This window comes from Barbatula barbatula, assembly GCF_947034865.1.
Source record: "Barbatula barbatula genome assembly, chromosome: 7".
Taxonomy (NCBI): domain Eukaryota; kingdom Metazoa; phylum Chordata; class Actinopteri; order Cypriniformes; family Nemacheilidae; genus Barbatula; species Barbatula barbatula.
The window spans coordinates 15,650,524-15,766,075 of NC_136770.1; the positions used below are offsets into that span (position 1 = coordinate 15,650,524).

General features: G+C 38.1%; 6 protein-coding genes across 13 annotated transcripts; 1 reads left to right on the top strand and 5 right to left on the bottom strand.

Moving 5' to 3' along the window:
• Positions 1 to 7,437: 7,437 nt before the first annotated feature.
• On the bottom strand, positions 7,438 to 15,073 carry traf3ip2l (TRAF3 interacting protein 2-like). 3 transcript variants are annotated; one of them, XM_079459763.1, is made up of 10 exons: positions 14,896 to 15,073; positions 14,096 to 14,175; positions 11,841 to 12,514; positions 10,851 to 10,893; positions 10,677 to 10,744; positions 10,414 to 10,511; positions 10,258 to 10,326; positions 8,473 to 8,586; positions 8,310 to 8,384; positions 7,438 to 7,768 (listed from the first exon to the last, which is right to left on the bottom strand). In XM_079459763.1, the coding sequence occupies exons 2-10, from the start codon at positions 14,131 to 14,133 to the stop codon at positions 7,619 to 7,621; spliced, it is 1,329 nt and encodes a 442-aa protein (XP_079315889.1). In that variant the 5' UTR covers positions 14,134 to 14,175; positions 14,896 to 15,073; the 3' UTR covers positions 7,438 to 7,618. The 3 variants fall into 3 exon arrangements, with proteins under 3 accessions (XP_079315889.1, XP_079315888.1, XP_079315887.1); XM_079459762.1 differs by having other exon boundaries at positions 10,414 to 10,556; positions 14,896 to 15,029; XM_079459761.1 differs by having other exon boundaries at positions 10,414 to 10,571; positions 14,896 to 15,029.
• A 361-nt stretch (positions 15,074 to 15,434) lies between these two features.
• chd1l (chromodomain helicase DNA binding protein 1-like) lies at positions 15,435 to 25,467 on the bottom strand. 2 transcript variants are annotated; one of them, XM_079459661.1, is made up of 25 exons: positions 25,195 to 25,467; positions 24,975 to 25,087; positions 24,697 to 24,803; positions 23,915 to 24,029; positions 23,784 to 23,815; positions 23,559 to 23,640; positions 23,281 to 23,443; positions 22,673 to 22,828; positions 22,499 to 22,591; positions 22,311 to 22,407; positions 21,958 to 22,031; positions 21,472 to 21,582; positions 20,711 to 20,825; positions 20,445 to 20,598; positions 20,087 to 20,267; positions 19,863 to 20,008; positions 18,937 to 19,100; positions 18,622 to 18,818; positions 18,246 to 18,344; positions 17,391 to 17,461; positions 17,186 to 17,300; positions 16,958 to 17,066; positions 16,463 to 16,750; positions 16,141 to 16,222; positions 15,435 to 15,859 (listed from the first exon to the last, which is right to left on the bottom strand). In XM_079459661.1, exons 1-25 carry the CDS (start codon positions 25,289 to 25,291, stop codon positions 15,737 to 15,739), a joined length of 3,084 nt encoding a protein of 1,027 aa, XP_079315787.1. In that variant the 5' UTR covers positions 25,292 to 25,467; the 3' UTR covers positions 15,435 to 15,736. The 2 variants fall into 2 exon arrangements, with proteins under 2 accessions (XP_079315787.1, XP_079315786.1); XM_079459660.1 differs by having other exon boundaries at positions 15,603 to 15,859; positions 16,141 to 16,218; positions 16,459 to 16,750; positions 22,499 to 22,828; positions 25,195 to 25,430.
• A 54-nt stretch (positions 25,468 to 25,521) lies between these two features.
• sft2d2a (SFT2 domain containing 2a) lies at positions 25,522 to 27,615 on the bottom strand. 2 transcript variants are annotated; one of them, XM_079461356.1, is made up of 8 exons: positions 27,447 to 27,615; positions 27,184 to 27,273; positions 26,873 to 26,958; positions 26,700 to 26,781; positions 26,467 to 26,502; positions 26,332 to 26,390; positions 26,204 to 26,233; positions 25,522 to 25,969 (listed from the first exon to the last, which is right to left on the bottom strand). In XM_079461356.1, the coding sequence occupies exons 1-8, from the start codon at positions 27,510 to 27,512 to the stop codon at positions 25,918 to 25,920; spliced, it is 501 nt and encodes a 166-aa protein (XP_079317482.1). In that variant the 5' UTR covers positions 27,513 to 27,615; the 3' UTR covers positions 25,522 to 25,917. The 2 variants fall into 2 exon arrangements, with proteins under 2 accessions (XP_079317482.1, XP_079317483.1); XM_079461357.1 differs by having other exon boundaries at positions 25,578 to 25,969; positions 27,184 to 27,339; positions 27,447 to 27,555.
• A 142-nt stretch (positions 27,616 to 27,757) lies between these two features.
• On the bottom strand, positions 27,758 to 34,456 carry tmem45a (transmembrane protein 45a). The gene is made up of 6 exons (XM_079461013.1): positions 34,162 to 34,456; positions 31,874 to 32,084; positions 29,474 to 29,686; positions 29,042 to 29,226; positions 28,805 to 28,947; positions 27,758 to 28,722 (listed from the first exon to the last, which is right to left on the bottom strand). Exons 2-6 carry the CDS (start codon positions 32,067 to 32,069, stop codon positions 28,626 to 28,628), a joined length of 834 nt encoding a protein of 277 aa, XP_079317139.1. The 5' UTR covers positions 32,070 to 32,084; positions 34,162 to 34,456; the 3' UTR covers positions 27,758 to 28,625.
• Positions 34,457 to 37,041: 2,585 nt separating this feature from the next.
• Positions 37,042 to 41,456, bottom strand: lnp1 (leukemia NUP98 fusion partner 1). The gene is made up of 4 exons (XM_079459834.1): positions 40,866 to 41,456; positions 38,525 to 38,755; positions 38,243 to 38,341; positions 37,042 to 38,085 (listed from the first exon to the last, which is right to left on the bottom strand). The coding sequence occupies exons 1-4, from the start codon at positions 41,019 to 41,021 to the stop codon at positions 37,942 to 37,944; spliced, it is 630 nt and encodes a 209-aa protein (XP_079315960.1). The 5' UTR covers positions 41,022 to 41,456; the 3' UTR covers positions 37,042 to 37,941.
• A 4,911-nt stretch (positions 41,457 to 46,367) lies between these two features.
• opa1 (OPA1 mitochondrial dynamin like GTPase) lies at positions 46,368 to 82,705 on the top strand. Of its 4 annotated transcripts, XM_079460933.1 has the most exons (31): positions 46,383 to 46,582; positions 47,143 to 47,461; positions 47,831 to 47,927; positions 49,072 to 49,179; positions 49,875 to 49,922; positions 51,637 to 51,725; positions 54,223 to 54,381; positions 57,135 to 57,188; positions 57,278 to 57,382; positions 57,526 to 57,612; positions 57,725 to 57,838; positions 58,263 to 58,343; positions 58,429 to 58,503; positions 58,614 to 58,685; positions 58,854 to 58,953; positions 59,407 to 59,537; positions 59,645 to 59,717; positions 59,791 to 59,863; positions 59,952 to 60,067; positions 61,802 to 61,866; positions 62,017 to 62,093; positions 63,030 to 63,195; positions 63,708 to 63,860; positions 63,964 to 64,072; positions 64,173 to 64,252; positions 64,375 to 64,515; positions 64,608 to 64,724; positions 65,061 to 65,154; positions 65,259 to 65,369; positions 80,299 to 80,367; positions 80,762 to 82,705. In XM_079460933.1, the coding sequence occupies exons 1-30, from the start codon at positions 46,554 to 46,556 to the stop codon at positions 80,361 to 80,363; spliced, it is 3,108 nt and encodes a 1,035-aa protein (XP_079317059.1). In that variant the 5' UTR covers positions 46,383 to 46,553; the 3' UTR covers positions 80,364 to 80,367; positions 80,762 to 82,705. The 4 variants fall into 4 exon arrangements, with proteins under 4 accessions (XP_079317061.1, XP_079317059.1, XP_079317060.1 ...); XM_079460935.1 differs by lacking the exon at positions 54,223 to 54,381 and having other exon boundaries at positions 46,368 to 46,582; XM_079460934.1 differs by lacking the exon at positions 49,875 to 49,922.
• The last annotated feature ends 32,847 nt before the right edge of the window (positions 82,706 to 115,552 follow it).

Below are 115,552 nucleotides of genomic sequence, written 5' to 3' on the forward strand. Positions count from 1 at the left end.
TCCATCGTCTCCATCGTCTCCATCGTCTCCATCGTCTCCATCGTCTCCATCGTCTCCATCGTCTCCATCGTCTCCATCGTCTCCATCGTCTTCAGTATTTCCCAGAAGCAAGCGTCCTATCTTCCTGCATACCAGTTTTCAAGTATCTGTTAATAAACCATCCGTATTTTGTATCCATTGATCTCTGTGTCTTGTGTCCGTAACAGGTGGTGCCTAACCAACACCAACACCTCACCCCAAACCCTAAAATCTTCATGGCAAATTTAAGCAAGTTTCACAAGGTGGCAAACAATCATAAATGGCTACCCTAACCCCGCCCCTAAACCTAACATCACTGAGGCAAAGTCAAATCTTAACAAAACATACGAATGAGAATGTAGGAGTTCACATGAATGAGTCACCTTGTAAAATAGATATGAATTACCTTCAGATTGCATTGATAAACCGTATATTTATACACATGAAAGATACCATATATTAAAATGCAATAGATCACAAATGTCATGCTGACTGACACGAAAAAAGGGGGAAATTCGTGTCCAAGAACACAAATTCGATTACAGTTTGTGACAATATCACAAATTCCTGTGAGATTATGTTGTTAGTGTTAAACACGTTTTTGACATTTCTAAAATATTTGAGTTTTCTGTTTTATTATGACAGGTGGTCTTATAAATGTGTAAGCACTGTACACTTCGACAGCTCTTTCTATGATTCCATTACTGTATGTATGTGTAATCATTCATCTTCCATTCACTGACCCAGTTTTCTTTACTGTGCTCATTTATAACGGACAGACATTCATGTCAATCGCTGGCCTTGGGGCACAAAAAGACAAGAATAGGAAATTTGAGAAAAGCTTTGTGATGTGTTTTATGAGTATGTATATTTAGACACGTGCCAAGATGTGCAAAAGTTTATAAGCTCAACCAAATACCATTCACAAGTTTGCATCAAAGGTCCAGCGTGTCATTTATGGAGAATCTATTGACAGTAATGTGAATATACGTACATAATGTATGTCTTCAGGTGTTTATAAAGACCCAACATAATGAAGAGTTATGTTTTAAATAAACTTAGAAAGAGCTATTTCTACCTACAAACACTGTGGGTCCCCTTGCATGGAATTTGCCATGTTGTTTCTACAGTAGCCCTAAATGGACAAACTGCACAACAGAGTGTGCTTGATAAATATGTGATCTCCTTCGGCAAAGAAGTGAAAACACGACCACATCTTAGTCCTGTGTCGGCCACCGTAGTGGGGAGGGGATTGAACCTCACCACTAGATGCTGCCAAATTTCACACACTGGACCTTTGACATGTTATCAGATGAGGTAACAAAAGCGTATTTGACATGCGGTCTGAGGTGAGGGCTCTGAGCTCGAAATGTTATTCGAACCCACAGTCTCCCCCCTTTTTAGCCGGGATAGATACAAACTGATAGTGGGGCGATGGGATGAACGAGTTTATAGATAGGCCTATTTACTGAACATATTCAGTATTAAAACGTCCTTGACTGACAGTTATTCTCATTTCCAAAAAAAGACCTGTCTTTTCTTTCCCCTTTGCCGCTCTTAAAGCAGAAAGTATAAAATGGACTGTGAAACCCTGCTTCAGAGGGAGACAAAGTGACTCCGAGGTTTTTTCTCTGGGGAACTCAGAAGTGATTCATAATTTGGAATCAAATTTTTTTAAACTGGAATTTCATTTATTTCTTCCATTTCGTTTCCTTCGTTCAAAGTTTAATTATTGGCGGCACACGGTATCCATTACAAAAAGAATATTAGAAATGTATTCATAACAGGTCAGACATTTCTGTCTGTCACAAGTAATGCAGAAAGGCACGTTATACCCAGTTCAATCATTTTTGTCAAGACTCATTCTGCTCTCGAGCGAGTGGAGAGCAGGTCTGGGAAGATGACTACTTTGACTTTTGTCTCATTTTGGATTTCATTGTTTCCCACCGGGTAAAAGATGAAGGCTGTTCCCGCAAGACTGCCGCTGTAGACTCTGTTATTTTTCTGGAGGAGACCCTTGAACACAGGATCGACCTAAGCGCAGAGTTTTGAGCATGACTGCTTTGATGTAATGGGATAAACCTTTTTTTGTCACTTGTTATAGAGGGTTGTAATACCTTCTCTTTTATGTGTCACAGAAAATACAGCCAAGTAAATGACCCTGGGGCCTGTTTTCTTGGACGTGCACGCAGACGGTTTTCGTGGATGTATCTGGCTTGCCGTGAGCGTCACACGTTCCAGTTTTGCTGGAGAAAATGAGGTCTGCATAGTGACAGTGAAAACAAGGGACAGGTTTCTCTCTTTTCTTTGAACATTCGGCTCCTGAACTGGACATTGTTTACAGCACTAACAATGTTTACTTGAATTTATGAAAGATTCAGCACAGGAAAAAAATCCTTCTGATGTGAAACTGTTCATGAACAGCAATGATACAGGAGTTACTGTATATCATTGGACCCGTTCGTTGAATTCCTGCGTATTATTGTGATATTAGTTTGTAGTTTGTGTGTTATTATTGTGACGGGCGATAATTGTAATTTAAACTTTGACTCCTTTTATTGCACTGAACCTTGATGAACTGTGATGTTGCCATGGCAACAACGCTTCACAAGTTTAAGGATCACACGGCTTCCCCTTGCAGGAACAAAACAGCAGCAGTGATTTCATGCACAGAATTACTCCCCTGATACTTACTGAAGTGACGCCTATAAAACGCTCCCACCAACTGCAATCGAAATAAAAGAAACGCAGTGGCCGTTGGAAGCATCCAAAATGCGATTTAAACACCCCTTTTTCATCTTCCTATGAGAGTTAGCTTTCTCCTTTGATGCTCATGTCCTCATTTGTCATAACGAAGATATTACATTTGAATTTAATGATGAAATACTGTGTCACTGATCTAGAGGGCGTTCATCACCCAAGTGATGGACCGTTACAGAGCACGGTCAGAGAATGTATTTTGACAGCATGGTATCGCATCATTATGTTATCTCTGTTTTCTTGAAGTAAACAGAAGTTCAACAGCAAGGGCTGTTTATAGGTGTATGTGATGGTCAACGGTTAATATCGTTTTCTGACCCAGCACAAAGCTATAACTGTAGCCTATATCACTTTCCGGACTCCACATTGAAGATCAAGTGATGCAACCCCATTGTCAGAGTGTTGGATGGGAGGAAATGTCACTGATCATATATTGCTCTGTATTGAATTATTCAGCAGTGCAAAAATAGAATGTGTGAAACCTTCAATTCTGTGTGGAACTGAAACCCTACAGGAAAAAAGACAGGTGCTTTACTGCCCCCTAACGGACTTTGTGCAGTAGTACATCATTGGAGTTAAACTTTTCTGTTCCTAAAAATAAAGGTTCTTCACAATGATGCTAAAGAAGTACTATTTGTGATCTCATAGTCAAAATACCATTATAGCACTTTTACTTTGAAGAATGTAACCATCTTTTGTTGCTTACAGCTAGAACTTTGGAACTTTGTTAAGATTGATAATTATCAAGCACTTCCTAAAAAAAGTTAAAACTTGCATTAATAATAAACATATAAATATATGTACAGGTGAAAACAACATGTCAATGTAAATTCTTTAAACAATTACATTCAGGGTAAATAACTGTTGGGTTATTCAATAAAAATGCATGAAGAAAATGACTGGTTAGGTACCAATTCCATGCAAATGTTAAAAGTTTTTACCAAAGGCTTTCACCACTTATAGGTCAGATGTAAATATTTGGTGACCTCTTTAAATAAGTTTTTTAAGTACATTTTTTTTTTAAAGGATAGATTCCCAAACCATAATGTTGCAAATTCCTCATACTGTAAGGTACATGAAAATTATTATAAAATAAAAACATTTGGTCCATGAAGAGCCATCCTAGTACATCCATAAGCCATGTATTTCTATTTATATATATATATATATATAGTGCAAAAAAGTATTTAGTCAGCCACCAATTGTGCAAGTTCTGCCACTTAAAAAGATGAGAGAGTCCTGGATTTTCATCATAGGTACACTTCAACTATGAAAATAAACATGAAAATCACATTGTCTGATTTTTAAAGAATTTATTTGTAAATTATGGTGGAAAATAAGTATTTGGTCACCTACAAAAAGCAAGATTTCTGGCTCTCACAGACCTGTAACCTCTTCTTTAAGAGGCTCCTCTGTCCTCCACTCGTTTCCTGTATTAATGTCACCTGTTTGAACTCATTATCAGTATAAAAGACACCTGTCCAGAATCTCAAACAGTCAGACCCCAAATCGACTATGGCCAAGACCAAAGAGCTGTCAAAGGACAACAGAAACAAAATTGTATACCTGCACCAGGCTGGGAAGACTGAATCTGCAATAGGTGAGCAGCTTGGTGTGATGAAATCAACTGTGGGAGCAATTATGAGAAAATGAAAGACACACAAGACCACTGATAATCTCCCTCGATCTGGGGCTCCACGCAAGATCTCACCCCATGGGGTCAAAATGATCACAAGAACGGTGAGCAAAAATCCCAGAACCACACGGGGGGACCTATAGTGAATGACCTTGCTGGGACCAAAGTGACAAAGGCTACTATCAGTAACACACTACGCCGCCAGGGACTCAAATCCTGCAGTGCCAGACGTGTCCCCCTGCTTAAGCCAGTACATGTCTGGGCCCGTCTGAAGATTGCTAGCAAACATTTGGATGATCCAGAAGAGGATTGGGAGAATGTCATATGGTCAGATGAAACCAAAATAGAACTTTTTGGTGAAAACTCAACTTGTCGTGTTTGGAGGAGAACGAATGCTGAGTTGCATGCAAAGAACACCATACCCACTGTGAAGCATGAGGGTGGAAACATCATGCTTTGGGGCTGTTTTTCTGCAAAGGGACCAGGACGACTGATCTGTGTAAAGCAGGGGTCTCAAACTCAGTTCCTGGAGGGCCACAGCTCTGCACAGTTTAGCTCCAAACCTAATCAAACACATCTGATTCAGCTAATCAACATCTTCACGATTACAAGAAACTTCCAAGCAGGTGTGGTTTAGAGCTAAACTGTGCAGAGCTGTGGCCCTCAAGGAACTGAGTTTGAGACCCATGCTGTAAAGGAAAGAATGAATGGGGCCATCTATCGTGAGCTTTTGAGTAAAAACCTCCTTCCAACATCAAGACAATTATCCAAAACACACCGCCCGGACGAAGGAGTGGCTTTGTAAGAAGCATTCCAAGGTCCTGGAGTGGCCTAGCCAGTCTTCAGATCTCAACCCCATAGAAATCTTTGGAGGGAGTTGAAAATCTGTGTTGCCCAGTGACAGCCCCAAAACATCACTGCTAGAGGAGATCTGCATGGAAGAATGGGCCAAACTACCATCAAAAGTGTGTAAAAACCTTGTGGAGAATTACAGAAAACATTTGACCTCTGTCATTGCCAACAAAGGGTATATAGAAAAGTATTGGCAACTTTTTTTATTGACCAAATACTTATTTGTTCACCATAATTTTGAAATAAATTCTTTAAAAATTAGACAGTGTGATTTTCTGGATTTTTTTCTCATTCTGTCTCTCATAGTTGAAGTGTACCTATGATGAAATTACAGGCCTCTCTCATCTCTTTAAGTGGGAGAACTTGCACAAAGTATATACAGTATATTAAAAACTTGTGCTTAGACTGATATTTGTCCTGTTTTGATATCTATCATCAGGAGTTTAGTAAAATATAAACAGATGATCAAATATATTGGTAATAAATACATTCTCTGAGAATAAATTTTTCAAGTTTTGACAAAAAAATATCACATCATAACGCCAACATACAGATTATTTTATTTCAATGAATTATTCCTAGATTTTTTTTATTTATGAACTGGAAATACTCTTCTGTACGGCATTATTGGGGACACCACATGGCTTGTTGTCGTACAGGGAAGATGTCACAGGTCACATGTCCCTTTTTAAAAAAAAATCTAACATTAGCAACAGTTATTATGTTTTAATGAGCGTCTATAAAAGAATGACAGAAATATTGTATACAAATCGTCCACTTTCCTTAATTTGAATACATTCTGTATGTGAAGTGTGGTTGTTTGGTAATGGGAACACATCAAATGTAGCCTAGCTTGAATGCACTGTGTCACTTCGGACAAACTCCATAAATGTGCCATCTTAAGGCAAAACAAGAACAAGATCAGCTTACAGACAAGTAAAACTCCTGCTCAATGAAATCGCTACTGTAATGTAATTCTGCGAAAACAACTTCGATAGTCACGAGTCTGAAAATATTTCACAGAGCTGTGGTGCAACTGATGAATTTCTGGAATGAACTTGCTTCATCTGGTAATTAACTAGCTATAAAAAGACTATGTTGGAGATCCTGTTCCCACAACCTTTTCTGTCACTACACCCCACAATAAATCATTCTGTTTCTCATTTCATTTTAATTGCAAACTGATAACTGATTCCTCAGCAGATCACACTGCTAATATTGTTCATGTAGGGATTATGACTCTATATCATTTTTAATAATATCGGTGGGGTTGATTTATAATAATTCATTCATGATAACACTGTATACCTTGTTTGATGGTGTTTAATTAACCTTCAGTAACTCCTTAAAGACTGTAACTGATACATTGTCTTGATTGTTCAATGATGTTCAGTATGGTACAAGTTCCTTACCAAACCGTTTATACTGTTTCATTGTCTGGTGTATCAGTCTCATTTTCATTTTAAGTTCCTTGGCTCTCTTGCGAGTGCAACTACAACCACAAATGCGTTTATATGAGTGCTTTTGGAACCACAGCAATGTGCTAAAACAGTAGTGTGTCTAAACAATCCCATGCTTGTTTTTATCTTTACATAAACGTGTATGGTTTACAAGGGAGCAATTTGGGAAGAATAGGACTTGTTTCTCAGAAATGGAAAATTGGATGGCAGTTATCAAATCTAGGTCTCCTGAGCAGGTGGCAATAGCCTCTGGCAGGATCTGCATGTCATATTTTCCGACAAAGCACACAATGTAAACTGAGCAGTCTTCTATTTTCCAGTTAACTCTCATAACATAAATAAGCAGTCTTACTGCACACACTTATTGTTGATCTGTAGTTTGCTGGCATCAACAACAAAGCCAAGCTACAATATGAAATACGAAAGGGGCTGTCTTGACCGTGCAGTGCCTCAGTTGGTTCTTGTCAGATTTGATGTCCAACACACGCTCAAATCAATCATTTTAATATAACAAGAACATAAATGACCGATAAAGTTAAAACACAAGTTAATATGGACTTAAAATTATACTTTGGGTACAGCTACAGTTATATCTGGCATGTTTTACTTTTATAGCAACTAGGTATGTTAAAGAACATTATATTAAGTCAGATGCAAAGCAAAGAATAAAATAAAACATAGAAACACATACACAAAGAAAACAACTCCAATAATCATTCAACCAATGTTTAATTGATCAATTTGCAATCGCTACAGACAGTTAGCTTTGATTCTTCTATACAATGGGATTCATAAAGATCAAGAACAGGCCATTAAAGGGTTTTCAATTCAGATGGGTAAATAATCTTTGAACACTATTAAAACACAACAGGCCTTTTTAAGTATTGGGATCTCAACTAATAGGGATAGAGACAATGGTGGGTAGTTCTCCAATGGGCGGAGGCTTATATTTCTCAACACGCATCAGCCTGCGAAGGATGTCATCTCGGTCCCTGGGCCAGGTGAAGATTTGTGTACTTAGAAGCCATGAAGGGACGTGGCACTGATGGAGAGATTTAAGTCGGATATATTAAATTTTATTCAGTACTCGGTGCATTGTTACTCTATTATAGTGCAAACAACCAAAATGTCAATCATCATTACACTTTCCATTCAGACTTTTCAATTCAAACATCAAGGAAACAGGTGATCACCCTAAAACCTTCCACTACTCACATATATTATGACTTCCGTGGAAGACAAAATAGCTTCTTTTAAGAATATCTCTGTTTTTCATATAGTGAAAGTAAATGAGGACTTTGGGTTTAAGAAAAAATAAAAAAGCACAATTATGGGTTCGTAAAAGTGCTGCAAAATAAATTTTTGTTATCTTCAGTGGCCTTCTGAAGTCTTACGACTTCAACCTGTCGGCCCTGATCTCATTCACTTTCATTAGAAAAAAATGTGTTGTTTCCCACAGAAGAAGGAAAAAGGAATTTGGAAGGACATGAGGGTGGGTAAATAATTAATGAAATTACTTTTATTTACGGGCAAACCATTAATATCAGTAAGCGGGTTTAATAATAAAAAAGAAATAGTTTTACCTTCTTGGCACCAGGAAACACGATAGGGATAAATCTATAATTCCTGGCCCCGTTCTGAATGAATTCGTTTTGTAACTGAAAGACAAATCACGAATAGCAAAATCTGAAAATACACCATTTACCCGTCTAATCAACAGACATTTTTTCCCCACAAAAAGTGTACCTGTTTGTGGATGTAGACGGTGTTGAGTGTCTCGTCATTTTCCATGTAAAATGTTGCACTGGTGACAATCTCATGGTACTTCGGACTAATGACTATGATGATCAGATAGTCTTTCTAGTGCATCAAAAAAAACATTAGAGCTTGCATTAATAATCACATTGATAGCTTTTATTACACATGAAAAGCATAGAAGAAAGGATAAAAATACTTGCAAATACTGTTTAATGCAGACAGAAAGCACATTTTGGGAAAGTCACATGGTGCCAGTAACATTTATTCACAAATAAATCGACCATTAACAACCATATTGGGGTCAAAAGGCATTTTTGAATTGTATTTGAAAGTGAATACCTAACAGGATTGGCAACTGTATGTCAGGGACCAATCCTTGGCATTTTTAAAACTTTAATGGTGACATTTCCAAAAGATAAATGTCGTCACACAGCTGAAAATGTCCTGAGCTTTGAAAGGAAACTCGATAGTCCCTTCATTTGTCAACAGAAGTGGCAGTATTACTCCATCCACTCTTTGTATTTCAATAGTAGGAGTACATGTAATAGACGGTTTCATTTTGACAATATAAACATTACTGCGAATGCGCACTTTTGTGACCCCAACTTGACTTCTCGTACACATTCACAAACAGCTGTAGAAGACACCTGTAGATTATTGCTGATAACATCAAAAGAAACCCTGAAGAACTGTAACTTGGCTAAACTTGTCTCTCAATATTTTGCATATAGACTCTGATACCAAGCTCAACCGCTAGCATGAATGGAACACCAATCAAAAAGCCGTTCCAGATAAAGAGACATTGTTCTTCATTTGTGTATTTTAAACGGCCACAATATGACATACAATCGTGTTGCCCTCTCCAGAGTTCACATATCAAGGGCTGTTTCCCCTTAACTTCATCATAACGGCTTGTAACGTAAAATCAACCAATTATAAGTGAGGACTGGAAGTGTCGTTTTTATTTATTTAAAATATTTGCACTCCAGTTATTATTTACATTCCAATTTCAATGTCCAAATACAATATTAAAAGGTCTTTGTTCTGTAAAATGGTGTACTTGCAATATTATATCATTATTTAATCAGTGGCATAAAAAACTTAAAATGGCAATAATATCAAGTATCGCAATTATTTCTGATGCAATTAAACGCCAAACAAAAAGTTGCTATCGCGACATGTTTACTATCAGGTGAAAGGCACGATTGTGCAAGCACAGAATTCAAGGTTCTGTACTGTATATTTGCTTGTTAAATCCGAAACGTATATTCATATAACGTTAACATGTTGTAAAATGAAATCTCCATTATCTCAACCACGAAACATCCGATTTCAGATATCAGAAAGTGATTTATTATTCTCTTTTTTTAAATATTGATGTCCGAGAGCCTGGAGACCGTAGTGTACAATGCGAGTTTATAAAAGTTTATAAATGTGTGATAGGAATAAACAGTTCTGAATAATTGCCAAACTTGAAACGAGTGGAGGCTTGTATCTGGAAATCCTTACATCACGACACGAACCAGATATGCACACTTTTTACGATTAAAATATTTGCTCAAATAATTAAACAAATACATTTCTTTTACTGAAATACACACAAATTGATGAATGACACAAAACCCCTATCATCGTTTTTTTCCTCAAAAAAATATGATTAATTTTTTCCTTGAACAGATACTTAAATCCGTACGGTTTCAAATAAAGTTGCACTCTTGATATAAACAGAAGCACCTGACCACCCATAGCATAACATCTACGATATCTACTCACCTCATTTATGTATCGCTCCATGAAGTCAATCTTGCTTATGCTTTTAAACTGCTGCTCAAACATGTCAATCTAAAACAAATGGCCAAACACAGAAAATCAGAGAGAATACTTTTTTGACAAACTCAGGTAACGTTTGAAATGGACTGCTTGTCTCACGTGAGTATAGAAGCCATTGTGCCTTAGTAGCGCCACAAAGTTGATGATCTCTTTGACGTGCTTTTCACTGTCTGCTTCATAAGTAACAAACACCTTCCCTGCGACAAACGAGCCGGAAAAAAACATTGGAACATCATCCCAACCTAAACATGAAACTTCTGTGAAATATAAATATCATTTATAAAACACATCAACAAACATACTATTAGGATAAGACCTAATAGTATACAACATAAAAAACTGAGCATTGGCTCTAGACTCACTTTGCTCCAGGGACAGAGGGGCTGTGCTTGGGGTTTGTTTAGTTCGAGGATGCGACGAGGTGTGGCCACTGTGAAATTAAGACACATAAAAACTCAAAATAAAAATTAAAACCGGTTAAATATGATCTTCGGAGACTACACGTTCCCAGTAAACTCACCACTACTGCACATTACCTCTGAGTGAACTCTGTGCAGAACTGCCTGCTGTTTTCAGGGCCTGTTAAACATGGACGAATTAATTGAGAAGTTTAGAAAATGTGCAAACAAGGGCTGTTATTGATTCGTCATTTTAAAGCAAATAAATGATGCTGATTAATCCTATTTATCCATTAAACTGTACTGGCAGGTCGGTGTGCATGATTAAACATGAATTGTGCAAACATTAACTGTCGATAAATAAATCAAAGTTTCTCATTCAAATATTATCTTCTGCCAGAAAGTTGGGCGGTTCTCTTAGGAAAGCCGGAAGCCAAAACTGCCAACTCACCATTCAGTTCTGCCATTTAGTCTGGTTTGTACAGGTTGGATTGGTTTGCTGTGGGCATAACAGCAACTCCCACAATAAAGATCTAATCCTTTGTGACTTCTTAAAGTGAAAGTTTATCCCAAAATTAAGTCATCATTTATTCACGCTTATGTCATTTTATACCTGTATGAGTTTCTTTCGCAGAACACAAAAGAAGATATTTTAAAGAATGTTGTTAACTGGTACACATTCACTTGGTTTTGTGTCCATACAATAGAAGTGAATGGGTGACATTGCTGTTCGGTTAACAACTTTCTACAAACAACTTTCTACAAAATATCTTATGTAGCTTTGTATACTGTGCTAGGCTTTAATGGACTAGTTTTGATGCACTTATGTATTTAGTTGCCTATGTTGTTATAATTGCTTCCAATGTTTCCTCATCTGTCTGCTAAATGACTAAATGTAAAATGTGACGTAAATCTTGTGTTCTGCGGAAGAAAGAAAGTCATACAGGTTTGAAATGACAAGAGGGTGAGAAAATTATGACAGAATTGACATTTTTCTGTGAACTATCCCTTTGAGAACAAGGAGTTATGTTGATATTATGCATACATCTTTTCACAATATTGATTAACCTCCACAATTTCTACAAGTTCCAAATGAGAAACCCACGTGGAATCCAAGACTAGACTTACATGAAGGCCGACAGGGTGTGTGATAATGCTGTCTGTGTTGAGAACCCTGATGCATATGACTCGGATCCGGAGGATACCGGCTGCAGCAGGGTGGCCCTTGGGCATGCGGGGAAATGTAGTAGCCATGAGGTGCGAAAGCATGTGGGATAGAGCGCAGTGAGCGAGGCTGTTCCAGACTCAAATCTCCCTGACTGTGCCAGTCTGGAGGGCAGGAGTAACACGAATCACCAGGGTAGCTACTGTAATTTCCAGATACCAAGCAGGAAGGAGGGTTGCCACTCGGGCATTCCATCGAACTGCTGCCCAGTGAACTTAAGCAGGGCTGATCCCTGTCGTGCGGCTCCAGGGTGCTCATACACATCTCGGTCTGACTGGGAAAGGGCGTCTGTGGACTGTAGCCAGAGGGGAGACCCAGAGGGGGCTGGTATGTGCTGTAGCTACACCTGTTGGATCTGTAGTTTGTGTTTTTGCCTCTGCAGGTATTTGGGAGGTCAGCCTGGGAACTGAGGGAGGATTCGCAGTCAGACCCGCAGGAGTCAGCGTGAAAGAGTTGGGAATCGGTGGCGACCGAGTCGCAGACAGTGTCGTCAATGTTGGTTTTATTCATAGTCTCGTCGTTCTCTTCTGGAATGTTAAAGGATTGTAAACTGTAGTGGTCAATGGGGGAAATGCACCTGGATATTGAAAAAGAACACAAGTTTACAAATTCAGATTTAACCTATTTGAATAAAATACTAGTATGAAATTAAACAAAACGTGGAAGTGTGAAGAGTTTATCGTACAACAATAGATAGTGACACAGGCTGTGGCCGGAATATGAGAATCGCAAGACAAGTTCTTGCAACCTTGAAAAGATTTTCAAGGTATCGCGATACCAGACGATGAATAAGGGTCTTATCTAGCCAAACGATCGGTCATTTTCTCGCCCTGCCCTACCAACATCGAGCATGACCTTTTCAACATAATTACGTAAAGTCATGAATGCGCTTTGCAGAACAGAGCAAGGCGAGCATTTGTGTTTATAAAGCATATAATTTTTTTTAGATCATTTTGCTAGATAAGACCCTTATTCATCGTCTGAATCTTTTAAAGCCCTTTGAAGCTGCACTGAAACTGTAATTTTGACCTTCAACCATTTGGAGTCCATTGAAGTCCACTATATGGAGAATAATCCTGGAATGTTTTCATCAAAAACCTTAATTTCTTTTCGTCTAATGAAATAAAATACATGAACATCTTGGATGACAACAGGGGTGCGTACATTATCATGAAAATGTATGTTGAAAGTGAAAAATTCCTTTAATCCCAAAAAGTATCTGTACACTTTAACCACACATTTATTTGTTTAGACACTATTGCATTATATAACAAAAAGCACACCAAGAGGCACAAGAATACTTTTAAAGGTCCAGTGTATGAAATTTAGTGGCATCTAGTGGTGAGGTTGCAAATTGCAACCAACGGCTCACTCCATCGCTCACCCCTCCATTTCGAAGGACTACGGTGGCTGACACGGGACTAAGACGTCATGTTTTCGCTTCTTTGCAGACAACGAACCAGCTCAGGACAATAGACATGATACAACTATGGCATTAAATAGGGAGACTAACAAAGGAGATAACAATGGGCAGGTGTGGGTAATGAGACACAGGAAACGAAAGGGACGGGACCAGAGACGAGACCGGAGAGAATGCATATCATATCCTGATCGACAATAATAGGTTTCTATTCCACACAAAACACGTGGTACTGTCATGATCCTGCCACTAGGCTAGGAAATCAGGGCCTGAGGAGACAGACAGAACCATGACATAGTTGTATATTATATTACATTTCTTTCAATTGATCCTCAAACACCACACACTACCTTCTAAATCACTGGGACCAGTTGGGTCATTGCACAATTGTTAAGAGAAATGAAAAGCCAAAAAAAAAGAAAAGGTCTAGCATCACCAGCAATTGATTTTATATTTTGTTCTTTAATGCAATGACATGCATTTTCTGAGACTTCATGTAATGATTTACTGTAAGTTGGACAGCCTGACTGATGGAAGTCAAATCAATTAGATGCGGAAAGTCAACTTTTATTCACGTGTTGAAAACAACGAAAATAAATAATATTTGAAGTAAAATAAATACAGTTTCATGGTTGGTATGAAACATGTAAGAAAGATATCTGTAGGTGAGCCGAATAGTTCATCTTGGACCCTAAACATAATTTTGATACAATTGTGTCATTTTGACGTTTTATTTACCTATACTCAGACGATGAACAGTGCAGAGAAGACATCATCCTTATGAATACAAATGATCTGCGTCCATTTCGCACACAAATCTGAAATAAATGATGAATAAGTTAAGAAACACTGGTATTACAACTGTATGTGTTGTTCCTTCAAGAGCAATTCAATATTTAAGGGAGTCTTGACTTATGATTCAACGTTGACATTTAGAAAAGAAAAACAAGCACCTTTGGCTACTGAAACCACAACTGTGTTAAGGGGATTTTCTGTTATTCTTGAAATGTAGTTACAGTATGAAATACACATCAACGGAAAATACTTCAATGCTGCGGTGTAACCCTAAATAAATGAGACATTGTGGGAAATCACGTGTAGACATTGAATCTATTAAAAGCAGAGTTTGCAAAACATATGTTTGAGTACCAAATTATGAATTACTGTCTTAAAATACACTTAACAAACTGTATATTTGTGTACTTTTACAAAATCATGATATCGTTTCTGTCAAAAGAAGTTGATCAAAAAGCTTCTGTAACTCCTCGTGACATCTAAATAAGTGAAAGTAGGCTACGTCCTTCAACAATAGTGTTTTGTGTAGGGTAAAGTTTCTCAGGGTTATCGCTTCGAAGTTCTTCTAAATAATAAATATAAAATCGCGTGTCATTGAACATTTACTAACTAACCTAATAAAGTAAAAAGGCAAAATGTTTGAAACGTTTAATGTTCAAAGTTATTGTTCCAGCCTGTCGAGCACGATAAGAATCTCTTCGCTGACGTATAACACACAAAAGTATTTTAAAACACGTACATACCCATCGGCTAATAAGAAGATTTACATGAGTAACGTTAAATGATTTAATTCCGACAAATCTAAAGCCACCGTACAGAAGAGATGGGCGCTGATGAAGCAGCGTCGTGTCTCACGCAAGAACTATAATGTGTGTGTGTCTGAACACCTGAGTACTCAACGCACACGCCCCGCCTACTTCCAGGAAACACATCGGTTAGTGAACTTGCTTATCAGCTTTCAACAACATACTAATTATAATCGCCCTTTTAAACAATTGTACTAGTTTGGTCAAATCCCCAAATGCTGAATGAAAGGGATTAAAACTTTAAATTTTTATTAATAAAACAAGATTTCTCCATTCTGCGGTTTTATATTTATATTTCACTACTTTCACTAAATGTTCTATTTATAGGGAAAAGCAAATAAGAACTACTGATAACAACAGCAGGTATTATAAATAGTAAGATGGAAAAGTATCATTAAAACAATACTTGTTACTTAAGTATGTGCTGTTATTTGGTCAAAAACCCATGGGGCATTTGATTAATTCCAGGCATATTTACAATCATATTAAACTTTTTTTATTTCCAATAGCAGTAAACAAAACATAGAGACAAACATTATCATTGCATATAAAGTCAAGCTACAAAGATACAATTTGTTTATTGCGAGAGTAAATGCTTTAGTTATTACTTCAAGGTCACTAAAGAGTGCAAAGAAACCCCAGTATTGTATAATATACAGTGCCTTGAGAACCTGAATAAAGAACTTGTACATTTCTTCATCCTACAGATTCTAAAAGTAAATTCACCAGCGGCAAATTGATGTGTGCAGTCACGCGCAGAAACGCAGGAAGAGTTCTGTCAAGTTAATGAAATGACATATTTAGAGGCATTGACTTTCCTTTGGTTAGCAAAGCAAGACTCCAACCACTTTTTCTTTACAAGAATAGCCTGAGGGTACTGACACAATACATATTGCAGTTCCTGAAACGACAAAAACAAGAATAATGATCCTAATTCTGTTCAAAGGAGTTATAAATGTATTTACACAACAGTTAAAATTGCATAAATAATGTTATAAGGATTAAATAAGAAATGATGAATATAGAAATATGAAATTATATTATTCTTATTTTTTACTAAATTATGAAATGTCTGCTCTATTTAGAAACAAAGTTAAAGGCTGGTCGGATGTTTTATTTCATTCACACAGAATCAAAACCTAAACCGGGTGGGGACAACAAAAAATCGTTTTGATTGTATACCAGAACATGAACAGGGCTGTCCACCTCTCCTACAATGTGAGTAACGTGCGAGCTCATAAGATCCTCTTCATCACCGTCATATGTGCAGCCGTGTTAAGGTATAAACAATTATTAAGTCTTTTTCAGCAGACGCTTTAATCCAAATCAATAGAGATATGATGGTATAGTCGAGTAGGGTGGTTAAACATCCAGACTGGCAGCATGTCAGGTTGTAGGTTCAAATTTATAACATTTATAATGTACAGTACACTAGCATGCAGGTCAAAGAACAGGATGTAACATCAAACAACACTGTTCTTTCGCAACAAACATGAAAGGATATGTGATCAAGTACCGGGCGAACTTCTTCTTTTCTGTAGCGGCCATGTTGTAGAAGTAGACATGAACACCTCTCATGAAGTCTGCCAACCCTGGTGAACTTTGACCTCTTTGTGAGCCAACCGAGAGTTCTGGTGACTTTGTTGGGCCTTTACTGTTATCAGAAGAACTGTGGGAGTTTGGGGACCCGGCAGGTGATGATGCTAGCGGGGCGCAGGCTGAATGTGAGGTAGATGGAGAAACTGTAAATGTAGTGGAAGCTTTTGTGGAGGAGGCTCGGCTGTAATAGTAGCTGAAAATCAAGTCAAGGATTCTATACTGCAATTTGTCAAATGTATTAATAGTGCAATAAAGTATTTTAACTGGAATATAAATAAAAGTAAACTATATATCTAGCCAATTAAAAATATATAATCTTAATTTTTCATATTGTAAATAGCAAGTTGGTTCACTGAGATTATATAACTTTACATAGAAATACTCTTCCAAGGTTGGATACATTGACGTAAGGATGCCTTTGGAGGCCAGATGCTTTCGTATGAGTCTCTCTGTACCGTACCAGTTGAAGCCTTTCGTGGAGTGGCCAATCCGAGGCAGATGGACACTTGCTATTAAATAAGCAAATGACCACACAAATGCACTAATAAGCCATTGTTACAGTATATTACATACATTCCTAGCAGATTCTTAAAACGCCATGTGAAGTAAATTATATCAAATAAAATACCCTTTTTTTCTTTGGCAAATCTATAGATCTTCTTGAGGGCCTCCTCAAAAGCGGTGAGTCGAATGCCTGATAGGTTGTTGGCTTTATCTCTCTGCTGGGCCACTACTAATGCCAGCTACAGAAAAAAGCAGACGGATCATAAACAAATGTACTGTTAAAATATTTAACAGCAACAAATTAAGTAACAGATAGTGTGCTGACTTACATAGTCTCTTCCGCTGAATCTGGACTGCTTATCATCAATAGGAAAAAGCAGAACATTGCCCAGCTCTAAATCTAAATAAAAAAAGATCAACACATCGTTCATTTGCAATTTGTTACCATAAAATATTATACCAATAAATCAGTGTTAAAGAGTGCATTTTGCATATGCTGTAATTACTTTATATGTTATGTTATAGATTAATCATAATATATTAATGATATAATAATTTTCAACTATAAAACAAACAGCCATGGAAATGTATTGACATTGCACCCCTAACCCCCCCCCCGAAATGTCACATTATAAAATGGAGAGTTCTGATTGGAGGAACATAAGATGATTTTAATTCACACCTGGCTTAGCATGTACTGCATTAGTGACCAATGCTACCTTGCAAATTGCAAACAGCCCACAGAAAATGAACTGTTTATTCAGTTTATATGTAATTTGGTAACACTGTGTACTTAATATTATTGTCATTTATCATCCCTGCTGTCATTTTATAAAAGCCCTGCTTCTAACAACTTTCTTCTAGGCACTTAAATTTGTGTAATTTGTTCATGTGATACAATTTACTGTCTGCAAGCCGCTCTCATACGTAAATAACAGCTTTAAAGCAATGACATCACAAAAATGTTGATACTCATAATTAAGCTTTCAAACTCTTCATATTATGACTCGTGTTACTAAACCAATGCTGACAGCTTTTCAGCTTGTCAACTGGAGAGCAGCATTACAAAAATAATTGTGCTGAACAGATCGTGTGTCCAAACAGATACTGACGTCAGTTTGGAATGTTTGGAATGGCAGTGCATCAGTTGGGCCTGTCAGAGCAAAGTGAAGAAGGTTTTTCACCTTTCATGTCACCAGCCAACTCGTACTGCTTGCTCGGCTCATCTGATCTGAGCTCCAGAGCGGTAAACAATCCTCCTCTTCCCCAATGTCCAGAGTCATCTACACAAAATACACGCATACACAGGTAAGGTGTGTGATATCAAGCAAATAACTAATGACTTATTTACTAGAGACTTTTGTCTTTGCATGTAAAGCTGGGATATGAGAAAGTATTACAAAACCTTCAGCTTTAACTACACTGGGATAATTTTTAACAGGGAGTAACATTTAATGCGGAACAATCGATATGTTGACAGTGGTCTTCTGTCAGCGTTATATACCTGCTACTGGCTATCTTGAACAAAGCATTGATAAGAACTTTTTATTAGAGCCATACCAACACAGTGCACAATGATAGCATCCTCTCGATCAGCCTGAGGGTGGGTCACATCTCCCAGCACATAGCGAATGGTTGAATGATCGGAATCGGTTGAGCTCAAGCTGACATCTTCATCAGGCTCCATATCTTCACCCTCACTGTCAACGCAGGGCAAGCACAGTGATCTGTAGCCACTTGAGTTCCACAAAGCCATTCTTTTATCGAGAAACAAACACAAAGATACATGATCACACATAGCCCTTAGACTGGACCTCCAAAGTAACAAACCGATCAGATATAAGCAATGAATGACTACCAAATTCATAGTCTTACTTTTTTTTATGATTAAGTTCTTCCTGTTGTCTCTTCCTATCCTCCTGTAGCTTCGCTCTCTTTGCAGCAGCTTCTTGTCCCTTCTGACGTCTCCGTTCTAACTCTTCATCGGTAAGAGGCCTCCTCTTCCTCCCTGGCTCGATTAGAGGCCCAGAAAGGGACACCTGAGGGGCAGTGCCACATTTTAGACGGACAGATTCATGGATGGATTGATAATAATTTACTAGTTGCACAAGATGGTGCCTGTGAGCTTTTAAAACCCCAGGGTCGGCAGACTAATTTCCGGTCGTATAAAAAGGAAGATTTTTGGCCGGCAAATATGGGTGTTTTTGGATAAAAAATTAAGCCAAAACAACTTGATAGTGTTATAAGACCGTAAATTAGTGTGCCGACCCTGGTGTCCTAAAAGCTGCCCGGCGGCATCTTGTGCAACTAGTGAATTATTATTAATCCATCCGTTAGCCCATTGTGGGTTGATGGATAGATAGATGGCTGATGGATGGATTCATGTAATAATTGTGGATGGATGGATTCATGTAATTATTGTGGATAAATGGGCGGATAGATTCATGTTATAATTGTGGATGGATGGATTCATGTAATACTTGTGGATGGAGAACTCTAATAATTGTGGATGGATGGAGTCATCTAATAATTGTGGATGGATGGAGTCATCTAATAATTGTGGATGGATGGAGTCATCTAATAATTGTGGATGGATGGAGACCTCTAATAATTGTGGATGGATGGAGTCATCTAATAATTTGCAAGTTGCACAAGATGGCACTGGTAACTTCTCTATACATACGCGAGCTACGCAGTTTAAAAAGTAATAGGTTGGAATCAAAATGGCGGCTCCAAATCTTTCAGCCATCGGCGATGGAAAAAGCCATCGTTTATCGGCCCAACCCTAGTGTTTACTCTACCCCAGCTTTATTTCGTAGAGAGCGGCCTTCTTTCCCAGCATCATCCAGTTCAGTAAGCTGCTTCTCAAGTATCAGTTCAAAGGTCTTCTCATCCTCTTCACTGGGGTCTTTAGAGTAGTCTCTCCCCTCAAAGAAATACATGTGGTCTAGAAGTCAGGAAAGATCAACTTTAAAAATGGAAATTAAAGTATGATCATTGCAGACAAGCGAGGAAAGGGTCTTACTTTGCCCCTCCATATCCTCATCTTCCTCTTCATCACTATCATTAGGTATGTCATGCTCTTTGTCCATAACCCATTGTCCGTTGCGGGACAATCCTAGGATCTGCCTGAGATCCACATCCTGAATAGAGCTCTCCTCTGATGACAGTAGCTTATCCACACCAAACTTCAGGATCTCACTCAACTAGAGTGGTGTGAAGATAAAACAATACTGAGAAACTGTTTTCACATGAAGTAAGGAAACCACAATTAGACACAGATATTAACCAGGAAGCAGGATGTTACAGCACTGAATGTCAGATATAATAGAGATAAGCTACCGAGGTAAACTGAAAAGCCAGATATGTGGACCTCTATTCACCTGAAGGCCAGACGCTGCAGACTGAGCCTGGTCCAGCAGAGAAAAACGTCCCTCCTCAATCACTGTGTTTGTAAGACGTAGTTTAGAAACAGCACGAGAATAAATTATCTCCTCAACCGTATCTCTTCCGAGGAGGCGGATGACTTTAACAGCCCTGCGTGCAAAACAAAGATGAGAATTTAACAGTCAACACAGTCAGGTCGAGGAAAAGAATATTTAACATTAACATTGAAATTTCTACTTTGGTCGTGCATGCTGCGCAGTACCTTGTTTGTCCAATCCTGTGGGCCCGCGCTGCTGCCTGCAGGTCATTCTGTGGGTTAAAGTCACTGTCCACAAAGATCACAGTGTCTGCTGCTGTAAGGTTCATTCCAACCCCTCCTAAAAACAGGATAAAAACCCATTGTTGTGTCACATGGTCTTTAAAGGGACAGTTCACTCAAAACGAAACATTCTGTCATCATTTACTCACCTTCGAGTTGTTCCAAATCTAGATAAATGTCTTTGTTCTGATGAACAGAGAGAAAGATATTTGGAAGAACGCTTCTAACTAAACAGTTCTCTGCCACCATTGACGACCTTAGTTGGAAAAAAATACAAATGGTAGTCAAAACTTCCACAGAACGGTTTGCCTTCCTACATTCTCCAAAATATCTTCTTTTGTGTTCAACAGAACCAAGAAATGTATAAAGCAATTGTTCCTACTATGGTGGCTGAGAACTGTTTGGTTACAAGCATTCTTCCACATATATTTCGTTGTTCATCAGAACAGATTTGGAAAAACTTGAGGGTGAGTAAATGAAATATTTATTAAATATTTAATATAGTGAACAATGTAACAGTAAGTAAACATTAAGCATAATTATATTATCAATGAACAAAAATGTCTACAATCTCTCTCTACACACCGAAGATGATGTAATATATTTCTATATATGTTATAGAGTTGTACTGCTGTACAATTTGTTTGCTGTGTGGCGTCTAAATATCGGACTATCAAGCGCTTAGACTGGCACTGTAAACTCACCAGCTTTGGTACTGAGGAGGAATATAAACACATCTTTAGAGCTGAAGTTTTTAATAGCTAGGTTACGTTCCTCTCCACGGACGGAGCCATCCAGACGCTCATAACTGTAACCTACAAAAGTGAGAGACACCAATCAGAGCTGTCAGTTTCAGGGCCGGTAGCAAGTTAAAGCGCACGCAGCAGTAAACACAGGATGTGATACTGAACCCACATCAACTGCTCCAGATCAGAGGACTAGATTGCTAGAACACGTAGGGTATGGTTACATGAACGTTCCATATTGAAAATACAATTTCCTCTCACAAAACAAGCATAATATCTCATAAGTGTCATTGTTAATTGACTCCTAACCGTTCTTCATTTAACTTTGTTATTTTTGTTTAGGCTTTTGGAAGCAATTTACTTAGATGTAAATCCAAGCACTTTAGTGGTCTGCGTAGTATGTTATTAAACAACAGAAATAAGTGTCCAAGTATGCCTTTGTACCTCTGTACTCTAAGTAATCTTGCAGAATATCCAGCATCCTGGTCATCTGAGAGAACAGAAGAACTCGGTGGCCCCTAAATACAACAATCACACAGATAATGACCTATTCAGCATCTCCAAGTCAAGTTAATGCATTTATTATTATAGTCATTGATGTCGAAAGATTCCTAAAGACTTTGCGAAACTGCTGTGGTATTTAACAATGCTGCAGTGCAAATGACTATACTGTAATGAATGCAGAATGTCAAAATGTATCACTGTTTGACCTACAAATAACTGGCCCAAAATCTCAAGACGTAAATGTTTGCGAAATGTTGCAAGTTACAGGAAGGAAGCTAGACTTTATGACACACCCCTCCTGAAGGTACGCCAACATAGAGTCCAGCAAAGAAAGCTTCCCACTGGCCTCCACTAAATGCTTTCCCATCTCAAACGGTTCAGGTTCCACACCTTATATTAAAAGGGAGAAAAAAAGTGATTTCAAATTACAATAATGGAAATGAATGGTGTGTTTTAGTTTTGAAAAAGATGGAGTCATTACCATCAAACAAGTAGGGATGATCCACACATTTCCTAAGCTGCATCAAAATGTTCAACAATCGGGTCTTACTGCTTTGATCGGCCCCAAAGGCATCTGAAAAAATAAACCTGCAGTAAACTCTGTTTGCACAAAAATTTATTTTGTCTGTTATCATCTTACGTAGAGGAGCATTACCAATGTCTTTTGTCAGAATAGCTTTATAGTATCTCTTCTGAAGGGCAGACAGCCCGTGAAAAACCACAAGTTCTGTCTTCTTGGGCAGCTCGGCCGCCACCTCTGCCTTAACCCTGCGTAGCAGAAAGGGCTGGAGGACTTCATGAAGCTCATTGGCTGCAAGCAAAATAGTAAGATTACAAACTAAAAATTATATACAAAGCGCAAAAATGCTCATATTTGAGCGTCATCATCATGATCTCTGGAATATCTGACATGTTAGTCAAGGAGAGAGGATCTGTGCCATTCTTGAAGGTTATCTTATGTAAAGATATTATCTTCGGCACCAGATCTTTTCAATGTCTCCTTGTTACTTGTAACCTCCTTGAAATCTTCGAACTGACAGTGCACTTAGCACAATGCTTTTTAAAATTGATAACCTAGTGTACACTGGCATGCATTTTGCTCATGCACAGACCACAAAGCTGATCTGAAAAGGTTTGATCAAACACAGCGACTGGTGCAGTTTGAAAGAGCCAGTTTGGTTACAGAATACAATTGTTACTTTTGATAATGCCAAACTCTGCAAAGATTTTCATGGACATACCTAAAGATTTTAATGGACATACCTAAAGAAGAGTCAGTCTGTATGTCTTCATAGGCAGTGACAAAGTCTTCAACATCGTCAGGAGAAAACACACTAGGCTGAATGAAAGTGAGGAGAGAATAGACTTCTTGAAGGTTGTTCTGAATGGGAGTTCCTGTCAGAAGCACTCGAAATCCAACTGTAAACTGAGACATAGAAGTGTGCAGACAGCAGTTAATATCAGTGGTAAGTCATAAAGCTGAAATTAAGGGGTTAAAAACACCAAATATATGTGAGACTAGCCTATTCCATTTGTTTAACCTTTTTGAGGGTTTCGTGTAACAATGACTGCTGGTTCTTCAGCCTGTGAGCCTCATCTACAACTAAAATCTTCCATTTCCAACTGTGAAAAGAAAATGGTACAGTTAGCTAAATCATGCAGTAGTAAATTGTTTTGTAATGTGTCATACAGGTTCAGATAATATATGCAATTTAGCATTTATGTGCAAAATGCTGCGCGCCGCAGCAAAACAATGAGATGATCACCTGTTTAAGTAGCTGGCATCTTTCAGGCACATCTATTTTATGATAAGGACGATAAAGTGTTTTATTCAAGCAATAACATTCATGTTTTTTATTGTAACTATTGTGCATTACATCCAAAACAGTGCACAGACCTCATAGGTGGTGAGAAGAACATGGAAGTGTCTGTCATTCCGGAGTTCCTTCTGGAGCTCCGCCCTTCTCTCTTTATCTCCAGTGTAACAGATCACGGAGAGACTGGGACAGAATCTGGGTGCAAAGAGAGAGAGACCCAAACTAAGCTATCATGTTATCAGAATGTTACATGGTTTGTTGTCAAATGGCTCTTGACTTTTTTCGGACATGATAGAGAATTTAACTATTTATGTAGATGACCTCAGCAGACATTAGCCAATTGCAGTACGTTTCTTCTCATTTGCCTTTTTTATTTTGATTATTTCATTAGTGATTTTTATTATTTAGCATTTTGTATAACCTATAATTTTAGATAATACCAAGACACTACTCCATGTTTAAGCACTGGTAGGTAAAAAAAACAAGCAAATAATAATAATAAAAGAATATTAAAATACATTTTAACATTTTTAACTGCAAATTTCCCATTTAAACTATTTTTATAGAATGGCCCATATAGATGCAGCACTCATATGCTGCTGTCTCCATCTAGTGACAATGGCAGTACATAGTCTTTCAGGCTCTTTGTGAATGCTGCTATCTGATTGGTCCCCATCTCTAAAGCCCTCCACCGTGCCTATCCTAACTACAGTGAAGAACAGTGAAGTCATAAAGGGGAGAACACATATTAACAGTTTCCTTAAGTTATTCCTTAAGTATTTGCAGTCCAATATGTGCTACCACACAATACTGAGCTATTTACAGTATACAGTATGAATTATCCAAAACTTGATCTCCTTACCGTTCCAATTCTTGTCTCCAGTTCTCCAAAACAGACAAAGGGCACAGCACAAGGAACGGTCTGTGCATTTGAAGGCATCCTCTGGCGTATGCCAGCAGAGAGATGGTCTACAGTAGAAGATAACTTCTCTTTTATCTGATAACTGACAGTGGGGCATTTTGGACGGCAACATACTAATATCTAACATCCAAATAACTTAAGAAAAAATATAAATAACTCATATCATATTGGATTGAATCTCTAGCTAATCCAGGTCACAAATTGATTCTATTACCAACCTGGCACGTCTTTCCCAAACCCATTTCATCACCAAGAATACATCCTTGCTGATTCTTCATGCACTGTGAGAGCCATCTCACTCCATCTAGCTGATAGGACCTCAAATGAATAGCTGTTAGATGATCAAGGTGTGGTTAATAACAGAAGTCTTTCAAAGTAACCCATGTCAAAGGTCAATACTTTTCTGGTTTACATTAGAGAAATCTCTCATTCACTTACACACGCCTAGCCCCCATTTTTTCAAGTCATTCTCCGTAATTTCCGATTTGTCTTTTTCTGGTATGCCGTTTTTAACTGCTCGAAGGAATTTAGACATTATTGTGATGTAAATACGTATAATTTTAACGCTATTATTTTAGTAAATGCATCGATTTGACAATTAAAGAAAATTATGTGTTCCGCGCGCCGGCAGACTTTGAAGTGAACTTCAGCACTTCCTGCAATAGTAGGTAGGCGGGGACAAAGACAAATGTTGTCCAATAACTAGGCAGCGACGAGAACACGTGGCACCCAATTTAAAGGCGCCATTCCTATATTACTACATTTCAAGATCTAAAATTTCGTAAATCTCAATTTCACATACAAATTAACAGGTCATCTATGATGTCAATTTAGATTATAAAAAAACTTTATTTGACACATGTTTAAGAGGAACAAAAATTATCTGTCTTTATTTACAAGATCTGTTCACTTTATACAACAAGAATTACAAGAGAAGGTCATTAAAGTAATGCAATTGCAATATAAATATCTAGTTTCTTTTTTTGTTTTTCAACATTTATAAAAATTTAAAAACACTTTCAGTAAATAGCAGTCTTATAACTTTGTTAGAACTTTTCTTTGACCAGCAAAATGTAGAAATAGACATTACTACTAGGAAACTCTTTGTTGATCATTTGTAGGATCGCTGAGAGACAGTAACAGTTCAAAAACCTTGAGTCTTCATTTCAAACACATTGAGCACAGCGTGGAGAAAAACTTCAGGATGGCATCTCTGATTGAACAAAGTTAAAATAATTTAAAACAGGATTAAAAGCAGACTCGATTATCTAAAAAGACCAGGTTGTAACAATATGTTTGTTTACGGATGTCAAGGTTTATACATGCAGTCATCAATCTGTTAATATCTCATTACTAATAACACATCCAAACAAGAATTTAAATGAATGTAGCCTACAGAGACTTAAGTACAATTCAACAATGTTTGTCAAAACAAAGTATTACGAACCTTGCAAATGGAATATATGATAGCCCATACCTATAGAAAAAAAATTGGCATCGAGTATTTGGTTATACAATACATTAATAAACGACATGCTTGAGTATATTAACGGCCAAACATAAGTGAAAACTTACCAAGCAAATGCAATGACTTGCAGAATGACAAACAGCAAAGTAAGTGCAAAGATTTTCCACTGTGGTTCAGACAATGGGGTTAATAAACATAAAAAATCTGTATCAAATAAGGTTCAAGTATAGATCACAACTCACCCAAAATGCTGCACAAAGTGTGAGAACTAGACATGTCTACAGACCAAAAAAAAAAGTTAAACTTAGTATAATGGAATAGACTTCAGACAAGTGGTGTTTCCAAGGTTGCTTGTCTACAATAACAAAATGTTTTCAATCCACTGTAAGACCCACCTAAAATGTTTAAATGGACAATTGGATTCTTATTGTAAGAGTGTTAGTGTGGTGTGAGTGACTGTCAATTAATAACTCACTATCATAACAGTTGTAGCCAAGGCTCTGGTCTTGTCACACATACGTTTCAGCTGTTTGACAGGTCCCATCAAAAACATAGTACTGCCAGTGAGTTCAAATGAAAGTCATTAAATCAAAATGATAAACAGTTATCACATTTAAGTTGCTACAGTATGGACTTGACTTGACTCACCTTGCTAAGGAACATAGATTGCCGAATGTATAAAAAACAATGAAGAAAATGATACCCGTTTTGGGAATAAACAGGCAACACACTCCCTGAGACATAAAAACAAATATGCAAACATGATTAAGACAGTAAATAGTTCCTCTTGTAGGCTACTCTTGCGAAAGATAGGCTACTTTAAAATGTGCATATTTTCTTTTTGCATTCATGTAGCTGGTCAAACCGGTGGTACCGCTTTTCGCCTATCCCTTTTCAATTCGCTTCAGTATGTTATAATACAGTTTAAATGTATTATATTTAAAGTACAAGTCACTGACCAAGACGGAACAAACTATTCCGATGACCATACAGGCGGTGAATCCTTTCACCCGAGTTCCCCATCCCAGCGTGGACGCTTCATTCGCCGCCTTCAATAAGTGAAGCGACAACAGTGATTTACAGTCCATTCATTGAGAAGCATTTAACGTAGCAAACTATAGATACAAATTGGGGAAATATTAGTTTACTAAGTATACAAAATAAATAAAACTCAGGAAAATCGTAAACTAGTTTAAAAGTTATTGTACTCGAAGCAGCTTACCTGCAGTACACTACGGTTTTCCCTGTTTTCATCACGACCACCTAGAAACGCCCTGAGTTTGTCCATGGTTATCTAATATCTGTTAAACTATTGCGCCGTCTCATCGTCCAGCTGGCAGTCGTTTGACATCACTCAAAATACCTTCACCTTCTACAACAACCTGTTGTTTAAGCGCGCCACCTATTGGTAATTCACATGTGTATCCAAAGTTTTTGTACAGATTTGACCCATCTAATTCTGCCAAAAGATCAAGGGATACCAACTAAATGAACAACAGCAATTCATAATAGCACAGTAATTGCACACATATGTAAACGAATAGAATATTTTATTGAAATAATTTTCATTTAGAATATCATTTTATTTATGTTTTAGAAGCCGTTTAAAATTTATTTATCATCAAATAAAAATAAATGAAATCAACAAATACAAGTCCTGAGACATTGTAAATGTCAGATTTCATACAATTTGCCATCCCAAACTTCAGTGGAAATCAAAATAATTTTGTGGCACGAATCAAAACCGAATATCTAAGCTATTGTCATGGCTGCCAAGTACGTTTTTCATTTCATGACTGCGGAGTCTTAGGTTCATTAAACTACAGTGATCTGGATATGCATTTCGTAATACCATGAAAGACTTAAATAACAATATAACATCACATCCTTGTGTGAAAACAAATACATAAGGCACAAATAATTTTCAAACTTACACACTATTAAGCCAATGAGAAACAATACAAAGATGTATTCATAAAATAATAATATAAAGACCTTAAAACAAGAAAAATTCAAGGAAAACAAAAAAATCAAGTTTTTTTTAGGAAGGGGTAGGTTGATCCTGAGATGACACACAGAAACTGGGGATGTAAATGTAAAAAAAAAGTGACCACACAAGATATATTTCATATATACAGTATGTACTGTACATACAGCTGTCTGGAGTGGAGTAGTGGTCACTTGTTTGAAGAAACTAATCTAATTAGTCTGTCAATGTTTGCTCCCTTAAGCAAACACGCTGTGTCTTCTGCCAATAGCTCTTGAGGAAATTAAGATCGGCCTAAATTTAGAGACAATACCCCTGTGTCTGTATCTCTTAGACTTTATATCATGGTTTTTCTTTGAGACATTGTTAAAATGCTCATGGATGCAGAGCAGGATGTGTAAGTGTAATAAACTCTCATAAAATTTCATCTTCAGACTCAACTTCTTTGTCCCTCGGTTTCAAGAGCCCCATTTCCATGAGTGGCATTCTCCTCACTTTGGAACGAACACAACTAGAGAGAGAGCATTGAAAATTACATTTAATCTACTGCATGTCACATCATTTTACAAAAGGGACAATTTGTATACACTCACCCGAGAACAGAGCAGTACACTACAGAAACAATGAGCAGTGCAAATGCTAGATGCCAGCAATAGCATAGTGTTACGAACATAGCATTGTCATGGTCTTTCAGATCCCATTTCAGTTCACTGGGGGGGTATAACACAAAGCCAATCTAAAAAAAGGATGTCAGAAATTGCATATAAACAAAAGAAAACATATTTACTTGATTTGTATATTCACATACACAGGCACACACACATACTGACCTGCCAGAACCAGCTGCCCTGCAGTATGGTAAGAGTGGCTCTTAGCAATTCTAGTAGTATATTTCCCCTGTGGAAAACCTCCAGAAAGCAAATAAGAGCTTGTCCAAAGATGGCATAGAGTAGAAGGGTATGAACGAGACTGTCAAGCATGTCTCTTCCATGCAAATGATAAAGAAAGAGGAATCCTGAAAAAAGAAAACATTCACATTGCATTTTATGACATAAACTGTATACTTTATTATCAGTGTAAACAATGTTCTCTGACACTCTGTGTTATATGTGAATATATACATTTGTCAAAAATTATATTACACAATCTCGCACAGTCAAACTTTTCTTTTTTTAAATGTTTAAAATATCCTCCACATATTACTTTTCTGAATTGCTCTGGAATTTCCATCTTTAGAGGGAACAGACAGAGCGAGATCTTACCCTCATTAAAGAAAGCAAGACCCAGAAGCATACGGTCTAATGCCAGCGGGGCAATATCTGTGCTGTGGACGGTGAGCGATATGGCCCCTGAGATAGCAAAGAACAGGTACATGGTGGTGTGCTGCCAGTTCATGAGCTGCTCCCAGCGCTGAGTAGAAGAATCATACAGTTGAAACTTAGGCCCACCTGCCAAAAACTGTTCTGCAAGCATGCCTGTGTAAATATCAGAAAAATATCTGTAAATGATCATTATCAGTAGCATTTAAAGTGGACATTGGACTTTTATATTTAGGTTTCATGCGAATCTTCCAACTTAGAAAAGCTGAAAAAACACAGTTTGTTACGGGGTGTCTGAGTCTGGAACTGTAATATAAAGGATAAAATAATAATTTACAGCCTAAAACGGTAATTAGAAATAGACTTTAGATATAATCTACAAATCTTTTTTATATCTTGTATTTAGTTATATAGTACAGCACTGTACATACAGTAAAGTCTTAGTCACATCGGATGCTTCACCAAAACAAATGTTTTTAACATGTTTATTTAAATATTCAGCTTTTAAGTATCAGCAGGAAATATTCTTGGAGATGTTGTCACAGTTCCTGTACTGTTTTTGATATTTACACTGGCAAACTAAAGCAAAACGCTTAGGCCTGTGACACACTGGATGCGTGGCGTAAGCGTCTCAAAAACCATGGCGTGTCAGTTTTTAAATCGGCTCCCATGTTAACAGGTTAGAGCTTGCACACTGCCTGCGTGAGACGCGCGTCTCAGGCGCGGCACTAGCCGCGCGGAAAACGTGTGCACGCTAGGAATAGAACCGACGCATATTTTTCACGCGACACGCAAGCGTGTTGGAAGCGTTTCCAGGCAAAATAGAATAGGAAAAGATGTTTATATGTCATTTTGTACATGAATACATATTAATAAATGCCATTTTGATGTTTGGAAGCTAATCATCTTTTATTTGAACTTCTTTTCAAATTGAATTTCATTAAACCAACATCTACACGTTATGGGGTTTTCTCCACAGGACAGGGCATTGATTTCATACATGTCCACTGTAGAAAACATCAGGCTTAAATCATGTTTATAATGCATTTTTGGAGAAACAACAAGTGAATATTGAAATAAATTATACATTAATATTCCTATTAAGTATGAGATATTATTACTAAAATGTTGCAAATTAATACTCCAATTACACTACTTTTTTCCCATAAAATCTTCCTCCAAGAAAATGCTTATTATATCCAATGAAAAGATACATTGCATTGAATGGGAATATACATTTATGTCCATCTTAAACACATATTGCATAAAGTAAAATCGTGCATCAATTAATTACGTTACATCTTTAATAACATATCTGAGAATCATCTTAATACGAATTGTGGTTCGTATTAAACCCCAAAATATATTGGTGACTGAATTATTTTTGTTTTTTATGCTCTTAACAATGTGATTTAAAATGGAAAGGAATGACACACTACAATAACAACGTAGTCTAGTGTGTCATCTGAGTGACGGTCCAACATCAGGTAATAAAGCTACAAAACATTTGGAAATGTTATTTAAATAAACAGACAGCCCACTTAGCCATTTTTCGGATTTTGGAAGGTGTAGGTTATGTGAAAAAAGTTTAAACTTGTCGTGAATACAAGACCCTTGTCTGTCGCTGGCCTCCCTCTAAGTCACCTATAGCAGCAGCAGCGCCTCAGGCACGGTGCTGGTGTGCAAAGATACAGAAAACGCGACGCAGACGCCACGCAGCTAACACGCAACAGAAACGCCACGCTCAAGCCACGCATCCAGTGTGTCACAGGCCTTACTTTGCACAGTACTCACTGCACAGTTAAGCATTAGAATGTAGAAAAACAAACAAATTTAATTTTGTAACATCTATTTTTTTAAACTACTACTATACATCTTACTCAAGAACTGTATGTACAATGAAAAATCAGGGTTTCCTTTCTGAAGCTAAGCTAGCGAAGCTAATGGATAGTTCATCAAAAAAAAATTCTGTCATCATTTACGCATCTTGTCATTTCCAACCTGTATGGCTTTCTTTCTTTTGCAGAACACAAAAGAAGATATTTTGAAGAATGTTGCTAACTGGCACCCATTCACTTGCATTGGTTTTGTAGCCATACAATTGAATTGAACGCGGGCCAGTGCTGTTTGCTTACCAACTTTCTTCAAAATAGCTTCTTTTGTGTTCTGTGGAAGAACGAAAGCCATACAGGTTTGAAATGTCAAGGGGTCATACAGTCTTTATTTATTATGTAAATAACTGAGTAAATTATGTAAATTAATGAGTAAATTAATTAAACCTGTATTTATCCAACTGTAAAAGCACTTTGATTTCGTAACAATAAAGGCATGGCAACAACTTACCAATAATAGAAAATGACAATATCGCTGCTCCTTCTAAGATTTCTATGCGCCGTTGGGTAGCTCGGGTTGCAAGCCTTCCTGCACCAGCACTTTTGTTCTTGCGGGCAATATACAGAAACGACTGCTTTCCGGCCCACCACAAACCAGTTATTAGGAAGAAACTTCCAGGTAATGCATGGCCTTTAAAACTTCCCATGATTTCTGAAATGCCCTAAAAATGTAAAGAGCAATTTAGTTTTAAAAAGTCACAATAACATTGCTTTCAAATGTTAAGTAATTTATATGTTTAGTGGAATATGGTTCACAAGTCGCTTAAAAAACTTGTGTGGCAGACACTGAGGAAACTGGCAACAGGGTGGAGGCTTAAAAAGCCAAATACAGCAAGCCAAAAACAGTACTTTTCAATCATTTCATTGCCCGCCAAAATAAGCAAGCAATTTTAGACATGCATATCCACGGAGAGAGGGGAATAGAAAATGTCCCCTAAGCAAATCAAGTTCTAAGAGCCCTTAGCTGCTATAATTTGGGTCCAGATGAGCAACTAAACAGCGCTATTTAAAACAGCAGACATAAAAACAGTAAACAGCTGAAAAACAGCTCAGAACTGAGATGAATCAGAAAAGCAGACAGAACTTTAAAGATGCTATGTCATGTATTCTGACTTCATTACAATGTTAAACGTGCTGGCAACGATTTGGGCATATGACGTAGTATTTCTGTGCTCGATACTCCCCCTAAGCACTCCAACTTGTTTCTGTAGAAAAATGTATAAGTCCGGATCCCTGTTTCGTAACAGGGATCCTATTCCTGGCCACTCTCCTGGAAAAGCACGCCCACCCGTCATCCACACAGAAAAAGAGCACGCCCACGCACTAGTGTGAGAGAAAGAGCACGCCCACACTTCACGCCCATCAATGCCGCTTCACTAGGCTGACAGACGTTTAGCTGTGTTTGTTTTCGCTCACTGCGTTTTGGTGATGAATGTTACATAAACGCTGGATTTTGAGATCGTTTCAAACTGTTAGATGGCCCGATCCCAGAGCTAAAAGATGCCGCATATGAACCGCACGCGGTAAGTCAAACTAAGTCATATGTCTGCGTTTTGTTGGCATTCGGCGCGTACGTGCATAATGTAAACAACACAAGGGGATAATGCGATGATGTATCGTGTGCTCGTGCTGTCGTTCTGTCCCCAAAGGTGGATAATATTCCACACCAATGATATTCAGATATTGTGACAAAATTATGTGTTCAAAAGAAAGGCAGTCATTACTGCCATAATCAGATGTGTAAGTATTTAATCAGTGCAAGTGTGTCCTTGAGACCTTTTATCAGATAACCGCTTCTGTTTACAACTTAGCTAAAATTCAAACACGCCAAAAAGATTGCAGTACAAGTGGAATTGGCAGAAGGTGTTCTAATAAGAAAATAAACCGAAGAATGTTCTTTTTTTGCTTCTTATTAATCTTTACTGGCCAGTGATTTTATTATAGCACTTGTGGCACTGAAAATGATTAGCATCTGGGATGCAGCTTTGATCTACGCAGCCTTTCGGGGGTCTAAACACCCCTCAGGATGCTCTTCTGTCACCATGGAGACAAAGCTCTGTACCGCTCTTATAAAGACAGACGATCTTTATTGACCAAAACATGGCTAAACATGGACAACATCAACAAACAAATAAATTCTTAGTCCTTATTATAATTAAAACCCTAAAAACAAACCTTTTCTTTATTGGTTTTCAGTAAAGAAAAAAGACTGATAATTACCATGTTAATTTGGCAGATTGATTTGCATTTGTTTACCTTTGGACTATAAATAAATACCACAGTTGAACAATACAACACAATTTGTGGTTCCCGTGTTTTAACTATAGTATAATAACAAAAACTAATATGTGGCACAACAAGCTGACTCATGTTATATATATATATATATATATATATACAAGCGCTATAATAACTGTAATAGACAATTTAAACATCTGAAATTTTTACTTTTTACCTCACATAGACGTTTCACAGGGTATCAAGGTGATTTACGTTTTATTGAAATTTTATCAAAACGTAATGACGCGAAGACGAAATAGAGCATTCCGGATTGTAACACAGCCTGAAAATATCAGTGAAATGGGAATGCTGCGACTGTCTTTATTCGCCAAAGATTGGTGTCGTACATAAAATGTAAGGACCAGAAATACATCATCATGCCAGAGGTCCGTTACTTCACGTATGAATAAATAAAAGCATAGACAGTAACTAGATAAGTGGTCAACAAAGTGGTCCTACCTTTGAGACTGACAAAATATTTGAGATTTTCTGGGGAAAAAAGATTGAATCTCAGAGTCGATGTTTTCTATCGAGTGGGCAGATATATCTGCATCTGGTGCTATAAAAGTTAACGTTACAGATAATCAAATTCGGTCAAACATCGTCACACGACCCCGAATGCGAAACAACTAGTGTCTTTTGACCATTTTGATCCGGAATTCCCATTAACTTCTTCCACTTTCCCAGCTGTTTCACCGCCAGATTTGGAAGGTTTATCTTTCCAGAGCGTCTTTTAACTAGAGCCTCCCACCCTAATAAACGATTGGCTCGTGCGAGTACGTGGACGTCATTGGAGATACATTTGATTGGTTAGCTTGCATGTCCCTCAAACGTTGGCGTCTTTTCCACGTGTGCACTTTTCCGTGTGGAACGGAGTAGACGAACTTGCTAGACAGTTGATAACTTATTTAAGTGGGCGAGAAACGTAAAACATCGTTTCTTTGGTCTACACACAGCTATTAAGTTTAATCATCTTGACACACACTTTATAAAGTACAGTACTAACTTGCAAAAGTTGTTCTATTTGATTGGCCCACTTTTAGATAAAGGCATAGTGTGCGATTTTTTTTGTATTATAAGAGCACATTATTTCGATAGGTTTTTGTCTGTTTATGATTGTAGGGCGGGACATAAGGGCAGAGTTTGGTTAGGCTACGTGCACAAAGGCACGGTCAGAGGAAGATGTTAACATCATCTCCCGGCATTATGATCCCCGTCGAGTTTATTTCACGTTTTAGAATATGCGGCATTCAAACTAGACATTATCATGGCTGTAATAGTTAATCATTTAAACTATTCCTTAAAGCAATGATAAAATATTTAGGCTATACAAATATAAAAAGCACATTGTAGATACATCTGAATATTGATTCAAAGTATGAACACTGTACAAATACATTCTACATTATGTTCTACAACTGAAACTTAATATTTATATTTCTGAAACATCAGAAAGATGCTGTTTTTTTGGTTGTGACTGAAATCCACTTTAATGGAAGGATAAGAAAATGAGAAAACAAGAAGGCTTTGTGGTCAGACACTTAAGCGATGGTTTTCAGCCCAGCCAAACATCCTGTTCTGTTGTCAGCACAGAGGGAAATGGGCAAGAGAAAAGGAGGATGAATGGGAAAAGAACAAATGAAGCTAGATTAAGAGGCTTTAGAGATTCAAACATATAGACAGATGCAGATTTAAAATTGTCTTGCTCGGTGGCAGATCTAAGATTCTTTAAAAGCAGGGGCTGCTTGCAGATTTCTGAACAAAAAGCCTGAGATGAGTTGGAGAATGATGCAGGTTTATTAATGATAAACAGAGATGTCAGTAAGTAAGACAACACAACAAGTTTTTATATTATAAACATATATGACCAAATACTATAGGGTTTAAGTGTCAGACACTATTACCCGGCCCTGAACTATTTTACTTCTCACTGTTAATTTATATATGAATCCTATTTAATCTAGCTGCTGAACAAATAAGGCAATAAACTGGTGCATGTTGTCAGCGCAAGTGGATGGAAAACCATACAAGTGGTTGGAAAAAGGTGACTGAGTAGGGCACACAGCACGCATGCAGCGGCGAACTGCACAAAAGGCTGTACGAGTGAAGTGGAATGGACTCACAACCCTGCTGAGGGCATTCTGTTATCACTCCGCTAGAGATCGGTCGATTACACTCCGGGTTTTCCTTTTCCCGCTCACATTCTGTGTTCACTGACTCCGCTCACAGTAGATGATGAACAGTCTCATCGACAGGTAGATGAAGTACATTAACTTTATAGTGCTTGATCCGATAAAGTAGTATTTGGGTACTATGTCTTTAGTATTTGGTCGGAAATCTATAGAGAAATCGATCTCGCTGTGTTCTTAATTTACATACGCTGTTCTTAGCATTCACAAAAATTAGGCAGACAACCCAAAGAAGTGGTTGGAATTGAATATACAGGGCAGGCTGCTAACTTAAAAACAATCGCCTTTTTACAGGGCCCGAGATTCTGTGCTATGCCCCTGATTGTTTGATTGTTTTTCGACTGGCCCAGGCAAGGGGAAGTTCACCCAAAAATCTACTTTGTGTGATTTTTTACTCACCCCGAGAGATTTCCAGGCCTCCTCATAGACATCATGATATCAGTTTTTGCAAAGGCTCAGAAAAATACTAAAGACATCCTTAAATTGGTCTATATGCACATAGTGGCTCAGTTGATTATTTTTTTGAAGTGACGAGAATGCTTTATGTGCGAAAAATAAACCAAAATATTGACTTTAATCGATATATTCTCTTCTGTCTCGTCAATGTATTGCGTGCTTTCAAGAGAGCACTTCTTCTTCATCTTCTTCTTGGACGAGAGCACTGCATGCGTTGTCAGTCAGTGCGCCGGCGTCCAATAGGGGCAAGCCCCATGCTGCGTTCGGCGCACAAACCTAATACGCATCCGTCAAAGCGCTCTCATCCAAGAAGAAGACACAAGTTGACATTATGTTTTTTCAAGTCAATATGGCATATTAGACCAAACATTTGTTCAAGATGTTGAACAAAGAATAATAGATCTCAGCGATAATTTAGTTGTCAGAATTTACAATTTAGCTTGTTGATGCAAACATCCCAAAAATGGTCTTGCTGTGGAGGGAAACTGAGCAGAGGACCACTAGAGGGGCTTGAGCGTAGTAACATAAAGTTGGCTGTTGGGGCATGACTGTTTCAGCCAGAGCAACTTCTCAATGCACTGAAAGAGAGGACTGTTAAATTCTAGAGGGTCATTCAAAGCCAGGGTATGGCTGTATAAACATGCCACATTCAGCTAAACAGGCTACCTGTGCAGAATTAAAACAGGTGAGTGGCACAACATATACAACCAGTTTATTATCATTTATTAGTCATAAAAAACATGATGATCTTAATGCATATACTCAAACAAATACATTGTACGTTATTAACTTGGTTGGAAGAAGCAAAAAAATATAAGATGGCCAGCGAAGTATATTTATACTTCAGTTTATGTATATAGTTTTTACTAGTAAATGATGATAATGAATGAAAAGGTGTGTCCAAATTTGTGTCTTATAGTACTTTATGCAGACATAAATGGCATGCTGTCATGTGTTCTTGTTACTTATGTGGGAAAAGACTGTACGTTTATAGATTGTGCACACATTGAGCTCATTACATTTTATGGAAGTAGTCATTGTAATGTCGTGATGACACTTGCATGACAACTGCAGGTTTGATGATCTGTCGTCCTTTGTTTCTCTATGAGACAGAATTTTGGACCACTATTGATTTCCATTACAGTGGCCTGATGAGCCACCAGCTAAATTCCAGCATGTGCATTTAACAAGCTATTCAATATCCACAACAGTGACTCTGGACATATGATCTGTAAATAAATACAAGTTGCATTTACGGTTATCCAGTCTAACAACAATAAGCAAACATGCATCTTTGAGAAAGTCACAGTTTCAAGGTATGATCCAAAGTACAGCAGGAAATAAAAACAATCATAATGTGCAATAACATCTGAAGAGTTTTTCTGATCAATCCGAGTTAACTCAAAAAAAGAAACAGTTAACTAGTACAACATATTTAACTAAAGACCTCACTGTGTTTAATCTTTTGTAGTAGTGTGGAGCTAAAAACAAATCATATTGTTTTTGACTTTCAATAATACACTGAATGATCACTTTTTGGTTAATGTAGCCTACTGTTGTGGTATTTATTCAGACAGTCGTTACACTTGATGCATTAACGTTGTCTCCGTAAAGAGAGCTGGCGATGGGGTAAGTGATATTCTTCATGGCCGTGGCAGAATGGCACCTCTTTTCCTCGCTCGCATGCAGCAGCAGAACTCCTGCTACGTGGTCGTGCACCATGCTCCGGCCATTTTCTCTACCCAATCCATAATCAGAGACAACAGTTTCAGTGTCATAGCTGGCTCAAGAGCAGCAAGTTACCACTACTTTAACATATATTTTACAGCAATACTTAGAACATATAAAGTAATTGTATGCAACATGAAAGAATTGTGATTGAGCAAAATGTTTACCTCTTTTTGGAAATGATGGGCGCAGTGAAGTTCTTGGATGCCACCTCTGCCATTCCTCAATTCGTCATGGCAAATAAGACATATACTGTCCGTATCACTCTACAAAGACAATAATCTGAATTATTATTTCGTTGTTTATGAACACATTGCCAAACTATATATGGAATTAGGGTCATAGCTAGGGGGGTTGTGAATGAGCTATAAGTCTAGGGCTCCTGCAAACAGTCAAAGGGATTTAACTGTGATATACAATAGTATGATGTTATCTGGTTCTTAACTCACTGTTGATATCAATTTCTGATTGTGGAAACGTAGCCGCTTCTCCAAGGTCTCGGAGAGCTCTGGAATGGTGGGGATGTGACTCTCAGGTCCCACAACTTTGGTGCGGCCTTCGTCTGAAGACATACGGCGTGCCCGAGGGTGGGAGTGCATATCCTTTTCCTCACGGGTCATTGGGTGGACAGAGGTCCCAACATTTGAATGGATCTGATTCTGCATGGCTTCTAGCTGAGACTATTTTGTTAAATGAGAAAAAGATAGCAATGAAAAACTACCTTTTACTTATTGATAATATTCCCCAAATTTGAACTAGAATCATGTTATACTCATTTTTATGATCCATTGAAATATGCAGGCTATTTAATGAACATTTTTACACATTTTCCCAGTGCTTCATAATCTACTGTTTGAGCTAAAGGAACAGCCCAAAATTTAACTCTGTAGTTTTACCTTTACAAATATGTTCAATAAAGCGAATATACAGTTGTGTCCCATATGGCAAGCCGAATTAGCTTTTAATCATTCTCAGGATATGAGTTTTTGATATCAACAATCACATTTTTACAAGTAGAAATGTGAATTATTAATATCAACATTCACGTCATCACTCGCAGAAATGTGTATTCTTGATATTTAAAATTGTATTTCAACTAGTAAAAGACATAATTATTGATATCTACTTACTAGTGAGAATTGCATTTCTGATTAAAAGGAAATTAATTATTGATATCTGAAATTTAATTTGAATGGCAGTCTATTGTTGATTTTTACTAGTGAAAATGTAATTACTGATTTCAAAAATAGCAATTGTTACTAGTAGAAATATATTCTTGTCATCAAGAATTATAATGTTTACTAGTAAAAAATTGAATTGTTGATATCACAAATTCATATAATGAGAATGATTAAAAGCTAATTCGGCTTGCCAAATGTCCCAACATAATCAGCTAACTACCTCAAACCTAAATAATGAAGGTTAATCATTCTTGAGTGACTTGAATCAAGGTAATTACAAGATCCTTCCCCAGAACCTTGGGGTGATGCCATTCACTACTGTTTATGTGCTGATTGCAGTATATATTGAGATCATTTCAAGCAAAAGCTGATAATGTAAGAACCAAAACACATTTGTATAAAGATTTGAAGGATTTGTTTGAAGATCTTTTGTTACAAAAGTAAAATTTGGATTTTTAGACCCTCTATGCATGGTGAGCAGAATACCCAATATTTACATCAGTAAAATCATGAATAGCAATCTCTGCTGGTGAGTTTTGAAACAGCACTTTTGAACAATGTTAACATGCATAGAATTAGCAAGTATGTGAAATGAACCCATTACATGTTGATGTTTAATACCACACCAATTTACCAAAGTCTGAACAAATCCCAATGTCTTTCATGATTCATTACAACTATCATATCTTATAGCGTGCAGTGAAATCAATAAAAAAATGACAGACCATGCAAGTTATGTTACATTAGTGGCACATTTCTTTGTTCAATATTTGTTTTTAAAGCATCCTCTGGTTTGATTAAAATACTAGTATGATGTGTATGAAACAAAATGGACAAAAAACGTAACTTTTATAGTACCGAATAAAATTATATCACAAAAAGGCAAATAACATCATATCAGGGTATAAAGATTTTATGCTACAAAATGCATAATTTTTTTAAAAGCTCACAGGAAATAAAGCAAACATTGACCACAACTTTATCTGGTATTTAAAACACCTGTATCATAAAATGTATCATTAAGTCATTTCCTTTGTAATATTAAGCCATTTAAAATGCCTTTATCATGCATTTGTTCGACTACTTAACATGTGATTCATATTTAAGGCAAAATATAGATAAAAGATATGCAACAATCATTCACTTTTACAAATAGATTCCATGCATTGCGGTCACAGCCAGATTATTTGTTTTGATCTGTTTAAGTACTCATGCATTTATAACAGTAAAAAGTACAGAGTAGCCATCACACTTTTTCTTGACTTTCTTCTTGATCTTTTAAATTTGTAAATCTGTGGACTGATAGATTTGCCGATGGGTCACCTCCTCAGTGCATATTTCCCTGTTTACAAAGTGCCTTCAAAGCAATTATGCAATGTGTTGCCCAGCTGTGTTTACAGGATCAGCTGAGGCCAGATGCACAACACAAAATGTGCCCCAAACACACAATCATAGCCCTCTATAAGACTTCTAGACTTTTTCAATAGGTTTGATTTCTTCCCAATGCATCAGGAATCTCTTGTGTAATCAAATGCTAAGTATTGCACATTTATAATTTACATCTAAACATTCCCTTCCCCCCATGCAACATCACTGATGACAACCTTACCATGCAGGGCAAAGAGGCACGCCGGTCATCTCTGATGCGCGAGTGCCTCATAAAGCTCCTCTTCCTTGCTTTGGCGTGGTCCTCTCCTACTCCATGCCCCCAGTAACTGCTCATCCACTTGGTAAAGTTCCCATCATCGTCCTCATCATTGTCCATAATAATCGCGGGAAGCAGCCGAAGAGACAGCTTGGGGGTTTGCGTGTGGAGCTCTCTGTGAGGCTCCCGTCTCCTGGAAAGAAAGATGGATCAGGGTGTAGCTGATGCGAGGTGATCCTGGCACAGCTGTTGAAACCCTCTCTCAGAACTGTATTGGTGGTGTTAGACTCGGGATGACAGGCTGGGCTCTGAGCAGTGTGGTAGGTTGCAATTGGATTCTTCCAGTTAGGTGCTCACAACGTATGGGTTTGTTGCTGTAAGCTGACCCCAAAGTATGAACAGATTTCTTCTGGGTTTTTGAACATGTGGATCCGCTGTTATCTATTTAACATCAAAGTGGGAGGGGGAAGGCAGAGGAATGTAGGGTGGGAGAGAGTATAGAAGAGACTGGGAAAGGGAGAGAGAGATGATGGTGCTGCTTTTAATCTTTCCATTACAGAGCGCTGGGCCGGGGGGGAGTGAGAATGGTGCAGTCACACACTGTGCAACTCCAATTCTCTCATTCTTTCCACTCAGTGAGCACATCAAACCTGTCAATAATTATGGACCACGGCAACAAGAGCCAGCATGTGCATGAAAATGTGTGTACTTATGCTGTTGTAGCCTACCATCTAACAATAAGTGAAGTAAGATATCAATGGAAATGCATCTATCAAGTGTGCTTTCTCCCTTTTTTAATAAATGATGCTTACAGTGAAGATCACACAATGTTCCAAATGTACTTTTATTAGGGCATGCTGAGTGAGTAGCCTCTTTTCCTTTGTAGCCAATGTATTTCGAGTTGACCCCATTTTATTGAATATGATAACCCCCCCCCCCCCCCCTTTAGAAAAAAGCAATCTGGGGCACACTACCGCCACCCCAAAGCCTTGTCTACTGTCCTGCTCCAGTTGTTCCTAAAGTTGGCCTCTGGAGCAGCATAGAGTATAAATTGCCATTGACAGTGTTAGTACAGAGACCTGTGGCCATGTCTCTTTGATACTTGTCTTCAATTATAAGGGCTGTATGGTTATATGAAATGTGGGAAGTCGGGGTACTATTGTTATTTATTTGATTGATTTCTTGTGTTCTGAAAATAAGTATTTTTGTATTCGTCATGACCAAAACAGATTATCAGCATTATATATCCTCTGCAGTTTATATCACATATTAGTAATATAAGAATGAATTAAAAGAACAGTTCACCCAAAAATGAAAATTAAATTAGTTGGTTCATCATCATAATCCTTTCGTCATTTAAAGCCCTTAAAGAACCCAACAGAAGATATTTTGAAGAATGTTTGTTTTGAGAACAATTGTCTTGCATTGGTTTTATGTCTACAATACAAAAATGGTGCTTCAAAAGGTTCTTTGATGCCATAGAAGAACCCTTTGGTTCCAAACAGTACCTTTAACATCTGAAGACACCTTTCTGTGAAAAAAAGAGTCCTTTTGGCGAAAAGAAGTTCTTCAGATTATACAAAATTAAGAAAGAGATGGTTCTTTAAAGAACCTTTGAGAGAATGGTTATTTGTGGAACCGAGAATTGTTCTTTTGTGGCATTGCTGTAAAGAACCTTTTAAAGCAGGGGTATCATGCTATGTCATGCATTCTGACTTATTAACACTGTTGAACATGCTGGCTTCTCATGCTTAACATGGTCAACTTGTTAAAAAAACTATTTGCACGTATGTGTAATGTTGAGACTCGTAATCAAAAGAAATAAAACAGACCAGATCAATAGATGTTTTCAACTTCTTTCTCTTTACTTCACACACTTCTTCTCCTCTTTTCCAACACATACAATTCTGTCTAACAGCCCCTAACGGACTGGTTCAGTATTGCAGTCCATGAACATAAATCATAGAACATAACAGTATGACGTAGTATTTCTTTGCACTCCAGAAAACGGATAGATTGTGGGGTCTCAGTGCTAAAAGATGCCGGACATGAATGTATTGTGTGCTCGTGCTGTAGTTACGACCCACTGCCTGCCTCCAGCAGCTCATGTTTTTCCCGGAAATAAACGTACAGATGTATCTCCCTTTTATTCATTTTATCAAACTAAATCCTCTTCGAAGATACTACGTATGCACTACTACTGTATAGGTTCTGTGGCAGAAACTGTGTGTGTTACCTGATCTTTAAGCACCCTTTTCTGAAAACAACATTTCTGAACACAGAACGCTTAACAACATAATTCTTATCATGCTAATCCAAAATAAATGATTTACATAACTTAGATTATATAACACTGACTGATAATGAATCACATTTTCATTATATTGGAAAACATAGTTCAAAGCTGAGTCTCACCAAGAATGGATGTGTGGATAAACTCTAGTACATTTTGTTCTTTTGCTCCTTCTCATTGTAAATTTCTGTGCATGGAATTTATTTTACCTGCCTCTGTTCTGTTCTTGTTCTATTTCAGGTGATTTCCTAACACCACAAATAGTATCCAACCTATAAAAAACAGGGGGACAACAGTTGATCTTGTTTTCTAAACAGAGATTTGTAATGAATAGTCAGAAAAAGACAAAGTGCTTCTAAAATTAGACCCAGTCCCAGTTGTGGCCTCTAACACATGCAGACGTGGAATGTGTTGCAGTATAATTGAGATCCAGGTCTCTGAGAATGTTTACACCGTCCTTAGAAGAATGTGAGCGTGTCTTGAGGATTAACACCCAGGCTTGTAAAATGAAAAGTATGTCCAAAAATAGTATGTGCAAAGGATAATTCACAATAAGCCAGTCTACATCAGATATAATTTAAATGTAGTTAAAAATGTTTAACTATAAAAATATTTTTAGTTATTTCAGAGTTTTTGGTGTGAGCAAGGCTTTATGAATGAAGTATCAAATTTATAAACACTTTTATTCTACACTAGATTCATTGTAAGTCAAAGTAAGATTTTTTTCTAGGCTAGTGTGCACTCTTATAAGATAGCAGCCTTGGCCCTGTCTCATAACTAGTTACTAGCACAAACACAGATTGATCATGTCTCGTGTTCTAGCTTAGAGCTATGATTGATCTCATCTAGCACTTTCAATTGACATTTTACATCATGTGTCAGTGACAGAGAGCCTAGATACAGTATTGAGGCTGCGTTAACCCCTGAGCATGACACTGGTTTTGAATCGACTATTACATTTTATTGTATAACCTCAACTCATCACGGAGGAGCTCGAACCAAACAATAAACATGGTTCCAACAATTTGGGTTATGGGTTGAGTGCTTTAACCTTTACCACATTTAATAGGAACGATTTTAATTGCACACAAATGTCTCTTCTGGCATGAAACCTGACTAGATTCTATTTGAAATTCTTCTAAATGACCTAATAAAAGAAAACAATATAAACTCCTCTGTTTATGTTTTATTTTTTAACTTGATCATAATAATAATAATGTGTCTTGCTTGTGCATTTCAATACGTGTACAGGAACCTTCAATTGCCAATAAAACATCCTTGTGAGGAGACAAGATTTCTCAATTTCTCACAATTACTTTTGTGTTCCCTCACATCAGGAACTGGACGTTATATCACAATAAGATTTGCGGTACTTACAATTTACAATACTTTTTTATCATATTGTTAAGCTGATAACATGCAACTTATATTAATGCAACTAAGTCACTTTGAAGACACTTTGAAATAAGAATCTGCCAAATGTTTAAATGTAAAATACCGTCGATAAAATTTGACAAAATCTCCAAAATACCAATATTGCAGCATTATCCAATTAGTATCCTCATCACACAAAGTCATCCTAAGCAACTTCTAGTGTCTAAGTGTCTAAGCAACTTCTATTGTTCACAGGATATAGTAAAGATTTTAGACACATGAACTCAAAGAAAATGAATAGGCCACATTCTTCCTTAAAGCTATAGTAATTCTTCAAAACTATTTTTTGTTCTGCAGTCTAAAGTCATTCAGGTTTGGAAGGGGTGAGTACATTTTGAGTTAAACTGCCCTTTAACATCTACAATTAGGATGACTGAAGATATAGATCTTCATAATTTGCATAAACTTTGTGTTATAAATGTATAGGTTAAAACCAAGTGTTTTAAAGAATCTACTGTAGTGTTGTCCCATTATGCCCTCTAGTGGAATTTATTTGCATACAATTTTGAGTCGGCTGACAAACAAAAAACAGAGAAATTATCTTTATGTTTTTCTCATGAATTATCAATAAGTAACTTCTATAGTAGTTTCTATTATCCACATGACAGTATTGTCGTTCATGCCCACTACACCGACAAGTGTTTTGCTATACCTGGAAGCACAGCTCCGTGAGGGTATGCATTTGACATCACCGCACACAAAAGCCAAACAAGTCACGCCCACTGAGTGGCAGCAACATGGCCGTTTCTCAATGTACGTTCTTCAGCGGTCTTGTGTCCTTGTGTTCTCACTCTATGTAATAAATAACCGTTATGATTCAATACTCAAGAACAGAGAAAACATGAAAGTTCCCTGGATGTGTTCTCGATATCTAGGATGGATGGAATGCAGCCTGGCACGCATGGGAATCCGCTTGAAATCACAGAAGAAGAATATAACAGGAAAAAGGTGTGCGGATTGATTGTACATTGTTTGTAATCATCTGCTCTTCCCTTTTTATTCACAAATTGTGCAAAATGTGTCTATCATGGGCAACGAAAAGAAGATTTTTACATACGTAGACATTAAGCTGTGTATAAAACTGTTTATAAAATGTTTTACTTTGCTTTTTATTTGTGGAATTGAGAATGTGCAAGCAGTTGCAGATGTTATGTATAATGAAAAATGCATAATGCATTATATGTAACAAAGTTACTTTGAATGTTTCATTTAACAACAACAACAATAAACCATTTCAATGTCGCACACAAATTGTAAACCATATTTGCCTTACAAATACAATTATGACATGGAAATCATGCTTAATGTACAGATGACAGTTGGTCCTTCTGGCCAATAACAATTGTTCCAGTTCACTTTGTGTAAATGAAACAGCCATTAAACTGAAATTATGTTTTCTGAGGTCCATTTATTTATTTTGATTTATCATGTTTGTTTGAATTTTGTGGTACAAAACGTTTTCCAATGTCTCTCTTGATATCTAAACGAATCACATTTAGTGCTATTTTTGATTAAGACGTGCAGTAAACGTGAGCACACTGTTTAAAATTACTTTTAAAGTTTGACTGTACATGTCTGCATTGCTTGCATACAGTAAGACATAATCAGCGGTTATAAACATTGACAAAAATAAATATAAAGGTAAAACATAATTATCATGGTAGATTAAAATAGCCCAATTGTGTAAACACTGCAGCTAAACAAGAAACATTTATTTTGCGGGCCTTTATTTTGGCAGCGTGACGTCATGCTCTAGACCAGGAACTACTTTCCTCCAGCGCTTGACACTGGTGATCGCCTGCTTGCGATGCCCTTGTTAGCCATGAAGCTAACCTAAGTGTCCCATTTGGAAAGATGAATAGAATTTTATATTGAAAATAAATCATATAGACACTTATATTTGCTGTTAAGTTGCTCATAGCAGTATGTTACGAGCCGGAAGTGCAGTGCCCTGGTAAGTAGAACAGCTGAATTGTCAGCTGCATCTCAATACTAATTTTAACGGACATACAGAAGACTGGTGACTATGGATATGTAGATATCAAATGACGTCTCTACATACAGTACACTGTATTTGTAAACTATATTTCTATTACATGGAAGCGTTGAGTCAGCGTGTCGGTTAACTTGATTTGAACTGACACGCTGACAGTGACAGGTTACACATGCTGCTGCTGCACCGAATAGACAGACACCACCCAGTCTTTTAAAACTAAAATCACTTTTGGATAAATATATGTTGCTTGAGAAATATCAATTCTTCTTAGATGAATTTTCAGGCCACTAGCAGTCTATTAAAATGGTTGTCAAGATTGGATCTTAGTAGCATGTGATCTGTATATGAAATATGCCTGGCCTTTAGTTTTGTCTATAAACATATCTTACTTTATTACTTATTATTACATTTGACTATTGCAAATGATATTTTCAAGATATTTAATGTAACATCTTATAGAACCAGGAGTGTATAAATGTTGCAGGATGATCACGATACTCCATGTCTTTTCTCCGCAGCATGGCCTGCAGGAATCTGCTTCCTTCCAGAATGGGGGTAAAGTTTCGAATACCGCTGCAGAAACTACACCCATTGTCCCGTGCCATCCACCACCGCTACACTGCTAACAACAATCCACAGAGACCCCCTCACTGCTTAGCAGCTCGACATTACACATCTCTCTCTAGGCTCCCCATGCGCCCTCCCAAGTCCCGTTCAGGAGGCCACGGCTATCAACAGCATCGGACCTTCTGGGTGGTCCGTCTTGCTTCCAAACTGCTGAAATTGAGGTACATCTTGCTGGGTTCAGCAGTTGGAGGAGGATATACAGCAAAAAAGGTATGTTAAACTATCAGGTTGTGTTGCATTAATAACTTCTCATGCACATTCTGAGTTAACAATGCGTAGTCCTTGTCTTAAATAAACTTGGTTGTTAACGGTATGCTACCTGGTTGTAAACACTTGCAAATTCGCAAAGCAGAATGCAGTTTTGGTTGTTATTGTCATCTTTGACTTTGTCTTGTCTTACACCATAAAAAGCATATGGTAAATTTGCCGGGCTTTTTTTGTTGATATTTTTTGTATTTAATTGTATGATTACCTCTCAAAGTGACGAATACCTAAAATCAAAAATACGCTTAAGACTGATACAATGGACATAATTTGTATTATTGGCAAATAAAAGTGTTTCTGTTTTATTCCTTGTAGACATACGACGAATGGAAGGATATGTTTCCCGATATGAGCGAATACACATGGATTGTGCCAGACTTTGTTTGGGAGTTGAGTGAAAATTTTGACTTAGGTAGGTGACCTGGGAAATCCACATTTTGATTTAACTCATTCAACAATATTACCAACGTCATCACTGTGCACATATGCAAAAGTCACATTGTAGAATTTGCAACATAGTACGAAACACATACAGTATCAGTCTATATGTGACCCAATACCACAAAATCACAATGTATACATCATCTGAAAGCTGAATAAATAAGCTTACTATTAATGTATGTTAGGATAGGACAATATTTGGCCGAGATGCAACTATTTGAAAATCTGGAATCTGAGGCTGCAATATTATTGCCTTTAAAGTTTGTCTATTAGAGGCGCTGTAGCAGGCCGTTGTTAAGAAGAAACTGGTTTGTTTTAACACTCTCTATAGGCTCATGACATTTTGGAGAGTAGATGACTCTGAAAGTTGACATTCTAAGCTTTACATAGATACCAAACTTGAGTGGTTACTTCCCAAAGAGCAGGCATCAGCGGCGAAGGTTGTAGGCATGTTTCCGGCCATTTTGATTCATGATTTTGCTGCATCCACTCACAAAAATTAAGTTTTATATATTTATACAAAAGATCTTCCAGGAACATAAACTTTACTTAATTTCTAAAGAATTTTTGTCATTAAAGAAATGGCATACAATGTATTTTTGGCTATTGCTACAGATATACCTGTGCTACTTATGACTGGTTTTGTGGTCCAGGGTCACATATAGTATATTGTTTTGGAAAAGGAAAACTAGCATTATATTTAAATTGCCTGAATTAACTGAGATTGGTTATTTGATACACTGAGGTTATTAATATTTATGTATTGAGTAAAAGTTTGCTGCTGTCATCCTATAGCTGTATGAGAAATGCAAGGCCCAAGTTATAACTTTAAAAACAGGGCCTTTTCCCACTAAGATGAATCTCTCTACAAAATCGCCAGATGGATGTAGAATTTATTCTCAAATATACAGCTCATCTGTATTTTTCCATATCACAATAAATATAGCAGAAAAAAAACACTTTTTCCAATATTGTGCTTGTGTAGCCGTGAACAGCATCTATATATTGTATAGAAATTGTTTGGTGTTGTTGGTGTTTTGTGTAAAAGCCAATTTATTTTGGATTTCAGGTTGCACCATTTTTATGTCAATGTTATTTTCTGTTCCTGAATATAGACAAGCTTGCCAGTGCTTTGCCTGAAATGGAAGAGATTGCCAAACTTCTGCCTGACATGGAAAAGATTGGCGAAAACTTCACCTTCTTGAAAAGCCTTCTCTCCAGTGGTGAGCAAAGATATTAATGACACCCGAAAATCATAATTCAATCATACCATCTGAAAAATCAAGGAGCAAGAAAGTTTCTTCAGATTGTATTGTACATAGGGGATTAATGTAAACATTATGTAAATCTAAATTGCCATTAAACCAGTTTATATTTAAATAATGTATTAAGTTTAAATGCTTCTGAATATTTTTTTCCAATTCTACATTAACTTTTGAGAATTGTTTACAATTTTGATCGTTTCATGTTTCAAATGTCGACATTTGATTATTATCTGCCTGATCATATTATCCTACTGCAGTGTTAAATTTCTTTAAAAAAACATACATTTAAGTATTTAGTTACATTTAAACTCAATTATTTAGAATTCCAAATTAATATTCAGCATATCCATGGGATCCATGGGAATTCTGTTTTAAAATGTATGTTAAAATTGCTTGATAATCATATCAAACTCACAGGTGTCTGCATAATCACCATCTACCTCATGCATCTGATGCCTGTAGTAATAATTTTAAAAACTGCTTATTTCCATTCATATATTTTCCAGTATTCAGCACTGACTCATCTGTTAGGGCCCAATCTAACGTAAAACAAAATTACCTCTCCACTTTTTTCTACTGTTTTGATTTATTTTATTTTCATATCATATGTTCCTCTTGTTTCCCCTCCTCCCCTACCTCCACGTTCTTCACAGGTTTGGGTAGTGAAGTCAATGGAGCTTCTGGTCTGCGTCTGTTATTAGGTGTGTAAATATCTACCCCTTGCGCTGCTGTACTGATGCCACCCTCGGCCCTAAATGGGTGTGCGACTGTGAGGATGGACAGATCAAAACCTGTCTGTCCAGCAACCTGACAGATTTGCAAGCCATTGTTGGCTTATTATTTCATATTTCTTCTAAAAAAATTTGAGGAAAACAAGCTGATAACCGATTAATTGCACGGATAAAAGCAACTGCATCTATTAATGTTGATTTTTACTGAAACAATTACTAATATTCTACATAAATATGCAAATTAATTGGCAAAACCGATGCTCTGGTTGATCTCTATAAGAAACTGTTGAACATATATTTGCGTAAGAATTAAACATTAATTTGTGATAATTTTTATTTTTCATATTCTCACTAGACACAAAAAACAACAGAAATTTCGACCTTATTCTAGACACAAATATATTAAGTGGAATTCAGATGCAAATAAGCATCAGAACAGTCTGTCAATCTTAGATGCATTTGCAGTTACAGATGCAGTTATTAACACTAACAATATCTGTGTTATTGCTCAGATTGTATTTGTATTGCCACTTGGTCCCTTGACTTCACCTTTCTTGTCTCCAAGGGTTTTGTGGGCCATATTCACTATGTGTATCTCTCAACTTACCATCAGATTTTCTTATTTCTTCTGTGTGAATGAACTTCTTATAACTCAATAGCTTTGAAAAGTATTAAACAGCTGATCTTTAAATGTGTATATTTCCTAGTCATCTTAAACTATCATGAATGATCGCGTAGAACAGTATATAGAGCTTTTAACTGTATGTACACTTCCAGTTCAAAATTTTAGGGGCACCTATTCACTTGCGGTGTAACAGTAGCTCATAATTCAACACAATACAAGATACTGGGTTTATGATACAATATTACAACAACAATATTTTGAACGAAATATACAAAAAGTATTTATTGTTATTTATTTCCAAAACATTGACAATTCTCAATTTGATTTTTGTTGTACATACAACTTTTTATAGAATTGACAACATTAAAAGTTGAACCTTGAATTTAAGGTTAAAACTAACCTTGAACCTAATAAAAATGTTATATGTCTATCACTGAATGATACAATTGTATTAAAAGTAATAATACAAATTAGAATTTTCAATGCAGAAGTTGCAAAAATGTACTCTTTAATCAACCCACTTTTTAAGGTATCACAGTAAGATCTATGCTTATTTTGTTTCTTTATTATTCAATCCAGCATTTTTGGACAATAATCTTTTTGTTTTTTAATAAAATAAACTAATTTGTTGACACAAGTGATGTGTTTGGATACAAGGCAAGTGACCCTAAACGTTTGACTGGTAGTGTAATATACAGAATTTGTGTTCATGTTTGTAATTGCACACATAATAAATGCACACATTTTTATGTAATATATACAAACATACTGCACACTCCATGCCAAAACATGTGACGTTTACAAGTACCGTGTCTGTGTACATGCGTGCCATTATGCTCTATAAAGTGAGTGCGTTTTATTGTTAAGCAACTTTTATTTTCCAAACCTTTGGCCTTCTTTGGGATATGGTGACTGTTTTTGCTTTACAATACTTTCAAAACTGTATACAGCATTGGCATTGTAGTTTTGGATCATCTCCTTCATGTGTTCTACTTTCATGCCAATTGTGTATGTTTAAAGGGTGCCTCATTTTCTTTAAACTGATGTGTTTTTCCACAGAAACCACAGGTGATTCAGCCCTGAGAGCACCAGATATTCCACCAGCATCTGCAACTATGTCTGACAGTAGCGATAAACAGTTCAAAAAGGTAAATAATATGATTTCAGTGTCAAAACTCAAGGTTTAAGCATGACTTTAGTATGACATTCTAATCATTTTGAGTTTGCTCATTTATGTTATAACATGTTATAATAGAAAAAAGGATTTCATTATTTTACTTTGTCAGCGTTTTTCGCCTAGCTATTTTGCTTGGGCTTTTTCAACATGAGCTGTTTTTTTAGTACAGCACACCATCTTGCGCTTACTGTCACGCTTTCGGTAGTGCTGCTAAATACTGATTCTTGTGAAGTAGCTGATAGGGCTGTGATGGTGGCCGTGACAACCACACCACCGCAATGGTAAAGTGCAATGGCGGTGGTGACAAATATTTGTTATTTGTAGCCTTTCAGTTGTGGATGGGTTGTATTTAAAAGATTTTACATTAACACAGAAATTATCTGCATGTCAAAACCCAGGTTATTCTGCGGGTTCTGCAATGGATCTTGAATAGTTACATAAATTCAAGATCGGCTATGATCCGCTTGCTTGGTGTCGGAGCGCATGCAGTTTGCCGCGGTTGCGGAGAGACATCTATTAATTTGTGCTCTGAGCATATCTTCTGAACGCACATTTAGTGCAGCTGTACACACCTTAATCTGGACAATGTTAACATGTAAGTTTCCCATCAACGAGTAGGAAAAAGTCACTTTTTTTATGGCAATCTGAACAGGAAAGCCAAGGTTTATTCAGTTTGTTTCAAATGGAATTGTTACGGACTGTAAGGGTTAATACGGGACTGACTGAAATTGTCACTGCAACTAGAGCTTTTTTATTTAATATTTAACATTCTTCTTTTAATTTTTAAGTTTTCATTATTTACTGATGTGTATTTAATTGTTACTGCTGTGTGCAGTTTCACTGACGGATTTGCGCATTAAACATGGAAAGATGTTTCATCCTCATTTATTTCATATATCATATTTCCAAAAGTATTTAAATAGGGTCTATATTTCTCTTCCACCCGTCATGTGGTTGCTACACGCAAATATAATAATATAAAAATGATTTGCATAAATAATGTATACTTCCCATCCACTGCATAACTACCACCGCTGTGGAAAAAAAACTGCCACCGTCAAAGCCCTAGGTCCCAACTAACTGATGTTAAAGTAACTGTATGCTTTATAAAGCTGTTCCCACCCAAACTTATCAAAACATATTACATTGCCAAAAGTATGTGGACACCCAAAACCATACTTGTATGTTCTTATTAAACATTTAAATCCTAACAATAAGGTTTAATTTGTACTTTGTCTCACTTACTGAATAGGCTTTGTAGTACATTTTGTAACATGTTGGATTTTGGTCTTATTTACACAAAATAGGGGGTAAGGGAGACCATCCTTTTTCACACTGGTTAGTTTCAGTGTCCATTTGGTGTGTAAAGTTACTTCAGCTGTCACAGAACAGCCTAAAACAAATATTGTCTACATACTTATGGTCATATTGTATACTTGTGATAGAAAAATGTACACAATAGAATCATTAGTTTGTTTGTGAGTGATGCTGTAGTTTGCAAATTTATTGTACCTCGTATTTTGTACATTTTTAAGATTTTTTATTAAAAACTCAATGAAATTCTCTCTCAATGCTAAGTAAAGCATTTGGCTGGTTTTGATATATGTGGATATATTTAACCTCTTGTTACAGAATTTTAGTTTTTGAATTGTTCATTTCTGTTGTTTTTCAGCGTATCGTCTGTGTAAAAGCTTTTCCCCTCCATAACCCCTCCATGCTGTATGTCTTCATGATCATTTCATGCTCTCAGAAACTGTTGCTTCTCTGAGAGCAAAAATGCAGTCTTTTATGTTTAATGTCAGTGTTTTATTTTACTTGATTCATCACTCGGGCAGTCCATGTCTGGTATATAAACTATTTATCTGCATCTGAAAATTTTCATATAAGCTTATAAACAGAGATGTAGTCCTGAACTGTTTTAAGCAGACGGGTTGTAGCAGCTATATTGGCAGTCTGAGCATATGAATTTCTTTCATATAAATGTGAAGTCGAATGATAAAATATGTGTACAGAATAGATGCGATAAATACAGGATGCAGGAGTTTAAAAGAAAGTAATCTTTTCTCTGTCTAGCTTTAGCAAGCTTTGCACTGCTATGCAGCTAAACTACTTTTTGTATATCAAATGCTTGCTTTCCCCATAGCTGTAGTTTTATATGATCCAATATATAAAAAATATCTCAAACATTGCCCTATTGCAAGTATAGCAACACTGACAATATTGACAATGTTTTCAATGAGCTTTACCAATATAAACATAAAAGACAACAATATAAGTGTAAATATGTACTGTTATTTGTAATTTCCTCTGATGTTTCCATTAAAATGGCCCTCGCCTTCTATTGGCCATGTCAAGAGAAATTACTTAAAACGAGGTGGACCGCTATCCAGTAGCTCCGCCTACATCCTCCTGTTGGTTGGCAAGCAGGTTGATTGACTGCCCCTCTTTGTCACTGTACCGTCCCTCAGCAGGGGCTGCTCAGCGAGCTCATTCTCATTCAGCAGCAGATCCAGCACCATGAGGAGGAGATGCGGCGGGCGGCGGCAGCAAATAACGCTCCGCCTCCGCCGCGTGAACCCCATCCCGGCCCGGCCCCGAACCCCAGCCCCTCGCAACCCAAACACAAGGTGAAGGTCCACGCCCCCACCACTCCACGTATGCCGTGACTCTCATGCCAGTCATCCACTGCCTCACATCTATTTTTTTACTTACAATTAAACATTTTCAACATAGTTTATCAAGATCTAGGTGAAATAACTTTATGGTGATGTATCTATGACTGGTTTTGAGAGTACTACAGCTGTGAAATACTGTAGTAACACATCGAATAAGTAGCCCCGCCCATCCAAGATCCTCGTAATTTCAATGATCATTCCAGACACCTTTAGGAATGAATTTGTAGAGAATGTACTGATAATAATTCAGTCTTTGAATTTGTACAGCTATACAATTTTCTTACAAAAATCCCAATTGCACGGTATATTCACGTATATATACTATAGACAATATCTATAAGATTATGAAACTATAATTTGAATGACAATGAAAACATGAATGATCTCTAATTCACACAGTGCAAATTTAATTTGAGCTAAATTACTAGTTTAAATGTTAGTGATATTCCTGCTCCCATTGTGAATCTGGGGAATACCCCTATACCTTTTTTTTATAAACTAAAACTCCACCTTATGTTTCTCTTCTGCAAACCCCATATACAGTCAGGTCCATAAATATTGGGACATCGACACAATTCTAATCTTTTTGGCTCTATACACCACCACAATGGATTTGAAATTAAACGAACAAGATGTGCTTTATCTGCAGACCTTTAGCTTTAATATGAGGGTATTTACATCCAAATCAGGTGAACGGTGTAGGAATTACAACAGTTTGTATATGTGCCTCCCACTTTTAAAGGGACCAAAAGTAATGGGACAATTGGCTGCTTAGCTGTTCCATGGGCAGGTGTGTGTTATTCCCTCACTCTCCCATTTACAAGGAGCAGATAAAAGATTCAGAGTTCATTTCAAGTGTGCTATTTGCATTTGGAAACTGTTGCTGTCAACTCTCAATATGACATCTAAAGAGCTGTCACTATCAGTGAAGCAAGCCATCATTAGGCTGAAAAAACATAACAAACCATCAGAGAGATAGCAAAAGCTTTAGGTGTGACCAAATCAACTGTTTGGAGAAAGAACGCACCGGTGAGCTCAGCAACACCAAAAGACCCGGAAGACCACGGAAAACAACTGTGGTGGATGACCGAATAATTATTTCCCTGGTGAAGAAAACACCCTTCTTAACAGTTGGCCAGATCAAGAACACTCTCCAGGAGGTTGGTGTATGTGTGTCAAAGTCAACAATCAAGAGAAGACTTCACCAGAGTAAATACAGAGGGTTTACCACAAGATGTAAACCATTGGTGAGCCTCAAAAACAGGAAGGCCAGATTAGAGTTTGCCAAACAACATCTAAAAAAGTCTTCACAGTTCTGGAACAACATCCTATGGACCGATGAGACCAAGATCAGCTTGTACCAGAGTGATGGGAAGAGAAGAGTATGGAGAAGGAAAGGAACTGCTAATGATCCAAAGCATACCACCTCATCAATGAAGCATTGTGGTGGTAGTGTCATGGCGTGGGCATGTATGGCTGCCAATGGAACTGGTTCTCTTGTATTTATTGATGATGTGACTGTTGACAAAAGCAGCAGGATGAATTCTGAAGTTTTTCTGCAATATTATCTGCTCATATTCAGCCAAATGCTTCAGAACTCATTGGATGGCACTTCACAGTGCAGATGGACAATGCAGCATACTGCGAAAGCAACCAAAGAGTTTTTTAAGAGAAATAAGTGGAATGTTATGCAATGGCTAAGTCAATCACCTGACCTGAATCCAATTGAGCATGCATTTCACTTGCTGAAGACAAAACTGAAGGGAAAATGCTCCAAGAACAAGCAGGAACTGAAGACAGTTGCAGTAGAGGCCTGGCAGAGCATCACCAGGGATGAAACCCAGTGTCTGGTGATGTCTATGCGTTCCAGACTTCAGGCTGTAATTGACTGCAAAGGATTTGCAACCAAGTATTCAAAAGTGAAAGTTTGATTTATGATTGTTAATCTGTCCCATTACTTTTGGTCCCTTAAAAAGTGGGAGGCACTTATACAAACTGTTGTAATTCCTACACCGTTCACCTGATTTGGATGTAAATACCCTCAAATTAAAGCTAAAAGTCTGCAGATAAAGCACATCTTGTTCGTTTAATTTCAAATCCATTGTGGTGGTGTATAGAGACAAAAAGATTAGAATTGTGTCGATGTCCCAATATTTATGGACCTGACTGTATGTACACAATCCCAGGAGTAAAAAAACAACTCATTGCATGGAGTGATGTACCATTTTGCTCTGGCTGTCGACCTGCAGAACTAACATGCCTAATACCAAAACCAATCACGTCTGTAAATTGACAGGATTACATCATTCATCAATAATTTACCTTGTTATCCATATGTATGTTTGTTTGTTTATGGGTTTGTCTCCTCTCCTGTAATAATTGTCATGTCATTTGTCTGGTAGTCTTCAGTGTGTAAGTGTGAACAAACAAATGATTCCGTCTTGCTGCATTTATTTGTAATCTATGGATTCTTCGCCAATCATCTTTTAAAGTGTGTTTGCAGTTTGATGATTTATATTAAGAATAAATGGTTGATTAAAAGGTTTGCAAATCCAGGATTTGAAGTTTTCTTGCTCTGACTTGCCTTTCCTCTTCTGGGATTTAAATGCATGAGATTTTGGTTTGTTTGTGAAATGGCTCTAACAGGGGGATGCTGGGAAGGTGATCACGGTCTTAGTCTGCTACATTTTTTCTTGTTTTCACAGACATCTGATAAAGAAAAAGTTGATCAGCTTCAAGAAGAGCTTGTTCGAACTCAGGTATTAACCCTCATGTGGTAATCTATTTCAGTTTTTATTGCAGTTTCTGTTAAATCTGTTCACTATTATTGTTAATTATTATATTACAGTTGAAGTATCAGCGGATGCTGGAACGTTTGGAGAAGGAGAATAAAGAACTGAGAAAAGTCGTATTGCAAAAAGATGACAAGGGTATTCACCAACGGAAAGTCAAGGTTTGATTTCAACATTGTTCATTTTGGATAGACATTCAAGAACCAAACTTACTACACTGTTTTTACGTTTTTTATCTGTTGTAATAAGGTTACAGAATGAACAGATCGATGAATCTGTGTTTCTTGCTCATTCTCCTATTTAGAAGTCTTTGATTGATATGTACTCCGAGGTCCTGGACATCCTTTCAGATTATGACTCCAACTACAACACCCAAGATCACCTGCCACGGGTCAGTCATCTTTTACTCCATGCCAGCTACTTGTGATTTCAGACACGCTATCTACATGAAAAACATATCAGTCCTACCTTCGTAATAGTTCGTTGTATCTTTGTTTGAATAGGTGGTGGTAGTTGGAGACCAGAGTGCTGGAAAGACCAGCGTGTTGGAGATGATAGCTCAGGCCAGGATCTTCCCAAGAGGGTCTGGAGAGATGATGACCAGGTCTCCCGTCAAGGTGAACTGAACAAAAGAGTCTCTTGGGGCCTGTTCACAAACGCTATTAACATCCATCTTGGGTGATCCGAGACACATTGTTCCTCACGCCTGATAGTAACAGATGTGTCCTGCGACCACTTATGACTGGATTTTGAAGAGAGGGTCTTGTCATATTATTTTCTCACTGTGTTACAGCTTGTTAGTTCGTGCTGATGTACTGCAAAAATCAGAAAACGGCTCGTTTCTCCTTAATACACTTGAATTTGAGTCTCAATCTGGGTCATTTTATTTTTTACTCTGGTATGGATTTGTATTTTGTTTGGCACTAGAGGTGAAATCTGCCTGTGTATGATGAAAAAGAACTGTACAATAGCTGTATGCATTTTATCCGTGTTATATCTGTGATGATATATATATTATAATTTTTTTTGTACATGCTTTAGGTGACATTAAGTGAAGGACCTCACCATGTCGCCATGTTCAAAGACAGCACCCGTGAGTTTGACCTTGGGAAAGAGGATGATGTAAGTCTAAATTTCATTTTCAGTCTTAGTATTTAGCTGTCAGCTCTATGGGATAATGCCTTTTTCTTTTCTTTCCTTCCTGTAGCTGGCAGCACTGAGGCATGAGATCGAGATCAGGATGAGGAAGAGCGTAAAGGATGGGCAGACGGTTAGCCCAGAGGTGAACTACATACTTATTGCTATTCCTACATTTATTAAAATGCATAACATGTTTTCGAAACTATAAACTCAAATATAAATAATAATGTCTTTGTTTTCTTTCTGTGTTAGACTATTTCTTTAAGCGTAAAGGGCCCAGGAATCCAGAGAATGGTGCTGGTTGACTTGCCAGGAGTCATCAGTGTAAGTTCTGCATATATTTTTACAGATTTTTTTTTCTGATTTTATGTTGGTTTTTTGTCACATGTAATGGAATTTTGTGCGTCTTTATAGTATTTTTCATTGCGATGCACATGTTTCTGATGAACTGTAAAACCCTTATTTCATATGTCACTTTTTATGTGTGTATAGACTGTTACATCAGGAATGGCCGCTGACACAAAAGAAACCATTTTTAGCATTAGCAAAGCTTACATGCAGAATCCAAATGCCATCATTCTCTGCATTCAAGGTGAGGGCTTTAACCATAATTGAAATGTTTATTATTAAATATGTGTAATTAAAAGTTGGAAACGGATCTTTGAAGGGATAGTCCATCCAAAAATGACTATTCTTGTTCCGTGGAACGCAAAGAAAGATATTTGGAAAAATGATAGGAATTTTCAGTTCTGGGACATTATCCACTACCACTGTAGAAAAAATATTGTATAATTTTTGTTCAGTTAAACACAACATGAGATATTTTGAAGAATTTAGAGAAACAAACAGTCCTGAAGCACCTTTGACTACCATCTCATTTTTTTCTACCTTGGTAGTCAATGATGTTCCAGAACTGAAGGTTCTTTCTCATCATAACATAGTCATTCATACAGGAATGAAATTAAATGTTTGGGTGAAATATCAATTTAAGGAAGACAGAAAATAGTGTATTTTATATTGTATAGTTCTCTCTTCTCTCTTTCAGATGGCTCAGTTGATGCAGAGCGTAGTATAGTCACGGATCTGGTCAGTCAAATGGACCCTCAGGGCAAAAGGACCATCTTTGTTCTCACCAAGGTTGACCTGGCAGAAAAGAACCTGGCCAGTCCAAGCAGAGTAAGACCTTTAAGATTTTTCAATCATAGGTGTTATTCTGTGTATTAGCCACTAGATGCCTCTAAAGCATTTCGTTTCTACACACACATAATTCTTTCTCCTCGTAGATTCAGCAAATAGTTGAAGGAAAATTATTCCCAATGAAGGCCTTGGGCTACTTCGCTGTGGTAACCGGCAAAGGTAAGCGTTGGATCTTTTGTGAAGAATTTCAATTTGTGCTTTTTGGATTCTTTTTAAAGCGGTTATGTTTCAGGCAGTAGTAATGAGAGCATAGACTCAATAAAGGACCATGAAGAGGACTTCTTCCAGAAGTCTAGACTGCTGAGGTAGGATTTATATGCAGATTTATACCTTAACTTCTGTATGATTGATAACGTAATGTTTTTATTGGTAAATCTCTATCCATTTTTGTAGGGAGGGCATGTTGAAAGCTCACCAGGTGACAACAAAGAACCTGAGTCTTGCTGTTTCAGACTGCTTCTGGAAGATGGTGAGAGAGTCCGTGGAACAACAAGCAGATGCTTTTAAAGGTAAGATTGGGACATTAACAGACATTAATGACATAGTTGAACATCTTCTTAATGCACTTGGAGGGGAACGAGGCTTGTAAAAAAATAATAATAAAGTTTCAAGATACGTGCAGACACAGCTTTTGGTCCTCTTTTATTTAAAATTCCTTAAAGGCAGGACGCATGATGTCTAGAGGGTACTAACTTTAGCCTGCTGGCACTGAAATCATGATCCCACCCTCCATGCGAATCACTTCCAAAGCCACGCCTCCTCCAAAACACACATAAAGAATTACAATCTAAACCAATACATTCTTTTCGAAGCATGTACATACCTGGCCAAAAGAAAGAGAGCAACCATGGTACTGTCGTTCATACCCTTTGCCTCCCGGACCTGTCTCCATCGTGTACAAGCTGCACCGATGTTAATTCGAGTTTTACCTCTTTCATGGTCCAGACGTTTTTTCGTTAATGCTTTTTCAAATAACGTCTTTCGTTTTTTATATTTCTAGTTAAGGGTTCCTCCGCCAAGTCGTGTTTTTGTTGCTACCCCGCCATTCTCTCTACGTTGAAACAGCGGACGCAAGCGCACTGTCGACATATGATGTCTGCGTGAACTGGGTGCGCAGTTGGATGCGAACTACGTTGGATGAATATGTAAACAGGACCAGTCGCAACCAATGTCTAGCGTCAAAACGTTCGGCCAGAATGTCGAACTCTATTGGTCTTGCGCCTTTCACAGACGACATATAAATACAAAAAATTATTTGACCACTATACTTCTTGACTGCTATCAGGATGTGAAGAGACCAGCATGAGAAAATATGTTTCTGAACAGAATCATGCATTCTGCCTTTAATAAGATGCTCATTTTCAAGGGCATTTTGAAAACCAGTGTACACATCAGATCTCGAGAGACCCAGTAAATAAACCTCGATAGAAACCAGACTAACAGCATTTAACCTACCTCAGCAGGGCTGTTTCCCAATCCTGTGTGTGCCTATTCCCGTCACGCCTCACCTCAGTTCCAACATTCCGCGCTGGGCGTGCTGCAGACCTCCGGGCTGCCAATTAACAGCCCACCCCTGCAAATGCTCTGTCTCTAGATTTATTGCCTGACCCGGGACGCTCCTCAAACCTTTGTGTGGGCTATCGATCGCCGCAGTTGCACCGGGCCCGGTCCGATAACCAGAGCAATTAGCGTCATCTCCATTGTGTGAGTGAGGCCGGGTCGGCCCGTGTGTGTGCTGGAGACGCGGGGCCCCCGGGGGACGTGGGGTTGCTGATACAGTGCACTCCTGGCTCTGGGTACATTGATCACGGTGGTGATGCAGTCCGTCTAGAGTCCCTATAGAGGAGAGAGGTTTTGGGAGATGGCGGGTGTTTGAGGAACAAAGCTGTTATTTTTAAAAGTTGTAGCCAAAGTTCAAAGTTTTTTTTCGGGGTGGCTAAGCAAACATGGAATAAGTTGTTTAATAGCATTAGCGGCAACGTAATGACTAGAATTGGGGCTGACTCGTGGATTTGAGATGAACTGGGTTCTCACCATTGTGACTATGTATGACACGCGACCAGAGGTCTGTCAGGTGGACGTCTTAATGAAATTAGAATATTAACAAAAATCTGTATATATATATTATAAATTCTATAAATGACATGATTTGTTAATCCCCTGGTAACCATGGACATTATACGTTTAGTTTTTTTGGAAATATCTGGCAATGAACTAATTTAAAAATGTATCTTACTGACCAGCATCCCGATTTAATTTGGAGACTGAATGGAAGAACAACTACCCGCGCCTGCGAGAGCTGGATAGGGTAAGAATTTCACTTGTATTAGATCTTGACGCACAATAATTTGACTTGTAATTGAACTTAAAGAGACACCAGAAGAGAAACAAATGTTATGATCTCTCACCATGTTTGAAACCTTTCTTTACCATGCTTTACTGTTTCCTTTATGCATAGAATGAGCTCTTTGAGAAGGCCAAAAATGAGATCTTGGATGAGGTTATCAGCTTGAGTCAGGTTACACCAAAACACTGGTAAACCCTTTATTTCAGTTAACTACGAAATATATTGATTGACTTCTTCCCCAGGAAATACTGTATATACAAACTTTTTAAAGATTAGGGTCACATGACTGAAATGTTTCAGATATGCTGATCTGAAGCCAAATGTTTGCAAAAATAAAGCAAAAATTTAGTTTTTTAATCAAAAAACAAGTAACAAAAACAAGCCAATACGAGTCCAGAATAGATGAAGATCTTACAATGTACAATACATAAGGAATGAGCAAGTGATCTTAAAAACATTTTCATGCATCTGTTTTATCCCCTTTTATGCTTTTGACAGATCCTGTGTAAAATGTGTATAACACTAAAAATATGCAGTTTTTTTATACATCATGCTCATTCACATAACCATAAGCAATAATGGCTATCCTCATATCCTCGAACGTATTGCTTAGCAGAAACCACCATCTGCCTGGCCATCCCACGGCTTCGGGGCGGACTCCTCTATCAGAATGCCGTGCCGCAAGCTGTATGTGGAGTTATGAACCCAAAACCCAGAGGAGCAAGCTAAATGAAATAGATCAGATGCTTGTAGGAGGCTCAGTGTGCTCTATCAGCCTCTGAAATCAATGACATGATGAATAGCTGGAGGGTGGCTTCTCTGAGCTACTCTGGTTGCTGCTTTTGGAGATGTGTGTATATTGACGGACCACAATAAAACAAAGCAAACAGATAGCTGTGAAATATGAGGATCTTTTAATGATAAATGAGTTTCAGCTTCACCCTCAAAATGTTCTCATCTTTGTCAGTTCTTGTACATTCCACTGCACGGTTTGGAATTGAATAATATTTGTCAATGTATTTGAGAGTTCTGAAAAAACAAATACCAGTACTTGTCATTTTTGTTGCAAACTATTAAATGAATGTTTACATTGTAATTTGCATAATTCCTTTATTTTTCTATAGGGAGTCTATCTTGCAGAAGAAGCTGTGGGAGAGGGTCTCAACGCACGTTATTGAGAACATCTACCTGCCCGCTGCACAGACCATGAACTCAGGCACTTTTAACACCACTGTAGACATCAAGCTCAAGCAATGGACCGATAAACAACTTCCTCATAAAGCGCTAGAGGTAATCAAGACTTCTGATTGGTTAACTTCTGCTTTTTTTGTCATTTTTAATAATGTTTTTATTAGCACAAACTAATAAACAATAGTTTATTCAATAATCGTTCTTAAATTGTGATATTTAAATAAATAACTTATAAATATACAGCATGTTTGAAAATGAACTAAAATTCAACGAACATAATTATCTAAAGTGCACACTATTAAGAGTAAAATGATAACAAATGTTAACATCAGACTGATATGTTAAAATAACAAACAAACTTTCTCTGGTTTCAACCGGACAGACGACTAAATAGGTTTGGTTGTTATCATTTATCACTCAATCATTTCAAACATGAAGGGATGCGATTGAACCATGTAACGGAATCTTTTAATATAAGTATTTATATTATGTCCACCTTAAAAATGATTTACAGCTTAATAGATAACATACGTTTGCTTGGTTTTATTAAACAGCTTGAACATTTGCCAGCTTCACTGCTATTGTTCAACACTGCATCTTAATTTTTTAAGGTTGCTTGGGAGACCTTGCAGGAAGAGTTTGCTCGCTTCATGGCCGAATACAAAGGAAAAGACCAGGATGACATCTTTGATAAGCTTAAGGAAGCTGTTAAGGACGAGAGCATCAAACGACACAAGTGGAATGAAAGGGCCAAGGATAACTTGGTAATATCTTGGGAATATCCTGAAATAACAGCTTTTCTGCTTACAAACATACAAGGTGTCTTGAGTGCTGATGGGAATTGTAACTCATGTATGTGTGATGCAGAGAGTGATTCAACACAACGCTCTGGAGGATCGCTCCATCACAGACAAGCCTCAGTGGGACGCCGCTATTCAGTTCATGGAGGAAACGCTACAGTCTCGCCTTAAAGACAGTATGTTCCCCACTCACACAAAAGCTCAAATTACATGGAAGATTCGTCTTTATTTCTTTCTTTCTATATGTTGAATGTGACATGTCTTTCTGTATTGCAGCTGACTCCGTAATAGCTGATATGGTAGGGCCGGACTGGAAGCAGCGATGGTTGAGATGGATGAATCGAACAGAAGAGCAGGTTAGACAGACGAAACTCACATCAATTCCTTTACACAGTGTTTTGTCCAATTATGTTATCAGAGGCAGTTATATTTCAGTGTCACTGCTTGTGTCACAATTGTAAATTTTTTCGTGGTGCAGCACATTCGTAACGAAACCAAAAACGAGTTGGAACGTCTGCTGAAGGTGAATGAGGACCACACTGCCTACCTGGCCAACGACGAGGTCACCACAGTGCGCAAAAACCTGGAAGCCAGAGGAGTTGAGGTGGACCCTGTTCTGGTCAGTGAGTTTGTGACATTGCTTGAATCGGCTGTTTGAATGTTCTTGATTGGAAATTATAGTTTTTTTTTTGGGGAATTTACTTTCTGTAGATCAAGGACACGTGGCACCAACTTTTTCGACGTCACTTCCTGCAGAAGGCATTGCTTCATTGTAACCTCTGCCGGAGAGGTTTCTACTACTACCAGAGACACTTTGTAGACTCTGAGGTAAAGACAAACAGACTTAATAACTAGAATTACCAAATTTTCTTTCTCAACTAAGTAATTAGTTTCCCTCAAATTGATGAAATATTTTCGGTCACACTTTAGAATAGGGAACAATTCTCACTGTTTACTAACTATTTACTAAGACTTTTCAGTTTTTAGGTTTAGGTTTTGGGAAGGATTAAGGGATGTAGAATAAGGCAATGCAGAATAAGGCATTAATATGTGCTTTATGCATACTTATAAACATGCATATTGGTTGAACCTTCATGTAAAGTGGTACCATTTTAAACGAAGAAGTAATAAAGAAACACTAATGCTCATTTCTTTATGTGGTAGCTTGAGTGCAACGATGTTGTTCTGTTCTGGAGGATCCAGAGGATGTTGGCCATCACAGCAAACACACTTCGACAGGAACTCACCAATACAGAGGGTACGTCTTTGAATTTTCCCCTCGTCTTCTTAGTTACTGAGACGGTCAGCCGCTTTACCATCTACTTTCAAACCGCTTAAATATATGTTTTGTGGGCTTCACAGTTCGCCGCTTAGAGAAGAACGTTAAAGAAGTGTTAGAGGATTTCGGTGAGGATACGGGGAAGAAAGTTCAGCTGATCACAGGCAGGAGGGTTCAGCTGGCAGAAGACCTCAGTAAGTCCATCCCTGTTTCTACTGGTTTGCAGCTCTGGAAACATCTCCACAACAGGTTGACCACTAGAGGGCGGTGTTGTTTTGCTAGTTTGAGGGGTTTTATGACAGTTGAGACGGGTGAGCAATATTATTCACTGTCAGATTTTAATTCAGCCTTTACATTTGATCTTTACAAATGCCTACAAGATATGAAACCCCTAAATTTGATTTACCATGAAGACTTTGTTGTTTGGCTTCCCACAGTCTTGTCATATGTAGATATATCTTTGAACGCTCTCTCTAAAATCATTTTAAAATTGCATATCCAGTATATACGGAAACCTGATAACTGAGAAGCCCTTGTTGTTTATCCCTTGATGCAGTGGAACAACGGTTTAGTTGATTTAACTTTTTTATTTTCCTTTATTAAAAACAGAACTTTGGCAGGGTATTGTAAAAGGTTATTGTAATGTCCAAAAGGCAATGACATTCAGAATTTCATTCCAATTTCATTTTATTTTAAACCTTCTAATTCAATTAAAGTGATATTAGTTCTGACCAGGGTCTGTATGCATTTTCCACACACTTCCCTCTCCCTCACACGCGTTCTCATTCCCTCCTTTTTTCTTTTCCTTCCTCTGTTGAGGCTTGAGCTTCTAATTGCCCTTCGCAGTGTGGGAGACAGTGTGAGATCTCACTGCCTGCTGTCTATCATGTCTTCAGCCCTGGTAACTGTTAAACACTCTGTTGATTAAAGGGGCAATTTGTGGAGGTACGACTGACATGCTTAGACTTGACCAGGCACAGACGCACGGCTCGCGCACACGTATATATCCCAGAGCTGTCATTACCCTGATAACACAGAATGAGGTAATGGCTCTGCCGCCCAGGTTAGTGTGTGCCGAGACACAATGGTCAGACTGCCCATGCAGCGTCTCCATTTCGCCAGAGTCATAAAGAGCCTCTCTGCCTTTTCAATGAAGAATTTCCTTGTTGTTAAAGTCTCCTCTCAATGCTTAGAGGAAAGTGGACACTGTTGATTTTATCAAGAAGTCTGTGTCTCTCTTGAACTTGTTGACTTGTGTTTTTTCAGTGGATAGAGAAGTGGTGTCCCATAAGCATAAAGGCAAGTCATATAAAGTCATAGATTATAGTGATAAAAATCTGATCAAAATCGCTTAGAAAAAGTGAAGAGTTTGGTTCCAAAATGAGATAACTCATTTTTATTGTGCATTCTAATTAATATCAATCAAACCGCAGTTGTTGTTTTTTATTTAATCCATAGTAACTCAAACTTACCAACTAACACAATAAAATCTCCTTTTGGCACCAACTCTTCAAGTGCAACAAATGTACTAAACAGGGTTGAAAAGTATTTTGTGACATTTACCAGTGGTATGTGAATTTTGAAAATGTTTAGGGCGTGAAACTCTATTTTGCAGTAGCTGTCTTGACTATTTGAAGAACGTCTTTTTTCCTCCTGTTTTTGGTTTGGTTGCATATTATGAAGAATGTTTTAATTTGTGTTTTAGTTTTTCACAAAAGGAAAACTAACCATTTTAACCCGTAACCCCATTCAATACGTTTCGTCTTTGCTTTTCTACCTCTGCTAAAATATAAAGAACAGGATGTCAAGCTTTTACAGTGAACATATCCACTTCTCCTGGTGACACTCCACTGTTTAAGCCTGGTGCTTGGCATTGGGTAACCCTTAGAGTGGATTCTTGTGCTTTAAAGCATGACGTTGCCTGGTGGACGACCAGCACTTAGGGAAAACACAAGCATGACCTCCCAAGAAGTGGCTGTTATGCTAATAAAAGCAAGTCTGGGCATGCACGCATGGATCAGCGGTTTAGCTGTTGCCACTGCGCAAAACACATGGTCAGTCAATTAAGGTGCAGAGGCAGGCTTTAGGAAAGACACAGTGTTATGTTTTTAGAGGATTGTTAATATTCGTTGCCTAGATATGAAAGACAATGTAACAATTAGCGCTGGCAAACATGATTCCTTATGAGATAAATGAAACATGTTTAAAGACACATATTTCTTTCTTCAAATCGATCGTTGCAAATTGATTATAAAGTTCAGATTGAATAAGTTATGACATTAAATAGAATTTAGAAAGATTTTTTTTATCCATTGGTAATACATGGAATAGTGCTGGTGAATAGATTCATAGAGCAGCGGTCTGGCTGCCTTAATGCACAATACAAATTCGATTTATGGTTTTCATTTAATCACAAACTGCTTTTTATTATAGAATAATTAAGTAATTTCATACCCATCTGTTTTCGTCCTGTTATCATTGTCTGTCATTGTGTGCAGTTGGAATTGGAAAACGAACAAGGAGTTTGGGTTTTTCTCTTTGGCATCAGTTTACAGGAATCATAATGGCTTGATCATATGCAGAATAATATAGTAAGCCACTTTGCCATTTTCTATGACGGAATACTGTGAAACGTTCTTTTCATGGGGGTAAATCAAATGCATCTTTGCATGGCTGCAAAACTTTGTTTATTTGACAGACCGGAGGTTTGCGGATGAATTGGTCTGTAGCGTAAGCGCATGAGGATCTGTGTGCATATATGAGAGGGTGCTCAAAAGGTGGTGTTTTTGTAAGCGCACCAGGTTTGGCATTAAATGGTTTATCTTTTCCTCGGCTTGCCACATCCTGCAGGAATAGGCAAAGAACAGAATCCTGGACAGAATCCTGGCCACTTGCAACTTCTCTTCAAATAGCAGAGAGGAATTTTGGGCCTGCCCGGCCTTGCTGCCTGTTGTACGTGAGATGGCATCATGTTCCAAGGGTTCTTGAAGCTTTTGCTACTTTTCTTGGTGGTTAAATGTGTTTTTGATCACACTTTCTTCTTAAGTTCTGTCTAAAGAATAGTAAGGACGCTACCACGCTATGCGGTTTCTTGCAAGCTCAACCCAGCTCAGTTTAGTTCATCATTTTAAACAACATTGATAAGCATGCTTGGTCTAAGCTTGGCCTTAATTTCTCACTTCTCTTCCCAGAAATGTCATATTTAGATAAAAGAAAAAACCTTAAAAGTGATAGACTTTTCATTTCAAACCTTTATGATGCAGAACAGAACATAAGATATTTTGAAGAAAGTTGGCAGCTGATCAGCACTGGCCCCCATTCACTTCTATTGTATGGACACAAAACCAAAGAATGGTTTTAATTCTTAAACCAAACAGTTAACAACTTTCTTCAAAAATCTTCTTTTGTGTTCTGCGCAATAAATGAAATGACAAGAGGGTGAGTCAATTATGACAGAATTTTTTTTGGGTGAACTATCGCTTTAAAGACCTACAAGCATATTTTTAGTTGGCTCTTACATTTACTTTGAAGTATCATTTTCTATCCAGCGGTTATAACAAGCTCCTCTCAGATATTTGACTTCTGGAGAGCTTCATGGCCTTTTTACAAATCACTGAAGCCCATTACTCTGAGTGCGGCCCTCTGAACGTTGTGCTCCAGTTCACTTTGATGATAACGCATTTGTAGATTCAATCTCACCAAATTGGACCTTTCGATTTGTTTTATGCTATTCATCGTCCAAAAGAACACTCGGTTTGCTTCAGTTCTGAATAATTATATTAGAAGACAGAAAGTGAGCAATTTATTTTAAGAGATTGTCTCCAAGGCACATCTATCTCACATCACCCACCTTACAAGACCTAACAGGAAAGGATTCCAGAACCCAGTAGCGAACGGGAGGGGTTAGGAAGCAGGGGGATTTTAAACTCTGTGCTTTTTAAATCAGCTATGAGCTGTTGTTACACGCTCCCTGTTTGCCTTTTTAGACGGATTGGAAAAACTGACAGCCCCCTTCATAAAGTAAGAGACGTATTGACGGGCTCACAGAACCTGGGGCTGGACCAGAGGTTGAGTCCAGCTCACAGGGGGCCGCGAGGGGCTATTACTCCCCACAGGTGCGTGGAGCTGAGCCGCTGACCCTGGCCTCACCTGTCTGCCTGTTTGAAGATGAGGAGCCGGGGGAGGACAGGGGTACTTCCCTTAACAAAGAGAAAAAATGTACCTCCGGGGCAAAGTCTGGTGTTAAGAGCGATTTGCCCTTACTTGCAGGCAGGCAGGCAGAGAGCTGCTCCGGTTTCACACTTGGGGATTGTGTACACGTATGTCTGCGTGTGAAAGTGTGTGCGCGCGAGAGGGAATGCGTAGGATTAGATGTGCGAGATGGCTGCATTCAGGCTCCCTGCCTGGGGGTGATGTGACGTGTTGTTCGTTCGGAGCGCCAGGGCAGCTGCGTGGCACCGTGCCTCATCTGGACGGCTGCCCACATCGCTAATAAGCAACTGCAGGCATGTGAGGAGACGGCTTTATGAGCCTTTGATTTACTTAATAGACTTGATTCAATTACTACAACCCAGGGCCTGTGTGGCTCCCGCTCTTGTCAACCTTTATGACAGTCGAGGACTTGGCTCTCAGTTTGATGTGTAAATTGCCAGAGTCATAATTTTTTTCTAAATGCCTTTTTTGTAAGGTTTGTTTTTATAGGCAATACTGACCCTCAAGCACTCGAAAATTAGTGTTTGAGACGTGTGTTAGGTGTGTTTTTCCACATTTCCAGCATTACTCTTACTTTTTACGGGGTTACAGGAAATTGTTGGGGTGGGGGAGGTGGATCTGTCGTTTCCTTGTTTTAAAGGGATAGTTTATACAAAAATGAAAATTCTGTCATCATACCCTTTTCATTTCAAACCTGTATGATTCTTTTTCTTTTGTGTTCTGCAGAAGAAAGTGTTTCGAAAAATGTTGGTAACCGAACAACAATGGTACCCATATACTTGCATTGGATTTGTGTCCATATGATAGAAGTGAATGGGTACCACTGCTGTTTGGTGAGTAAATGAGGAACCATGTTCACCCACAAATGAAAATTCTGTCATCACTCTATCATCCTCACAAGAAGATATTTTAAAGAATGCTGGGAAACTAAACAATTCTGTGGCACCATTGACTACCATAGATTTTTTCCTAACATGGTAGTCAACAATGCCCCAGAACTTCCTTCGAAATATTGGTTTTTGTTTTCAGTATGACAAAGAAATGTATACAGGCTTGAAACATCTTGAGGGTGAGTAAATCATGACAGAATTTTACTTTTGGATAAACTATCCCTTCAGTCACTTTAGATTTAAGTGGCTGCAAAATGCTTACATTCCAGTAGGCAACTCGTCTGTAAATTGTGATGCGATCTGGGAAAACCCGTCGGATATCGTGCTGGGATGTTTTCAGGAATATCAAAATATTGATTGAAAGTCGATTTTTGTCAAAATTGGGTTTTCATTAAAATCATTATTCTACATCCTCTAGTCTATCATCTCTGAAAAAGCTGCGATTTATAGGGGCTATAGCGGATGTTTTAGGACAGGGGTCTTCAACTACTTTTCTTTGAGGGCCAGATTCCAAAAGTATAAATAGGATAAGGGCAGTTTTTTACCATATCCTCATTTCTTCTGTTATTTGGTATTTCTGTTTTTTATTGCATTTTGTTCATTTTATACGTTACTCATAGGTCATATATTAAAACATGCACACAAATATTGCATCCGGTAGTTGTGCCTTTTCATGATATTTAAGTGAAAGGAATATTATCTTTAATTTTATTTCATATTCCTTGTAGCGTTAGTTTAATCCAAATAAATTACTGTTCATTTATTCACCACCATTCCATCCAATGCATGTAAAAACGCTACTACATTCAACACAAAAGTAATCCCTGCCCTTTGTGACATATTATAGAGCAAATCAGTTGATTTGTGCAAAAATCTGAAAGCTATTATCGTATCTTCAGGTGAATTCCAATAGCATTCATGTGCCCCAAGCACTTAGATGGGCAGATCTTTAGTAGTGCGAGTTCTGAGGGGAGATGAAAAGCTGTTTTTAAAATTGTTCGTAAATGTGGCCGCTTCAATCATACATAATGAATGTAGTAATAAAACAACACAGTTTTCTTATCAGAGACGACCGTTCGCGTGATGTACCCTTCCTGCAATTACTTTTAAAGGCACAAGACGCGTTTTGGAACACGGCCTATCGCGTCTGCAAACCGGCTGCCTGTGGCTGTGGATTGCTTATTATAACTTTGTAAATAATTACGTTTCTTGGACCGATCAAATCACTTCATCAGACGTCAATCGTTAGCGGGAAATACTTTAGTAATGAATGTAGCAGCGTTTTGTACTTTCAAAGTCTCAGGACGTGCATTTCTTAAAGCACACCATTCTTAAAGTCCCACAACTTATTGGAAATGTTAAGGTGGGCCAGGTAAAGATGATTGGTGGTCCGCATTTGCTCCCGTGGGCCGCCAGTTGACATGCAGGCAGAGATGTAAAAAATCACTTATAACTTCTCTCTCTTAACACATAAAAAACAGTTCACCAATCAAAGTAAACCACAAAACATGAAGAAATGAAGGAGTATCAATGCACATTTCCCAACAGTCCTGTGTAAACTACGGCATGCTAAGATTTTTTTATACAACCTTTTCGTGAGATGGTGGAGCTCACCGTGTGGAGCACCTGGAGTTATCCCTGGTCCACTGCTCCTGTAAGCCGCCTCCAGACCGCTATCGCAAAACATTCAGGGGATGATAAAAAGTCAAGACACTGTGCCCATGACAAACAATGTAAAACTTCCTTCATTAGTTACTAGTTGTTGTCCGCTCTTAGCACTCCTGACAGTTCTTTAAGTGTGCCCAGCACCATATTTTCCTAACTTTCGTTTTATTCAAACAGTTTTATACAGTACTTTTATAGCCTTCAACACTGGGAAATGTTTTTTTTTTATTAAATTGCTATTTAGAAAAAGTGTTTTACCACTGTCAAGTGACTTTTACTTGTGATACTTGACTGTTGTGCGTTTATTTTCATCACCTTACTATAAACCTGTTTCTCTCCAAATTATTTTCCTGAAAATCATCTTCCGATAGCCATAACGTTTCTTAGAAACAAGGTATGAGAAAAATATCAAAACGGTAATATGATCACATTTTCACCATATGTTGGGTTTTTCCAGATCACATTTTATTTACTCTTAAACAAATACAATATTTTATTTGGAGATTAATAAAATATGTGAGGTTGCATAAACACTTTTATGATCTATAAGTATCAGTACAGCATCTATACCACTTGTATACATTTTCATGCACATTTTTGTCAGCTGTAGTGATTAAGCTGTTGAGTAAGAATTCTCCTTCTTCGATCCCCTCTTACACCTTTACATCATCTTGTCTGGCTCATGAAAGGATGACGTGGAAACCAGTTTTAGCGTTCAATGAAAAGTGCTTCTCCATTTCCTCCTTGTCTCGTGATGTACTGTTGCTGCCCCAAACTCTGTATACATAGGGCTTAACTGTGTTTGCATGGGGCGTCAGGTCACCACGGAAGCTGCTGTACGTCTCAACCTTCTTACAGTGTCTGACTCTCTCTCTCTTTCTCTTTCTCTCTCTCTCTCTCTCTCTCTCTCTCTCTCTCTCTCTCTCTCTCTCTCTCTCTCTCTCTCTCTCTCTCTCTCTCTCTCTTTGACTTGCTCTTTGTCTTCTATCTAATCTTTGCTGCTGCTGTTTGGATTACTGTATTCTTTTGCTTTTATTGGTTATCTGGTGAAAGAATAATAAGGTTATTGTGCATTGGGTAACATGTCTGTGAACTGTTGATTCTGTGTCATTGTAAACACTTGGTCGTGATGTTGTCCTGGTAGCTGGGCTGCAGAGTCAAGTGACCCTCTGTATGTTGACCCTTTGTATTTACTCTTTTTTTCTTTTTAGCTTGCTTTCTGATGTAGACGTATTTATTTTCTTTCTGGATAAACCTCCGATCTTCTCAGGGTGACAGTTAATCTGTTAAAAAAGCATTCAATGCCAGAGTGTGTTGTTCATGCAAGAACTTTCACATTTAAAGTGCTGTTTTATCGATTAAAATACAAAAGTTAATTCAAGATATGTTCATCTGACATTCATTCAACCAATAAGTTCTCATTCCCACAGAATGGCACACTCTTGGATGTCACACATTAGTTTATAGAGAAATCTATAAACTTGCCTTTCATCTATTGCCAGCTCCTGTGTTTTTCCTTTCTCACTCTGGCCTCCTCTTTCTCACACGCTCCCGCTATAGTCCCTGCACCCCGTAGCTCTGATGTGAAAAGCATATTTTTGGCCTGCCCCTCCAGTGACAGAAAGACGATTATGCCTTTCTTTCAGGGCGAGAGAAAACCGTTTCCGTCTCTAAAACAGCTGGAGCAGGCCCCCTTCCCCCCTCAAAGCTGGCCGTAGCCCCAGTTTTCCCATTCAGGCCGATAACCCGCCACCCACTTCCATCAACTCATCTCCGTCACCCCACCCTAGGGCTCTCAAAGGTCCTGCTCCCACATATAAATCTTTCAACACTGGTCGTCCCCGTGAAGGAAAGGTCCTCAGGAAGTATTTTCCCTCTTTTACATTCACTCTGTGCCTTACTGCTCTGTGGAAGCGGATGTCACGTGAGTGGGAAGTGAACCAGCGGTCTTGCGTTTGGTGCTTTTTATGGACTGAGTGCAAAATAGGGCCATAAACACAATATAAATTAAGTAATCTGGAGGTGTGAGTCTGTATTAGCTGGGTGGCTTTTCTATTAGTTGCCATTTTAATGCCATATGTGATTTTGCTTATAAAAATAAAATTAGGTTTTATTATAAATGTCAATATAATGATTACAGTTAAAGCATGTCATGTCATGCCTTATTTATTGTTTCTGAGCAAATAAGTTGTCTCTATTGCTTTAAAGGTGTAATATGTATTTAGTGGTTAAAAATAAATGAAAATCAGTTATTGAGCAAGTACAAGTACATTTTAAAAATAGTTCTTATATCTTATTACAAAACCAAATGTTGGTTTATAATGATATTTTATAAGGCAGGCTGGCGGGTTCGACTTGGCAGAAATCACTTTAACAGCCCTTTAACTAGAGGTTGAATAATATATACACCAATATATCAGTATCAGCAATAGTCACAATATTAAAAAAACACAATTATTGATATCTAGTTAAATTCTACACATATGATAATATAGGAAATATTTCATCACCAGTTTGCTTTAATAGCTACAATGGTTTCAAACTCCCTCTGCCTCCTTACACTATGTTAAGTATGAGGCATTGGCCAAGAAAGAAAATGTTGATTAAAAAGGACCATATGACATCATTCATAAACCTTTTACTACCATTTCTTCATTAACATATTTTACAGGCTTGACCCCTTAATTGCTGCTTGCAGCTATATTTATAATGTCATTATCTTGTTTATAAAATAATTTCACTTAATATTCAAAAAAAGTTTAGGGACATGGTTCTTTATTTATAAAAAGTGCAACTTCCATTTCTCTGCCTTTGAGGTGAACAGGAGCAAATCCTGTTGTCAGACAGTCTCCTGCAAGGCTGTTCTCCAAAGCCTCTGTACACTGCACTATACATCTACCTGTCAGATAGCCTACTATGAGGTAATAGGAAAACCATACATTTCCTTCCTCGCAGAATAAAAATAGTGCGCTTGTTGCAGTGCTTCACCTTCTGGCACAGTCAGGATGACACTGGATGACATAGTACAGCTTCTTCATCATGTCTTTGTTCAATTCATAGTTAAGAGAAGGGATTTACCGAAGCTATAATTTTAGCTCGTGCATCACCGTAATGCATTCTGCCAACCGCTCCAATATCGCCTTTGCTTTATGTCGGTTTCAAATCCGGAGTCCTAAACTTGAACCCTTTTAACCAATACACAACTTCCAACAATAAATGTTGTTCCACCTAATGATCCCGCTGAAATGCCCCGACAGATTTTGGCAAACGTACGCATTAGCCAGCAATAGTATCTGCGTAGCATGCAGCAGGTTTCACATATAACCTCCGGTAGAGTTAAGATGACATCCTCTCACTTGTAAAGTGTTAATGCTGTGTTTAACTTTAGAGGAACTCTGCTTTGAGATGTGCCCTTCATTGGGACTAATTGAGAAAGTTGCTGATTATAAAGAGCGGATGGAAGGGTGACATTGACATGAGATTGGATCTGGGACGTTTGGTGTTCGAGACCCACCCGCAATTTTGAGAGTGCAGGGTCAAAGTTGGATCTTTCCGCTGACTGATGTGCAGTTATGAGAACGTTCTCTCCAGGCGTAGATAATCACCATGCACTCCATCTGAAGCAGGAACAGAGGGACAGCCGTCTATTGTCCGGTTGCTGATCCCCGTCTTGACTTGCCCCTTACTTACCTTCACCAAAGCCCTGTAATTAAATGCTTATTGGCCAGGCTGGAGGGAGCATGCAGAGGGAAGGTGAGGAGTTCACCGTACACCTGTGTTGACATGAGGCTGTGTGCATGCATAACCCTTATATGGAGTCTCTCACAGAGCCTGGGGCGAGTAGGAAGAAGGGAAATTTCCAAAGGTTCACAAAAAAATGTATGTTCTGTTATCGTTTATTTACCCTCACGTCATTCAAATCTGGTATGACCTTCTTTCTTCTGTGAAACATTAATGAAGATATTTTGAGAAATTTGTTGGTGGTTTTGTGTCCATGCAATGGAAGTCAATGGGGGGCAGTGTTGTTTGGTTACCAGCATTCTTGAAGATATCTTCAATCGTGTTCTGCAGAAGAAAGAAGGATAGGGACACTTATGGGCCACCCTGGTTGTCTGCTTATTGCTTATTCATCCCAGATGTTAACGTTTTCAAAGCCGCTGTCGTATCATCCTTAGGTTCACACTTAAATTTATGCCGTTTGTCCGTTGACCTTCCCCAGCAATCAGTCTGGGAAGAACTGGCGGGAAACGTGAGCTGTTGAAAATGCTATTTCCACATTTTAATTTCTTTGTCGTTTTCTCCATTAACGGTTGTGCTACTTGATGGCAAACACTAAAGAGCATTTATATGAAAAGGGATCGAGTTTCTCTTCAGTTCTGTTCGGCCCCATCTCCTTGGCGGTATCCCGTGCCCTAACTCTCGCTTTTTTCCTGTCCTTTCTGTTCGCCACGGCCACACTGTTTCACAGTCTAATTACAGGTCAATTAAGGGCTTTCTCGAACCTTCTGCCGCTCCGGCCCAGGAGGCTTAGAGGCCCGCGTGAGCGCGAGTGAAAGAGATATCATTTCATGTGGAGATCAGGCGAGAGCCCCTTTCAAAGAAGGGATTGAGGAGGAATCCTGCGAAAAGAGAAAGTCACCCCACGCACCCCCAAATAAGAAGGCTGCTGGGACGGGGGCCAAAGGATTATGGGAATATTCATGACCAGATAAAGAGAGAAGACCTATGAATGGATGTGTCCAAAAGCTCATCTCTTAGGTAAACAGGCTTCTAAATGGAGTTTGGATCGTGTTCTCGGACTCACAGGAGCTGGGGATGGAGCAGTTCCCTCTCCTGTGTCACATTTCCGTGGTTGAAAAGGAAAGGCTTGTTTTGGCCTTTTCTTAGCCATCATTCTGCATTACTCCGCGTGGAGCAAACAGATGGCGGACAGGAATAAATATCTGTTTTTCAGAGTCTTTGCAGGCACGATAAGCCAATAAACACACAATTTCACACCATTCTTAGTTATCTGTTTTATTTGACACTTTTTAAGTTTGATGGTTTTCTGTGGGCTTGCAGTTGCCCTCCCCTTCTTTTTTAATTTGTACTATTTCAGTTCTTTTATATTTAGTTTCTCTTGTTTCATTATTATCTAAAAGGCCATTTTTACTTCGTAAAAATATAAATATCGTGAATTTATTCACAAGAATTATTTTGCTGTATAGGAGTGTTAAAAGATGTTAACATTTTTATTGCATGTACAATTTCAATTTATTTCATTTAATTTAAAACTTTACAAATATTTACTGATCACACTTGCACGGGCATGCGCACACACGAACGCATACATAGATTTATAATTTTCTTTCGGCTGCTCCCATTAGGGGTCACCACAGCGGATCATCCGTCTCCATACCACCCTGTCCTCTACATCTGCCTCTTTCAAACCAACCAACTGCATCCCTTCCCTCACCACATCCATAAACCTCCTCCTTGGCCTTCTTCTTTTCCTCCTGCCAGTTAGCTCCATCCTCAGCATTCTTCTACCAATATACCCCATGTCCCTCCTCTGCACATGACCAAACCATCTCAATCTGGCCTCTTTCACATTGTCTCCAAAACATCCTACATGTACAGTCCCTCCTTATAAAACTAATTTCTAATCCGATCAAATCCTTGTTACTCCCAATGAAAATTTTTGCATCTTCACCTTTGCCACCTCCTGTATTTTTGTCAATGCAACTGTCTCTAATCCATACAACATAGCAGGTCTCAAAACAGTCTTATAAACTTTCCCTTTCACTCTTGCAGATACCTTTCTATCACAAATCACTCCTGTCACTCTTCTCCACCCATTCCATCCTGCTTGCACTCTTTTCTCTACTTCGCTAACACACCCTCCGTTTCTTTGCACAGTTGACCCGAGGTACTTAAACTCATCCTCCTTCATCACCTCTATTCCTTGCAACCGCACCGCACCACTCCACTGCCCTCCCTCTCATTTACGCACATGTACTGTGTCTTGCTCCAACTAACTTTCCAGGTTCAACTCAACCTGCTCCCTACTCTCGCTACAAATCACAATATCATCTGCAAACATCATAGGCCATGGGGTTCCTGTCTGACCTCATCCGTCAACCTGTCCATCAACACTGCAAATAGGAAAGGGCTCAGAACTGATCCTGGATGCAAACCCGCTTCCACTTTAAACATGTCTGTCGTTCCTCCTGCAAACATCACTGCTCTCTCTCTCTCTTTCCTGTACTTCCTCATTCCACACCACGTCTCTTTGTCTTCCTTTCTCTTTCCAGATGTCACACCAGGTGTCTTCCTCGCTGTTTCCCTTATCACTTCTGCAGTGGTTGCCCAATCATCAAGAGCCTCTTCACCACCACCTAGGTCATGTCTATGCTCTTCCCTGAATCTCATAAAACAGTCTTCCTCTTTCGGTTTCCACCTTCCTATTTTTGTTTCAGTCCTAATTTTCCTGTTTCCCTGCACGTCCAAAGCCATCCTTCAGACCACCATCCGATGCTGTCTAGCTACACTTTCCCTTCCAACACCTTACAGACTCCAATTTCTTTCAGTATTCTTGCATAGAATATAGTCCACCTGTGTGCTTCTTCCTCCACCTTTTCGCAAAATCAACCGCCATCTGCTCTTCAACATTCCTCTCCTTATGGCCATGCCTACCCATCACCTCCGTTCCCTTCTCCGACATGTCCATTGAACTCTGCTCCAATCACTAATCTTTCTTTCTTCGATAAACTCACCACCACATTATCTAACTCACAAACACATACGCACACATATATGTATATACACTGTAAATAATCCCGTAAAAAGTGAACAATTTCCGGCAGCTAGGCACCAAAAAGATACCAAAATGTTTTATTCACATAAAATGACTTTTTTCGTTTTTCTTGTAATTTTTTTTTTAACATATTTGTAATACATCTCAAACCTTGTAAAAATTCTTAAAGAGTTATGAGATTTTTTAAGGTAAATCACCCAGCTCTGGCTGGAAATAAAGTAATTCACTGAAAGTTTCATACTGTACCTCTACAAAAAAGACCCTAGCAAGCTCAAGTTTCATCTCCACACCTGTTGTGTCAGAATACCCTCTCCCAAACTTAATGGTGCCTGTAACATTCACTTACCTTCCCCATCACTTTCTTTTATGTCCCCGTGCACAAAAAGACAGGGGGGTTGATGCATGCGTGTGCGCTTGAGGGTGCTGAAGGGTCACGTTTCCAGGATATTTGTGAAAGTTTGTGTGTTTTTATGTGCGAGCACGCGTGCGCCGGTGTGTGGGTCATAGTGTTGAATTTCAAACCTCAGAGATGTCAAATGTCACAAAGGCCGTCTTCTGTCTTTCATCCCACATCTCTGAAATTAAATGGGGAATCCCCACACCACAAAAAAGCATAAACGGCTGCACGAGCCTCAAATGACAGTATTTAGTTACGGCCGCAAAATTGTTGCCCAGTGTCCACTTGAAAAGCCCGTTAACCTGTTATCACCTGACACCTTAAATTGTTTGTTCTCACACTATTAGGACACACATGGATTTGCATGGGTGCATAGAAATGGCGTGTAGGCATGTCATGTATCCAATATTTAAAAACCTAATGACATCACATTTTAGGTCTTATATGTTTTATTATATATACACAGAAAAATGACTCGTCTAGCACAACACAATTTTTTGTCCAGCCACCTTTCTAGAACAAGAATGTACCTCCCCAATACTACCAGTAACATAATGGAAAGTAGGCTTTGTGCGTAATGGAAACTCAACAACACAGGACAGAAAAGTGCTCTCATGAGGGTTTTTTTTTATGGGGTACTTTTCTTATGATCTGAAAAAGTGAACAGATTTTTTTTGTGTGAAAAATTTAGAGCGAAGACATTTCATGTGCTGAATCAGAATGACGCCTTCCTGTAACTTTCCCAGGGAATGATTCTACCTTCTCCTTCTGACTCCCTGAAGGGGACAGGCTTTGAAGCGGCATGTGGAGGTGAGGAGGTGCAATAGAACACCACCTCTTCATCATCTGCTTCTCAACCGCACATACCTTTCAGTGTTGAACTGTCAGTGGCCACCATCTGCTGTTTGGGTGACAGAGATTGTGCCCACGGTGGCACTTGACACGACTGATACTTTATCCGTGAGAAAATGCAGAAATCTTGTCATGCATTTGAGTGCGCTTGAAAGTGCGCCTCTGCAGTGATGTGGACAGGTTCTGGTTTTTCCAAAAGGCGTGCTCGAACTTGAGGAGTGTACAGAGTTTAGCGCAGGGGAGATGAAATGCTGTGTGCCTTGACTGAACTGGCAGCTTTACCGTGTGAAATGTGCATTTTTGTTTTACAGAAAAAGTACGTGAAATTCAAGAGAAACTTGAAGCCTTCATTGAAGCTCTTCACAAGGAGAAATAGAGCAGTATGATGTTTTTTTTTTCATTTAAGTACAAACAAATGGAAATGTTTTATAGTTTCTGTTAAAAGCATGGGAAAGTTTTGGAAATGAATACACTTTTTATATTTGTAATATCTCTAATAACATATCCAGTAATCACAAACAACTACAACGATTAAGAATTCAAAATTAAATGTAAATGATGTGTTTAGATGTAGTTTGTATATATTTAAATACTTGAGTATTTTATTTGAATAAATAATCCATCATTTAGTTTTGTATATACATATTTATATATTTTTATTTTAATATATATATATATATATATATATATATATTAAATGAGAACACATTATTTATTTTAAATGTTATGATATTACAAGATTTACATCTTTATCTTTTTAATGTCTTATTTCAGGGTCTGCTTTTCCGGGCAGTCGAACCCCTTCAGAAGAAAATGCACTGATCAAAGACAACATAATATTTTTGCTCTTTGCCCTTTGACAATGACTGTCCATCTAGCTTCTCCTCTCATCTGGTCTTAACATGTCCTGCTTCAACTTTCACACACGCGCACACTCTCACTCGCCTCTGTGAAGTGAGCGAAGCTGGAGTAGCTTTGCTGCACATTTGATCACTGTTGGAGCAAAAGCACTTAGTCAAGTATAGAATGGTACCCGTCAAAACACAAATGCTTTATTCTTTTCCCCCCACTGCTTAAACACCCAATGTGTTCACCAGACATGTTCTCCAAGCACAGGGAGGGAACAGACACGAACATACATCTTCACTCATCCCTAGTTTCCAATAAGTGAGTTGGTCCGGTTTTCTTTTTCTCTCAACTTTCTTTATTAATTAGAGGTATTTTTACAGAGAGCTATTGCATCTGCTATTGATTTTCCTTATTGATTTGAATACAAAATTCCAAACTGCGTTTTATCACCAATTGCCGATTTCAGAGGGTGTAGACGACGCATTCAAGATGCCACAGTTAAAAGGATATCATTTTACACTTAAATAGATTTTATCCATCTGTAATTATTTTGAAGTTTACATCATATTCAGGTCTTTGTATAGTAGATCTCACTCATTTGCTAATCCTTCTCACACAGGGGGATGAAATACATCAGATTATTTCCTGGTGATCTTTAGCCATTGTGCACTTTTCATTCACCGCTTGCACATTTTATATCTCCCTCCCTGGATTGTTGAGGTCTGCTTGGGTTTAATACAAATGTAAAAGCCACTTCAATGTTCTCATTATTTAGAATTTAAGGGACATAAAACATTTGTTTCTAATATCTCATACATGTAAATGGATAATATACATGTACTTGTAAAGTATCTCTACAGTAGGTAAAATCAAGAAGCTGTTGTCACCGGGGGGAAAATATGAGAGTGATGCTTGTAATAAAACATATGTATGTCTGTTTAAGAACGTTTTGCCCCTTTTTGTTGTAGATTGTAATGTTGGCATGTGCCCCATCAGATGTGGTTTATTTATTAAATTGGTGTTACATAAGAAACAATAAAAGTGACTTTAAAAGTATGTTTAAGAGGTGGACAATATTCAACTTGTTTGTGAATAATGCTCTGGTTTAACATTCACAATTTTCTGTGGGTTTACTTGGTGTTTTGCTACTGTTGCAACTGTTGTTAAACATTTTGTCAGGTGTCACATTGCTTGTTTTCTCAATTCGTTCCTTCAGTTAATTTAAACATTAATATATTGTTATATTGTTAAACAGGATAGAAGAGAAAACGTTTGTCATAGTTGACGTTTCTAAACACAACAGCTATTGAAAGATCTTGAGTTTCCTGGAGTCAAATGCTCTTTTCTCCTTGTCCAGGAGAACAAGGAGTTGTGCTTAGACACAAAGGATAAACAGAACATATTAAAAATTTGAAAGTCGTCCCATAAACATTTTAAAGGCATGATGTGCACAAAAAAAAATTTACTCTCCTGTTTTATTCATATTTACACAGTTCTACAAGTTTTTACAGAAATAACAGAAAAAGATCTCAAATTTGAAAGAAAAACTGAGGAAAATCTGTAATTTTACAGGAAAAAATGTATCTACTGTACAGAATGTTTTGGCACCCCAGTTTACAGACAATTTAAGTTTTTTTACAGGATTTTTTTACAGTGTATTCATGGGAGAGTTTGTTGTGACCAACCATTCGATGGCCCACCTTCAGAGGAGTTGGAATATAGTGCACGAGTCATACTGTATGCACTACTTAATATTACCACTATGATGTTATTTTGTCTGTTTTGAAATGTTCATGATAAAAAAAACTGCTGGAAGTTTTCAGGTATGGGGACACCCTTTTCTAATAAACATCTGTTGCAGTACCATACAAAACCATATTACAGATCTATCTTTGTTGTAACAACTTTGACAGGGTCAGTCATTTCTGCCCTTCCAAAGTCATTGCAGGGTTTTGGGTGATGAGTGTTTGGCTCAACTGTATTCAGTGGGGTTTAAGCCCTGTGCAAACTGTTGCTATAAAATTAGAAGCACAATTCTCTAGATTATTATTGTTTGGTTTAGCATTAAGATTTCTTTAAGGGAGTGCTGGATAATGTTATTTAGAATTGACTTCATAATAACTAGGAATGTTCAAGTTTATATGAAGTACTATTGCTAGATCTTGTATAAAAGCGAGTGTGTTTATGTCGGTGTGCATTTCCTGCAACTAATGAAGCTGGAAGAAGATCTGTGTTAGGTGTGAAAGGCCCTGGCTCAGAGGTTTACTCTCTGCTCTGCGGCCCCTGCGCTCATCAGTACAGAGTTACAGTAGCACCTCTGGGCTATATGTGGAAGCGTGGGGCCCTTCAGCTTTGGGCTCCAACCCGCACTGATGAATAACACAGTGGGCAAGAGGTCTTTAACTCCTGGGCATCTTCTCCTATTTCACAAGGCCCTGAATGTTACTGGCATCGTTACCTCGCCGGAGGGGAGTGAAGGGAATTGCGGGGTGTCTGTATTTTAGAAATCGCTCTATTTCTTTTCCAGCACCTGAGGGCCGCATACATACATACATACATACGAGTCAACCGGACTCTTTGGCATCTCTGAGAATGATTGTATTCCCCATTTGTTTCAAAGGAGAGATGGAGAAGGTGTTGTCGAGGGAGGCAAAAAAGAAAAATACTTCGTTTCACCTAATGACTCAGTAGCGTTTAAATAGGGGCAAAGCCGAAGTCAAACTCTCGCAGAATGCCTTTGTGCTATCATATAACTGGCTTCTGGAGATGGGGGAGGACACACTATATGGCCATTAGCATCTCCAAAGGCCGTCACGTTGACTAATAGCCGGGGCCACAACGCCACAGTGGCTCAGTTTGTGTTTTTCTCCATTATGTGAGCGACACAAAAGAGCTCAAGACTGGTAAAGACCTGTCAAATGTGCCACTACTGTCGACGCTCACAAAGCTTTATTTTTTCTCCTCAAAAGACACTGACTTGTTCTGTCTATGCCCCTTCTGTCACAGGCCCCCGGTTTGACTTTTTGGGGGGGTGGGCACACAGAGTCACTTTGTGAATGAAGCTTGAAATAAATTCAGCAGTTCAACTCTTGGTCTGTTTTGGCCATGTAACCATTTGTTTGCAGGCTTGTCTTTTGGGGCGGGCCAGCCCCTCTGGGCTTTGTGCTGTCCCGGTCCTATACAGATCACAGTTGATAAAGGGCTATAAGACGGGGTTGGGTTTTAATTTTTAACTACATAGATATAGGCAATCGTATTGAAGCTGTGAGCTTTGTTATGCACGTTGTGGGTCTTTAATTGCTTTGCATTATTTATTACTTTATTAGAAATAATTTTATAAAATGTATTCTATATAAAGGGTGTCAACATATACCGTTTTTGTCAATAACCGTATCATTAACAACGCTTATTGATATTGCATTACTACATATATGGTCAATAATATATCTCTCTCTCTCATTTTCCCTATATTTTGAGTATGATTCACTGACCCAAAATATATTTTATTATTCAAGCTTTAAAACATAATAAAAAATGTTGTCTCTTGACCAAGGTCGTTTTAGTTGAGAAATGTTAACTATGAAAACATTTCTTTTTATTGAAATACAATAAAATATCGGCCTAAATTTATCGGATATAAGTTTAAGACACTAAAATTATAATAATAAAAAAAGGAAAAATAAATTAAGCTTATAATGAAATTGCTAAGAACGTATAAAAATATCCAAAAATCTCAAAATAAAAGCTCATTTAAAGTGTTAATATAAAAATAAAAACAAAACTAACTTTGACCACCCCCAGATGCTTCTGAGATTAACTGAAATAAGTTTAAGACATTAAAATTATATTAATAAAGGGAAAAATAAATGAATATTATAACAACATTGCTAAAAATGAAAAAAAGAAACTAACAGTCAAGGCTAATAAAGTAATAAAATATTAATAAAAATAACTTTGACCCCAGATAAAGAGTGCACTATGAGCACACTTTTGTTTGGTACACTTCCACCTAGTGTGCTCTGTTTTCACACATACATTTTCTACTATAAAATAAATACATAGTTTTTTGTAGTTCTGTTCATGATGTCTCAAATTAGCACAGTTAAGTACACATATCTTCTTGGTTTTATATTAAGTACAATATTTTACGTACAAAACTTTAGGTACATTTAGGTGTATTATAGTGCACTTATTTCACTTGGTCTTTTTCTGAGATTTGGCATAAAACAACAAATCAGACACGATGTTTGGTACTTTTATGATGACAATACTCTTGTTTAACACTACTATTTATATTACTGTAAACATCGACTTCAGCTTTGTATCTTAAACTCACAGCTTCGTGTATCTCCGAGTGAGATCTTATTGCCCCTCTTGATTGCTGAGTCGACACCCCTTCATCACCGAGTGTCATCTTGTCATTCAACCCTTTACTGTCCCCTGGGCTCTTTGCTTTCTGTGGAGGAGAGAAATCACGGTACAATTGGCCATTGTGTGCATTATGTTTGAGGCATCTTCCCATTGCTACTGTGGGGTCCCTTCCCCAGCTGAATTAGGCCCATGGGGATTTTGGGCAAGGCACAAAGGTCAGTTATTTTCTTCCCCACCCCCCTTGCGTACAACTCAGCCCAAGCCATAAATTACTATAACTGTTTAGCATAGATATTAGCCACCGGTTGTGACGCACTTATCCTTAAAGCTTATGGGAAAACTTGAATAGATCCATGATTCAGTTTCTTGTGTCATTTGTTTGGTCAGGACTTTCTTCCTTCTTTTTCACCGTTCATATGAATAGGGAAAGTGGGAAAAATCAATAAGATGACCTCACTGTCTCCCAGCTTGGAATGTCATAAATGAATTAAACCCTTTGTTGGGGAGATGAGACTATTTAATAGATTCCCGATGGCAAATCTATATTTTGGCCCCATAATCCCCACAGTGTCTCTTTTCCACTCACAAGACAAAACAAGCAAGTTTCTTTCTCCCACTCATAAAAGGACACGAACACTTACTGTTAGTGGTTTAATTTAACACAGTTTTGACCGTCTGGGAGCAAACACAACATTTTGTGTAAGACTGAGGCAGCGGGGGCTAGCGGAGAACAGCGAAGGCGGACTTTCAAGTGAGATAAGGGCTGCCGTCATGGCAAGCCGATCAACAACGAAGCGCTTCTTCTGACGGGCCTAGCAACTCAGTCTGCATGGGCTTAGAGGGATTATTGGGGTATTCATGGCAACCTCTGGGCCAGCAGGTGAGGTCCTGGCTCAGCTCTCTCATCCTTTAGGTAAACAGTGCTGTTTGGTATGGAGAAGGGAAGGGGGATCGGTTGCCAGGATGAAAGTGTATCCACAGGCAGGCTGATCCTTCCAAGCAGAGTGGCTCTTGTAGGGGCTTGCCACCACAGCGCAGGGGACTCTAAGGGCCGCATTCACAGTGTAAGTGGTATAGTGTGTCTGCACCAAACGGAGTCTGGTGACATTACTTCATTGGCAAGAATGGTATCTTAGCAGATGCTAAAGCCCTTCGCAAACAAGTGCAGAGCCTTTGCATTGAAACTGAGATTCTTTACAAGTCTGGGTGCTCTCTAGCTTTGCTTCGCTAACAACAGATTAGATGAAAAGACGTTTTATGTAGAAGTAATCATTTATCCACGTTACATAATTTAACAACCAATTAGTGTAATAAAATTCCATATGTTCTCTTTAAAAAGCATTCCTGGCTGATAAAGATGGCACAAAGTGCACATTTGAAAATTGCACATAGTCTGAAACAAATGTATAGTACAATGCAATGTAAGTCGCTTTGGATAAAAGTTATTTTTATATAGAGAATATTTGTACTAAAAAGCATTTGAAAGGGATTGTGCATATACCTGTACATTTGCGTACAAAAGGGATGTGGATATTTGGGGGATGTATTTGTACAATATTTGCTTTTAATGTGTAGATGAAAACCATCAAAATATGAGGTGTATGGTACAAAATGGACAAAACACAAATCTTTTCAGGTGAATTTTGGAGAAAACTGTTTGGGGAATTGTCAGGGAATATGGGTATTCTTCAAATACACAAAAAATTACTAAAACACAGGTGACCACTTTTATTAATAGTTATAAATATTCGTCGATCCTCATCTGCAGTAACATTTTGTAACCAATGCTGTTTTTATAAACTTATATTTATGTATATTATGTATTATGTATATATACTCAGTCTAAGTCTAAACGTCTACCAAAAACTGCTTTCTAATTTATTCACAATTATGATGCTTTCAGTTTTAATGATTTATTGAATGAAAGCATTCAATATTTGTATTTTTAAAGTGATTTGTCACCCTGCGGGACCATTAATCAAAAACTTGTAGCCAAATATGTCATTATAGAAAGTGAACAGTTACAGGATATCCTGTTTAAACACTTCCCACCACAGAAATGTAACTTAAAATCTTGTGTCAACTATCTTTAGGTAAACATATGTTTACCAACACAAAATTTGCATAAACATCCTCACATGAGGTCCTAGACCAGGACGTATTACGGGAAAGCCTACACAAGATTAATTGGAGACTATCTTGCACATTTGTCCTCACGAGGCTCGGAGTCCCCAGGGTATGAATCCTACCAACAACACTGCTGTTGCTATGGATACTCTGGACACCATGTTTATTCACCTGCTTGTTTGGGCGGGAACACCCACCTATTTGGTATGAGCGAAGACGAGACCATACCGGCTGCTCCGGCCAGCCTGTGGTCAACACACCCACAGGCCTGCTCAAATATTGGGTTAAGACCTTGGGGAAGGCCGATACACACCCTACAGCCTTTGACAGTTGCTGCCTAATTGCCATTGTGTTCATTGTCCAGAATGACTGCTGTGCCCTCTCCAGACCAGGACTTGCCCTTTGCAGCCAGGGGACAAGAATGCCTATGTGTAAATATACGTGTGGGTGGATGTGTGCCAGGACTGTTGGTTTGTGTGTACTGGGGGTGGTGATGGCGAGCTTGTGTACCCATTGCTGTGATCCTGTGCTCAGGAATGTTTGCTCTGACAACAGCGAGGAACTGTAGTCATTCTTGTTCAAAGCCTCTCCAGCCTCTTCTCAAACAGCACTTGCAATGCGAGAGGCTCTTCTTTATCTAAGAGACGTTGCCCTTCTTTAGGATGGGGAAGGTAAATAATTACAAGGCTTTAATAGGTGGATAATGTGCTCCCAGGGTGCCGGGACTCACCCTGAGCAAACAGGACGATCCAATAGATCTGTTACACAGCACGTTCCAGTACATAACGCTCTTTTATAGACACATTGTGCTTTCTGTAATCTGTGAGAGACAAATCCTGGTCAGCTTTAAAAGTGGATACAGAGTCTGTTCCAGATGAAATACTAGCCTGCTACAGTATGTACCAGATCGTGCTAAAAAGTAGTAAGTAGGAATTATACCACAGTAAACAACATGGTAATAAACACATGAAGCCTGCATTCATAAGACATTATAAGGACATTCTTTAAGGTGCTGTGTGTAATTTGTTGGAGGATCTATTGACGCAAATGCAATATAATATACATAATTTTGTCTTCAAAGGTGTATAAAGACCTTACATAAGGACACGTTATTTTTTTATTACCTTAGAATGAGCTATTTCTATCTATATACACCGTAGATCCTCTGCATGGAATTCACCTATGTTGTTTCTACAGTAGACCTAAATGAACAAACTGCTCTACAGAGCGTGTTTTGTAAAGATCTTGTCTTGATTCTGCCTTCTCTTGATATTCTAGTCTAGGGGCATTAATATTAATGTCGATCAGGACATAATATGCGTTCTCTCCAGTATCGTAATAGGCCCCACCCCTCTCATTCCTAGTATAGCTTTCAACCTGTGTCTCATTACCCACACCTGGCCATTGTTATCTCCTTTGTTAGTCTCGCTATTTAATGCCCTCATGTCTATTGGCGTGTGCCTGTTTGTTGTTCAAAGATCCCTGGTTCGTTGTACTCTGTTTCCTTGCTCGTGGTCCAGATACCTTGTTTGTTTGTTTGTTTGTTTGTTTGTTTGTTTGTTTGTTTGTTTGTTTGTTTGTTTGCTTGCTTGCATGCTTCTGTGCCTCGTCTTGCCCTGCATTGTTGCCATTCCTACATCATTTTTGATGGAAAGTCATTACAGGAAGTGCATTTTCAGATTTAAACTAAAGATTAGGCACACAAATTTCTAAAAAGAAAATGGCATTGCAATTTTTTATATCACTGGGACTTTAACATTAAAAGAGCACTGTTCCATACATTTTCATATTTAGGAAATGATCGAACTTCCGAGAGCATGTGAAGGCAGTGTAAAATACAGAAACTTCCCAGAGTAAATGCAAGTACAGCGTGATGACGTCATGAACCTTGCATCATAGTGATGGGTAATAATAGATTATGATGAATTTTGTTTAGATGCCGTTAAATGTCATACACTGGAATACAATATAATTCCTTACTCTATAAAAATCGTACAATATGTTGTGTTCTCTGATAAATTATTGTAAATTATAAAGCTCATAAATTTCAAGAGTATTATAATTTATAATACGTGATCAATGTGTCAATGTATTCTTCCTTAGGACTCTCCGAAACCAACTTTCATTTACTAAAGGTATAGTGCACCACAAAATAAAAATGCATTATTTTCTTAACCAAATGTCATTCCAAACCTCTATGACTTTCAGTTTTTTTTTCAGAACAAAAATTATATTTTGAAGAGAGTTGGTAACCAAACAACATTGGGCCTATTGACTTCTATTGTATGGGCACTTTCTATTGTATGGGGACTTTTTGTGTTCCACAGAGGAAAAAGTCATATCATTTCAAATTATATGCGGGTGATTTAAATTGTAGATTTAAAATTTTGGGTGAACCTCCCCTTTAACATGTATGTCTTATAATATTCTTATATGTTTGATGTCTTGGGTATCTCAAATATCAAAATATCTAAAATAATGTTCTGCTTACAGGACCAGTGTGTAATGTTTTGGAGGATCTATTGACAGAAATGCAGTATAATACACATAACTATGTCTTCCGAGGTGTATAATGACCTTACATAATGAAGTGTTATGTTTTTATTACCTTAGAATGAGCTATTTCTATCTACATATAATTCGCCATGTTTTGTCAGCCTCTGTATTGCTACATAAGGGAGGGGTGGAGTGAGCAGTTTTGTTAACATTCACAACCTCAGTGCTAGATGCCACTAGAGTTTGGTGACTGGTCCTTTAACGTCCTATGAACATAATTTTTATCAATGTTGTAGATAAACTTTGAGAGCCCTAGACAGAATTACAAATGCAGTGTGTTCTTCAGTCAAGCTGACATAAGCACACACTCACATGCGTTTCCATGGCCCTGAGATATAAATTCATAGTGGCCAAGCGCCGGCCCTTATCCACAGCTTCCCGAAACCTCAGGCATGATGCTTAATGACCTGAGATGAGAAAGGCCTGTTCTTATTGTGTTATGACAAATCGCTATATATGCACTATACTGTTGCCTCTACCTAGCTGTGTATTCTACGTCTCACAAACTCATTTCTTCCAGCCGACACATTCCTGTCATTCAAACTGTGTAAAAAAAAGACGTGACCCCCACCTCTTCCTCACACTTAGTATGTCTCTCTGGATCCTCTTGCAGCTGCAGGGCTCTCCTGTTCATGAAATTACCCAGCATGCTTTGATGGCTCTCTGTTGAGATAATGGCTGAGTTATGCAAACAAATTGGCCGGGACAAATAAGAAGAGATGGACATGTAGGAGTGATCTTTGAAGAGAGGTCCAAAGGTTATAAAGAACAAAGCGCTTTGGTATTGGGTGCGATTGGGGATGGGTTTAGTCTTTAGACTGCTAATAGAGATCACCTATATTGCATAAATTGTGATTGGCCTAAAAGAGATTTCCCAGAAATGAAAATTCTTTCATCATTTACACGACCCAATGACAAACATGTATAATTTTCTTACTTCTGCAGAACAAAAAAATATATTTTGAAGAATGTTGGCAACTCCAATAACATTGGACCCCATTGATTCAATTGAATGGACAACCACTGAGGCACATTTTATTTTTGGGCAAACTCCTTAGTTTGACATGATGTGGCGCTTCGCATACAGATTGACACATACCTTAGTTTATTTCGTGTCTATTTGTACACATTCTCACAAAAGTATTTATTGTTATGTAATATTAAAGTAAATATGTTTGTAAATGCCACACCACTACTGTTCACGTCAAGCAGTATGAGCAAACATAGGTTTCAAGCCATGTTATGCATGTTATGATACTTCTACTACTCATACTACTAGTATTACTAATAATTATTATTATTATCACTACCTGAAAAGTTGGCTCATGTGGTATCTAATACAATAACATTCATACCCACAAATACTTGTAAAATGCTAAATGCTTCAATGAAATTTAAATATAGCTCACTACTTATTTTGTCCTCACCTGCATATTTTTTCAATTCAGTACATCTCATTCTACAGGAAGCATATACAGATCCACCCAAAGGCTTTCCCCTGACACATTTACCCACAACAGCTCTCTTTCCTCCAGTTGTTATCACAAACGCTCCAAGTTCATCACAAACTGACTCCCCCACAGGCACAAAAAATATTCCCTGCTCCCAAAGGACCAATTAAGGGCCTACCTGCCCGAGGCCTCAGCACTCCCTCCACACCTCCAGACCTGACCTTTCACCCCTGACACACGACCCCAGTGCTGAATGAGAACATACAGGAGCGTCAGAGCAAGACCCACCCCCCGCAGCCCCTGGCTCTGAATTCCTGACAGGAAATGACCAAGCAGACCACCAGCTTACGGCGATGAGGAGCGAGGGATTGGACCCAGTCACTCGGTCAATACGGACAAAACGGGAAAAAACAGCTGCTGTCTGTGGGGGGAGGAGCTTCATAAAGGATGATGCAAAGGTACCATGTCCTGTCTAAGGGTCAAACTGGGGAGTTTTGATATGCATGCAAATATTTTGATGTGTGGGAATTTGTAAAGGATCGGTTTTCGTAAAAAAGAGAATAAATAGAAATTCTGTCACATTCTGTCACAAAAGACAAATTGATCAAGTTTTCCACAATTCTTTTCCATACAATGACAATTCAAAGTGACAATTTTTTTGCAATCTTAATATATAACAAACTAAATAAAAATGCCATTAAATATCAAAAATGCTTAATACAAGTAATAGATAATAGAGTAATAGAGAACGTAGCTATCATGTGAATTCAGAAGACTATACAATGTTTTGGTTTGCCAGCAGTTTACTGTAGATTTAATTTACAATTTTGTTTTAAACATAAACTTACCTAGTTCTTATATTTTATTTCATAAAACAATACAAAATATTTAAGGTTACTTTTCTTGTTTTTTAAATGTATCATATTTTAAGACGGTATAAATAGTTTTATCAGAAAACAAGACAAAAATGCTTAGGAGGAATGTCATTTCTTTGCTGTTTTAATGCCAGTAGTGAAAACGGTCTCTTCTTGCTCTCAAAAGTCAAAGTGTTTTAATTTGGATTATTTGGATTATTGATTATTTGTTGTAACTAATATTACTATTAACTTTCTATTGGACATATTTTCACTGTCAATGAAAAAAAATTGTGTAATGATAACGTTTCAATTTAATTGTAATTTAAATAGTATGTATGATGAATCTTTGGCCAAGTTGAAATTGTATTTAATAGGTGATGTACAGTGCAGTTTAGTTGCAAAACAAACAGGCGAGGGGCTATAATGAACATTAGTACGATTTCAATATTTTACTAATAAAATTTTTATCTAATATTCTCAAATCATCAAGAACAAAAGACTCAAACCACAGTATGCCTAAGCACTGAATTCCTCCTGAATGTGTCGAAATTGAAAGATCACTCTGAATAAAGAGCGCGGACGATTCCTTACCTAAACCTTCCCACAAATCCAACTTTAAAAAGATGAGACTGCGTTTATCGTTTTACAATCTGTCCATCTCCATGCCAACCCTCACTTCACTGCCCCTGCATTCACCATGGTGGGCGCAAGAGTCCGTAGCCTTATGCCCTCTTTTATCCTCCCTGTATGCTAATCTGCTGGATTAGGGCCTGTGCAGCATTGTAGTCGCATGTGTCCAAACATGACGGGGGTCCGAAAGGGTCACGCTGGACGCTGACCTTGGCCCCTAAAGGCCCCTGTGGCCGACGAAGAGCCATGCGGGGTCCACTCCCCTAATCAGCTCAACAGCTAGACTGAGCCCTCCTGCGCTTTGTCCAGTGGTCCGACAAAGGCAGTTTACTGAATGGACAGAGACTCAAAGGTCAGACTGGCCGCAGAGGGCGGCAGCTTTGAAATGCAATCCGCACCACACAACAATACTTCAGCTTTCATCCTTTGCGATCTTTTCAGAGGGACGAAAATAGGCAGTGTGTGTTAACTGTATAGCTTTACTTTGTTTGGACACAGATGTGTAAATTAGATCCCAATAGAAGTTTTCCCTCCTTTTTCTTTTCATCTGCAAGTACAATCCTACAACAGGGGATTAAATACTAACCAAACCTAAAGGAGTTTTTTCTAGTCAAATTTAAAAACGTTGTGTGTCATCGGACAATAATACGGTTCTTGTACTGTATGTGAGTATGTGGATTTATTTAGGTGAAGTGTTTAGAATAACTGCGACGGCAGTCAGGTAAAGCAGCTCCATGTCCATTAGAAGGACTTTAGCTGTTGACACAGTGCTCAATTAAGGCCAATAAATGTCTGGATGGAGTGTGTTAAGTAGCACTGCTGACACTGTTAGTTCCTTGGAGGAACCGCAAACAGCTAATTCTATTTGATGTCTGCTTTGTACTTTTATCGAATTTCATCAAGCGCTCTGCGTGAACTTAGACATCTGCCGCTGTCGGACTGAACGCTTCACAAAACTGCCACTTCACAGGAAATGAAAAACTACTGCATTTTTGCACTAATTAAACATTGTGTTGTTTGAGAAACCCACAGACAAACATTTCGCTTGACTAATAGTATAATGATATATGAAAAAAACTATGGAGTTTTTTCACCTTGTGGAGATACAAGGTTTCAGTCAGGCAGTGATGACAGGCTGATTATTTGTGCTTAAACTAATTTTACTCAAAGGTAACAGCTTTTGGATGGCCTTTGGGAAAAATGTAGCAAACCATATAATGCAAACAATATATTTTATTTTCTATGCAAGCTTAAAAATAACAAAACAATAATATTTTTTCATATTTCATATGTTGCTCCTCAGCTCCTTCATAGCTGAGGAGATTTAATAGAGTTCTAAGTTTAAGAATTAAAAGGATGCTTTACTATCAAATAAAAAATTCCCCATGTTTTACTCACCCTCAAGGCATCCTAACTGAATATGGTTTTCTTCTTGAAGAATAATGCAGAGTTACAGTATAATACCAGGTATCTTTTTCCTTCCAAGAGGTAGAATGGGAGTGAATGAGTGTTGACTTTTTGAGGTAATGGTGACGAAAGCTCCCGCCAGAGTAGATGCTATCCCATTGGAACAAAACGGAAAATCCTGCGTCATCTGACGGAAAAACAAGCCTCTGGTTCACAGGCATTCAAGAGATGACGGAAGCTAGACATCAACATCGATAGCGCTGTCAATATGGATATTTATCTTAAACAAACACATCGATTCACTTCAGGAGATCTTTGTTAACACCACGGAGCCCTGTTGAGCAGTTCTTTGATTGATGGATGCACTTTTTGGAGCTTCAAAAACTCAACACCCATTCACTCCCATTACACTGCTTGGAAGTAAAATTATACATAGTATTATAACTCTGACTGCATTGTTCTTCAAGAAGAAAACCCCAATTCAGTTAGATAGTTAGCCTTAAGGGTGAGTAAAACATGGGGAAATTTTGATCTGATAGTAAAGTATCCCTATCTCAGATGTTTCTCTTAAAATTGCTTAGGAGGAATTAAAGAAACAAATGAGACAAATCGTCACCTTGGAATTATAAAGTTCTATCTGACATTTTTGTCAAAACTGAGTTGCTTATATTTTTTATTCTGTGACAATTTATTTACAATTTTATTAGCATTTTTATGTTGCGTACATTTTGAGACTTTGCTTTAGAAAACAAAAAAGGTTTTATCAATAAAGTCAAATGGAATGCAAACACTTTGAAGTGCTATCTCAAAACAATACTCATAATCCAGATAGAACCTTATAATTCCAAGACGACAGAATGTAAAAATACATGAAGTTGTAAGATGACCGCACATAGTAGAGATAAAGTTATCTGGATTTGAACAAATTTGATGAGAATTGTATGACTTCATACAGAAATCTTCAATAATATTGACTTTTTATTGTGGACTTGGCAAATTTGAGCACAATTTGTGACATTGTTGAGATCTCTTCTGAAAGTCCATTGTGAGATTTATGTGTCTTTTCTCAGGATAAATATCTGAGACACAGGAGACTTATGCCAGCCTTTCCGTTTGCTTTCCATTTAATCTCATTAATGTTTGGGAGACATAATGGAAATATAAAATATTTTTATTCTTATGTGATATTTTGACCCTGCAAATTATACTAGGAAAATAAAAGTTTTAAAGCTCAAATCTATAACTTTTCTGTTTGAAGATAGTTATTGAGCAAGCAGATAATTTGTGGTACAATTTCTCTGAAAACCATCTAAAGATAACTACATAAAGTAACCTGTAATTGTATTTTTCGAACAGATATAGTAATAGGAAAGGTTACAGATTTCGTAACCCATGAAAACAGTTGCACGCTTCATCTTAACAAATAAATGCTTTCACTGTACCGAAAAGCATCTTGGAGCCATTCATAACACAGTGGTCTTTATCAAAGGCTGAGAACCAAATTGTTGAGAAATCTTGACTGTAGGGTTTTTTCAGGTCAGAGTCCAAAATGAGCAATTAAATCAAATTGGAGCCTTTGGTGACTGAGCCCCGGTGGACTTGACGATATGCTTGATGTTGAAGTGACCTACTTGTGCAGCCTGATGAATGACCGCTGGGAATGAAACTGGTGGCCAGTCATTAATCTGGGAAAGATCACGATCCAAGTGTGTCTCCATTCGGTGTTAATTGGCTGGTTGTTTTATTGTAAGCCGGGAGGATGGGAGAGAACCAGGTAGCTGAAGTCATATAGATATATGAGTCCACCTCTCCATTAATTGAAAGGAAAACAACAACAAAAACAAGGCTTAGTAGACCCCTCAGGAGAATCAAACCTTTCCACACCTCTGGTTCCTAGAAAATATCTTAACTCCAATCTATGAGATAAACTTCTTCAATGGTATAGTCTTTCGCTTATTAGCTTTTACAGTATATGAGTTTCTGTAGCTCACCGGGTTAAGCAAGGCATTAGTGACGAGTAAATGAGACTTCCTGAGAATGCATGGACAGACCAAATGTGTTTTCCAAAATGCACTTCATTTGTCCCAGCTTCTGGCCTGACCACTATATCAGATCACGAGGGGTGAGGTGTGATTCCAGGCCGCTGAGCAGCTGATAGATTGATGGATGCAGAATGGCAGCTTGGTCTGGTTCTGATAAGCCATATCTCCAGCCGGGCTTCCTCAAATGTTTGGAAACAGTCAAACACTGTCAACCCAGAAGGATGGAGACTGGATTGATGAGAGGCTAAAGGCAATTGGCTGCTTTCTATGCTCTTATCATGTGGCCGTTTTGTCTGTAGCACCAAACCGCGCTATAGAGAGGCTCCATTTTGTCATGTCACTAAACTTATCAGCCCTGTGCTGAGAAAACCCAGCTCAGATAAACAGGAAGGATGTCACACGTTTGAGAAAGACACGTGTTTGACGGATGATGACAGTGGAGGTATTGGGTTACAGGGCTCGAAATCCTCCTTGTGGATGCACACATATTTTAATTTGTGACAGGAAAACAAACAAAGTTTTTGGAATATTTTCGCTTTTACAACAACAAATACGGTTACAGATTTACATCTGAATTTAATCTTAGAATAATTTCATAATTTTAGCATATGGAAGATTAATTCTCTGTTGGATTTGCTTAGTTATTTTGGAAAACGGACACAATTCACTTCTTGCAAGCTGGCAGACTCATAATATCCCAGAAACTTTGACACGACATACTGTGAGATGTGTTCTTTTACTTTTTTTTACCGCAGTGCACATTTTCTAATGCAAAGTGGGTTTTAAGGGTTAACTATTTGTTGCTTTATGTTGGTTCAATAAAAAATGTGTTACCTGGTTGCTATAAAATGTAAGTTTCAATTCAACCTAAAAATATTAGTTAATTCAATGAATCTTATGCAAACCCATTGTATTGACTTACATTTTTAAGATTAATTAACTCAGTATTGTCATTTTTTTAAATTGAACCAACAATTTTCACAGTGTACACAAAATTCTGATTTTTTTTAAAGGTTTGTGCAAAACATTATGATTTATTTTATAGCAGTGCAATATAACAGTTTTGCATCGAGCATTTTGTGTGTTTTAGTACAACCAAATACATTTGTTCAATAACTGCATTAACTAATCTACTGCTCTGTAACCTATAAACTGCATTAACTCATCTTCTGGACTGCAACCTATTAACTGCATTAACTCGTATACTCCACCGTAACTTTAATAACTGCATTAACTCATCCACTGCACTGTAACTTCAACAACTGCATTAACTCACCTATTGCACTGCAACTTTAATAGCCAATGTCAATAATTGATGCATACCTAAGTCACGTGCACTATTTTAGTCTAAATTATTATCTGTTCTTATCCACCTGTACATTAATGTTCATAGTATATAGCCATCTGTATATATTGTTCATAGTATATACCTTCTGTCATATTTTCATAGAACATTCCTACTGCAAAATATTTTTATAGTCCATGCCCACTGTATTATATTCTCTCATATCGTATTCTGTATTTATTCTAACTGTATATCCTGCACTTGCTAACTGCACTTCTGGTTAGACCTAAACTACATTTCGTTACACTGTACTTGTATATGTGTAATGGCAATAAAGTTGAATCTAATCTAATCTAAAATTTGACCTTTGCTAATAAAAACCTGACATGGTTATTTTTGCTCATTTTTTATTAGTGAATCATAAATACTTCATCGTAAATAATAACATTTGATTAAATTGTTTCACTTCCTGAAACTTTCTGTGTATTTTTAAGTTTAATGAGATTTTAAGTTTAAAATGTTTTCAAAAGATACATATTTCCAGTTCCAAGCACCTCATTTTATAACTTTGTCTTTGCACATTAATGTAAGAGTGACAATATGCAGTAAGTCTCAGCACTGAAATGAGCATGACGTCCACAGGTCAGTTGACCTGTCCGTTCTTGGGTGGTCAGAATTCAGACGTCTGACCAAGGCAGCTGATCTTCCCTTTTCTCCCCTCAATGGCCAGACTGGTGCTGACCCACAGAGCTCGAGGCCAGGTCTGACCTATTGTGTCAACAACCCACTGAGAACCTTCAGGCCCCTGGTCTATCTCTGGAAATGGCCCCCTGTGGCATGTGGCTCTGGGTCCTTAGGTGGGTATTGTACATGTTGCTGACCAATGACAAAAAGTTCCATGGGGGCCGGTGGTCAAGACGAGAAGTGAAATGAGAGGGAACGTGCTCCCCACTGTTCCAGCCTAATTTGGCAGGATGCCGACCGACTGCCTTCTGAAGAAAGCGAGGACTCGGAAAAGCAACTCTGCACAATGCTGTTTGTGTAAAGCTTTTCTGCAGTCAATTCAGGGTTCTCGGACCACCATCTGCCCAAGATAAACCCTCTCGTTCCATATAAATTTGCTTTCAGGTCTATCTAAACACTTCTTTGTTCCTATTATCTCTTTATATAAAGAATAAGACTATATTTTGTAGAAAGACTGTTATTGTATATAGCTAAGATGACTTGAATAATTCTTTCATAAAGATTAGAAATGAGAGCGCATGCTGCTAAAACTCTTGTAATTCAAACACTCTGGCCTGATAAACTCTTTTCCTGCAAATCCAGATGAGCCGATGGACATGAGCGATGTGCATGCTTTGTGATCTAACCCAGGCCCATGTCCAGAGGGCCAGAGTGAAAAGGTTAAGGACAAATTTACTAACATGATGCAGATGGTGAAGCAGGAAAGCCAGAACTGTGAGGGATCTCACTGCAGAGTGTGATCAGTACAACCTGTTGAGACGGCCGAGAAGATCTGGGACTTCATGCTGTCATTTATGATGGAGCCATCCCCTCTCATAAGCTTTCCATATGCAAAGGCCTTTCATCCAAGACAGCCCATTTATAATATAGCCACATTGCTGAGATTCATGCTTTGCTGACACGGCAACAAGAAGCTTTACATTGTTGAGGCAGATTATACAGTACACATACATACACTACCGGTCAAAAGTTTTGAGACTAAAATGTTTCTTATTATTTGTATATGACCCTTTCCTCCTATTTTAAGAAATCTCTGTGTTTTTGTGTCCATACAATGTAAGTCATGGGGCCAATGTTGTTTGGTTACCAACATTCTTCATAATATCTTTTGTGTTCTGCAGAAGAAAGTAAGTCATACAGTTTTGGAATGACTCTAGGGTGAGTTATAAAGTAATAATTCTCATTTTAGGGTAAACTATCTTTATAAATATTTGTTTGCTAGACTAAAATATGATGACTTGAGCCAAAAAAAGTAAGTAAGGAAAATCAGCCAATAAGAACCCAGATTTAAAAAGCAGGGTCAATGTGATACTATAGGAAGCTGATTGTTGCAATGGCAACACACATTTGTGCAAATTCTACAACGAGGTGGCTAATATCAATTAGATAAAAAATTTAATATCGCTGCTGTCCTTCTGTCTCCATATTTCGTGACTTACTTTTTTTGCCTTAATTTATTACTCATTGACCCTTTATGTTTGCCAATGGGTTTTGCTTATTTTTAACCAATTAAAAGTATTCAAAAGTGCTTGTCAACTTTGACAACAAAGTATTTAATCAAAGGAAAGTGTTTTCCATTTCCTGAAAAACTGTGACATTCAGGACAGTTATATAATAATAGAACATATGTTTTATTGATTTTGGGGTCCCTGTGATCGGTAAGTTGCGATCGTTTTTACTTCCGTATATTGACAAGTTTCAAATTTTAAATTCCGTATTTTGACACAAGTGAAATCAAATTTCTTATGAGAAAAATAGGAGGGGTGGCTTTCGTCTTTTTCTGCGATTTGATTGGATGTATAAAATCAGTTGTTGCATTTTTAAATTGAACTGGCAGCAGACTGACATTGAAGGGGAGGAGTTAATGGAAGCTCGGCCCAAGCCTTCTAACATATGCAATTTAAGATGGATCATCATAGGAAGGAAGTACATTTTCAGATTTTAACTTAAGATTATGAGGGAAAACTAATTTTAAACTGAGAATGACCCACACTGAAAAACTATTTACAATAAACACTTTTTATTTCACTGGGACTATTAAGTTGAAGTAATAATAAGATAAATGTAGCAAGATAAACAACGATTTATTTTTACATTTAGATTTGTAGGTGCAATGCTGATGAATGCTGATTTATTACCCTGTGCTTTTCAACTTTTTCTAAATGCACATTTGTCTGAACTGATCAGGGAATATTTTTCCTCCAACAATCACTGATGCATTTTAGCCAATGAATTGTGTGCATTGACTGAATAACTATAGGTCTTTTGAAATTACATGACATCATCATGGAAGGCGTTGTGGTTTATTCGGTGGTGAGTCATTTTAAAATCAATTCTGCTCTGCTTTATAGCAGCGTCTCGGGGGATGAGGGTGGATGCTGGGTGCAGCAAGGCTGCTGCTTCTGGAGCCCCATATGTAATGAATGACTGGGAGGAGATGAGCGAAAGTGAGGCAAGCAAGCTGCCTGGCCTGACTCCGGGCCCCTGGCTTCCACAGACTTGGCGTGGTGTTGTAGCAGTCGGCCAAACCCAAGCATACGTTTGTTGGGCACCTCGAGAAATAGTGGGAAGACAGAAGTGTGATCCATGGGAAAGTAATGTGTGTGTGAGAGAATTGTGCATGGTGGTGTGCAGTCTGCTACGGCCTAATGCGCCGTTATAATTTATGGCAGCTACGCTCTTAAGTGTGCTGCAGACCTCTTGGAACCTGAAGCCACATTGTGTGCACATTTTCTTAGAGGTTAAGGTCTGGCTGCCCTGCCCTGAATTACAACTTGGCTTGTAGACGTACTATTTAAAGATGCAGTTTTTGGTTTGTAATGCAATCACATGTCAAATAGTAAACTCAGACTTTGTTGGAACTCCATCAGAACGCCCACAGTCAGTTCTGTATGCGTACTGATGCGTATTGCACACAAAACTGAAAAAGACTGTAGTACGTGCTAATCTATGCTGTGTTTATCTATCCCCCCATGTAAGGACACAGGTTTTTTAATGCACTATACACCATGTTTTCTATTACTACCTCCATGTGTTTTCACCACAGTCAGTGGTTTGACTATGAGAACAGTAGAAAGACCTAGAGGAAGAGTTTGTATGTGAGAGGGTCATTTGACTCTCTTTACTCGAGCAATTTGCTGCCTTCTCCTGTCTGCCGCCCCCTTTCCCTTCACTTGTTAAAAGGCCTGCCATTGTTAGCTTTAGCTGCTCTGACAAGTCACGGCTGGTCACGATGTCAGGCAGGGACTAATAAAAGCTAATTCACAAGCTGTCCTAAGAGCCCTGCCGGACTGTTAGCTAGGTTCCCATGATACTTCCAGCCCACTTGAGATGGAGAGACACGGAGAGATAGCGAGAGGGGAAAGCTGGAACAAAAAGAGAAAGGGAGAAAGTAAGTCAGGGCCTGCATTCAGAACCCACGCAGGTAGTCTGGCTAAAGGGTCCAATTTGTTATAAATGACACAGGCTCATTGAGTAAGGACAGGATGTCGTCATTTTGAGGCTCTGTTCCATTCTCTGTCTGCTGTCACCAGAGGCGAGGTCCCGTCTGCCTTTTGTTGACACAGTGATGGGAGCTTTGGATATGTCCAATGCAATCTTCTATGCGTCCAGGAAAGCTAGAAAACATTTACAACCAAATCTTGTTAGTGAGCATCCACATGCCAAGGATAACAAAAGGCGTCCATCTTAACATGTAAATTAGACGTGATTAAATCATTAATCTAGACATCTAGATTTCCTGTACCCAGCTCATCACATGTCATTCCATGCAGGTTTTCTCAGGGTTGCGCGATCATTGTTTCTTTCTTTTAATAGTACCTTATTTTATTTTATTATTTTATTTTATTTTATTTTATTTTATTTTATTTTATTTTATTTTATTTTATTTTATTTTATTTTATTTTATTTTATTTTATTTTATTTTATTATTTTATTTTATTTTATTTTATTTTATTTTATTTTATTTTATTCTATTCTATTCTATTATTTTATTTTATTTTATTTTATTTTATTTTATTTTATTTTATTTTATTTTATTTTATTTTATTTTATTTTATTTTATTTTATTTTATTATTTTATTTATTTTATTTATTTTATTTATTTTATTTATTTTATTTTATTTTATTTTATTTTATTATTTTATTTTATTTTATTTTATTTTATTTTATTTTATTTTATTTTATTTTATTTTTATTTTTTAGGCCTAATCGCATTCTATGGTTTGACATTGCTTTTAACAATACAACTGATAAATTATTTTGTCTGCAAATCTCAGTTTCTCGAATACTATGAAGATTTAAATAATTCACATTCAACTGTTTTCAAACGCAACCAAAAATAAATAGTTTCTAGTTTCTCAGGTGTCCTGGATCTGCAATTAATAAGAGGATAAAAAAATCAACAGTATTATGTGACAGGATCATCTAACATTTTAATGATGGAAAGCACTATAATGATGAGGCTGTATCATATGTTATAGTACAGAAAAGAGTTATTAGACAATATCTTTTCAGGATTCCCTCCATTCAGTTGAATTGTGTGTCTTGCCTTGTTCCAAAGAACTCCTTTATAATATAACAATTGTGATGGCATCATGCCCCGTTTCCCATCTGCGCCTGTGTAACTCCTACTGGGACATTTGATGTACAGTTCTTATGCTTTATGATGTGACCACTGAGTTATATTTTAGACCTTCCCCTCTTCAGGCCATGAAACATAAAGCATTTCACCCCAGTCAAACCCCTCCCCATTAAAGAAACATACGGTTCCAAGTTCATATTTCAAAGCGCAGGTGGTGAAAGAAGCGACTTTAGTAGATATTCAGTCATGTCTGATACAAAGGCAAGCAGAATTAATTTATGTCTTCCGAAATGGGTTCGATGGAAACCAAGAGGAGAAATCAGAATCACCATGACAACCAGGATGAAAACATGGGAAGTGAACATGATAACGTGTACTTCCCCAAGCATAAGCGCAGTATAGGGGGCATTCGAGTATGGAGGAGTTCACAAAACCTTTAATGTCATACACTGGCGGGTTCTTTTTGTGACGGCGACCGCGAGCTGTGACTTCTACAAGAACTCAAAGAGAAAATGGAATAGAATACCATTAAAAAGACGACTGAATCAAACTCACTGGATTGTGCGGATTATCAAGGCAAAGGGGCTCAGAGCGGAAACCATGCAGTGATTCTAGTAGATTAAAAAATGGACTTTAATCTATCAATTCTTTCTAATTTATTTAGTTATATTTTATATTGTGGTTCATGTTATAATTTGACGGTTGCCATAACGACACTCATAGCTTTTTGTTCGTAAACAACACGCCTCTCAAGATTTTCAATTCTTCTAAGCTTTGGTAGTAGAAATGATCAGTTGACAAACATCAGCAAATCGTTTCTAAACCCTTCGTCCAAACATCCAATTAGTATAAAGCACAGGGTTTGGAAGCGAGGGGCCAAACTATTTCCAAAATAACACGAAAAAGGGGTTGAAGAATTCCACTCAGCAAAACTCTGAGATGTTTTTTTGTCAATAGCATCTTAGATGGTCACTGTGGTGATCCCTGCAATTTCTCATCACATGCCTCTTTCCCCGCCCCCTCCCGCCCACCATTCATTCCTTCCCTTCTTACCCGCATAAAACAAAAGCGGGCAGCTGAAAGCGCTCTGAGGTAGGTAAATGTATTCAGTGACATCGGCCGGATGATTCTATTCTGCCCAAGCCCTGTAACATTTGTTTCCAGCCTTGTCTGAGGGCCGGGACACCGTGTTGGGCCCTTTGTCCCACGTGCTCTCCACACAGGGCCGCAGTTAATGGTGGCCTTGTCCAGGCCCATTGGAGCAGAAACTTTAGCCAGGCAAGGCAGGGAGGTTGAGCTATGAGGGGGGGTTTACGTAAGGATGGAAAAAAAGTCTACCGGGCCACCTCAGAGGTTGCCATGGAAAGACGGCAAGGCGGCTCTCGGAAAACCCTCTCAAAGGAAGTGGTGCAGGAAAAGAAAGGGCACCCTTCTGAAACGCTGGGCAGCCCTCCCTTTTCCTCTCCTCTTCTCCTCCATGCCCTGGTCACAACATCTGGTCTAACTGACATCTGAGGCTCTTTTGCTGGAGATCTAGATGCGCTTTTTCTTCAAGTTGGAGATTAAACTCTTCTGTGTTGTTAGTGAGGGGGGGGGGGGGGGGGGGCTATAGATTCCGAAAAGTTGGCAGCCTCAGAACCAGGGGGAACGTGAAGGAACCACTGTAGTTGAAAGGATGGGTATGTTGGGCTTCTACCACACCCATCTCCATACTGGAGTGGAATCTTCACAAAAGTGGCCCTTTCATTGTTTGGCTCTCATGTGGGCTTGAGCAGTTCAACCATTCTGATCTCAATGGTTTGAATTCCATATTCTGCCCATATTCTACTCAATATTCAGTTTTACCTGTAATAAAAACAAACAAAATCAAAACAAAATTATCCGTAGCAAACAATTGCAAGCAAATAACTCAAATGTGTTGCTGTTTACAATACTGTTGACAATTCACATTGCTGGTTATTCTCATACAAGATAAACAAGATTTTAGTTATTTACTCATACTCAATGTGGTAAAAAGAAGTGGTATGCTGGAAATAAACACCTGCTTCCAGTAACAAACAATCTATTTTTATTTTTCAAGCAACCGGACGGAATGTTTGTACTATAAATAAGCGTGAAAGGCAAAATTCTCTGTAGAACCTTTACATTAATCCAGTGTCATACAATTCATGCTCAAAGGAACAGTTGTAAAAATGAAAAAGAACTGTAATATGACTATTGTCACACACATAAATGATGCAGCTCTGTTAAGCTTATCGCTCTTGACGCTTATTAACTTATTATAGGAGCTAAATAAGATCAATTTAGGCATGTGGGTTTTGATCTTTTGTTGTGGATCATACATGTTCTTGCAACAGCATTCCAGGCCGACATGTGACACTGAATCCGTAATGAAATTAAAATGAAAGAGGTTGGCAGGCTGAAAATCCTTTCCCATTCAGCTCCAAGAGGTTTTGCTTACAATTATTCACTCGTGAAAATCTGCCAAAGAAATGCTCTTCATCTATCATGCTGTGTTTCCCGGGATCAAATTCCCACAAGACTTTAGCGAGGCTGGAATAGCGGTCTAGTGTGCCGTCAACGAAGAATAGAGGAGCCCCAGTTAACATCACGGTTTTCCTTTTTATTTTGTGGGATCCGAGACTGCGAGGGGGTTGCCGTAGAATCAAAAATGACCCCCTTTCTCCTTTTCTGTATGTTTGTCTCTCTCTTTCACACACACACATTAGAAGCTTTGGTATGGGGCACCTTTATTGGATAGGTATTCAGGGATTAGAGACTCTCAGTCCTCTAGAGAATAGCGCACACAGCATGGTCACTATGATTATGACACTTAGATGCTCCAGAAATATAGAGTGAGTGAAAGGGAAAGAAACGTGGGGTCCGATGAGGAACCAACCACATGTTCTTCGACAATGAAATGAGGGGCAGCCATTAAGGGGAATTTCGGAACGCACGCTGAGGGCAGCATTTTGCAAACTTTTTCAAGCTTTGGATTCAGAGTGGCAATAATAATTAATAAAGAATGAGAGGATGTTGAATGGAAATAGATGTTGGAGCTCGGTTTAAGTTAATTTCCTGGACTATAGAGCGATGAGCTTGGGAAGTTGCTTATAGAGCGAATGAGTCTGAAAGCACATGTTAGCTTGGTTTGAGTCTGTTTAAGAACTGCAAGAATGAGAAGATAAAGAGTTGAAAACATCCTGCATGTATGTTTTATGGTCAGAATAAAGAGTGAAACAAAACATAAATCAATTTAAATACTGTCTCTTCAGGCTGGCACTGTGTCAGAGTGTACACAAGCAGAGGAAGTACAATACAATATTTCATCTGAGACAGGTGGAAGGTCAGAGAGGCATTATGTTCATTCATGTAAAAAATTGTGGCTCGTGAAAAAGACACAAATATTGTACATTTATTTATTTACAATCGAAAGAAATGCAGTTAAAATTGTTAAAGGTCCAGTGTTTTATTTCTGGAGGATCTATTGACAGAAATGGAATATAATATACATAACTATTGTTATGAGGTGTATAAAGACCTTACGAGGTCCCAGTTGGTTACGAGGTCCCTAGTGAGAGTCAGTCATTTTCTTTAATAGTAGTTAGCAAATAAAAAGAAAACTTAATTATAATTATTTTAAGATTGTCAGACTGGATGTGGCGCGCATCGACACAACAAACCCGTAAAGAACAAGCAGGTTGTCATGACGCGTCGCGCCTGTCGCTTCTGGTGTAGACATGGGAACGGACTTAGTGTTCTTAAAAATACCCTTCCATAGCCGCAGCCAATGAAAGGTTATGACTCTTCAGGCGACTCAACATAATGGGTGGTAGTGAAATTGCAGCTGGAATCTGGTTGTGAGGGCAGGTGAACATTAGCAGCCATATAAGGTCTCTAACCCCCAGGGCAGGTATTTTGTGTTACAAAGTGAGTACCTGCCTGTGTGTCAGGAGTAAGGGGGTAATTCATATTTCTGCAGTGTTTTACATTGTCACACGACTCTTTTTAAATTCAATGAATGGGCAACATAGACCAAGGGGCCTAAGGGCTTTTCATTTCAAATCTGACCTGCTGACGTTGTAGTTTCAGATAATACACAATGTGAAGCTGCATTAAAAATACAGAAAATAAAGAAATATACTTAATTATTGTAATATTGTATGACTTACAGTGGAGACCAATATTAGAAATGCTTTTTTATTTCAAAGGTTAATTTACTTGAACAATCCTTTAAGTTAAAAGTTGAATAAAGAAATGCTGAATGTCACATTACTAAACCAAACTAGTTGTTATTATTTTTGCCGTTTTATACTATTTTAATATTCAGATGTCGGTATAAAGAAGACAAATAAAGAACCTTTATCAGCCTGGATGATTAAGCCAAATTTCTCTGAGACTGGATGTGATAAGACCCGTTTTCTGGTCTCTGGATGTAATGTGTGGCATAAAGCCTATTGACATTAACTTTACAATTAGGCCTGTTTATCGTTTTAAAGAGGATAACATGAAATTGAACTTGCATTGACTCCCCAAGTTTGTGCAATTATTCACATACATGTGCTTATTTGACTAACTATTGTCGAATATTAAAACACTGAAACCTTAAATCCTGCAAAGCCTAATTATTTGCAAGACCCTGCTACGATTATGTGCGTGCAATGCAGAACAAATGTTGTACATATTTCGACCACAAGAGGGTGGTATTGTCTCTTAATGTTCATCTCTAGGCCTATTAATGACACCACTGTCACCAACCACTGCTGGGGATTTGGTCACTGGTTTTGTGAACCTCAGCATTCCACTCATTCTTTGAAATGAACGCTTTCAACATTCAAATTTCAGCAAAACCAAGTCTTGCCATACTTGCACTGTACAATTTGAGATTCTACTCATAAAGCACTCATAACTAAACCAAATACTGCAGTTTCATTGTACACTATAGGAAACAAGAAACAACTTGCCCAAACTGTCTATTTTTTCAGACTCTTATGCAACCACTTACTCTGAATAATTCTAATGTTATCCACACAACTCAATGACTTTGGACTCTTCTATAAGTGAGCATATCATCGTGTTTCCCTCCCCTGTATATATTCTGTATTCTCCATCTGGATTGCTATGCTGGATGTTTCCAGGACAGCAGGGCAAACCTGTAAATGTCAAAGGCACACCCAGCGGAGACCTAATGAGATGAGAGCTACAGGTTTCGGTGCTGCTGTTGACTCAGATGTGCTGGGTAAACAGGACACCAGGAGTTCCACTAGAATGGGCCACAGACCCAGTGGATTAGGGTAATGCTGACCCGTGAGGAGGCGGAGATCCAGGGTTGCCTTTGACAGACTATGATAGATTAAAGTGCTGGTTTGGGGCGGGTGGAGATGGGATGGTAAGGGCAGGGGTTTTGCGTTAGAAAAGGGCAGGAACGGGGAGCTTGGCCGGGCCAGCATCAGAGTCTTGTCAACAGGGGATAATCCTGTTTGTCACATCACTCCAGGGCACAGGTCTGGGCCACGTTGTAGGGATCAAGACGCTGATGTAGTGATGTGCCCTGGGACACTTGAATTACCTGGTTCTTAGACTAGGAGAGTGTGACAATGTAGTCATATTTTCTCTTTCAGATCTACGATTATAATTTGAACTACACCCACATGGAAATGCAGAAAACACTTATATGGATCAATTTAAATGCATTTCCATTTCAATTGTACATTAACATTTTTAACAACAAAATTGTAAAAGCACAATTAAACACAGTTATGAAAACGAATTAGCAAAGAAACCCATAAAGATCTTCTTCTTCTTTCTGTTTTTTAGGTTTGAGATGGAATATGCTTTACCAAGGAGGAGGTTACACCATTAGGCTCCTCGCCTGGCCTCTTCCATTCATTTCTGTCGTGTGTGACATGTGGCACGGAGGTTTCGGGCTTGGCGGTGGTACCGGCCGTCTATTCACCTCCTCCCATTTTTCCACAAGACTTGTGTGTCACGCGTGGGCGCTCCCATCAAATCTCTCACTCCGTCTGGCCTGACACCGACTACCAAGGCTCGTTTTTTGGGAAGCGCCTACACAACACCACTGTCTGCCGTGCCAAGAAGAACTGCCTCCGTGGCCAAATGGAGCCTCTGGCAAATGAAAGTATATTAATGAAAGAATACCCTCAAATTTGTGTCATTACAGTCATTACTGCACGTTTCACACAATTTCACAAAAGTCAAAGTTTAGGAACACATGTAGACCAATAATTTAGAAAAATGAATGATTCATATTCATTCATGTCTCATGTACATATCACATTAAAAAATTCAACAGGGTATAACATGCACTAAGATAAACACTCAAAAAGTGGCAAAACCGTTCCATCAAATTATAATAAAACTTCACAAACCAGATTTGTAGGATTTAACTTTTCATAATGCATCAGTGTGATTTTACAGGTCAGTTTTAATGTGACCTTCATATACTGTAACTAAATAAATAATGTTATAACAAAATATACCAGCCCTAGTATATAAAATTGCTTGGTAATAGTACGAAACACCATAATGTCAAAAATATCACTTCTGTAATTTTCTCTGTGCAACTCCTTAACACAGCTGTCATGGAAGGCAAAACTGTACAGCACTATATCTGTCTAGTTCTGGATGCCAGACAATCCACACATTAACACTTTGCAACATATGTCGATGTTATCCGCTTTTACGGAAAAAAAATTTGTAGCATTTTGAAATTTATCTTCTTAACCATTAGTGTCATCGGCTGAAAAGGGCTTTAAAGAGTTTTTGCAATAGCAGATTTAACATCTGTCTTAAAGTTTTTGTTATTCTCAGGGCATTGTGCTAACTTTTTTTTATTTTACCCCAAAAACAATGATGGGAATTTTTGCATTGAGCATTTGTGTGTCCCACTTGAATATGCAGGTGTGTGTAGGCGTTAGACCCCCAGGATTCGCCCACTCAGCATGGTGGGCTGTGGTCCCAGAGAGGTGGGGAGGGGACCCTGAAAGTGTGGGGACAATGACCCCATCCAGCCTTTCTCTGTGGGTGTGGGAGGGAGGCAGTTATGCGTCATTCAGCTCCCGCTGAGAGCCCCCAAGCCGCCCACACATTCTGGAGATGCCTACCTGCCCAGGAGCCCTCCTCTCTCCATCTGTCCAGTTTGGGGAGCATAGGAAAAAAGTCAGTATAAAATTATAAAAAGTCTTAGCTCATGTAAAACCACATACAAACTATGTGAGCCCTCATGACTCATTTTTGGAGATGACTGTTAATTGTGACGTTTATGCATAAGGTTCATTGCTGTACTCGTGACTGATTGTATATTTTTTTACCATGCATGCAAAAAATCCCATTATATTTATATATAAAATGTTTATAATATTTGTAGTCTATTATGAGAATAAAAGATGAAAATTATCTTGAACTGGAAGTCCCTGATAAGGCTTATATAGACTCATCTAAAATAGGCCGTTTTGAAATTAAAAGGGTGTATTTGCACTAAAAAAGTTCTGCAATGTCTTACTGTAAATACACGTCGCAGCACCAGCATAGACATCGCCTGGTTTGTGGGTGTTTGGTGAATAACGTTTTCCTGCTGAAACAGTAAACCGTAAAAGTGCCACCACTGTGTTTGTGAACTGTCCCCTGAGAGTGTTAATTCACTACATTTAGAAATTTGCTACAGGAGTTACCAGAAATAAGCCAATACCACACCCAACATACTGTAACACACAATCCTACATACGGCATAGAGCTTCTCTGTAAAGCTGTTAAACTGCTCTTACACCCTCAGAGTAGGAGAGATGGAAGTAGGTAACTGATCATTTCAACACCCATAGCCATGTCAGTTGACTCAGAGCTTAGAAGTGGGAAACATCTGATAACAGGCAGCCCTGATTTAGCAAGCCTTTCTGGATCTGCCCCATAATCTCAAAGGTCTGAGAGGTGGATGATGGCTGCCGTCTGGTGGGGGGAGCCCCTACAGCTGCCGCACTGCCATTTATTTTGTTAACGCAAACCCAAATAATCCATGTTGGGGTCTGCTTTAAAGCATCTTGACTCAGCCCTTTTTAAGTTCTCGACGGGAAGCATGAATTGCAGAAGCGGGAGTTATTGAAACAGCTGCGTGTCTGGTGGGAATGAGCGCGAAAAAGGTTCAAGGGACTTCCAGTGACTTGCTTGTTGTTATCTCCTCTTATCAGTGTGTCCCATTGAAGATGGAGAAACTGAGATACATCTTTGTCCACTTGTTTTAACATGCTATCACCAATGAAGCAACAAAGCTGATCACTCATCACCTGTGCAGATAAGTTCATCATGAAGTATTGATGATGTTTTTTAAGCTATATTTGGTCTTCTGTAGACTGCGAAGGGAAGAGGATGACAGGAAATTACATTGGAGAGATTTGATTGGAGAGTGGAAATAACCATATACAATAGGTCAAGCTGTGGTAAAAATCAAGAGACCATTTCAAATGTTCATTTAATTTAGCATTTCTGTGGCCAATTGTGGCCATTCTAGTCCAATGTCTGTTAAATGTCAACAAATTAAACCTCAGGAGTCACATAAAGTCATCCAACAGCACTGCGAAAGACTGACAGCACGACAAGACACATGCAAACTGTGATAAAAATGATCACATGTTTTTACTTTTCCTAAATACATGTTCAAATAATGCCTTTGCATTGTTTAAATTACGAACTTGTTTTCTTTGCAGTATTTGAGCTCTAAAAAATATAGTGCATTTTTGTTGTTATTTTGACCTGATTCTCCTGTTTTCATTTCCTACAAATAAAGGCTAATAAAAATATTGGTAATGCTTAAAATATAAATGTGGGATAAATATTGTTATTATTCTCACATACCTATTACTAGTAAATTCAGAACAATTCTAAGTAGTTCTAAAATAGTAGGCTTTAGGCCTACTAATAACCCTATTTATTGATATATGTTAATTACACAGTTGAGAGTATTGTAAATTATTCAGCAGCAGTATCTGGTTGATACTCCAATGTAGAAGTCCAATACTAACAATCACGCTCTCTTCCAACCTATACTTGTATTTTACGTGATGCATTGGCCAAACAAAGACAAACGCAAATTAAAGAAAATACCAATAACCTTTTGTTTGTTTTAAAAAATTTATAAACATCCTGAAAATATCTTTATTTTGAATCTTTGAGCCATGAAATGTTGGAGGGCGGACCAAAAAGCTGTTGTCAATGTTTTACTGCCGTGTATTTGCAACGTGAAGATAATAATGAAATGCTAATGAACCAAATTAGCCGCCTTCAATTTGCCGGTGATTAGGGGAGCTATAAAGATATCACTAACCCTGCCACTGGTTCTTTGATCTCAACCTTTTTATCTTTTTTTATGGGGAAATGCACTTAAATGTATTTAAAAGATTGAGATTTTGGAGGCCTTTAAGCAGAAAGGTTGATAACAAATTCCATCATTCTACTTCAACCTGCCAATTATCTATACTGCACTTCAGTAAACTCCCTTCCTTGGAGCTATGCTCATCTGTTGAGGGTTATAAAAAAGACAGGTGACTCAGACCTTTGCTGATAGGAACTTCTAAATTAGTCTCAAAGTGTCTGCTTTTCTTTCGCATCTGACATTCTTGGCTTAGGGATGAATTTCATACGACCTACTCGCCCTAAAAGCAGAGTACTTAAAAAGCTTCACTTTGATTCAGAAACTTGAAGGTCTGGTTTCACAAACAATGCTTAGCTTAAACCAGGACTATACATTAGGATAATGAAGTCGCTTTTTTAAGACAAAACAATGGCTCTGACATATTTAAAGGGCAGGGCAAGTTATTGTCAGTTAAGATAGCTCAAACATACATTTTGACTGAATCCCAATTTAGAACTTGCATCGTGTCTCTCTGTTTGTGAACTGTCAACAGATAAGTTTCACATGATTGCAAATTGCCATAAAACTACTTTAAGTAGTACCTCAGTTGCTTTACTCATCCATCCTTTCTGATTAACCCGAAGTGCACCGTCACTCACACACTGCTTCTGCTGGGCTCGTCAGATGTGTTCATTCAAATACATTTTTATTTATATTGCACTTTTCACAATTTGAAAAAACTGGTCCAGCATGTTGCGTTTGTTTGACTCTCGCCTTGCATGCGAGACTCCTAATATTTTAGTTGTAACGTAATATTCGCTACCTAATACAATATCTATATACTCAGTTCATTTCTGCAAAAAAATCTACAGACATTAGACCTGATGCGGCGGGACAGCTGGGTGACCGTCAGGCGGCATAGCCATAAGGAAATGCTGCACCAGATTACCACTCCTGTTATCATTTTTCAACAGGTTCTCCTCCCTCAACAAAACGCCAGTTGAGACTAGCTCACTTAGCTCTGTTAGCTTATTTAAAACCCATCGCTCGATGTCATCGACTTATAATAAAGCGACTGTGTCTGTTCCCTGAACCAACAAATACAAAAAAAATTCGAAATCATTACAAACAAATCTTATCAATATTAAATTACATAGTGACATACTGTATCTATAACGTATGAGTTTGACATCAGATCCCTTCTGCAAAAGGAAGAAATCGTTAGCAATATTATTACTGATCATAATCTGGATGCACTTTGTTTATCAGAAACCTGGATCAAACTGGATCTAAAACTTGGCCACTATCTAAAGACTACCGGGTCATCACAAATAATTCTGAGATTTTGTATCTGAATTGGTAGTAACAGGAGAGTTACAGTTACCGCCTTTAGTCCTACTAGACCTGAGTGCCACTTTTGAAACTATTGACCATGCCATTTTAATAGATAGACTAGAAAACTATGTTGGCATTTGTGGTCAGGCATTAGCCTGGTTTAAATCCTGTCTATCCAACCGCTACCCCTTTGTTTATGTAAATAATGAAATGTCACATAAATGTTGGGTTAAATTCGGAGTGCCACAGGGATCAGTTTTAGGGCCCATCCTTTTTTCACTTTACATGGTTCCTCTAGGGGACATTATCAGGAATGGTTAAGGTTAAATACAGTAAATTTCTATTGCTATGCTGTTGATACCCAGCATTACATTTCCTTAAAACAGGGTGATACCGCCCTTTTGTCAAAGCTAACAGACTGTGTCAATGACGTAAAAAAACTGCATGGCCAATAACTTTCTTATGCTAAACTCTAACAAGACAGAGGTATTAATTAATACGCCAAATGCCAGTAAACAAACAAAGTAGAGTGTAATATTTCCTTTGATTGTTGTTTTGGTTGTGTCGTCGTCCACAGTTAAGAACCTGACTGTGTTGTTAGATAGCAGTCTGTCGTTTGATAGCCATATCTCAAATGTGTGTAACCATAAGCAGCCGATGCCACAATATAGTTGGCTTGTCGGAACTGAACACACAAACATCCATCATAATGTGTTACTTACACGCTCTGTGAGCGGCCTCTACGCTATTATCAGTCTTTGCTTTTCATGTGCCGTCCTTGGTTTCCCCAAATCACCAGAGGTTGTCAGTCCAAGCTCCGGTTGTTCTCCAGATGCTCTTCCCAGTTCAGCCAAACGCTTGTGATAATGAGAAGTCCACCTGATGGCAACTATGGAAAGGAGAGGTACTGTTAAATGTGAGATTCATGGATGGACTTTCGTGGGTAGGAGCACAAAAGAGTATGCATGTCACTAACCTCTTGCCACAAAGCAGGTGTTGGTAAAAGAGGTCTACTGGGAGGGACAGCTGTCCATTACAGTTTGAAACACAATGGCCATTTCAGCTATATTTCATTCACGAGTATATACAGAGCCAGCAATGTGACAGTAGGTACTGCATCTATTCATAGAATTGGCAAGTAAAGTGAGTAATCAATGTCTTAACTTGCTCATTTATGCCTTGTTCGCAGTAATGTTTTATAAAACTAAAATTCGACTGACATGTGAAAAGCCATAAAATATAAATGCACATTAGCTCAAGTAACTTGCAGAGATAATTGGAATATCATCAATGAGACATTTATGAGTACATTTACAACCTCTGACTTTTGTTGCAGTCTTTGGTGTTGGAGGAAATTTAGGTACAGTTTGAGACATTATTGAGATTACTTTTTAAGCAGTCAATTTAAGCAAAAGTGTCATTCCCCATCTGATCTCATTTTAGAGTTGCAGAAATCTAATTTCTAATGTTTTCATCCTATGGCACAGACACTGACATATTGTGCATCACCAAGTTGTGGATTTAAACTTTAATACAAAACTGTTGTTTATTGCAACAGGCATGACAGAAGCTGACTTTTCGTACCGGAGTGCACATTAGTATTTGTCCCACCTTCTCTTTGGTTTTGTTTAGAGAACTTTGTCTTCTGCTGATAGCTACCTGTAGTGTTCTTCCACACCTCATGCTGAGGAACTGTATACGCTGATCTCCACCCTAAATGCATATCCAGCCCATCGGAAAGTCCCCTAATTTCTCTCAACCCTTTCTTGTTTGCCCTACCCATCATTTGGGTTTCAGCATGTGGGCGACTTCTGACAGTTTGTATTTAACTCAGTTGCTAAGAGGGGGTCTTCTTGGACATTAGGGGCATGTGTCCACATTCAGGCAAGCCTTAACATGTCTAACTTATCATCTGGAGGTATCCTACAAAGGAGCTGAAGTAAAAAATAATAAAAAAACAATTTATGT

Coding starts and splice junctions, on each gene's coding strand:
- chd1l (XM_079459660.1), bottom strand. CDS start 25,291: ATGTCTAAATTCCTTCGAGCAGTTAAAAACGGCATACCAGAAAAAGAC. Junction 22,032..22,310: donor TTGGCGTACCTTCAGGAGGG/GTGTGTCATAAA, acceptor TGTTGTATTTAG/GGGCCACCGAGTTCTTCTGT. Junction 20,268..20,444: donor CTGCAGCGTCTGGCCTTCAG/GTGAATAGAGGT, acceptor ACACCACTCTAG/TTGAGTGAGATCCTGAAGTT.
- sft2d2a (XM_079461356.1), bottom strand. CDS start 27,512: ATGGACAAACTCAGGGCGTTTCTAGGTGGTCGTGATGAAAACAGGGAA. Junction 26,391..26,466: donor CACTTTGTGCAGCATTTTGG/GTGAGTTGTGAT, acceptor TCTGAACCACAG/TGGAAAATCTTTGCACTTAC. Junction 26,234..26,331: donor CAAGTCATTGCATTTGCTTG/GTAAGTTTTCAC, acceptor TTTTTTCTATAG/GTATGGGCTATCATATATTC.
- traf3ip2l (XM_079459761.1), bottom strand. CDS start 14,133: ATGATGTCTTCTCTGCACTGTTCATCGTCTGAGTATAG. Junction 10,572..10,676: donor CCCTCTGTCCCTGGAGCAAA/GTGAGTCTAGAG, acceptor TATATTTCACAG/AAGTTTCATGTTTAGGTTGG. Junction 7,769..8,309: donor TGTTTCCTGGTGCCAAGAAG/GTAAAACTATTT, acceptor TCTCTCCATCAG/TGCCACGTCCCTTCATGGCT.
- tmem45a (XM_079461013.1), bottom strand. CDS start 32,069: ATGGGAAGTTTTAAAGGCCATGCATTACCTGGAAGTTTCTTCCTAATA. Junction 29,227..29,473: donor TCTTGCTTTCTTTAATGAGG/GTAAGATCTCGC, acceptor TTCTTTTTTCAG/GATTCCTCTTTCTTTATCAT. Junction 28,723..28,804: donor GTGTACTGCTCTGTTCTCGG/GTGAGTGTATAC, acceptor CTCTCTCTCTAG/TTGTGTTCGTTCCAAAGTGA.
- opa1 (XM_079460933.1), top strand. CDS start 46,554: ATGTTACGAGCCGGAAGTGCAGTGCCCTG. Junction 47,928..49,071: donor GAGTGAAAATTTTGACTTAG/GTAGGTGACCTG, acceptor TCCTGAATATAG/ACAAGCTTGCCAGTGCTTTG. Junction 57,613..57,724: donor CCCAAGATCACCTGCCACGG/GTCAGTCATCTT, acceptor TTGTTTGAATAG/GTGGTGGTAGTTGGAGACCA.
- lnp1 (XM_079459834.1), bottom strand. CDS start 41,021: ATGGACAATGATGAGGACGATGATGGGAACTTTACCAAGTGGATGAGC. Junction 38,756..40,865: donor GTGCCTCTTTGCCCTGCATG/GTAAGGTTGTCA, acceptor TTAACAAAATAG/TCTCAGCTAGAAGCCATGCA. Junction 38,086..38,242: donor CCCATCATTTCCAAAAAGAG/GTAAACATTTTG, acceptor TGGATTGGGTAG/AGAAAATGGCCGGAGCATGG.